General features: G+C 38.8%; 1 protein-coding gene across 4 annotated transcripts; it reads right to left on the reverse strand.

Moving 5' to 3' along the window:
* Positions 1 to 51,479: 51,479 nt before the first annotated feature.
* TRIQK (triple QxxK/R motif containing) lies at positions 51,480 to 112,336 on the reverse strand. 4 transcript variants are annotated; one of them, XM_032129185.1, is made up of 6 exons: positions 112,232 to 112,336; positions 95,001 to 95,103; positions 94,728 to 94,767; positions 94,432 to 94,512; positions 66,622 to 66,707; positions 51,480 to 56,714 (listed from the first exon to the last, which is right to left on the reverse strand). In XM_032129185.1, the coding sequence occupies exons 2-6, from the start codon at positions 95,022 to 95,024 to the stop codon at positions 56,601 to 56,603; spliced, it is 345 nt and encodes a 114-aa protein (XP_031985076.1). In that variant the 5' UTR covers positions 95,025 to 95,103; positions 112,232 to 112,336; the 3' UTR covers positions 51,480 to 56,600. The 4 variants fall into 4 exon arrangements, with proteins under 4 accessions (XP_031985076.1, XP_031985085.1, XP_031985094.1 ...); XM_032129194.1 differs by lacking the exon at positions 94,728 to 94,767 and having other exon boundaries at positions 112,232 to 112,335; XM_032129203.1 differs by lacking the exons at positions 94,728 to 94,767; positions 95,001 to 95,103 and having other exon boundaries at positions 112,232 to 112,334.
* Between the last annotated feature and the right edge of the window lie 31,843 nt (positions 112,337 to 144,179).

The following is a 144,179-nucleotide window of genomic DNA, read 5'->3' on the forward strand; positions in this document are numbered from 1 at the left end:
ATTTTTAGATCTCTAAACAATTTTTTTTTAAAGTACAACTTTAAAAAATACTTCTTTTTCTTTTTTTTTTTTATTCCTATATTTAACATGAGGATTCAAGTTCCACGAAATTTCAAGACTTTGGAATTATCTGACAACTTTTCATTCCCAGTTCTACTTTCAGGTATGGTCTGGTCTGCTCATAACTATTGCCTTTAATCAGTTTTGTCATATTTCCAAATAGACCTTCCACTTCCTGTTTTTTTATTCCCCTGCTGGACAACAACACATTCCTTCCCAGATTTTTTCCTATGAGGCAAACACACCAAGATCTTCTAATCTCTTCTCATAAAAGCAATCCATCATTCCTTCCAACAACCATTATTCTGGTTTGAATTTAGCTGTCTTAATATGGGTGACCAGAACTGCAAAAACCTCTCTGTATGCTCATAATATGTCTTCAGTGTGAGACATGAGGCTCAGCTGATTTATCTAAGGACAGATAGCATCTCTCAAAAGCATCTCTTGGATTTCGCAGACCTGTCCTGAAACCAGTGAGGGTATCTTGCTCCCTCTCCTCTGCCATTTTCTGCCACTGAGCTTATCAGAGAATTCTTCCTAGCTGCTCCTCTAAGTGACTGCCCTTGTACATTTTGCTATTGAATTACAGCTCTTTTCTGCTATTCCAGTCCTCTAGGTAACACAGATCTTCCTGCATTATGCTTCGATCTCCTCCATATTGACAAAACCTCCAATTTTGTCTCATTACCACACTGCCACTTTTTATGCCTTTGTCATTACTAAAGCTATTAAGGAAAGGTATGAGGAGAGGAAATAGTAACCAGAGGGAAAACCTGAACACATAATTTACTGTGCAGCAACTGCCCACATGCCTCCTACTACCTGTAGTGAAACAGAGTAGCTGTCTCCTGTTTATCACAGCATACTGAGGGGCAAGTGTCTTGAGAGAAATAGGTGCTGTGCTTAAGCTGTAAACTCCCACTCTTGCCCATGATGGTCGTGACAGTTGATTAGGTATCCTTAATCAGTCCCTAATGATCCCTCAAGAATTCACAGTACCTCCTTCCAGTGTGATCCGCTTTAAGCAAGAACCACTGCATGATTTTGTTGTCCTCATTCAGCTCTTTACCTTTTTTCCTAAATTCACTGCTAATCCCCATTCTTCCTATTGAAATTAGTAAATTCTAGTGGAGCACTATATGAGATGCCCTACTGAAGTCCAAGCAGATTTGACCTACCTTACTTCCTAGATAAGTCAGTCAGGGAAAACTGACGAACCTGTAATTGCCCAGATCACAAATTTTCCTTTCTTAATATGGGTTTATACTTCCTACACTCCATTCATGCTCTCCACGTTTTAATTTATAAAAATAAGAGCTATCAAGCTCTTATTGTTTCATGAGTCATTGAAAATTAAGTTCATGTTTAATCCTGATGTGTGATGAAACTAAACTTTCCAGATTCTGTTTTTATCTCAGCTGTGGAGATTTCAGATTCTCTTCTTTACCCTTGGGTACCATGATTATTATTGAATCTTGAATCTTGAAATATTAGTTATTATTGAACAATGATTCAATAATTAGTTATTATTTCATCATTATTTATCCTTGTCCTTGGTAAAAACTAGAAAAATACCCAAACATTTTGGTTTTGATCCATACCTAAATCATAACCTCACCCCCTGCAAAGAAGAATGGCTTTCTTTTTTGTTCCTTTGTTAGCTTTACTACCAATAGCTTTCTGCTACTTCATAGAATCATAGGATACAATAATCTCGTCCAAACTTTCTTTGCAAAAGCACAGTCTAGACAACAGGGCCCAGCATCCCATCCAGCTGAATATCAAAAGTGTCCAGTGTTGGGGAACCCACCATTTCCTTAGGGAGATTATTCCAGTAGCTGATTCTTCTCATTGTGAAATACTTTCCATTTGTGTCCATCCAGAATCTCTGCACAAGTAGAATCACAGACTCATAGAATGGTTTGGGTTGGAAGGGACCTGAAAGATCATCCAGTTCCAAGTGTCCTCCCATGGGCAGGGACACCTTCCACTAGACCAGATTGCTCAAAGCCCCATGCACCCCAGCCTTGAACACTTCCAGAGATGGGGCATCTGCAGCTTCTCTGGACAATTTCTTCCAGGGTCTCACCACCCTCACAGTAAAGAATTTCTTCCTAATATCTAAGTTAAACCTACTCTCTTTCATCCCCCCTTGTCATCTCACAACATGCCCTTGAAAAAATCCTTTTACAGGTTTCTTATAGACCCCTTTAGGTACTGGAAGGCTGCAATTAGTTGTGCCCAGAGCCTTCTCTTCTCCAGGTCGAACAAACCCAGCTCTCTCAGCCTGTCTTGTTTTAAGCCTTTTTGGCTTTCAATGTATTTGTACCTGATGTATTTTCTACACTTTTCTCCTTCAAGTTTTTAGAGAGATTTTGCAGTTTTAACTTTAACATATCCCAGAGCTCATCCATATTCAAGACACTGAATTTTTAAATCCATCACACTCTGCTAATTAGGTTCTTAATGTCTTAAACAGTAAATAAACCTTACTTAAGCACCTATTTTTACTTAGATTTCATTCAATTCAAAAAGAAATCACTGCTGATCAGGAAAGAATATTATTGTCTGAGACCATAATTTTTGTAATGCTCTCATTACTCACACAAATTCATAAATTCTTGTTGGTCCAGTGATTTTGTGGCAATAGGGCAGCCACCACATCCAGAAAGAGCTGCATCAGGTAAACCTCCCATGTTAGGCTGGCTCCTTCAGCTGTGGCTGAAATCTCCTTTAATGTCACAGCCCTTCAGTTCCTGGCAACACTCCCTCTATTCAGGAAGCTGTTTGTCCATTCTGAATCTAAGTGTGTTGATTACCACTATTACAGCCACATGGAAAATAACGTGTTTATTAGCCTTCTCAAAAACCAATTTATTCCAAATGTGTTATTTTATGTGCTGTATTCTTTCTGAACAGTTTATTACATTGTTAGCATTTAAAGTCTTGCACTTCCTTTATTTTTTTTTATTTTTCAATTTTCTTTGAGCATTTTTCCATCCATTCCTATGGATTGCCACATTCCAAGCTCAGGTTCTCTTTGACCAGGGTTCATATAAAAAGTTTCAGGTTTCAGGTTTTCAGGTGAGCAAGAAGTGTGCCCTGGCAGCCAGGAGAGCCAACCTGGGGTGCATCAGGCACTGCATCGCCAGCTGTGCAAGGGAGGGGATTGACCCGCTCTGCTCTGCACTGGGGCGGCCTCACCTCGAGTCCTGGGGGCAGTTTTGGTGACCACGACATAAAAAAGACATTTGTCAGTGTCCAAAGGAAGGCAGTGAAGATGGTGAAAGGCCCTGAGGGGAAGCTGCACGAGGAGTGGCTGAGGTCACTTGGTCTGTTCAGCCTGGAGAAAAGGAGACTGAGAGGAGACCTCATTGCAGTCCTCAACTTCCTCACAAGGGGAAGTGTAGGGACGGGTATTGATCTCTTCACTCTTGTGAGCTGTGACAGGACCTGAGGGAATGCCCTGAATTTGTGTCAGGGGAGGTTTAGGTTGGGTATTAGAAAAAGGTTCTTCACCCCAGAGGCTGGTTGGTCACTGGAAGAGGCTCCCCAGGGAAGTAACAAAAGAGCCTGACAGGGTTCAAGAGGCATTTGGACAACACCCTCAGGAACTTGATGTGGTTCTTGGGGTGTCCTGTGCAGAGTCAACGAGTTGTACTTGATAATCCTCGTGGGTCCCTTTCAACTCAGGATATTCTGTGATTCTAGGTTTCCCTTATCTCTGGATTGTCTGCTTTCACAATCTGTATCAGGAAAATATATTTCTCAATTTATGGTCAAATACTTATTTCTCATAAAAGGCACACACTTTCCTAGTCAAACAGACAATACACTATATCCACCCAGCTACTTAATCTGCTTAAATACTCCTTTTCTTCTTAGTGTCCATTCTTTTACAACCTGCTATTTCATTATCTGTGAGTTCAAGAGACCTATGTGCACATGAGAAGAGCTTTTATTTTTGAATTGTAGAAATGTCAGGAAGCTGTTGGGATTTTTTTCCTAGCTGGGGTTGATCCATCAGCAAAATGGTTTTCTCATGTAACCATTCATCAAAGTATTTGCTGAATGACTTTTGGTTTTGAATAAATGACTGCAACCCAATTAATTGTAAAATATCGCCACTTTAGATATTCAGTTCCATAGTCTGAAAAACAAATTCCTGTGATCAGAAGCTCTTTCTCTAAAGCCAGAATTTGTTTTCCTCAGATGAACTAGTTATTTTTCTTTAATATTGCCAGCAAACCAAATACATTAAAACAGCAGCTGAACATACACAAGAAACAAAGTTTTAGTTACAAAATTAAAAATACTGAAAATGTTTACAAAAGCATTTTCTCAGATCTGATTTTTTGTATTTGTCTCTTTTGATCCAGCTAATATCCAGAACACATTGACACTCACAAACAGTAATGAGAAAAAAAAATCGGTAGCTAAAAATCCCAAGCATCTAGTCAGTTCAGTAGGAATGGTATTTTGAAGAAAAAGGCTGGAGTTAGAAACTATATTCTGTTTATTTTCTCTAAATGAATTGGACACATTTATAATGAAATAATGCAATTTTTTATCTGTTAAATTAATTTAGGTAAATTAATTATAAAACAATTATCTGAGGTTTTTATGTCATGCAGGAAGTGTCATTTATATGCCAGTTGTATGCAAAGAGAGAAAAGGTTGCCCTCTTAATTTATTTTAATGCATGCAACAATGAAACAAGATTTAATTGAAACAAAAGACAAGAGGATGAAAAGAATTTTTTTTCTTTTTTTTTTTTTTTCCCAGAAAAATCCAAAGCATTTGCATTCAAGGCCTTGAAGCATTTCCACATTATAAATTATATATTTATATGTAAATGGACTTCTGGCTTCTGTTCAGAATATTTGGCAAATTGAATGCTAGATTCTGCTGTCTTTATCTCCATCGAGTTGTGAACTATTCCCTGAATATTCCTATAGATTTCTAAAGCTTTGCATAACTTAAGGTACCATATGTAAGCTACATGTGAAGGGTTTTATGACAAAATGTGTGTATCTGTGAGCTTTCTACTCCCCATTTGAAAAATAGTTTCTCATACCTGCAAAGCTGATGCAGTTGATTGAACCTTGGGATCAAAACAAAAGTTTGGACTCCTCTTCTAATCTTAGAAAAATTTTCTCCATTGGCATCTCCTCCCTTTCATGTTGGCATGAATTCAGTAGTTTTGAGGAAGAAATAGTAAAGGAGAATAAAAGAAAAAGCCTGAGGTACTTAAAACAGTCCAGAGATTGACACGGAATACCCTAACCACTAAGCAAGATCGTGATTCCTCATACAAAGGGGACACAAGTGCAGGAGGGAAGGAAATTAATTTAGAGTAGCCAACAAGGTCTTTGTTTTACTCAGAAATCCCAGACTGAATCCAAGAAATCTTCTCTGAAAAAAACAGTTCATACCTTCACAACTTCAAGGTCAATTAATTGTTTCCTGGCAAAATTATTTTGTCAGTGCAGTTCCTGAGCAGTTCCTAGTTATGAGCTTTATTTCACAACCATCCTTAATGATTGCACTGCTGGAAGGACAACAGGTTTAAAGTACTCAATTCTGACTCCACAAGATGTCTAATCAAGTTAGAGGTGACTTGCTAATAAGAGCTATAACTTCAATATCAAGGAAGTGTGGGAAGACATACAGCAGAATACACTTTACCATTTGTTTAAAAAAGGCGAAGCAATATATTTCTGAATCTTTTATTGTGAAAAGAAAAAAAAAAGGGAAGGGAAGGGAAGGGAAGGGAAGGGAAGGGAAGGGAAGGGAAGGGAAGGGAAGGGAAGGGAAGGGAAGGGAAGGGAAGGGAAGGGAAGGGAAGGGAAGGGAAGGGAAGGGAAGGGAAGGGAAGGGAAGGGAAGGGAAGGGAAGGGAAGGGAAGGGAAGGGAAGGGAAGGGAAGGGAAGGGAAGGGAAGGGAAGGGAAGGGAAGGGAAGGGAAGGGAAGGGAAGGGAAGGGAAGGGAAGGGAAGGGAAGGGAAGTCTGAGAAAATGACAGTAATGTGGGAATATGAACAATAATGAACCTAATCGCCATTTTGAAGAACTTACCTTTCCTATTTCTTACCACAAGTAATTAATAAAATATTTCTTTTGTTGATAATTGATGCATATTTTCCTTACACTGCTTCTCATAAAAATTTGTGTTGTTTGAAAAAAAAAAAACAAACTCAAACCAAAGAGAAAAAGAAGGATTTTCCTTTGTTTAGAAAACTGCGGATCTCCACCTAGAGATTTCAAGTTTCAAAGGAAAAGCATTCCAGGTGAATGTTTGAACACCAACCCTCTACCCCGAGGCATTTTTAAAGAAAACAACTCAGTGGTTTTCTCTTTGGAAAACATTTTAAGTACTGCAGTCAGAGACCTCATGCTGCCATTCATTTGTCTGGGCTGGATTCTCTATCACTACATTTGTCTCCACCACAGCTGATAAAAAAAACAAGAATATATTGTAGGACAGCATAGAAATACCCAAGTAAGATTAACTCTGGAGTAAATTAAGCTTTACAGCATATTATCATGTACAGGATAGAGTCCCACACTCTTTCTGGAGCCTGGGCCACCTCAGTTCCTGCTGCCTCTACAGTGCTTTGTGGGAGTCCATGCAAGCACCAAGTCCATGAGAGCAAGAACAGAGATGGAGGTACCAAGACATCCTTTCCAACTAAAAAGTTCTGATATATGACAAAAGTTGAAATTTTCTGCTCCAAAGAAAAGAGATCTCCAGCAAAATTGTTATTTCACAATTTGTTGATATAGATACAAAAATCTGACACTAAATGATAGAGCTGATATTGCAACAATGACAAAAGAAACAGGAAAAATGTTAGTTTGTTGTCACAGAAAACTATTAAAAACAATATTTCACAAATACAAATCTGATAGCAAGTCCGTTGGTTTCCATATGTAGATTTCAGAACACTACTTTATAAAAAGCTTTGTTTCAAAAAGCAACAAAACAAGCATTCTTGGTTGGAGTCCTATAATACAATTTTATAGCAGAATTTAAGGCAGTAGCTCTGCTTGGCAAATATTCCAAGGGAAAGGTAGAAGCTCCTGCTGATGACTTAAGATGAAAAATGAATTCTTATTTTAAACTAACACTTTATATTTTGGAACATGCATTTGCATAAAAAATTGGGTTTGTCTCATTTGAACAAAAAGCCTTTGCCTTGCAATACAGAACAGGGGGTGGGCTGTGTCATGAAGCTCAGACACAGTAAATTTGGAGTCATATTTTAGTACTGGGCTACCCATGATCTCAGAGACACAGCTGATCTCCTTCAATCTCGAGTCCCTCCTGGAGTGTTAGTAAATAACTAACCGTTCCACTCAGGCAGGTGCTGTTACAAGGCAGATTATAATTACATCTACGCTGTGGTTGCAAAAAGAAAAACACAGTGCCTTGAAACCTCAAAATTAGAATGACTTCAGGTTCAACCAACTCTCTTTAAATGTGGACTACAGCAAAACTAGAAAGCCCAATAAAAGAAAGTATCACAGCCACCTAGTATAATTAAAGTGAGTGATCCAGAAGATTTACTGGTTTACTGGTATAATTCCCCCTGGATGGGAATACATCTGATCTGTAGCCAGCACTGCCACAAACACTGTTCCTCTCTCTGGAGTCCAAAATAAATATTTCTCTTTCATATTGGGGGTTACAATCTCCTGCAGGGCAGTAGGTCACTGCCCTCTTCAGTGTGACGCTAAACAGAAAAGGTGAAATACTGTCAATGAGAGTTTTGCTATTGACTTCAGCTAAGCCAGGACTTCATTCCAATTGTTTCACCCACTCTTAAATTTTAGTAACACTTATCTTACCTATCCTAATAAATTTAATGGCAAAACAACATCTGACATGCATGTAAATCTAGAAGCTTGGAATCTGGGGTGAAGGAAGACAAGATCTCAAAAATTGGTTCCACATTCACTGAGATGTGCTCAGCCTGATATGGGAATCTCCAGCAAGTTAGTGCTTGATCCTACCTCTCCCCAATGTCAAGTGCAACATCTCTTCAAGTTTCCACAGGAGAATGTGGTAACAGGCACACAAAAATGAGTGAACTCTACCTTTTTGTGCTATCCCTCATAAATGACCTTTGTTTGCATAAGGCCCAAGGCAAAGTCTATTGAAATCAGTATAAGCCTTTTTCTTTTGGATCGAGTCCATTATCTGTGTTTCTCCTGCTTCTTTCTCTTTTGGCTGAAATGTCACATCTCACTTAAGCACGACAAGGGTGGCCAACAGAAGAGACGGAGCCAGCTACAGGAGTGTCGTGAGAATACATGAATGAGATTTGTATATTCATAGAAAGATTCATTTTAAAACAGAATAGCAGAGCGAAGACACATCAGTTGCTCTTGCACACTGATAATTTACACATTTTACACATTATTACTTTGCTGTTCTACAGCAAAAATGTAGTTACTATAGCAACTGGTTTGTCATATGACCAGGATTCTATTTTTAATATCACTCAAAGATACATATTAACATGCATAATATACAGACTGCTTATGGGGGCTGAAAACATACATATTAACATTTTAAACCTTAAAAGGGACAATCCATGCTAATTTCTTTTACTATCTGCATTTTTTTATTAGGTTATCTATCTAAAGGCTCACAAAGAGTGATGGAGTAAAACTGTCATTACAGCTCCCAGTGAACTCCTGCAGGTTTCTACTTTGTGGTACAGGAGACCAGAGGTATCTAGGAGGTTCAGAGCTCCCGAGAGAGTTCCAGGGCACTGCCAAGGTCCACACAGATGATTCCAAGAGCTTTGGCTCCTGTGTATCTTTATCACCCACTATCACCTTCCTTTTTTTCCCTTTTTGTACCATGCTCTTGAGCAAACTTTTTTTTTTTGATGACTTATGTTGAATGAATCAAGAAGACATCTTAAAGCATCCGTTTCTTTTCTCAGTCTAACATATAAATTGTTTCTGTAAAGACGTCATCCATCTGCAACAGACACAAATAAACCATTTCCCAGTATCGGAGAGCTCCTGGAGTCCCATGCATAAGATGGCTGATACGACACCTTTCTCATTGCTGTTAAACAGATTTTATCAAATCATGGCATTTTCAGTCCAGTGGTCAAAATAAGTTTAGAGGGGGATGTTTAGGGAAAAAATAATTTTAGAAAAGAGGTGGGAGTGGGTTGTATGGTTTTTCTTCTTGTCTCATTTGACTTTAACACTCACAAATTTTTGGTGGTGTGGATGTGGGGAGGACTCTTACTGAATTTGAAACTCCCATTCTGGGACCAGAATACCCATACAATCATTTACTGCAGCTGCCAGGGAATATACTCACAGCAGAGCTTCTCAGGTTGCACCACTTTACAGTTTGTTTTGGAGGCCAATGCAAAGCATTCCTATTGCTCTATTGAGCCTTAAACTACTTAAGATTGTAACTGGTTAGGGAGGGGGAGGGCTCCCAATTCAAATTATTTCAACCTTTTTACTCCCTGTGGAGACTTAACATGCTGTCAAGCCCCTCTGACTTCAGCTGACGGCAAACTTAGATGGTTTCTACTCCAATATATAGTTTTAACCTTACAGATCCCTTAACACACCACTCCATCTATACCATGCCCTATAGCCTTCAGCAAAGTTGTCCACATTGCAATTCTGAACTCTCAAAGGTAACCTTGAAGTATACCTCAGGTTCTTTCATGCTATGGGAGGCTTATAGGAATCAGTCTGCATGTCTCTGACTTATGGGTAGCAGAGAGAGGTGACAGATGCAGAGCTGCCAGAAGTCAGGAAGGAGGACTTGTGGCATTGCTCCTGCACGTCTGAGCCCAGAGAATCAGGTCAGTTCTCAACATCCTGCAGGAAAAAAGTGCATCTGTCTCTCAGCATGTGCATGTCATCCATGGAGCCTTCAGTTTGTGGTTGATGCTGCAACTGATGTTCACTGGCTGTGTGACTGTGTTGCTGGTTGTGTGGTGTGGCTAAAATTATTCTCACATTGACCCAAACTCGAGTACCAAAGGAAAGTGTCTCTCTCCTGGTGTTGTACTGCTGCAGCAAGTCCACCACAAGACATGTGACTTCTAGGATGCCTACCACTAGTTTTCACATGAAAAGACATGCAAATATGTCTATGCAAAGAGTCCAAATGAAACTACTCCCTTGCCTGACTAAAAAAAAATGTCCAAAAGCCAGCATCTCAAAAGGTTTGGGATCACAAGGAGTGCTGCAGTTAAAAAAGGTTTCTCCTGTTCAGTGGCTAAATGGTTTGGACAAGGGAAAAAGACCTTGCATTAGATGGCAGCTCTGATACCTTGGCATGAGGAATTTGTATGCAATTATTTGTGCAGGAGGAGAGAATCATGAAGAATGCCGTATATAAATCCCAGCAAATAAATCAAAACTGCTATCGCATAAATCTCTGTTTCCATTACTTTGCTATTATCATGGTATACAACAGAAAGCTTCATTATCTATTTACATCAACACTCTCACAGGCCAGAATGCTTTTTTGCTTTCTGTTGCCATTATGTTGTATTATGTGTGGCAATGCCATAGCAACCCAAGATAACACAAGTAGTGTAGGGCAACAGTGTAATATGTTCTGGCTTTTGTTTTGAATGAGACAGAACTACCCACTCTGTGCAAGCTATACACAAATACCAAAGATTTAGCACAATAAGTAGCAATTAGCAAACCAACGGTACTTATTGTAAGCCAGCATTTTTTTCCCTTGCACTATAAAGGTTTAAAATCACTGAAGGGCACCACTACAGCATCTCAAAGGACTGAGCAACACACACAGCAGTGTAGTTCATAGGTTTGGTGCATGTCACCATCCACTGATCCACATTTGATCTAACTGAGTATACGTATGAGACGTCTGGTCATCCATGTCGTATCTATCACATCTGAACTGGGTTAAGTCTTGAATTAGTAGGCTAGAGGATGAGAATACCTTAGGATATGTTTATTTGGAAACCACCACAGCAGTGCTATTTGTAATTGAACTTGTTGAGAATAACTAATCAATATGTGCAGGCAGAGCAAAATGACATTTTTAGTCACCTGAGACGATGAGTTCAGAGTGCCTTTTCTGAAACATGCACTGATTACCACGCCAGGACCTTGTGTGAATAATGTCTTTGGGCAATCAGGCACAGAAAAGTAGAGTATGATCAGCCAAAGTACCAAACTTTCCTCCTGCTGTGTTTAGCTTGTACCCTGAAATCTCTCTGATACCCTGGGGATGATGCAACCTTCCACAGCTCAGCTTGTCACTATGTTGGGATGTTCACCATAGATTGTCCATTGCTAGTTGTTTAGTTTTGTTCCTTCTATCTAAAAATGACATACAAGCCAGTTCACACAAGCAGTATACACTCTGTAGTAGGTCACTTTGCATTAACTTGACTGCTTTTTATTCCTTCATTATTAAAGGGTTTTTTCCTGTGCTGAACTAACTTAGTTACGTTGGGTGGGGACCAGATGACAACCATTTTGCAAACTCTGACCTATAGATGCTATGCACAGGAACTAGACATCAAAAAAGATTTAAATATGCTTTTATAAGTGCCAATAAACATGGTCTTACCTGCCAATGAACAGAGTTAAAACGAATATAACATTAGATTTTGTATTAAGCATTGTTAAGGTTGACTTACATAGCTACTGACCCGATGTTCAGATGTTTGGGTGGAAGCAAGAAGCATACTTGGGCAAACAGGTAATGACTAAAACAGCTTCATAAACCAAAATACAGAAGTATGCAAATGCCCTCAGGAAGCTAACTTACATGGATGCCAAAGCTTTATTGACCTCTTTGTGTAGGAATGAATGAGGATGAAAGAGAAAGAAATGTTCTTGGAGGCAGAGGAGGCAGATTTGGTTAGTGCCAGAATTAGGATTTCAGTGAGCCTCAGTGGAAAAGCCCATCTGGAGCAAAGGGTGCTGTCTTGGACAGGCTTACAAACACAGTTAAGAGAAGCCAAGGTAAAGCCCCTAAACAATCTGGAGTAATTTGATCTTCCTGTGTCCATGGAACAGGATATTGATATTTTCTTGTAAACAGTAGTACATGTACATACCTGACTAATATGACTTTTTTTTCCTTAATTAGTGTGATCTGTAAAATATTCAAACTACTGGATAGTTTCTTGGGTTAAGAATGGAAATACACTTTATAAATATAGTTCAGTCACAAGATTATTTCACAACCATTTAAAAAGTGCTCATTTTCATAGTGCAGATGAAGCTAGAGTTAATTAGCACTAGTCACTGGAGAGAGCAGTAACTCACCTAATTTTTTTTTGCTTTTGCTAAATGGATTGCAATTACTCCCCCAGTAATACTGTGCTAACAAAGTTTAATACACAGAAAAAGTATTAACAGCATCAATAATGCATCATGGAAGAGTAGTAACTAAAGGACAAATTGAGTAATGCTTTTTTGTTCAGATCAGGAAAAAAAAATTCTCCTAATAAAGACATGTACTTTCAACACAGTTTTCATGGTTTTCTTTCAACCCCAAAAGACTGCAAAGATTCAAAATAAGAAATCTTAAATAAGCATTAAATACTTTTATAATTACATACATCTGCATTATTTTTTACAAATGTTTACAACGGGGGAGGCAACATTAGAACAACCAAAGGTCTTTTCTATGTAAAAGCAAGCAGGGCCACAGGTTCAGGAAACCGAATAAAACTTATTTTTTGTCCCTGCAGATTTGAGGTTTGGGGATTTTTTCCTGTTGTTTTGCTTTTTAATTCTGGTATTCATCTTAATACAGTTTGCTAGCAGAGGTCAAAAATATCCCACTTCCATCCTATCAATTCTTAATAATACTGTTAAAGAATCAGATATCAAACATTGCTGATGAGATCCCAGTAGTCATGGGAATGGCTAAATCATTCCACAGCAATACAGTATGGACACCACAAGTACAAGGCTGTACAAAATCCAGGGTTTTCATTATTGTCCCTAGAAAACAGTGAATAATGCCACCACTGTCCTCCAGGAAAATGAAAGTAGTCTTGCAGTTCACTCATCATGAAATTTTAATGTCATGAAAAGATAGGTTGCTCTATTTAACTCAACGTGCAGAACAAGTCTCTTAAAAACCCCACTGTAGGTAAAAGCTGAAGTCTACAGGATACAAAATGCTTTAGATTTGTAACTATTTTGCAATATATAGCATTTTGTTTTCCAAAGGACTATGTTAGAAAGACATGCTGTAAAAAAAACAGAGATGATGCCAGCAATTAGACAGTTGGGCGGCCTAGAAATCTTCTCCTTTACACTTGTGTTTCCTTGCCAGTTCTTCATGTTCTCTCCTGAAAGACTGTTTTGTTTTTGTTTACACAGCTCTTGTAGGCAGAATGAGTAAACCTTTTTTCCCTACATCTGCCAGGCTTCACTGATACAGTATTGGCTTCTCCATTTAGAGGCTTTGGATGGGCATTTCAGAATATTTGGTTTGACCAGAAATCAATTTTCACGTCACCTAAAAGAAAACATCATTTTAGAGCTGAAAGTATTTGGAACTATCACTCAGGTAAAATTGACGATGAAGTTTACATGTGGTTTAGAAAAAGAGATCTAGATGTAAACCTTAGTTAATCTGAGTCAGGATCAGTAGGGCACCTGCTAAAAGGAAATTCCCTGTGGAAGAAAAACTTTCCCAAAAATATCCCCAATTTCCCATCTCCCTCCTTCCTTCTACCACTACTTTTTCACTGTAGGTGTTATGTCTGTTCTGCTGAGATATTTATAATCTCCCCATTCACAGCCCTCCTTTGGGGCCCTCAGGCTGAGCGAGGCAACAAGGCAGTGGGAGCTCTCAAAGGAGAAGGAATTTTATTTGCTGCCTGAAATATTTTGGCAGAGACTCATTATGCATGCATGGGAAGAGCTTAGGCAACTGCCTGAGATGTTTGTGATAGCTTCTGCTCAAACTATACAAGTATGTGCTCCTCATTGAAGACAGCAGTTCAAAAGTCAACAATTTATCTTGCTTCTTGGAGTAACAAAGATTAAAACTGTACATTTTTGACATATGGAGCACCTTTTCATTTATCGTTGTCTGAAATGAAAACAAAAAGGAAATGGTTATGGGGGTTTATTTCTAATTTTCAGAGTAACTATTTTCCTTTTGATGGTATCTAATCACAGTGTGTTTAGAGTAAGGGGAGAAAGTTTCAGAAACTTACAGATTCCAAACAAGTATTTTAAAAATACATTTATTTGTCTCTCAATCAATAGATATTAAAGCAAACTGTAAAAAGAAATAGTTACTAAAAGTAGAGATATAAATATAGCAGAGAAAATACAAATTTAAACAATTATAAAAAGCAGAAGTCATATAGCCAATTTCACTGCAAGATCCTCAAAATATGTTAAATATTAAAAAGCTTAAGACTTCAGTTGCAATATGTTCTTACACGAAATATTCAGAAACTTTATTTTAAAGGTTCTACTATTTAGAATAATATACACAATAAAAAGTAATGCAATGTTGCTACAGAAATGTTAACACTTTCATTACCAGAGCTTGTAATTTAACATATTCTGCTAAAGAGTAAGTTTTTATAGCCACCTGGAGCAATCACCAGAATTACCAGAACAATCAGAACAGGTTTTTTGACATTAGATTTTGCATTTCATATAACTTCTCATAAATACTGTCCATTATTTAACATTTTTAGACATTTTCAGCCCCTGCTCTAAAATGCTCTGAACTTCATTCTCTGCTCTGAAAATTTCTGCAAGTTTGAGAACAAATGAAAATAAGCTATTTCACATTTTTTGAAGTAGAATCAATTTTATTTTGTAACAGATTAAAACTAAATACTCTAAAGATATTCCTTACTTTGCCACAAACAACCTACATGACTATATTCAAGCCACCGAGTCTATTTTTCTGTGTTCCTATAAATAGCAAAAGATACTTCTATACTTGCCAACTGCAGTGCTTTTTTGCATATACTTAGCTATCATCTCACAGTTCTTCCGAAATCTATGAAAACCTGGAAAGACACTGAATGCATAAATACTAACTATCTGCTATCCATCTCCTTTTGCAAGCATTTTCAAAATGCACATAATCCATATCCAAAAAACCTTATGTTGGAAACAGGACATGCTTGCACCAGTTTTAGAGGAACTCGTAAGTGGACCATAAATTTTATGGCATATAAGAAGCAGAAGTCAGCAAAAAACCAGGCAGACTCTTGCTCCGTTTAAGACCAAAATAATTTTTTAATTTCCAAATGTAATCTTTCACACTGCTGTGTGTACCTCCAAGAGACACGAGTGTAACTCCTGCACCCAGCAGAACTGAGGTTTCCCTCACACTGCAGTCAGTCAGACATCCATCCACCATCCACCCATCCCTACCAGCAGGGCCCAACCTGTGCAAGCTGCCTTCTTCCACACAAGGGATGTGCTCTGCTTTGAAGCAGTTCATCACCTGGATAAATAATGCTGCTGTTTGTTTTGACAGCTAAAAAAACTATCACCATATCACTGACATGCCATCGAAGATGTCAGAAGCCAGGCCATTTCACTGTGCTGAAGTGCTTTTCCTTTTATTGCCAGGCTTATAACAAGATTATTGAAATGATTCAACAATAGTCAAGCTGCAGCTATAGATACTTGTTGAAAGTAAATAATAAAAGCATTTTATCAGAATTGCTGTCATTTTCCTGTTGAGGGATACATCTGTTTCATAAGTACATTTTTATGTGTGCCTGCCTTATGTGAACCTGCTCTAATTTAGTTACACTGATAGGTACAGTTGTAGCTTTCTTTCTAACAATATTAACAGATGAATAGGGCAGTCATTTTCAGGGTGCAATTTGCCATGGCTACAGTCAAAGTGGATTGGATTGAGATTGCAACCTAGTAAGAACTAGGATTTTATCATTGTTGTTGCAGTTATTTTGCTGTTAGGTTGGCTTTTTTCTTTTTTTTTTTCTTTAAAATTTTTTTTTCTTTTTTTATTTTTAAGCAGGCTACTTATTTGGCATGCATTAATTTGAGACAAAAATCCATTGCAAGGAAAACTAAATGGGGGTCAAAAACATTCTTCTGAGAAACCTAGCGGTAAAGCACAGCCTACAGATAGGAAAAGGTACAGACAACACCACCTTTCTGCATCCTGAATACTGTCCAGAAATGCAAATCCTGATCACCCAATGCAGTTGTCTGACAGACATGCAAACAGTAAGGGACATTCTTAGAAGATGACAGCTAAGGAGAACTGCAAAGCAAGTGGATGCAACATTGCACTTCTGAGGAGAGGAATCTGTACCTGTACTTGGAGATGCAGGGAGAGCACCTGCAGTTTTGAAAAGCAAGTGCTTTTGTACTCAGATCCAAACCTCAAAGCTATCCACTAGATAAGTCTAGATGCTGTTGTTCAAAATAGCAACCCCACAAACCCTGCCCAAGCACCTAAAGGCAACTAACCTCCTACCCAGAAGCACTTGTTCACCTTTGCTGCCAAGAATCAGCTTCACCACTTTCAACCCGTTTTAACTGATAACCAATGGTTTGAAGCATATGAAGTTCCACCTAGAAGTCAGTGACCTTACAGAGGAAAGACGCCTGAACCAACATCCCCTACCTAAAGAACTGGGGTTCAAGGTCATAGGTTCCCCTTTCTGCTTGACTTCCTGGCTAACTAGCCAAAACACTGCCAAGTGTCTTGGGCACTAACAGCCTGAGGCTGCCAGGATCTCTTACCTCTGATGCCTTAGGTTTTAACTCTTATATTTTTCAAATCCTGTACTGTCTAGTGTGTAACTGAAGTTTCTTGTGGCCTGTTAGCTGCTGTTCTTTCATGCTGGTTAGACATAACAAACCTCTCTAGGTTTTCTCCTTAAGGACACCAGGGCCAAAATATGTAAACTAAGGCCTCTGAAGAGGAGGGCAAACTTGGGGTAGTTACATCATTAACTGGGGTTGTAATAGGAGAATTGATCCTGATATGCAAATAGACCAAACTTACAAAAGTGTGAAGAACTCGTGACCCAGGGTCCATCTCGGGTGTAGCCTTTTGACTGCCCATGGTGTACCTTTGAAGGCTCTTCAAATAAATACCTACCTTTATTCTCTTGTTCTTGTCTAGTCTCTGTTTTTAGGTGGCCACCTTAGGCATCACCTCCACTTTCCAGATCCTTTAAGCACTGAACTTGTGGTCCTGCAAACATAAAGATAACTCTACCTAATCCCATTTGTGTGCTATAGGTTTTCAGACCTCTCCCTTCCAGGGGTGTAAGTAGGGAAATGCCTTATTCTTTGAACACTCACAAGGAAAGCCTCCTGGAACTTTTCTCCCAGTGCATTCCTCACAGTAAGCTTGTCAGGGAAGAAGACATTTCACCCAAGTCTTCACCAACACACATATTTCCATTGATGCCTTAAGAGGCTTCCTAGACACAGAGACTAGACAGGAGTTGTTCTGGTTTGGCCCTCTCAGGCCCCCCTCCGGTTCCCCCTCTCAGGCTCAGTTTAGAGGCATAGAAAGGCACAAAAATTAATTTCCGGGCATAGGCAGCGATATGGGATACACATCATAAGGTCACCCCAAGACATTAGTAAAGGAATAAAAGTAGGTATTTATTTGAAAGGCCTTCAAAGGTACCCCCTGGGGAGCCAGAGGCTACTGCCAGGATGGACCCCAAGATGGACAACAGGTCACGAGTTCTTCACACTTTTATAGGTTTGGTTCATTTGCATATCAGGGTTAATTCTCCAATTAAAGCTTCAGTTAATGATGTAAGTTCCCCTCTGCTTGCTCCCCTTAGAAGCTCTTTGGTTTATACGTTTTGGGCCTAGGACGGTCTGGGTGTCCTTGAAGAGCAGGACCAGAGAGGCTTTGTTATGTCTACCTAGCATGAGAGAGCAGAAGTTAACAGGCTACAGGAAACTTCAGAGTTACACACTAAGCAGTACAGAATTTGAAAAAATTGAAAAATATAAAAGTTAAAACCATCATGCAGTGTTGAACCAGACAGCAGCATCCACCTTGCATCTATTTCCAATGGTTAATAAGTCAAGGCAACGAGTGATAATGAACAGTTCCAGGAGATCACCTGCACCTCCTCTTCAGTGAAACAGTGGTTACAGTGACACCACCACCCCACCACCCCATCCCTTCTGTGTGATAAGAGGCACAGGGAGAAAGATGGGCATAAAGAAAACTATTTTATTTTTAAATAAATATTGACTTCTTCCTGGGTTCAGAGGCTCTAAAGGCTAAATTTACTGAAAATTAAAATGAGCCAATAAACAGTAAGACAAAACAAACACTGAATTAACAGCTTTTCAGCATACAAATTTCCACTGCTATGAGTTTACAGACATGAGTGTTTAACTTACGTTACTTCTCTCTAATTTTCTAGATGCCTATTCTTAGCTGGCAAAATCCGTGTAGTGGGGAATTCTATTGAAGCCCTCTTTCCTTTAATTTGCAAGGAACGAAGAACAAGAGCCCCGGTCAGCCTCCAGAGACAGTGGATTCTGAACAATACTGCAACTTGGCAATAATGAAATCCTTTCATCCTCTTTAATGTTTGCACCTGACAGTTAAATTCAGAAACTCTCAATTACTAGAACCCAGAAATATCAAAGTGTGCTTCAATATTGATTGCCACCACCACTCCAAGAATATCTATTGGAAGAAACACCAGCACAGGCTGCCCATCTCCTCCTCTGCTCCCAAGAGATATGGAGCAGTAAAACCTTACAGGGTGAAGGGAATTGCATCATTGCAAAGCCAGCTTGGACTGTGTCAGAGCTGTTTATTTAACAGCTTTTATTTTTCAATACCCTTCATTTTGCTTAGTAAAATACTGCTTTCCCTCCCATTTATCACCATCCTCTTCTCCTTTTAAATAATTTCAGAAGGAGAAGGTTAAGCAATCAACCCTGAGGGAACACCTAAATCACAGGTTACCTTCAGGGGTATTTCCCTTAAATTTATTTCTATAAACACATGCAATGGAAACAAGTTATCTATTCCACAACAGAGAGGAAGGGAGAGCTGCAGCTGCATGAGCTCAGAGACCTGGCATGATGCAGGCTCCAGAGGAAAGCCCCCCCACAAACCCCACTCCAGAGTACCGAGGAAGAAATGAGCTCCTCCCTGCTCCTGGGAGTCCTGCCTCTGCTTGACTTCACTGGAGCTGGCAGGAGCACTGATGGGAGCTTCCATAGAGCCAAAACTTCTCCCCAGGATATGAGATTCAGCACAGTGCTGTTAAACACATCCTGAAAATCTGCCACGTCTCATGAAAAAAAGAATTGGAGGTGGTTTCCCCTTCTCCTCTGCAGAGAGGGAAGCTCCTCACACTGTTTGTATTACATCCAACTATCTTCTTCAAACAAAATATTTCCCTTGTGAAGCAGCTCAGCCAAAAACCTGGAGGAAACCTTGGTACAACTTTTCCTCTGAGATGACAGTCCTTACTGGGAAAAATAAGAGCATAATTCTGTGACTGGGGAAGACATTGACCTCAGCAATGTGGGGTGTCAGATTAAGAAAGGAAAAATATAGCTGAAATGCTATTGTTTCTAAAATAAAATCTGATTTCTTTGCTTGTTGGCCTTTTTTAAAGGACTGAAGACACTCAAATTTTTTATGTATACACAGTTGTAGATAAATAGTTGATTTATACAAATATATTATGTATGTTAGCCATTAAAAGCCTAACTAATTGTGGTTGTTTGTTTATTTTACCCAGAAAAATCAGATAAAGATCCTTGAGGGTAGGGCATTTTTCTCCTCAGCCATGCAAAGATCAGCACAAGGAATCCTGGATAATACCAGAGGTTCCTGGACAGCACTGTTGCCTAAAGGTAGATTGCCTTTCTTGTCCTGTTGCACTATTTGCTATCAATTGTGTTGGTAAGACATGCCCATCTTTGTCTTCCTACTTACTTCTCAAAGCTTGCCTGCTCTTCCATTTAAAAATAAAATTTCAGTAAACCAATAAAGATAATTTGCAGTGCTTTAGAAACCCCACTTAATTTCTGCCTACAGTTGTTGTACAGCCAGCTGCTTGTTGTCCTTTTCTAACTAAAGTGATCACACTAAAAAGAAGACAAATTTTGAAGCTCTCTACCCCTCTCCTAAGTCATCTGGCCTGTGAGCTGCAGAACCAGAAAAGCCTCTTGTCCTAAACATTACTTCCCAGCAACCCACACTTACATTCACATCCACCACAGATCTTCCCACAATACCTTCAGTTCCTCCTTCAAGTCCTCCGGCTTACTGGGTCTCATACCCATCAGATGGACAAATCAGTACAAGCTTGTGTGGTGGCTTTTTGTGGAACAGGCATCCAGCAGTGTGTTGAGGAAAACACATCTGTTCCTTTACTGGTTGAGCTACACAGCACACAGCTGCTGGGTTCATGCTGCAGACACAGTCTCAGCTGAGGTATTAATTTTGGCTATCCTCTTCTATCCACTTAGTAAATTTTGATTGATTTGGTAGCTTCCTATCTTTGAAGTCAGTTTTGGTAGAAAGTGGTAAATGGGCTCAAAAAGGTAGTGGAGATGAGAGGGCTAAGATTTTGTGATTGCTTAAATCTTTTCACATAAAGCTAGAAATGCCTACTCTCAAAAAATATCTTTTAAAATATATTTTATCCACTAAACATTCCAAGCAAGTGGTTAACGTGCCACAAGGAACAGAAAATCTGGAAAAAGATGTTTTCAGACTACTTTTCTTGGGCCCAGCATCTATTTTTTCATTTCCACATTAAACAAAAAACCCAGTCATATGTAGGTTAATAAAGTGAACACAAGGGAGATGTACCTCCAAATTGGAGCCAGACGGTGAATAACAGAGCAAGAATGTACTTAAACCTCAGTACCAGCTCGTGACAAGGTCTGCTCTCTGTCTTAGCCCTTGGATTTTGGAAAAAAGCTTCAGGAGCTAAGAGAAAAACTTTCAACCTGACAAATACTCCTTGGCTGGAAAAGACTCCTGTTTTAATTCAGCACAGATGTGACTTTTAATGAAAGCATTATGGCTTTGCAGCTGCATAGACGAATACAAACCTTTTTAAAGGAATAAATGACTCAAAATGCTTTATTTTCTCTGCACCATTATGCTTGACCTTTGCTGGGGTACAATCCTAAAGCCAGTTACAATGCTGTTTATGCTTACCTGTCTCTTGTCCAGTCTAATCCTGGGAGAAATGGGGCAGCCTGACTCCTGCCAGAGGAGAAAAGAGAACAGCCCATACCTCCCGTGTGGGATTTAACACGTTGCAGGATTAGGTGCCTGGTGAGTATAGACACCAATGGCAAACAAAAAGGAAAAAATCTAAACGCACCAGAAAGGGAACTGCAAAGAAATACTGGGTCACATTAGCACAGAGTCACTAGATAACTGAAAACTAGGTCAATGTGAGGAACACTGGGAGCTTTTTCTGCAGCAGTCATTCTCCAGAAATTAAGCTGGATCTAAGGGCTGGCTATTTGGCTCGCATTCAGACACCTGCTTCACACAGGCACAGGGGTAAATTGTAAACCTAATTTCTTCCCTTTGTTTCATGTCTTAATTCTGCTGGGCAAGAGACAAGACAGACACCTGTGTAATAAACTTTTTTTTCTATTTAGTCAGGTAGCATCTTCTTTATCTCACCTAGCTTCTGTCTGATTAGAGTCCAGTAGTTTCCTACCATGTAGCAGCATCTCTGGGGGTAATTAACCACACGTACCTTACAATGGGATAAATCAGCTCCTAGAGAGAGGCTGTCTCTTTCCACATATAGAAGCTCAGACCAGACAGCTTTCAGATAGCCATTAAGGTGCAGCAAATCCCACCCTTATTATATAAAACCCCAGTGAGTAATTAAAGAAATAATACCGAAGATCCAGCATATCTTTTCCATCTCACTGAACAAGCACTGTTCCTCTGAACACACAACCTGAAGTTAATTTTAGGTAAAACTTTTCAGTCCATCTTCTTTCCTGCTAATGTTTCTGTATATTTATTTCAGATTCGTTCTCCTACAAGGAAGAAGAAATCAACCCCCTGTGGTCAACATTTTCTTCCACCAAAAATGCCCTATATTGACACTGCACTAGTCTGGCCCTGATTCAGCAGAGCACTTATCCACTTATTTAAAGACTGCTGAATCAAGGCCAGAGGTACCATCCTGTGCTCAGCAGTGAACTAATAAGCCAAATATTGTGGAGTCAAGTTCAACATGCCGACAAATTCACATTTATCAACTTGGATTCCTGGAAGTCTCCACATTTCTGCAAAAAAATTGGACTTTCACTGCTTATACTTTTTGTCCTGGAGGCGCAATATGTTGCTTCTTCTTATCTACTCAATGAAGTTTTAAAAAATACTTACTAATGTTCATGTAAATCATTGGTACAACAGCCTCCAATAATTGACCCATAAAATGTGTACAATATGCAGAGCATATGGAAATACAGAAAGCATTGTAAGAGACCAGTTCATTTCCAAGGGTAGCTAGAAAAGGAAATAAGGAAACCCTGGACAGCTGATGAGAGAGCCTAAACAATTCTGTTTAAAGGGAGAAAGTTTAAAGTTATTATTCTTTAGCAAATCATCCTGAATGAATTTCATCATTCTTGATTCAAATGTGGTTTTTGACACTTTAATTATAAAGAAACCATTCCTGAACCATACAATGTGAACAGAGATGCCATAAGTTTAAGTAAAATGCTATTACCAGCTCATTTTGCAAAATTCACAGCCTCATTCAAATTAAACAGCATTTCTCTACAATAGATGAAATGAATATTACAAAAATGAAATTGTATGCATGGGCTCAGGAATATTTTAATTATTTTATGCTTTATATGCATATGTATGCATGTGTGTGTGCGTGTGTTTTTCAAGAATGGCATGCTGGTAACTTGCAGTTTAATGAGTATTTTTTTTTTCCCACAGTAAGATACCCTCTTATGTTCTTGGAAATGAGAAACATTCACTACAGCAATATAATGAAGCAATGGTCATTAAAACAGGATGTGTAGGTAACATATTTCTATTACCACATTACACCATCCACTTAAATAAAATATAGAAAACTCCATGCATCCACCTAATTTTTTTGCTTTTATTCTCCTGCTCCCCATTTATTATTGAGCTACCACATTTATAACACATTTGGACAAGTTTGCTCCAGAATAAAGCACAACCAATCTGCACAGCATGTTTACCTCTCTCCCCTTGTCTCTTTTTTCCTTCCCTTCCCTTTTGCAGTCACAAATCATATTCACAAGCTCTGACTGATTGCTTGTCACTTTCCTCCCCATTTTGAATTTAACAAAAAACCAAACTTGAGCCCAATTTGTTTTTCTTTAATAAATACATGCTTCTGAATAATGCAGGGTGAGCAGTCACTTCAGGTGTTACATAATACTCGAGCTCAATTGATAACATTTTCAGCCTGTAAATCAGTTTCTAAATTTGCATGACAAGCACAGTTCGTATGACATTTAAGCTAATGACTTGCTTTATGAATTTATGGACTCTTCTCTTCCTATAATGCCAGAAAAACAGGAAGCTTTAGTGCTAAAGTACTTTGACTCCAAAACGTAGCATACTCTGTTTCACATTTACGGGATCTCTGTTCCTCTGCCATGCAGTAAATATTCAGGCAGTAGAAGGGCACCGCAGAGGGTGCAAAACATAAAAGGAGACAGGCTGTAAGAAGCCCTTTTCAATACTAGCCAGAAGTGAATTGGAGCCCTTTGCTCTACTATACATACAGAAAACAAAAAAAAAAAAAAAAGCAAAATCCTTTAAAAAAAAATTCTTCCTTAGGGAACAGAGCACACATTTTTAAAACTTCTTTTCTTATAAGGTGTTCTCTACTCAGTTTTGGCTGAGGAAGAGAAGCAAGATGATAGCTGCAAACAGAAGCAAAAGCACAGCAACAAACCAAATGCCCTACACTACCTCACTTCTCCATTTTCATATTCAGGGTAGACAAACATGCAAATTTAAAAAAAATTGTCTGGTTACACTGTAGGTAAATATGCCAATATTTTTGTCCCACTGGCATTAAGGCAGCTTAGGCTTTCACTGAGTTACTCAGTTCCTTACTGTGACTCCTTTGTCCAGCTCTATTAAAATACAGCACATGCAGAAGTGTATTAATTCAAATTGCACAGTTGTATATACACAGACTGACCTGATTTATAAGAACAGTCTTCAGTAAGTACTTAACACCTTGAATCTCCAGCTCAGCTGCGCTCAAGTGACTTATATTGGACTCAATTCTCACCTCAGCTTGCTCAAATACAAAACTCCCTGTGGTTTGGGGGGCTGGTGGCTAATCAAATGCCAACCAATTAATGAAAAATAAGAGGTAAGATACCAGCTACACTGAAAACCACCAGCCAGCACAACAGGAAACAAGGCTGAGTGAAATTATAATTTCAGAATGCTATTAATTATTTGCAGCTGAAGAAGGAAAACCAGTCTTGTGGTTAAGAGCCTGTAATAGGACTTGGGACCAGACAAGTGACTTGCTGCTTGGTTATGTTGAAGCTTCCCTGAACAACTTTGTGTTGGCCAATTTCTCTTCCATGTCATTCTCCTGTACACGACTTGATGATACCTGTTTGTCTTCCTGCCTCTCTGTCCTCTTTCCTCACCTTCATCCACAGAAACACTGGCATGGGAGGTACTGTCTCCTAAATGCCTGTTCCACGTTTTTTTCCTTTTCATGAAAAAATACCCCATGTGGCTTAGACTAAAGGAATCTGAAATGAAAAACTTTATTGTGTTATTGTTTTTTAAAAATATCTGTTAGAATTGCTAGAGAAAAACACTATCTGAGGACTCCATGAAACTATATCTATCTGCTATTCACAAAACACAAATGTTATGCATATTAAGATATTACTTACATATTTCAACACTATTCAACCTTACCATATCACAAGCCCTAAGCTTGACTCTGTAGAAATACTACTTTTTCATTAATATTGAACTGCACAAAACCATCTTCAAAATAAATAGAATCAGCTATGAATTAAACATTATTCGATCTTAAATAAGTTTGAATATATAATTTTACTAAAAAAACAATAATATTTTCCATTTTCCTATTAAACTATATAGTCAGCATTTTTCTCTAAGCAGGACTGTCTTTTGGTGAGGTTCTAGGGCTTATATTATGCAAAACTTCAAAGTACAGGGCCCACTTCATGAATATATATACCTTTTCTTCCAGCAACCTCAGCAATTATAAAACTTGCCCAATTTTTTTTTTAACTCTGAACTGAAATACATTAATTGAATGGACAATAGGCACACCTGTTAAACCACAAGTGGCAGAGTGACCAGATAAAAGCCTTTTTTACCCTTATCAGTAGGCCATACCAATTGGCAATACAATCAATGAAGTTTAAATTTAATATTATGTAAGAAAAAAATGCAGAAATGCTAGGGTACACTGGAAAAAAAAAGCTTTAAAAATAGTTTTCCTCTACTGTAGCAGTATGTACAGCATGACATACCCCAACACATTGAATACATTAATATATGTATGCATTAATAGATCAATACCCAGAACACACTTGCTCGTAATGCATTACAGATGGTTCTTTGCTAATTATTTACATACTGCTATACGGAGGCTATGCTGCTAACTGCTTTGATGATACTTTGAGTTACTGTTTTGATGACTCCAAATAACTTTGAAGACTTCAAGGTGATACTGTGTTCCACTTACAAGTCTTCTCTTTTTCTTATATATGTGCTTAGAATGCAAATTGGAAAATTTCTATTTACAGGCCAGACACTAAGTGAAAAACAATCTGTATCAGATACTCTAAAGAATATAGTAACCTATGCTTCTTTTTCATTGCTTATATACTTGACCAGTCAAAAATTCAAAATCTAAAAATTATTTCTCTGCTTGCAATGTTTGAGTTGCTTTCTTAAGTCTTAGTGAATAACTATGTTCAATATCTATTCCAAGTTTTTCAGGAATAAATCTCACACACTGATCTACCCTATTATACTGGAATGATTTTAAAAAATGGTTGAAGTATCATCTTCTGTAAATGAGTTTTCTTCATCCAAAATCTTATTTTTTATAACAAAAGATACTTTGGGAGAGAAAATTATATTATTTAATGTAATTGAAAGGAGCAACGCTATATTAATCAGTAATAACATAACTAACTCATTCATTCCAAGCATGTACACTTTTTAATATACAATTTCCATTGTTTAGATAAAACTATGAAGATTTACATACTCTTTTCTGATCTTCCTGAAGGAAGAATTATATAAATTAGAAGAGCAAAACACTTCAGAAGTGGTCTTGTAGGAGTGGAAGTTTTAGTTTAAAGTTCCACTTTTAGTTTAAAGGTGGAAGAAGGCTTCTGCAAAAACTTCCAAATTACTTTGTTCCTCTGAGTCACTTTAATCCTTTGGAGAGCATATCTTCTGGAGTGACCTTCTTGAACCTTTGTGACCAATGCAATAAAACACCAAAAGACCTAGAGATTAGAAAAGAGAGTCTTGAAACTAAAAAGAGTGTTCCTCAGGGCTATAAGTTACACCAACAGAGTGAGAATGAATCCCAGTGGGAAGGGAAGATCCTGTATCCCTACCATTAATTATCTACTTCGTAATCTACTCCCATTATAATTGTAATACTTTCCAAATGCAGCTCTCCTTTCTCATGCCTGCAGCAATGCTCATTGTTCCCTGTCTGACAAAACCAGTCTTTGTATGGGAATCACAAGCTATGTAAACTGCATAACAGTCTTTAAGAAAAGAATCAGATCTTTGTTGTGTTTACACTACACATTTCTCTTCAGTGTTTTATACAGATGATTTGCCCATAGAACCCCACGGATGTCCCAATAGCATAACTTAAAAAATACTGATCTACATGTCTAAATGCTGCTTTATTCCTTGCACACCCCATTTGTCTTCATTATTTGCTTGTTCTTCTCTATTATGCTTGTTCTTTCCTGTTATTTGAAAATAAGAAAACCAATTTTATTCTGGGGTACAACTGAGGACACCAAAACCATGCTCAGAATAATCCATGAGAATAATTTAGACCACAGACAAATACAGTTCATATGTTTAAGAAGAGGAATGCGTTTAATCCTACAGATCACACCACTCACCTCCACCGCACTGTCCACTCGAACAGCACGAGCTGCAGACCACACTCCTGCACAGGCCTGTCAAAGGCACCACAGCCTGAGCACCCCATGCCATGTTCTTCCTGAAGCCAGAAACAGGCACCAAGTGCTGGGGTCTCTATTTGTAGAAGACCACCCTGGTCTTGCCAGGGTTGCTCTGGCTCTGTTATTGCACATGCACAGATAACAGAGCATTTCTCCCAGATGTGGTCATGGGCCTTGAAAAATACAGGAAAGAAAGTTTTCAGAGATGGTAGTAAGACATGAAAAGCATGCCTGCAATTTCACAACAATGTCAAGTTTAATTTTATGCCAATATTCTATATGGCCATATATAGTCTAGACAAATTTTAGAGGCTTTCATAATTTTTTGCTCATGTTTTTCCCTTTTCCAAAGAGTGCAAAATTACTGGAACACTCAGACTCCCTTGGTTGGCAATGCTATTTTTGCTAAGCCTAACTCCTGATTATATCAAGTATAATTCAGCAATGGCTCAGCTGTTAATGAAATATAAGAAAGAACATTAAAAAAAGAACGAGGCCTATGGTTTATGAAAGGATTTGTGGGAATTGGGGAACAATTACCATTCACTAAGACACTTGCTTTGCCAGCTGCATACATATATTCTATCTCCATGAAGGCCCCTAATCCACAAAGCTGAAACAGTCTTTCAGGAAAGGTGAATGTTTTGAGGGGTTCATTGTTGTAAAGGCAAGCAAGATAATCAAGAACTGATCATTTACAATTGTATCTTTTAGTAATAGATATGCTGGCTTGAATCTGGAATGTTTCTAAATTATTTTTTAGTTATTCAATATATTTTTTGCTTCTTTGCTTTGAATTTTTTTAAAAATAATTTGGGACATCTTTTAAGTTTGCTGTTTAATTTTCTAATACTTTTAAAACACAGAAGAGAGGTGGCAATAAAGTAATCATTTTACATTAAGCATCAGGAGAGGAGTAATGAAGTGAAATCACAGTGTTCAAGTCCTTCATTTACAAAACACTCTTTTATCCCAAACACCTGCATCTTTCCCCAGGCTAAGGGAGCATTTTGACTTAGAATGTTAGAAGCTCTAGTGCATTATCGCTTCAGATCACCTACAGCCAACTGGTTCTGGGTGCCAATTAATGTTATTACCACCTAATCAAATGCTACTTAATGCAAACTGTGGGCTATACCCTTGGCTTTGTATACAGCCTGAGATTCACAGTTGAAGAGAAGAAATCATTTGCAAAGGGCAAAAACTGCAAATATTACACTAGTTTCTAAGCCAAGACAGAGAATTAAAAAGAATTATATGTATTTCAAGAGGGAGGTTTTATTATAATTGCTTTCAAGGTATTATGAGCAAAGGTCATATTGTCAAGAGTATCACAGGTTTAGAGATTTCAAAAGCATAAAGCTAAGTGGGACTCACTCCCTGTTCTGTAGGAATATTCCCAAAATTGGAGTGTGGGAAGGGGGGACTAGATAATCTCCAGAGACACGTTCCAACCTCAGCTGTTGTATGATTCTCTAATAATTAGCCTTCCAAGTGGTGGGCATGCAACTATGATATACAACCAGCTGTGGTACACAGCCTTGTGCCTTCTCACAGCCACGTGAATGGCTGCTCACATACCAAATCCAAGGTATCTTCCTTTTCACCTCCATCTTCCTGAGAAAACACCTGAATCAGCAGCTTGTAATCTAAGGTGGCATTTTCTGAATTTCTCCTATCTTCTCTGTAAGTGTTACTACAGTATTAATGGTAAGTGAACAGACACAGAAAGCTTGGGCTTCCTGTGAAGAAAGCCCAGACACAAAAGATTAGCTGTAGCTTCGCTACACTGATGCTATCATATGAAACACCAAAATATGCACTGCAACATGTTTTGGAACTCAGGAAATTTAGTATTTCTTTCCTGGATGATGCCAGAACCACTGAACCTCCTTGTTTTTTCGTCCCAGGAACTGCCAACAACTCGCCTCCAGATCCCATAAGGTCTTCAGACACTTGCAGCTGTCTCCTGGGAGTTTGCTGGTAGAGTATATCCCTGCAAATGAACAAAGAGGAAGCTAAACCTAAGACAATCTTCCCTTGCAGTTATTCTCCAATTCCTGACACTCTGAGTAAAGAAAACAGCAGCACCAGCTCTCCTCACAAGCATAAGCACTGGTCAGCATGAGCTTTTCCACTAGATCAAAGCTCACTAAACAGAACATGCACAAACTTCCTCCTGTAAATTCTGATGGGGCAAAACCTGCAGTAGTCATATGATAAAAAGAGCTAATCAGGCTTTCACTTTCCCAGTCCAAATTCATGCAAAAGTTCTGACAAAATTTTCTGACAGCCTTAATGCCTTTGTCCTATTCTTTGTCCTGACAAGGAATGACATAACCAGCATAAAAACATGAAGGCTAAACCCTAATGCATGGTGTGGCTAATCTATCAGAAATGTTCACTGATCAAATGTGGACTTAGCAGACCAGATACTGTATCGTGCAGCCACCACCTCCCTGAAAAGGGGAGTAAGTGCTTCTCACATTCCCAGCAAAGACCATCCTATACTTTCAGGATTTTATGGGTCAGAGCAAAGAGTACACTTCTCCACTTCTGGTTCGATTTCAGAAAATCTTGCACACAGAAGTACCTAACTCCAGATTGAAATTTTCCAATATCTTCCTGGGATGCCATTAAATTTGCATGGGAGCTGAGCTTCAGTAGCTCAACACTATACAGTATATAGTATAACTCAACACTATACAGTAGCCTGTATAAAGAGTTGGGTTAGTTGCAATCCATCCACAGAATATGTCATAACTATCTGATACATTATTTGAAACCCTGCCAAAGCATACTTGAGGAATAAGTTATCTCACAAATTATTTCTGAAGAATTTCTTTTCTATTATAATTAAAAGCCCACTTTATATACACTAGGCATCTTATTTCCTTAATTATTTTCAAACGGTTCCTGAATGGTTTATGCATTCATCCCCAAACACACCAGCCTGTTATTCCCCAATGGAATATAACATATGCTGAATAATAATTATTTGAATATCTAAATGACAAATATTCTTTTCCAATATCTGTTTGCTGACCAAACTTTTCATTATCAGTTAGGCATGGCTAGGGAAGGTGCCTATTGTAGGCAGAAAAGAGCAGTGTCACCCCAGCAGATCAGCTCCATACCTTGTGTGCTGTGTGATGGCTTGAGCATGGGAACACTTTGGACAATACGTCTGCATCTGTAGCTGATTTACATTCACATCATTGCTGAGGGTTCTCCAGCTGGAAGGGCAAAGCCCACCAGTACACCACGCTGGGTCCCCAGGCCTTGCAGAATCCATTCTTCAAGTTGTGTTTGATTCAAGTTCATCCTGCCCAGACCTTAACTGCTGACACCCTCTTGGTCTGTGTGATCTTTGCTTGCCTTTCAGAGCCACCTTGAGAAACATCAGAGCTGGTCACAACTCAGTTTTAATGCCTACTGCTTTTATTCTTCTCTTTGGTACTATTTTCTGGTGAAATATAGACACAACCATGTGCATTTAAACAAAATAATCATAATTCTTTTTCCACCAAGTGCCAAAAAACTTTTAAATTAATGGCATTCAATCCCTAATAAAGCCTTTCTGCAAACTTGAATACAGCAAAGAAACACTTTGAGTTTTCTGGTTTAACTATTTGGATTTTATTACTGTATCACATATGATAACAATCCTAACAAACCAGAAAAACAATATTTTATTAAATAATACCTTTGATTATTAACAGATCAAATTATTTTTGGTAAAGCCTTATGCATCTATCAGAAATCCCAAGATATGCTTGAAATTGCGTAGAAATATGAGAATTATAGTTTTAACAAAGAGAAAGGCAGTAAAAGTCTGGGGTTTCTGTGTGTTCCAAACTCATATCTAATTCTCAATCTCACTGCATGTGGTCAGTGCCTTGATTCTAATTTTCAAAGAAGATAACAGGTAAAGTCATTGCCACGTTAATAGCTGCTTTCAACTCAGAAACCACCAAGGTAGCTGCAAGTCCATGTGCTAAAGTTTACTGTAAATGGTAACAACCATAATGAAGGCTTTTGAAATTTGGAAGTAGAATATTTGAAGTGGCAGAAGAAGCTGTGAAACTAACTCCTAGAAACAGGTCAGAAAAATGCAAAGTGCAACTATTTTGGGATGTGACTCCATATTCAAGGTCCTTTTGACTTGAACCTGCTTTTGCTGCAATGCTTCCCAATAATTTAAGAGGTAAAAGTGTAAAATATTTGTACCAGAAAAACACAGTCAAACTGAGAAAAATGTAAAAGAGTAAAAAAGGGGTTTTATCTGGCCAGTTTTTGAACCAGCAAAAAGTTAGTAATGCAAACTGCAGACTAAAGTTCAAAGCTTTCTGAAGTTTTGGCTTTTGGTTGTGGGGGCTTTTTTTTTGTTTTGTTTGTTTGTTACTGAGTTTCTTTTAAGGCTCTAGTTCTAGCCTATTAAGGAAGTGTGGTCTTGCTGTAATTACAAATGAAATTTTAACTCTCACTTCGAAGAAAGAGCACAGCCAGTTCTTTTTGAAGTGATATAAAAGACAAGTCCATGCAAAAGAAAGGAGTCATATTTTGATGTAAGAAAAATGTTGGCTACAGAGTTTCTTCAGAGAATGCTCAAAAGCAAACAAAAGTTGCTTGGGAGTTAGATTAATTTTAATGAGCTTCCAGGAACATTTATGGCACATCTACCCCAGTGACCACAGGTGGATATCCCTGCTGAGTAACACTTGGCTGCTCCTGAATGAAACAGCAGAAAGCAAACAAACAGAAGAGACAAAAGAAAAAAAAAAGAAGATATTTACGTCAGGGTACACTTAATGAACACCTGCACTTCACAGGCATGGGTAACTATTTATCACCTTCTTCCCTCCAGATAAATATCTACTGAGAAATTAGTCCTCTTTCTGTATCAGTGGCAATTTGAATGAAACCCTTCAAGAGTGCTTGGACACAAACTACACATAGGTTAATTTTCCTGTTTTGTATGTCAGGAAAATAATCATCATGGGAGCACCTAATTAAAAAGGACTCAACCCTTTGTGCACGGTCATGCTTGTTGCTTCATAACAAAATGACTATTGATCTGGACACGGAGAATGCAGTTAAACAGAGCTTCCAACTTCAGTGGTCCAGCTGCTTGGCATCGGAGCACCCTAACAGGTATCCACCAGAAAATCACCTGTGTAAACTTCAAACCAGACACAGTAAGAGAAACCACAAGGTATTATTACATATGGGAGAAAGGTTTCAACATCACTGCTAGTTTAGGAACTTGTCCCATTTGCCCAGGTCTGCCTCCCTTCCTCTCATTTGCGATGGCGATTTATGCATGGGGGGACTGGGCTCATGCAAGACATTTATGAGCCCCAAACAGGTTACCCAAAGAGGGTAGTAGCCTGAATGGAAGCTATATTTGTAGTCCATGTGCCACAGCTAACAGGGGGAAACAGCTAACAAACACCAACAGCGCCTAAAAAGCTAATTTCACAGATAGTGTAGAAGGGCAGCACTGCTAAATAGAAGTTCTGATCAGAGCATGGGAAACAACCATTCTCCACTGCACACTGCAAGCAAACTAGTGGCAATTCCACGAGGGGAGGCCTGAAGTTCCTCCAGAGCTGCCCAGAGCTGAAATTCTGGCATGTACAGCACAGTGTTGTTCACAGGCTGAAATCTGTTCCCAGGAGCATGTGCCATCCTGCCCATCAGAAGTGTCTGTAAAACACCAGTGTACCTTTGGGGTATGACAGAAGTGTATGCCAAAACAGGACAATATATTTTGCAAAGATGCTCAAGGACTGACAGGAGTCTGGAATAGATGAAAAGTTAATTGTAATGGCTAGATGTAGAAGTCATCTTAATGAAATTTACTTAGGTGTCCAATATAAATTAGCTACCTGAGCATATCCAGGAGTTTTGTTCCCACTGAGTTTGAAATCCTGACCACCAGTTGGAAGTCAGCTCCTCTCGAGAGAAATATTCATGTTCAATGAACATAAATGGAAATTAAACATTAGTCTGGAATAGCCATGGAGGGTCAGATGGTTTAGACTTGTTTTAGACTGAGACACTTGCATGGAGATACCCAAGTACGCATGTCTTAATATTAGACTGAATATTGGCCTGAACTTCTAGCCTAGCCTAGGAAAATATTGTCTTCATGGGTTGAGGAAAAGTTACACCTGCAATAATCTTCCCCAAGATCTGCAATCAAGCAGAAGTCTGTGCAGGAGTTTTTTAGCTCCTGACTAATCTAAATGGGTCATTTTCAGTCTTTCAACCTTATGAGCGAAGAGCAACTCATGGCAAAATCATGGAACAGCTCTTACTCTGGTGTTAATACCTCATTACTTTTTTGTTTTGCCTTTAAAATATTCCAGAGGAAATAATTTTGTTCAAGTAATATTAGTGCTTCTTTCCTTCTATTCATCTCAGTTCCCTCTTTACTTTCTGCTACACCATAAATGATAGCATTTTTGCTTCACCTTCTCTCTCTTCTTGTTTCATAGCCTCAAATGATTCTTTTTATAAGTGGTTACACAATCTTCTGCTGCACTGACCTGGATCTGAAGAAAAAAGACCTTGTATTCTTTATTTTAAATGCTAAACAAGGAGAAAAAGAATGAAAGTTCCATTGGCAAAAGATTTTTCACTCAGACTCTATATTGTACCTACTGAATATGAGGGTTTTGCATTCAAAAAAATTTGGATACACCGTAAGAGAAAAATACTCAGAGAAAATAGCAGTACTGGTATTATTGCATTAATGTCAAAACAAATGTTCCATGCTCTGATGGCAAGCAAGTCAATCCATCACCAAGGGTCAATTGCTTTTGCTAAAGGTGGCTTGGTTGTCATTAAAACAAATACACTGTTGTGACAAAAGCATCACAGGAATTATGCTCTGTGCCCCTTACAAAAGGAGCCTTGACATCCTACAACAAAACTGGACCTTTGGTACAAAAGGCCAAAAGCTTCAAATACTCTGTGTATGACAGAAGAGAGCAGGAGAGGTCAAAGTGCACCTCCTGGTGTCTCATGTCCTCATAATAGCTGCTAGTGAAAAAATGGATTATCCTAGGAAATTGTCCATATACTACAAAGGCAGAGAAAGGACTATGAGTGTTCTTTGCCAGCCAGTCAAGGGAAATCCTGACCTCAAGTCCTCAGTGATTGAGCAACCAGGTACCCAAACTGCTTCCACAATCAACTTGGGACACCCTCTGTGCCTTGCCCAGCATCCCAGTTCTGACTGTGGCCAAACTCCAGTGCTACTGGGAAGCACGTTACAGAACTTGGGACTTTGCCTCATTTGGGAAGTGTGGATTTGCAGATTCTTTCAAACACATTGCAAGATGTTTATCTCACAGTGTGTTGATACCAAAAAGATACCTGCTACACTGTAGTCTTCATAAACAAAATAATATATATCAAACTAAAATAAGACAGTAATTCAATACAGAAATTTATAGACAATGTACAACACTTGAATTAATTTTAAAGACTGCACTTACAGTCCCCCTTGGGTTAAAGCTTTACTAACACATCAGGGAGAATCAAGCAAACAAAGTCTGTGTTTTTGCATAGAGTGTTTTATGTTCAATACTTCAATATTTATGTGTGGCATTATTTACCCTACACAAAAACATAGGCTTTCATTTATTCAACACTTCAGAATTTCTAATACCCATGGGTATATTACACCCACAGGTTTATTCCTCTGACAATGCTTACCTCAGGAAAATGAAATTTTTACATTTTAAATTAAAGGTAGCTCTAATTTGCAATCATAATGTACTGTAAGAGATTATTATACAGTATGTGTGCCAAAGGAGCTACCTTATGCTGGTAAGGTACACTATAGTAAGGGCTGCTGTGAACGACTGTGACACATGAGAATAAGGGAAAAGACACATCAAGTAACTCCAGCTTCTGACTATAACAACTGCACACTGCTAAAGAAATTTCAGATGTGTCTGATAATCTGCCAGAACACACCAATCTCTCCAGCCTGGCAAGGAAGCATCACTCACACACCACTCACCTGCAAAACCAAACAATATCTTTGTAACTATGCAGAAAAAGTGATGTCCCCAGGGTATCTCCTTTTTTGAATGGCTTTGGCATTAAGTCTTCTGTAGTAGAACATTTTATCATGAAATCTTTCTGATTATTTTGCATAAACAGAAAATCCTCAGTGCACCAGTTACAAATATTCCTCTTCCTATTGAGCATAGATCTGTGCTGGGTGTCCGTGTCAATGATCCCTATTCCAAGAAGCCATTCTGAGACAAAGTTGCTAATGATCTTCCCAGATCAATAGCAACTTAAACGCTAGCCTGCTAAACTACCGTTGCTTAATTCTACTCCCACACCAAGGAAGCTCCTGGGTAATCACTATCCTTCTCTTTCTTCAGAGCTAGGAGCAGGATACCAGGTAAAGCTTGGCTTGGCTGTGCCATCTCCTGTACACACTTACACCCTGCGAGTGGTGTAAAAAGGCAAGGTTCACTCAGGATGATGCTGTATTATCTTATGTAGAGTTGCCTCATATGTAGCAAGGCTAAATTGCTCCCTGAATCCCAAAGATCACTCCCACAACCCTGCTATGGCACAAGTAGTTAATAAATCTTCAGAGTGCTACCATTTCTCAAGGTGTAGTTTGTCGTCCTTAATGCAGCAGGAATAACAGAGTTCATGTTCCTTGACAGCCTTAAGTGTCCCGCAGAAAGAGACTGCCCATCCCTCACAACCAACCACAAGGGTTCATAGGATTTGCGGTCTGAAACGGGCCAGATGCTCCCACAGAGCAGTTCCAGAGGTCAGAGGCAGAGGTGCCAAGGGTCCTCTTACAAGCGTTATGTGCATTGGCTGATCTTATATTAGAAGAGTGTCTTAAAAAGCCTGTATGGAAACAGACCCCTTTGCCTCCGGGCATTGTTTGCTGCCAGTGATTGCAGCATCACAGTTACTCTCCCTGATGTGGTCTATCGAGTATTTCCTGCTTAAAACTAATAAGCTGTGAGAGTGTTATTTGTTCCCCCACCTCCCACTTTTTCTAATTTTCACTGCAAACACAGCTTATTTACACTCTGTCTCTTTTAAAAATCAAGTGTCAACCAAGTGCTAAACTGCTGCTATTTGCCAATGTTTCATTAACACCTTATTAACTTCCAACAGCTGAAGGTGACTGGACCCTCACCTCTGTTTATTTCCTCAAAGTAACAGTTAACTGAAGCATCAGGATAGAGGCACCCCTGTAAATATGACTGAAAACAAATATGCACGCAGAATATAATCAGGCACAACTTCAGCCAGATCTGCTAACTGACACATCTAGTTAATTTTATGCACAGTCACATACTATCAAGTTTGGAGCTCAGATTTTTATTAGAGATGATAATAAAGATCTCTGCTTTTTCCCCTAGTCCATATCAGAAACTGGCTAAAACAGAAATACAAACCTTGTACAAATTAGGCCACCAGTAGTTTGCTATTTCGGTTTAAATACCAGGTACAAAGATGTGATCCTCTTGTCATGTAAATCAGCACAGCTCCACTGATTCCCATAAAAACTGTAGTGTTTTACATAGCTGAGCCCCCTCCACATCTACATACATTCTTCTATATTGAATTTCAGTCTATGTAGATATAACTGTAAAAGAAACAAGGGAAAAAAAAATAAACGACAAACCCCAAGAAATAGGACTCCCAGAGCAAGAGGATAGGAAACATCCTCCTTCAGAGGGATCCCTGAATTGACGGAATTCAAACGTTTCTTCAGCTTTCCACTATTCCCCTGCCCTAACCTCCCTCTCCTCACACCCACTTCTGTGTTCTCATTTAATTTGAAAGGAAAGGGACAGGCGAGCTTAGATATACATGTTTTCTATATCTCTTTCTCTGTTTTTAATTTAAAAAAAAAAATCTTTCCTGCTGTTTTTTTTTTTGTCTCACCCTTCCAGATTATCATTTTACACACCTGGAAAAAGTAACCAATTTGGTGGAAAGCAATATATAGAGATTTTTGTTCCTCCACCCAAATTGGCAGGGTCTTTGAGCTCCAGTAAAGCTGGAGGAGCTGGAGCTCTTATGGTTGTTCTCCAGTTTATACTTCTGTTTTTGAATGGCACATTGGTTTCTGCGACTGCATCACATATATATTAACTCCGGGAACTCAGTGGCGAGAATGCTGAAAAGTTAACACTTTTCATTGTCTAAGCAGGAAGAATACAGACGTTTCCAATAAGCTAAAAAGGGGGAGGTCTCTTCTATGAATAAGCATTCAAGAACTTAAACTAATCAACAATAAAATTTTCATGCATATAGTGAAAATAAATCACTTTTTGAAATAATCACTGGAAAAGCTGGTAAATCACAAAGCAGCTAAGGTGAGAAGAGTAAAAGGAAAGGAATTGGCAGGTATTTAGCCAGAAGTCTAAAGTCCAGAAGTACAAAGAATCATATGGGTGATTAATAAAACATGGCTAAAATAAATAGGATGGCACTAACAAAAGTAGTGTACCTAGTTGTTGCAAGGGTGGAAACTTGGATTATAGTTCCCATCTCAAAATACTGTGTTAAACTAGCACATTTAAAAATATTTGCAAGCTCATAACTTGAAAATTAATGTATCTTATCTGATTATCTGTTTTTGCATCTACCCAGGAACATTCCCAGGTTTTACTAGTTTTGGTATAAGCTAGTGGATAGCTTTTAATCTTTTATTCTCTTAGTGTTAACTCTGTTTATGCTTATTGTTACACAGAGACTTGTGTTCAAGGATTTTAAAAAGTCTGCAGGGTGGTATATTTTACTTGAGGATTGAAATGAATGCTTTGCTCTCAGATCTCTGCAAGTAGATTGGACCAAATTTTGGTCTCATTATCACCAATTTAAATCTGGAATAGTTCCACTACTCTCTGTAATGTTACTCCCAATACATGCTGATTTAACTGAGTTCACAAGCTGGTCCATTGACCTAAGTGGTGTCAGTGGGAATGTACTGTGAAGAAAATTTGATCTACTAAATTCAAATCCTTGAGGTGTTGTTCTAGCAGCCAAGTTGTTTAGAAAGAAAACACTGAACTTGAATGTCGACCCTCCATCCCAGCTGGATCTCCATGTAAACTGTGCTCCTGCTGTAGCCTTTTAAATAGATCAGCAATTTACATTTTAAATAGATCAGCAATTCAAATTAGTAAAATGCCAGGATGTAGGTAGTGTGCAGTGGGGAGATTTAGCACTACCTGAAATTTCATCAGTGTTCAGCAATGTAACTCTCCATACATTTTCTGAGAGCAGGGACTGGATGGGCTGTAGGGATTTGGCTACGGCACCTCTGTACCCAGGGGTGGCAGAGCTGGCTGTTAGATAAAGGACAAGCAGAGATGGACATGATGTCCCAGATTGTCACCAGACCTTGACTGAATATAACAGGTGGGCTGAAGCATGAATCTTGCTGGGGAGAAACATGCCAAAGAAGCATTTTGGACAACTGTGGGAGACACAACCATGCTCCAGCCTGGCATGGTTTGCTTATGTGGATATGTCCCACATGTATTCAGAGTGTGGGGAATGGAGTATATGGAGCAGGGATGTGACAAGATGATGGCTCTGTGTTCCAATTTGTACTCCTTTAAAAGCCCAAATGTTTCCAAGAATAGGAGGCATTTGCTCCTGGGAGCTCTGGGATCTACTAAAATGGATGTGGGTGCCTCTAAGCTTAAATTACAGTGGCCTGTAGGTTTTCAAATCATATTCTTGAATTTTAGTGGCAAATAGGTGGTCCAAGTCTCACCAAAGATAAATTACTGGCAGTGAGAGCAATGCATAAATAGAGGAAAATGTAAATGGAAAGGCCAGTGCAAAAGTGTATGACTATGTGGTGTCTTCTGAAGGCCCCAGGCCCCATCAGTCTGTATCATACAGTGGCTCATCAGGTCCTGCTAGACAGGGATCTGTCCTTCTGCCTTCCCACAGAGCCACATCCATGGCAACAGTCACCTGTCCATGGGGGCCCAACTCGTGCTCCGTACAATAAGCCTGGGGGATTAGTCGTAAGGTAGAAGCAGCTAGTTCTTCTGAATCAGTGGTGGGAAAAAATACAACTGACACAGAGTGAGATTTTAATCAGATGTTTTGTTTGTTTGCTGCTTTTTGCAGCTTCCTCATTTATTTGTCCCTCCCTTCATGTATTTAACCATTGCTGCTGGGCAGTGAAAATTAACCTTCAGCACTGATCTTACTCCAAATGGGCCAGATGATTTTGGGGTGATAAAATGCTGCTGCAGTTCTCAAGCCCAAATAATTTTCCCCTCAAAGAAATAGTGAAGTTTCAGTACTTATGCTCATCTACATCCCTTGCTTCACATGCACAAAGAGCCTTTAATTGCTGCCACCAATTAAAGGCCTGTAGTGCAGGCATGCACCCCTCACCCCCCACTGTGCTAGGTCTGTCTCTCCTTGGCTGAAGGAATACCACTGCATTTTATCTGCCTCCCTCACAGCCTGACACACAGTGCAGAGCAGTGTCACACACCTCAGCATCTGCCTTAAAAAGCATCTGTGCCAATCACAACACAATTATTCTTAATCCCTCCAGCTCTGGCATTTGTTCACCTCACACCAGGAGGAAGAATAGGGGACAGTTCCTTGGGATAAACAAGAATGACTGTGGGTGATCCTCTCAGGAGCAGCTCTGTCAGAGAGGACATTTGCCTCATTGACAGCCCCACGTAGCCTGTCAGCTTGGCTGCTGCTCTCCACAAGAGAAATGGCAGCATTTCAGGCTCTTAAGGGTGTGATTGATGGGTGCCGTCGGTCCCTACCTGTCAGCTCATTGCACTGACAGGAGTGAGATCCGCCAGGGGAGGCAGCCTTACACAATACAGCCCACCCGTCCTGTTCAGTGAGACCCCGATGCCCTGCTGCAGCACTCCTGGCAGGTGGCAATCTGCTTGGCAAGACTGGGGAAGGGCAAATGAAGAGCTGGGAGCACAGTTTTTGCTGGCAAGGGCAGTGACATCTCTCTCAGAAGTACCTGGAGACGCTGGAGCACGGCTGCCAGAGCAGCTGAGGCAGGTTGGCTGCTGCAGAGCGCTGGTTCAGCCTGGGGTTAGGATAGATCCTGCTGCTGCAGCTGCAGCTGAGGGGACGTCAGTGGGAGAAACTTGTGGGATGCTGGCACGACTCCATGGCTTTGCATGTGCAACATTAAACACGTGCAGAGGGTTTGCAGTATGTGCTCCTGAGCCCAAGGGATGACAGAGGTGATATAACCATTTACCCCTGCCTGGAGGAATCCCCCACAGATGCCCATGGCAGAGCTGGCACACGTAGGTGTGAATTCCTCACCCCACAGGAGCGAAGCTCAATGTCATCTGACTGTTCCTCTGGTTTTGCATCAAACTACATAGAAGAGTGTGGTCAGAAAAATAATTCACTCTAGGAACCAGGAGCTTTTTTTCTGTTTTGTGTTTGACAGCAGGAGGTTTAAGGCTATTTTTCAACATTGAAGTTTAAAGAGGATCTTTTCATCCACAAGAACATACAAAACCTCAGACCATTCAGCCAGTGTTAACAAGAAGAAAGCAACAGCAAGAAAATCCAGCTGCCTTTCAGCCTTTTCTGGCTTTCCCCTTCTCTTCCCCACCCTCTGCCCCTCCAAATCAGCAGTGGTTAATCTTTGAGCAGCTTGACCTGACTCTCCCTGCACCTGGCTCAAATCAGCACCAATGCTCTTGGGCCAGGAAACCCCAGTGGGGTCATCCAAAGCCCAGTGAAGTCAGTGGAAATACTCCCACTGGCTTCAGGGGAGGCTGCATCAAGCCCAGTTCGAAGCAGGGCCATCTTTCCTTTAAAACCTTTGCTCGACATTTTGGAGCCCACACTGTCTACGCGTTAATACTTTTGGGGAATTGCTACAGTGCCTGCAAGGCAAGCACTGACATCACAGCTGGATCACTCCTTTCAGCTGGTGCCTCGGATAACAGTCTCACAGCTTCCCTTTCCCCTCCAAATCAAAGGCAGCGGCTGCAGCTGCACAGACCAGCGAGTCTGTTTAGTTTCTGTGGGCCAACAGCCACCAGCTGTAGAGGCTGCTGTGCTTTTTGCTGGATGGGAGCTTTTAATTCCAATAGACAATGTGTACAAATATTTCCCATACCAAAATTGTTCCATATCTTCCTAAGTTAATTAAATGCTAATTTTCTAATGAGGTGGCAACAATGGCAACAACCTGTTATCAGCATGCTAGCTAGTGCCCGTAACCAACCGGTGAACACAGAACCCTTCCGCTGTTATTAAACTGCATTCCTATATTAATTAATTACTTTTGCAGCTGTATTATTCTGAAGCTGGACACAAATGTGGATAGTAATTAAATAAAAAAAAACATTTACATCATTTGTAGATTCCAGAGTTGCTTTGTGGAATTTATTATTTCACAGTGTTGTTATAGAAACCCCTCATGTATCTTCAGTTCCGCTGTATGCTAGTTTAGCAAAAAATGGTGGAAGGAAAACTCAGGATGAAAATGCTTTTTGTTGTGGTCTAACCCCAGCCAGCAGCCAAGTCCCACACAGCTGCTGGCTCACTCTCCCACCAGCAGGGTCAGGGACAGAATTGAAGGACAAAAGGTAGAAAACCCATGGGTGGAGATAAAGACAGTTTAACATGGAAAGCAAAAGCCGTGGACACAAGTAAAGTAAAGCAAGGAATTAATTCACTGCTTCCCATGGACAGGAAGGTGTTCAGCCATCCATAGGAAAGCAGGGCCCCATCATACACAATGGTTACTTGGCAAGACAAACACCATCAATCTGAACATCCCCCTTCCTCCTTCTTCCCACTACTTTATATACTGAGCGTGATGCCACATGGTCTGGAATATCCCTTTGGTCAGTTGGGGTCACCTATCCTGGCTGTGTCTCTTCCCAACCTTCCATGCACCCCTAACTTCCTCACCATCATGGCAGTACAAAAAGCAGAAAAGGCCTTGGCTCTGTGCAAGCCCTGCTCAGCAATAACTAAAACATCTCTATATGATCAGCCCTGTGTTCAGCACAAATCCAAAACACAGTCCCATACCAGCCACTGTGAAGAAAACTAGCTCTACCTCAGCCAAAACCAGCACACTGTTCAATATACACTGAGCATAAATTAAAGTTTAAAAGTTTCCTGAGTTGTGCAATAAGAATGAAATCTTGGAGTTCAGATGGAAGGGTGGGCATACATCTGTCATGGCTTTATACTCAGAAGAGGACTTAAGTGCTTAAAACCTGGCAGAGTGGGAGTTTATGTGCTTACATTCAAAAGAGAGATTCTGCTATCTGCTTCAGATTTCCAGACTCTGAGCTCAGCTGCCAGGACAAAATCTTCCCAGACATCTTGAATTTGGGTCATACCCAAGAGCTCTTTGGTTTTAAAAAGGTCAAGTTGCCCAGTATCCCATTCAGGCACCACCTTAGTTCAGACACAAAAATATGCTCCTCTGTTTATCTCCCCCCAGGGCTGGTTTGAGCACTCCAAAAATTCATACTAAACAGCTCTGAAATTGGATTTTTCATAAAACACAATGGCAGCTATTGATTTCTTTTGAAATATGGCTGCTGGAGTCCTCCCCTGGTCTAAGCTATTGTAGTATTTGAATGGGATATGAGAGATGCAGCTTAATGCCTCACTACGCCCAGTCAGAGCTCATAGAATCACAGAGTATCCCGAGTTGAAAGTAACTCACAAGGATCATCAAGTCCAACTCCTGGCCCTGCAAAGGACCATCTCCAAGAGTCACACCATGTGCCTGAGAGCATTGTCCAAACACTTTTTGAATTCTGTCAGGTCTGGTGCTGTGACCACTTCCCTGGGGATCTTGTTCCATGCCCAACCACCCTCTGGGTGAAAAACCTTTTCCTGATATCCAACCTAAACCTCCCCTGACACAACTTCAGGCCATTCCCTCAAGTCTTGTCACTAGTTACCAGATCAGTGTCTGCCCCTCCTCTTCCCCTCATGAGGAAGTTAAGGACTGCAATGAGGTCTCCCCACAGTCTCCTCTTCTCCAGGCTGAACAGACCAAGTGACCTCAGCTGCTCCTGATACGGCTTCCCCTCAAGGCCCTTCACCATCCTTGTTGCCCTCCTTTGGACACTCTCTAGTAGCTTTATATCCTTACATTGTGGCACCCAAAACTGCCCCCAGCACTTGAGGTGAGGCTGCCCCAGTGCAGAGCAGAGCAGGACAATCCCCTCCCTTGCCCAGCTGGCGATGCTGTGCCTGATGCCCCCCAAGTTGTGGTTGGCCCTCCTGCCAACTCCCATTGACTCACATTCAACTTTCCATTGACCAGGACCCCCAGAAGAACATATTCCTCTTGTGATATACTCTAGTCAGCAGATTTCATCTCCCTGGGAGGTCAGTGCGAGATTTTCTCACCCCTTCTCATAGAAAAGAAATGGCAATTTCCATCAGGAGCATGATTAAGAGATCCAACAGGTGCTCCACTTTTGACAGAGCTGGCACCTACTACCATCAAGAGAGCAGTCAGATGGTGGGGAAAAGGACAAGCCTTCTTGATGGCATTGAAATTAAAAAGCCCATTAAAAAGCCATTCCAAAGTGGGGAAGGCCATGGGATTTCAGACAGGCTCCTGACTTCCACATCTCCGTGTCCTGTCACCAAGTATGCTCCACCCCCCAGCACCTCCATGCACTGTTCATGGACCCTGGTCACCCAGGTCACCCAATTAAGGATCAGGTACTGAGAAACTGTATACATCAGTGGTAGAGTGTTGTGACAGTAAAACCTGCACTGGTCTTGAATTCTCTTAAATCCTGGGATTTATATTTGGGAAACTCCAAATATTTTTCTGCCAATGGCCAGCATGCTTCAAAGATACAAAGGACAGATTTTTCCCCACTGTTGGAGAACAGACTATGTTTATAGTGACTGACAGATTTTATTAGAAATAAATTGTATGCACTATGTTTAGATAATGAGGTAACGCACTTCCATGTAGAACATTTTACAGCCATTCTCTAAATGGTATGAATTTCATCACAATGAACAGGTGAGATGCCCCTGTAAAACATTTCTTTGAGGGCTTCACAGAGCCAGTGTAATGATGTCCTACAAAGGAATAATAAAGTCTGCCAGGAAAATTAAGACACAGTGTGAAATTCATGTTAAATCTGTCCAAAACAACTTGTTTACTGAATTCAAATACCTCCAAACTGTTTTCATTACATTTACTACTACCTGAGTTAAGGAAAAAAAATACAAAGCTGATAGTAAACTATGAGTCCATTTACATTAAGCAATTACCTCTGCTGTATTCCTGTGTGCTTCTTTCTACTCCTAATGTGGATAGAAAAATTCTCAGTATTCACGCCTAGTAGTTGAAGACAATGACAGTAATAATAATGATGATGATAATAGTGAAATAATTTACATTTAAATAAAACGTTTCCATTAAATAATTCTACAAACTTTGCAAAATGAGGCAGTGGGACCACTTTACCCAGTTACTGAAATGCAGCCACCTCTGGAGTGAATCACAACATCTGCTCAAATATGGGTAAGGTCAATAGTGTATGATAGTTTAGGATCAGGAGAAGGAATAAATACTACTATGTAAAAATTAAAGGGAAAGTATTTGAGTTCAGGTTTGTAGGAAAACAACAGCTAAACCTCTCTGCTTCAGAGGAAAGCCCTACACAGTGTTTAGTAATTATTAGGTTTTTGAGTTTCGCTTCAACCTAATGGCAAAATCTTAAGCTGTGCAGTGATCCAAACACCATACTGGAGGATGGAAAAACCTGGCTGTGACATACCAGCACTGTAACTTCCCAATGGCTGTGAAACATCCTGAGCAGGTTTCAGGAGGAAGCCTGTTGGCACCATGCACTGAATGAAGTGAAAAGGTTTCTAAGACGACTCTTTTCATCCCAACCTATCACTTTCATCTAAATGAATTTGGTATTATTCAGAACAGTGGATTTAATTAAAGATATTTAAAGTATTTGAATTATTAATGATTTAATAATTAGAAGTAAGTATTTTAATCCATGACTGAATAATATATATTATTAAATTATTTTTTTGCAAATAATAGTCTATTCTTTTCCCTGTATTTTCAATTCAGCATTGTTCAGACATTGAAACTCTGTTATACTGGCTCGTTGCAAAATACAGTGAGTGCAAAACATCTTAGTTAATGCAGCCCAAGAAAACACACATGCATGTGGGACAAAGAAAGTGACAAAGTCTCCTAAAGCTCTGCTAAAATCTCAGTAGTGATTAGATAGTGAAAAACACTGGAAAAAACAAATCACAAGACATAAACAAAAAGGTTAGAATTACGCCAGAGAAAATTTACAACTTTTATGCCACTAGAAATAGGACAAGAGGTAATGGCATTAATTTGGAAACTGATAGGTTTTAGGAAAAAATTCTTTACTGTGAAGTTGGCACTGTCAGACATTGGAACAGGTTTCCCAGGGAAGTTGTGGATGTCCCATCCCGGGAGGTGTTCAAGGCCAGGTTGGATGGGGCTCTGAACAACCTGGTCTAGTGGAAGATGTCCCTGCTTATGACAGGGGGGTTGGAATTAGATGGTCTTTAAGGTCCCTTCCAACCCAACCCATCCATGATTCTACACATGTGCTCACAGAGTCTTGCTCAACACATCATCATACATAATCATGTGTATTCGTCCTTCATACAGGCAACAAACATGGGCTAGCCTGGGAGCAGCTGGAGACAGCCCTTCAGAAACCACACACCCAAGCACACCCACAAGTAAATTTAATATTGCCATGGCATGAAGTGGGTCAGTGCATTACCAGACAGGCTGTTGCAAAACACAACACCTGGTTGTTCCACTGTGGACAGGGAGCAGACATCCTGGTGGGTGGTGGCCCTTTGGTGACATATCCACACATCTACAACTGCAGACTGCCTTCTGCTCTGCAGAGACTTCTGGTGTGCCCAGTTGTTCACTGTACACTCAGGATCTGTTGAGAACCAGCCCTAAACCAAACCAACATCTAAATTCCCTTCATTTCTGACCAGAGTTGGATTTGGACACCAGCCTCCTGAGAATTCAGCAAATTAGGCTCTGTGTCCCCTGTGGCTTCTGCTCATCCTGTCACATGCATTCATGACTTGGTTTTGCCTCCAGGGTATTGCTTGCTCAGGTCTACTGCAGAGACCAGTCCTGTCAATACTAAAACTGCCTGGAAGGCTGATTCAGCAGCAGGGAGCACATCAGCTGCACTGGCCCTGCAGGGACTCCGGACTCCCAGAGCAGGCAATACCCCTGGGAGAAGTGTGTCATGATGGTGTAACCATGAACAGACTCCTGCCTTCTCCAAAACAAGCTGCCCTGCCAGAGACACTGCACCCATCTCTGTGCCAGCCACAGTGAATCAAACAACTATCTGCGTGGGCTTTTTTTTTCTCTTTAATGCAGCTGCCATATATTCAAAAAACAAGTAATTAGGAACATAGCAGTATTAGTCAAATTAATTTTGTTTATCAGAGGGATGAAAGCCAGTGATACAGTTCACAAGTAGGGAGTGTCAGTGGGTGGGAGTATTACGCAGTTTTTCAAGCTCTCTTCTTCCGTGTGAGCAAATTTTCATTCTTGCAGAGACCTCCTGCATAATTGCTGTTGAAGGTCACACAAGCTTTGGTTTTCCCAAGCTCCCAGGTAGAGTGAACTGGCCAAAGGCTTGGGATTCAGATGGAGAGGAAGTGCTGCTCCTCCAGGCCATGGCACTGCTGTGGATTTGAGGCTCTGAAGAAGAGACTGCTCTGCTTGCTGGTTGCTTTCTTCATTTCAGTACCATCTATTCAGCCTTCCACATCCCTGATTATTCCTCCACTGGGACATAGATGGCCCAAAGCTTTTTTCACTGTGCTTTCCAAAGACGAACAACAGTGTCTTTCCCAAAATACATTATACCAGTTCCACTTCCAAGGACAGCTGTGATATGTGCCTCCAAATAATTAAGACTAGCATAAAGTAGAGGTTTTTCTTCCTCAATAGCCTGCCAACTTCATCTCTCAGCCCACGCTAAGGTCAAGGAACACCTTGTGAGAGGACCAACATAATACAAAATCTCTCACAGAGTCTCTGTATTCCTCAAGACTTCTGAGATACATAAGAAGTCAACAGAGCGTGAATATGTTGCTGGTGGATCTGTTTTTGATATTTGGCTGTAATAGTGGGGTATCTATATAAGCTATAATTTAATGAACTGAGAGTTTTATTTCTTCAGCTCTCTAAACTGGGGCAGTTAGGTAGTCTGGTGTTTTGTAATCCTGTTTTACTTAATTAAAGTATTCCGTTGGTTGGGTGGAAAGATGTGTTACCCTGTGACTACCACATGATGAAAGGAGACATCAGTAGTGTACATGACCTCCTTCCTCAGACTCCATCAGAGCCAGGGCCTTTGTAGTTCCTCTGGAAGAGAATTAGCATATTTCTTATTGAAATGTTTTTCAGGTTTGGGATTTGGGGTTTTTTTGGGGGGGCGTGTGTTGTTTTTTCTCTCATATCCAGCCGCATCAACTCCTTCATTACAAGAATTAAATTGTTTAGTTATCTGTAATGTATATAGACTTCTGTGAAGCTTTACAAAGGAACTTTTGCTGTTAGGCTAAGAATGGTTTATTGTAGCACTTGCAGTTCCTATAATCCTGAGTTGTTAATGAACTGAACAACTTTTCCTCCTTAGCATAAGAAACATTTCTCATGGTCTTACTTATGAAAAGATTGCATTGGGGTCCTCTCCTAAGTTTTCTTGGGTTTCTGCCATTGGAGGAGGGAGTCCATAAGCAGCAGCATCTGGCAGAACATCTGCATCAAGTCCCTGCTGACATCCCGAGATCTGTCTGCCCAGGCTCACTTGTCATACAGAACTTGACACATTGTGTACCCCACTGCCAGAAAACCTCAGCAAATACTTCTCTCTCCAAGGGAGGCTGTGGCAGTTTTTCAGTGTGCTCATCCTGTGTTACCTCATTGCTCACCTGATGGAAGACTGCTCAGAATCTTTTCAAACTGCTAAGGCTCTCTGGAAGGAACCGGACGAAGAGCCTTGATCTGAGCAAGCTGGAAAGCCTGATCTAGGTGCGAAGATCAAATCCAGCCTTCTCCAGACCAGGGACCAAGGAGTTTTAATTCTTTACAAATGACAGGAAAACTAAGTAACTAAGATAAATGTCAATGAGTGGATGTGACAAATCTCTTCCTCAAGGCTTTGCAAGGAAGCAGCAAGGAAGTGCTGAAGGTCCCCAAGCCAGCTCTGTAGCTGTTTGGTTGAAAGTCAGTCATATTTTTTTTTCTGTTATTTTACATCACTTTGAGTTATACATTATTGCAAATACCCTCTGGTAGACCCTTTCAAAGCAACTGAGTAACTCAGTGTTTAACAAAGATACTTTAATTTTCTTGTTTAAGTTCTGGGAAATACAAGATCATTTTTCATTGTTGGCAATGACGATCCCCAAACTAGTGGTGGAATAGGGAGAATAATAGCTTTGTGGAAATTATTCTAGAGATCTTTACTGTAAGGAATGGTGGATCAAGGAAATCTTCCTTTCTGTATTTGTATTTTCTTTTAAATTGAACATGTTATCTTTTAAATTGCACAACTCCCATGCCACAGGAATGATTCTTGTTTCCAAAGGCCCTTGCTCATGGGGAACATTTTTTCTTTTTTTTTCTGTAAAGACATATAAAACAGAATCTATCTTTTTCTGTAGATAGGAATTAATTTAGTAAGAGACATCTCTTCTGTGTATAGGAGCCTAATATAGTGTAGAAGAAATACTTGCCACTGTGGGTTTGAGGGTGCTACATCCACAAGCAAAGTGGGCTGTCTCAGATGTGCTGCGTCTCCATCACCCCATAACTCTGACATAGCCCAGTCGAAGCAGTGTGTACGTGAGGTTGAATAATCCATGGGAACAGCCTCTCAAGCATTTATTTTAGTCCTTTCATTTGTCCTTCAGGCATTTCCCACTCCATCCCAGTATCAACTTGAAAATTTCTTAATACAGAAGATAAAACCTGCTGACAAGGAAGAATTTCAAAACCACTGCTCTTGTTAGAGTCATACATCTGATATTTCTGTGGAGAATTTTCCAAATTTCATCATCACAGTCTTCAGAAAAAGTCATACATATTACAAGTAATTCTTATTTTGAGTTAACCCTTAACAAAAGGGATGTAATTATCATTCTGTAACATTTCAGATGAGAAGCTATATTTGATCGAACTGTATCACTGACCACTCTTCTATTAATTAAAGGCAGCTGATGATCAGTTTATGAGAAAATAAAAAAATAATCAGACGTATTCTCATGAATAACACAGCCATGTTTATAACTTGTCTTATTTGAATGAGAACTCAGAAGCCTCTATGTATAAGTGCAAGGACTGTCAAATATAATTCACAAGAATAGGTTGTTCTTCAAAATAAAAATCTATATAGTGTACAGGAGAATGCCCCCACATATATTGCCTAACTTTAAATTAATTTGCGGCTTTGGTAATGGTCTAAAAAAGCCGCTCTACTCTCTTTTCTGTTTAGTGCATCCTGTTATTACTGGAGCAGCAGAGATAGAGTGGAACAAAGGCAGAGTACTGCCTGAGAAGGGCAGGTCAAGAAAGGCTATGATTAATGAACATAAACATGGTCACCTGCAGTCATGAGCTCTTTAGGGCAGTGAAAACCCATGATACTGTTGTTAAAACAGCCCTGCCTTAAGTAGAGAAGCATAGTACCCTAGCTCATCTTAAGCTGAAGAAGTCATCAAAAGGGAAGTAGGCAAAATCCCTGAGTTTCACCATGCTTGCAGCTCTAAAATTTCCTCAGGCAGGAAAGGATAAATTAAGCTGCCCTGAATTCACAATTTGCTGTCCTCACCAAAACAGAAAAAAGTTTTACTACATTACACAGTAATAGCAACTTGAGGCCTCTTCAGCATCAGCCAGGTGAGAGCAGGGGAGATAGCAGGTCATTCCCCAGCCACTCCTTGCAAAAGGATAAGGCAGCAGGCCTCATACTACCAAAGAGCAGTAGGCATGAGTGTGGTATTCTGTGACTGGATAGGAGTACCACAGACAGTAAGAGAAACAACTATGCTGAAGAGTTTCAAAAGAACAACAAAAGACAATTTTTCTGGCACCTTCCTGAGAACCTAATAAATAAAAGTGAAATGGCTGAATGTCTCAGCATCTATTTACTTGTGGTAACAAATCAGGCACCAGTAATGGTAGGACGCTCACCCCGTAGGTTAAGCTCTGCTCTGTTCTTTTTGTAGTCTGTCCAAAGCAATCCAAGACTGCAGTCCTACTCTAAACACCAGCAGCTCCCCACTGAGCCGGAGAGATGCTTTAGGAGTGCAGAATCAGCAAAAGGGCTCCCCTGCCATTTCCCTCAACATCCCTCCACTCTGCTAATAGTATCACAGGAGAAGGTGCCTCTAGAGAAATGTCGACCTTGCCAGTATCAGAACCTTTACATTTAACTCTGTAACAGACACACAAAAATACTCTAGCTTGGCATAATGTGACTTTCTTCACAGGTGAAGGCAGCAGCAACTACTCTGTGTAAATCCCCAAACCCTGTTTCTTTCTTACCTAAACAAATGACCCACTGGTCCAAGAAGAAGCTGCTTTGCTCCTGACACCTTTATCTCCTTGTGGTCCTTTTATCGTCCTATGAAAAAGAAGTTGTTGTGGTAGCTCTGATTTTATATCAGACGTATCTCTTCTTGAACAACATGGTGAGATGTGAGGTGGTTGGCTGCTGGAAGAAGTGGCCATTTTGCTTTGATTTTCTCCCAGTCTTGTTTAGAGGAAGTGCGATAGAACATCTGTTTGTCACCAAACTTCAAACTCCATACTCACCTCCTGTGGCTGTGCTATTTTAAATTCCTACAGTATCTTTGTGAAATGGCAAAAGGAGTACTAAAGATCATTATGTTGCTCAGCTTTTCCATGGTTCAGCAAAACAAAGCTCTTTGTAGCTCACATTTGTAACTGATGTTGATGCCTGAGATGTGGACACACACCTTTTAGGGAGAGTTTGGGCAAGGCATGAACTGTGGTCCAGGGCGGACAGCTCTTATATGCGGTTTGTAGCTATGGAGAATAAGACAACAGAATCAAGCCTATTGATTGACTAGTCACGTATTTATTTGTGGTTTTAACATGCAAAACCAGTATAACAATCACGGAATTTAGAAAAAATGTAGCACTGAAAAAAAGTATTCATGCAGAATGAGTATTGTACTTGAACTATCCTCCACAATCATCAGTTAGTCTGTCCCAATATTTATAGTTCATCATTACAACTGCCAAAACTGGCAACCACCAGGATTGTTGTCTCAATTAAGGACAGTAAACAGATTGTCCCATTTTTTTAATGAAAAAATCTAAAATGTAATACTTCACAGTTTAACATGTTTATTCATTTAAACGAGCTAAAAAATAGTGGTGTGACATCTGCTTGAAAGACACTGGTACCTAACATTTTGGCTGTCTCCCCACTAATTTGATTGTGATTAAGGGGGGATAAAAGGATGAGTAGAGGATTCTGTCAATTAAATGAATTGATGAACTGCAAAAAAATTTTTTTCACTCTTGGAAATGTGTAGAAAGAAATACATCTACAAAAATGCATTACAGCAAACTAAGAGGATGATGGGGAAAAGTACTGCAAAATATCTCTGCTGGCTCTTTCAGGGAAAAATATTGTAAGCGTAAGATCACAGACAATCTTTGCCAATTTATTCATTTCATGGCTTCACTTCCTAAAGTGCAGACATAATCCACTGTAAAATCTTTTAGGATGCAGTTCCAACATCACATTTCTGCTGTCTTATTGATGTGCCATATTGTTATTTTCTTAGTCATAAGCACCACTAATTACTATGCTACTGTAAGTAGAACTTGAAATGCGATCAAGATCTGTACTATCTTTTTTGTTGGCACTCTAACTTGCCTACTCTGCTTTTCAAGTATAGTCATCTACAGAGAATCATCCCGAATGCATTTGACCTTCACCAACTGGCTCAGTTGTGCCTTACAGGCATAATCCCTTATCAGTCATCACTCTACTGGGAGCTGCTAGCAACATTTTCCTTCTTGAAATGGCAGCATTCAAAACTTGGCCCTAAGTCAGAAGATAAGCCTCTTCCATGGTAGCAATTTTCATGGAAGAGGCATGAACAGTTTTGTAGGTCTTTAACTGTGCTTTCCTTTAGTAGGGTTGTTCCAAACCTATGTTTTCAAACACAACTTTTAGGTCAGCTGCTCTAGAGGACACCTAAGTAAACAGATGACTTTGCTTGTGTCATAGCTATCTGCAGTTATGTGCTGCAGCACAATTTCCCAGTCTACATGTCATCCCTGCTACAGCTGGTCTGATGCATGGAAGGAGCTATTTCTGATCCTGAATCACGATGTCTATATGATATGCAACAGTGAACTTTAACTAAAGCATTCTTTAAGAAAAGTTTAAATGTATCTCTAGGGTCTATTAGGGAAATGCTTAATGTGCCTCCTAAGCTTCCAGTAAAATATGTTTATGGACTCTAGGAAGTCGAGCTAGAGCCTTTCCTTGGCAATGTTCACTAGAAGCACTAGTAAAAATCCTAGACTGAGGCTTCTGTCCTGAGATGGTCTACATGCTAGTTCTTCTTTTGTAGGATCAATGGGAAAAGAAAAACGGCCTAGGAAGATATACTGAGCAAAATCACTGCTGGAAGACTGTTATGCCTTCCTAGCCAGAGATTCTTCCAGACAAGACATCTGCTCCCACCCACAGCACAAGGACTCAGTATAGGCATCTCCTCCACAACCTCTGCTAGAAAGAAACTCAGTTTACTCCAGGAGGGCAACAACACTACTGAGGTCTACCTTTTCCTACAGGTAAATACCTTTGAAAAAACTCATTAAGCCACATTTGTCGTGTAAATTATTTGATCAGCAATCCTTATTTAAAACAAGCATATAGAATTATTTATTTTATAATAAAAAATTCTTGTAAGACTGAGGTGATAGAGCTGCATGGATCAACTGCAGAAAGAGATCTGATGCATTGGTATTGGGTAGGAAGCCAAATGAAGTTCTCTTCATTGTCCTTTAAGTATTCATAGGCCACATTTAGTTTTAATATGAGCTTAGGGGCTAGAACTGCCTAAAATAATCCAGATATTCTAAAACTGACATCAGTGCTCACTTTTTAACATTGTGCTGTTTAGATTGCTTTAATGTCATTTCAAATGCATACATAATTCAATGTGTTCAACATTAATACGAGAACCAAAATAGAAAAAAAAACATTTCTTAATAAAATAAGACACTGAGCAACTCATACAAAGATAGATGGTCCAAAATCCAAAAGATATATTTCAATCTCAGATATAATTAAGGGCAAAATAAACCACATGTCCCATTAGGAATTATTGTACTGATAAGAGAGGAAGTATATTTGTTGCAATATTGACCATGTATTCCTATGTACACTGAACAGAAGTCTACCCAGTCTAAGCAAAAAGAAATTTTCCCCTTACATGAGACTATCCTTCTAGTACCTGAAGGGAGCCTAGAAGAAAGATGGACATTTTACAAGAGCATGTAGTGACAGCACAAAAGGGAATCGATTCATATTAAAAGAGAGTAAATTTAGATTAGACATTAAGAAAAAATTCTTTATTCTGAGGGTGGTGAGGCACTGGAACAGGTTGTCCAGGGACGCTGTGGATGTCCCATCCCTGGAAGTTGGACGGGGCTTTGAGCAACATGGTCTAGTAGAAAGTGTCTCTGCCCATGGCAGGGGTTTTAGAACCAGATGATCTTTCAGGTTCATTCTAACCCAAACCATTCAATTAATTCATGATTCCATGATCTTTCATGCAAATGAAAAGACCTAATTCAAACAAAGCCAATAGATAAACTGCAAACTGTGGGCAATATGGACTCATAAGCCACACATAGGGAAAGCTGACAGAATCTCATATATACGCACTTCAGATTTGGTCTGATTCATAGTCATGGGAAATGGAATATTCCTGTTCTAGGAACTTCATGTTCACAAATTTGACAGTAAATTGCTTGCTTTTTAACACAACCAACTGAGAGAGCAGGTTACGAGATGACCTGCATGAAGGGAGTAACTACACATCTTTCTCAGACCACATATGACCCAGAGAGCTATATGCTGACATTAAGAAAGCAATCTTCCCAGCATGTTATAGAACACAAAAACTGCTAATGCAAAGTAACAGGAGAGATGTGCAGCTTCTGCGACATGTGGTTGGGCACTGGTGAAGTGAAAGGCATGTCACATCCAAGGAGACAGCTTGTGATATGCTTTTCCCTCCACTGGAAGTTGGGCTATGTGTCAGATAATGCTTCACCATAAATTCAACATGTTGCGAGATGTTTGGTCAAGTGTGCGACTAGCACTGGACTATAAGTCATATGCATGCATAAATGTTAGGATTTTGTAACAGTCATAATTAGAAAATGAGATATATTTGCATATATATGTTTCTCTTTCATATATTTTTTGGAAGACTGTTGTACTCTGAATTTCTAGAGGCGCTGTTTTGCATTGCATAAAGTGAATGAAGACGATGACACATATGAAGTGGATCCTTAGAGACTCATAATGTATATGGTCATAGTTACTGTATGTTTTAAAAATTAACTGTATTGATCCAAGTTTCTTAAGTGCTGATAATGGTACTGTGTCAATTTAAAAGAAATATATTTTCCATTATAATATTTGCTGCGATTTGTATTCCTTTGTCTTCAAAATTGCTATAAGAAATCTTAGGTATCTAAGGAACACGACAGTAAATATCTCAGCTGCAATTAAACCTAACATTCAGCTCTGAAGCTGATACCAAAGGCAAAGCCAAGGTAGTTCACTAACTCCAGTATTATGAAAACTTTTCTGGAAGTCAGTCTGCCTAAATTCCTTGCCACATTCAGCACCAAGGGCTCTACGTGTTTCTTGATATCAAACTCAGAGAAGGACTGACCATATTTTTAAGAGGATCAAAACGGAGTCTTTACATCCACAAGCTGAGTTATATACCAAACTCAAAGCAGAACAGGATAAAGCCAGAATTTTAAAGCTCCCTGCAGCTGCTCTGACACACCAAATTCTTCAAGTGGCTTCTGGCTATCAAAAGGAACAAAAATGCTATCTACAGTGCCTAATTTGAAAGGTAATTTGCAAGAACTGGAGGATGTAATGGAGCCAAGAGTTACCAATTATTAGTACACTGGAAAAAAAAAGTGTTTTCTTATTACTTACAATCTCTCACATTAGTTTGATGATTAAAATGACTGTATAGCTGGAAAGAAGTGTTTTTATACAACATGCCCCTAGCAGGTAGAGCAAGTTGATACCAAAAGAATCAGGAAGAGCATAATTAAAATACAATTTTGACTTTATATTAATAGTAGACCAATACACTAATTAAAACCAACATCGACTAAACTTTCTATTTACACTAGTTCAGACAGCACAGGAGGCAAAGAACTGTGTTTCAGAAGCATATGTGAATGTTAGAGCTTCTGTCATCCAGGTGCCATTTCTAACAGAACACATGTGTGCTGAACAGTTGGCAAAAGAATGAAAAAGATTACTGCAGATACATGGGCACACAGAATCTGGAATGACAGAAAATTAAGTCCATATAGAAGGTGACAGACTGCTTGTAAGAAGGTATTTTTTTCCTACAGTTTCTTCCATCTTCACGCATGTGCATGCATGCACGAGAAAGATTAAAAGGGAGAGAAAGGATGAGGTGTTTTTGATATATTTTAAACACAAATGAAGAAAATACTTCTTATTTGGTATTTCTGCTTTCTTTTGGGAAAGGAAAAGGAAGCTAATTTGGTTATTAGGAAGCTCTGATTCCTAAATTTGGCCAAGGCAGACACTCCTCCTGTGAAGTCAGCATCAGTACCCATGATAATAGTAGCACCTGTCTTTTGACATCAAAGTTCTCTGCCTGAGAAAAAAATAATGTAAACAATAAACTTCATCTATTGTACTGTTGCTCCTGGCTTTGGTGTTAAACAAAAACACTTGGCCAGGCATAAGTGTTCTTATTTTGGAGACCTGGAATGTGACCGACGTGTTGCAAAACGTTCTTATGAATTCGGACTGCAAGAAATGGTATTGTTTACTGTCTTACAGTAAAGGGGACTGTGTGCTCCTACGTAGTCTTGTTGAAGCTGAAGAAATCTTGATGATAGATTCATTACATCTGCTAGTTTTCATCTGGATCCAGATCAAGGTCAACTTCATTGGAAACATTAAGATAAAAAAAAGCATAGAAAGCCAACAAAAATACCAGTATAGCTGCAAGGACAAGGGCAACTTCCTGTAGAAACAAAAGAAAACAAAAACCTGTTAGAAATAGTACCATATTTTCAGATTAATCATGACTAAATATTACTTGCCTTCTATAATGCACATCAAAATAACATCACACATATAAAATTGCATCAGGCATTGATGTTTTAATGATTTCTCTACTGTGGTTACCATGAATCCATTCACTTAATGAAGATTTTGGTGAGTCTGCTGTACCATCAGAAAGAGGCTATTTAGCTTAAAAATCTTTAGTCTGACCTAGAAATAGGAGCTTTATATCTTATTATCCTATTCCTTCTTTTTTAAAGGAAAAGACAGAATTCACAAACCACAGTTTTGAACACAAATTTAAGTTATGAATTTACACTGTGAATTTTGATGTTTTCTAGCAATATGTTACTGCTTTTTGCCAACAAATTTGTAATTTTTTAATGAAGCAAACACAGTATGGTGGAAGTCAATGAAAATTGCTACCTCTACCTCCCAACCTCCTGGCATGCAGTACAATATGGAACTACAAACTCCTTCAGAATTGGATCAAACTTTTCTTTCTTCCGCTCTGCAATAAGGCAAAAAGCACAACAATTTGCACTTGCCTCTCTTCCCATAAAATATTGCAACTTGCTGCATCTTCCTTAATTAACATAAAAGAGACTTCCAAAGTATACATGATTTATAGCAGCTTTCAGAAGCAGAAAAATGTTTTTGTACTACACATACTCATTATGTGGCTGCCTATCATCTTAAGGCTGGACTCTGTAAAAATATAATAAATTATTGTATGATCATCCTCTTTATTTTCTTTCCTATATTTCTTTCCTTTCTATTTCTTTCAAAGACACAGTATTTCACATTTTAAAGTTTTTATTTTTCTGTAAGGCACAGCACACTTCCTATAGTGTTGACTCTTGTTTTGCTAGACAATGAAAGATGAAACTTGAGAAAATTCCTTCTGTCCCTTCAGCTCACAGAAAGTGTGACTCTACAGCTAACATCTACTGCTTCACTCCTGACCATCACAATGTATTTTTAAGAGTGTGCACTCGAGATGCTCCAAACATTAGTACAGTCCAAACCTCACTCTCCCTCTAAAGAAAGAAGCTAAACTTCCCCTCCAATTCTCAGCTTCATGTTAAGCTATAAAACAACTACATCGGAACAATCCCAAAGTACATTTAAAATGAGAAGAAAAAAAGTTCCGTGATTTTATGACAACCGATATAAATTGGTACAGAAGATGTCACATCAAACCTACTCTGTCAGTGGGACTGAAAGGAGATGCCTACACTGAACCAAGACAAGACACCATTTACTGTCCAAGGACAGAATCTGGCCCTCTTTGGTCTAAGATTCATTGTGTCCTTTAAGACAAGCCAGGTGAATTCTTCCCAAAAATCACCATTTCTTCCCTTAGACTAGAAGGGAGTGCCGATGGTATCTCTGGTGTGCACTGTGGGATTAATCCTACCCAGCATCTCTACATTGGTGGTGGCTCTGTACCAGCATTGTGTGTCCACTGACACGAAGGAGTTAAAACTGTGCATTTCATTTTTTAGCCCATAATCTGGCATTCTTCTTTGGAACAGCATTTCATTTGCATTTACATGAATGCATTATATAGTTTATCAGAATGTTGGATCAATAATTCAACATATGCCATCTAATAAATTTTGAAATACTACTGCCTAGTTGGCATATGTTCTATAGGAGCATATTCTTTATTCTATAGAAACCTTTGCTTTATATTTTATATGGATGATTGAGATGTACTTTAAATTTGTTTTACACATTAAAATTGCTCCTGCAAATTTGCTGAGGCTGTTGGCTACAGATTTCAGCTACATTTTCCTCTTAGAATTGTACCATCCTCTGAACTTCATCCTCCTGATTCAAATGATTTGATTTTAAAAAAAAGTACATCTAATTCACTAATATATTAAAGGAAAGTGATTTTTGCTTTGTTGCAGTTGCAACACGTCAGTATCTCACAAAAGGGCATGGCAGCATCAGACAGGTTTCATTTATTTCCTTGTATCCACAGCTGTGCTCCCAGACCCATCTGGCCACACAGCTACTAATCTTAAGAGGATGTAATAAACAAGTGACATACAACTGCAGGCTCCATCTGCTCAGGAGAGTGGACAACAAAACCGTACAATGCAGGAACCATTCACACTTGACACAGAGAGCAAATTCATTCCAGTATTAAAAAGTTTTTCCCTTGTTTGGATGCCACACTTCCCACGCTTTCTGCTTTACAATAGCTTTACCTTTCCCCTCCCTTCTCCCCAGTCTCCCTTACAAAATGCTGTGATAGCAGCAGCAAACTTTTGAGGAACCTGCATTAAAGATTTATTTCAAAGGAAGTGGAATTGGGAAAATCCTGAGTTTTATTCTCAGGCTGGCCAGTAACTGCTGGAGAGCAGCAGTTCTTCAGTTCCTCTGCCTTAGTTTCACAATGAGTAACACTGTGATAACAATACTATTTTCCTTGCACAGCCATTGGGAACTGGGTGGCTGGATCAGTATTTATTATTCCTGGGAATGAAAAATCTTAATGAAACCCCAGGTTGGAGAATTATGCAAGAATCTTAATTTTGAGTTACTGAAAAAGGCAGAGTAACAAAAATCTAAAATAAATGGCCTAACAAAGTACATCTGGCTCTCAGCTAGGGATATGCAGTCTCTTAAGAATTGCATCCAGTTTATGAACTTTTATAAACATAAAGTTTGCAAGGTAAATAGCAAATGAGATCCTACACCACTATACTGTATTTGCAACAACAGATATATATTGTCATTTTGTTTTATACTTTTCAGGCTTTGCTATTTGTATTTTAAGTCATGCATAGAAATGAAATGCTAAAATACTCCCCGCTTGGCATTTATAGCTCCCTTTCTCTTGCACTTTATGGATCATCCCCGTCATCTTCTGAAAAATCCATTTACGCAAAGGATTTCACCATGAATAATTAAAGAATATAGAAAAAGTCCTATAGAAATAAAATGATCAGAGGGTTTTTTTTCTCTTTCTTTTTTCTTTTATATCATGGTACAGAACACTAGGAAACAACATCCCTCCTCTCAAATCCCAAAGTACAGTCAAAGAAGCCTTTAAAAAGGAACAGAATTTTCTATTTTATTCTCTTACATTTACAATAACATATGTAGAACCCTACCGATTTCAGTTTAAGTTTTACAGAAACTTTTCATAAAGGAAATGCATACCATTACAGCATAATGTAGATTTAATTCTCCTATCATTTTTTGTCAGTTTTATGTCCCTCATGCCAAAATACTTGGATTATGTCCTCAAATTCACCCTGATGGAGCAAGTGGCAGAGCTGGGATCTAAACAAGATTGATCAGAAAATGGGGTGAGGAAAAAATGTAAGCTATGATAACACAAATCTGGACACTGTGTATGGCAGCATCATACCCTACACATATAGAGAAATATAATTCTTCCAGGAAATTTCAGGGCGATTTTACATGTTTTTTAATTGTCCTTCAAAGAGAATCACACCTTTTTTACCTGAAACCTGCTTAAAACTAAGTGAAAGAGTACCACAAATTGCTCTCTTTGAAATGCTAAACTATTCCTATCTCTTTCTGAAAAGAGACGGAAAGAAAATCAAGCTGACCAAGGACACCTGTAAAAATAAATATATATTAACTTGAAAATCTTTTTATCTCATATAGTTTTTAACTAAACGCTTAAGGTGGATATTCACTGCGCCCATTTTTTAGAGTTTTAACTAAACCATATTTAAAAATAAATGTTTACTTCCTTAATGCAGAACATTCTACAGCTAACAGAAGGCAGCAAAAGTAATTTATGAACTTTTATCCACACTTTTTCAGTTCTAATTTTTTACTGTAGGTGGAAGAGAGATCTTCTTCAGGTGGAACAGAGATCATTGTTATCTCAAATAATGAGAACAAGGTACTATTAGAGAGTCATCAAAAACACTCGGCTATATGCCTACAAAGCAACAGGATTCATTTTAATACAGCTAAATGCAAAATAATATATACAGGTATCAAAGATGAAGACAGTACTTATAAAGTGCTGTACTCTGCCTTGAAAAACTATGATTCTAAGAAGGTCTCTGGATTTCAGGAGTAGCTACTCCATCAGCGTGATTTCTGGATGTACAAAGGTGGAGGAATTTCCAGCAGGGAGATGACCAGTATTTATTTTATTATAGAGAAGAATGAGAGGTAGTTTGGTTACAGCATATAATTATATACACCTTATTTGAGTAAAGCATTTCACAGTGTGCGGTCCCTCTATCCTGTTTACAAGAAACTTTCAAGGCCCAGCTGCATTTAGGTAAGTTCAGCCTTGAACTAAGATGCTATTTTCTAGGAGCAAGAATGATTGAACATTCTTCGGGAAAATACGGACTTCCATAGCTGTGAGTCTTTTATCAACTGATCTCTCTCCAAAGTACAATTTTATTTAGCAATTGTGAAGAATACTTCAACTCGGGCTTGTGTGAAAAGAAGGACCTGGCTGCCAGCCTTGGAGTCAGCAAACTCAGCTCTCCTAGCTGTTCCTCTCCTTCAGGGCCATAGGAAAACTCAGATTACTTCCACAGTCAATGTTATATTCTGAACCCCTGAAGTATCAGGTTACTAAAAGTAATAGCATCCTATGTTTAACTGCTCAGACTTTTTTATATAGCATAAAAAGTTTCCTGATGTAGAAATTTTCCTCCAATTGTATTGATTTCATTTCTGGGACTTGAGGTTTTGCTGTTGTTGATTATTCTTTGAAGTGTTACAGATTTGTCCTAAGTAGAGACATAAGAAGGCTTGAGAAAGATGAGCTACTGCTCCAAGCTGGTACAGAAAATCCTCCTAAGAATTTACTTGGTGCATCTTCTTCACACCTCAAACCACCATGATTACAATACATGTGTTCAGGTCAGTCAAGGGTCTGATTTTGTTCTTTACTTTGTATGTGTTGTTTCTCCCCCTTTTCATTTCAAGGTCAGGGGTCAAAGCCTGACCACTGGGATAACTGGGAACATCACACTTTATTCATTGGTGGCACATTAAGCTGCTCTGCACTTTGTGAGACACGTAAGTTGTTTGAAGACCCAGTATTTTGGTCATTAGAAAGTGCTTGGACTTTGCAGAAAGTCTTTGGATGAAATTTTATGATCTGTAACATATAGAAGTGCAGATCAAATAATCTAATAGTCTCTTGTGGCCTTAATTTCTGCAAAGCTATGAAACTGTATCTTGGCAAATATAGTTGACTAATTTAGCAGATTATGAACAGCATGAAATCGGAGAATACCCCTTGCCAAAATACACTAGGAATGTCTTTTTATCTATATCTGTATCTAACTTGTTCCAGATGAGATAAACTCTCCATAGTGAGGTAGCTAATTACACAACAGATTAAGCAGATATGCAAAAGAATGACAGACAGTAAGCTCTCACTTTGTCTAGGAAACATTTTTTCCTTAGCTGAATTGATGTACTATGTTGCTAATTCTCTACGGATTGATATTCTGCAGTCAGTTATGTCTTTGCAAGTACTTTGCAAATACTACTTTTAAGATTTTTGCCTACCTTTCAAGAACACAGAAAACTTCATCACTTGTCCCACGGACCACTGACTTGTTCTTGCAGCCTGTGAAAAAAATCTCTCCCCAAGAACTCCCATTACTTTCGGTCTCTGCATACCAAACTCCAGCTATCTGGGGGCAAAGCTTCCACACTTCTCAAACCATTTTCTGCTTGTCACCCTCCTGCTGGCACATCTTCCTCATCCACTGAGAGCAGAGCCAGCACCAGTGGTAGAAAGGCCTTCCTGCTCTACTTCGTAAGGAGGAGCAGCTGGACAACAAAACAACCCAAAGAAAGTTCAGAGGCTCCCTTTTTGGTACTGCTACAAAGAATTTTGTCTTATCCAAACACCAGGAGACAAACAGCATACTGCTTTCTCTTGGAGTCGTTTCTTAAGACAGGGGTCCTGCTTTTCCAAGAGACACAATGTATTTTGGCACTGTCTACATTAGTGTCACATATACAAACAGAGCCAGTACAATAGCTCTGCTAAAATATTTAATCTTTAAACATGTTTAAAGAGCAAATATGACACACCAAACACGAGCATGGTCACCCTGCTTGAACTAACTTTTGATAGTTATTAGTGCTCAGCTGCTTCTCTGACATTATCAACACAGATAAAAATCCCTCATTGGGGAAATTAAAAAGTACTAAATGCCAGTGACTGAAAGAAACTTTGTTACTTTAAACCTTGCATTAAAATGACAAGGCAATCAAAGTTTGACAAGACAAGCTAATTAGTATGCCAGCGATGAAATGTGAAGAATCTCCAGGGGATTGGTTCTGAAAAGTTTTATGTCATTTATAGGGCCTTTTTTTAAGCTAATGTTGTCAGCTCTCATGGTGAAATACACAACATTTGAATTTCATTATCCTCGTAGAAATTAAGGACTAAAATCCCTTCATTATTTTCTAGTTCTCTTTTTTTCCACCCTAAATTCTACATTAAGTCTTAGTTTATAGCAAGACATTTAAGTTCTTCAGGACACTAATGCAAAGCAACCCTAGAGTTACCAATGACATTAAAAAGCCTATTGTTTTAAGAGGCTGTATGGTGCTTAGTGTGTTAGCTTATTGTGTACTTCACAGAACTACAAAAATATTCCCCTTTCCCAGAGAGTTTATACTTTTACATTTATTCTTTCTCTACAATATTTTTATTGACTTTAACTTAGCTTTTTATAATAAAAGGTTTATTTTGTAATGCTGCATACTGCATCATGTACTGAATAGCTATGTATATAAACAAATAAAATACATTCCAAATACACGTATGTGTCTGGTTTCTTCTCAAACATTTACAAGAACTTTGGACTTTTATTTTTATTTATTATTTATTTATTTATATTTAAACTGCCTACTGATTACAGCATTGTAGTTTTATCTCTTTTTTTTCCTCTCAACACAGATTGAAGTCAATCAGCTGCTACAGCACAGAATAAGGGCCTACATAATAAAAAAGACTAAAATCCCAGCCTTTGGAAGGTGAATCATGTTGCTTATTACAATCACTCATCACAGGGATAAGGAGGAGCTCTTAAGAGACAGAGAGGAGTGGAATTGGGTTTCTGCTTGGTGTGGCAGGCAAACTCCCTCCTGACCTACCTACCTCACCTCTCCAGGTGCCCTTCAACAATAGATATGAGGCCCTGGAATTTGATGGCCAGGGAGATGAGAATGTGAATGAAGATCCATCCAGGTTGGAGGGGTTGTGTGGGGCAGGGCAACCTAACCCCTAGATCAAAACCTCCTCAATTAAGAAAAAAAGGAGGGTAGTAGTCATTGGTGACTCCCTTTTGAGAGGAATGGAGGGCCCAATATGCCAACTGGACCCAGCCCATACGGAGGTGTGTTGCCTTCCTGTAAGGACATGTAAGGGAAATCACCAAGAAACTTCCCAGCTTGGCATGGCCCACTGACTATTGCTCACTGGTTTTCCAGGTGGACACAGACAAAGTCCCAGCAAGACTATGGATGATCAAGAGGGACCTCAGGGCCTTGGGACAACTGATCAAGGGATCTGAAGAACAAATTGTGTTCTCTTCTGTCCTGCCAGTTGCTGTCACACCAAACAGACGCTGTTAAGAATTATTTCAAAAATTATCCAGAAAACAATGGAGTATTTAGGATAGGTGTGGAGGATGAACATAAAAAAGGTGGCACTTGGACAGCTGGAGGATCTTAACACTGGACTGAACAAAACATGCTGTGCCTGAAGAGAGTGATATAGGTTATGGGGCTTCACAACTAAGCAGCCTCTCCGGGGGTAAGGAAGGTGATTTCCCTGCAGACACTCCAGGAGCATCTACTGTCCATGGTGAAGCTCTGCTGCTGGAGGGATTGAGCAGGGTGAAGAGCTGTCACCGCAAGATGGGAAGAGGTGCACCTTTATCCCAAGACATTAAATACGTCTCGCTTCCATGCTGTGCACTGCAGGGTCTGTCAGCAGAAGTGCAGAGTTTATTCTACAGAAATTGCCCATGTTCTGGTAGAAGCATTGTAACATTTAGTAAGCCTGAGGTTGTTGGCATTAAGCAGGCTCAGTGAGAAAGATGTAGTCAAAAGCCCTGCTTTCCTTCCCCTACAAGCAAATCCCCAAAGGGAAAGGTGCCCAACTTACCTTCCTTTTTGCTTCAGCTCTGTCAGCTTTTCTCAGCAATTTGGAAGCAAAACAAACTACTGTGATCTACTTGGGGATGATCCAGTTTGTTTTTTTTAAGGTTCAGAAGCACAAAAAAATATTACAGCCAGAAGAAAATATTTTAAAGATTTTTTTTTTTTAAGGCAGAGGCAGAATTGCAAACCTGAGACATCACACAGTGCAACCAGCAGAACCCTAGGAACACACCCTCATGACCTGGAGAGCACATGTGCACCTTGATGGCAGATGTCCTTTATTCACTAATACTCAATTCTTCATTACATATATGATTACACATACGCTTTCCCATTCACCCTCATTTTTAGGAAAGAATTACTTAAGAAAATAAGGAAATGAAACAGGTTTTGAAGGACCAAATCTCATACTCTTCTCACTTGTGAAAGACATGCAAAAAACTTGTACATTTTAAAAGAATTAGGCTGTACACTAAGTCTCCAAGTAGAACATCACTTTTAAAAGGTCACGTCATTGAAAGAAAAATGAAAAGAAAAAGGAAAATTTAATAAGGAAGGAAAAGGAATTCAAAAGGTTAATAATCTATCCTTTAAACAAAAAAGGCAATCTACTTTTTCTCATTAAAACCTGACACACAGCACTAACTGAGGAGATTATGTTGTGAAAACATACTGCATCGCATGGTAATGCTTGATCGAGATCAGCAATCAGGAGCAAAAAGAAAGCACTGTTTCGTGATTATAATAGCAAATTCTGGAAGACAACCAAATACATCATCTGGCAGCCTAACAGCTGTTACAGCTTGGTAGTAATACCTTGGCATTTGCTATAAGCTATAACTTGAAAAAATTGATTTCTCATCTGCCAGAAACAAGAAAATGTTCTCCTTTTAACATTTCTGAAGTTTCTTTCACTAGAATATCCAAGTAATGGATCCACTTTTTTATTTATCTCAGGTTTTACTCCTGCTGCTAAGTTAATAGTGTATCAGTTAGATTAAAAAAATAAGTTTGAGGAAAAAAAATACTGGAGGCAACATAAATAATGTGTGTTCAGATAGATCCCATTTTGATGACACACTGGGTAGTAGATAACAGAAAATATTTCTAATTGCCCTCCTTGCTTATATTTACAGCTGTGATCAAAAGTAATTGTTATACTTCATACCTGCCTGAAAAGGGTACATTTTCAAAATAAAGTTTAGTACCTTTCCATATGTTTTGCTGTTAGCTAAGCCTTCTTTTTCCAAGTCAGAGGCAGTACACAAGGATACAGACTGAGACAATAATGCTGAGAATTAACAATACTTAAACCCAGTCTTCAAATTACTACTGGTATAGGATCAGAAGAGGAACTCTGGAGATGTTTATTGTAATTTGTCTAACTGTATGAAATAGTTAAAGAACTTGTTCTGTGTGTAGACAGGCTCCCCAAAACCATCAATTTTCTAAGCACAGTACTTTAAACCTTAAAGTACACATGCATCATAACAAGGACATAGACTATGTAAAATCTTTCAGCACTTCAAATATTCAAGTCATTTTAGGGTTAAGTAAAAGCAATTCATCATAAATATTTTAGATTCTAGCATTCTACTTAGATTTTGAAGTGTCATAAACAATATCTCTCAGAAGTCAATATTCACACAGTACATCTATGGGGAAAAGAAACAAACAAAGGTGGTTTGAGCTATCAAAGAGGTCTCTACCTTTACGCCTAGTGCAGTTTTCTTGGCCTCTGCTTTTAATCTTGTAGCTCTTAACATAGGCCTGGTTTTCTTATAATCTTGTTTCCCTAGAGAAAAAAGCATATTTAATGAAAACGCAGCAAAAAGAACATTAAGAAAGTGAGCATTTATTTCAGTTGAAAAGTCAGGTTTAACACATTAAAAACATCCCACACTCCAGCATTTTAGACAACAGCTACTCTGTAACACAGGGACTCAATCTGTGGAACAACCATCCTTAACACAAACAGTGATAGCACAAGATCCAACAAATCAGTGTAGAACCTGTTACTCCACAGTGACATCAAAATACAACTATGGATACATATCCACTGGAACAATGTTTAATAAATTGCTCCATAGGAATCAGCCAGCAAATACATAGATTAAGGGTGGGTGATGTTTTTCCCTCTCATTGAAATCAAAAGTTTTCATTAGAATTTTTCTTGGCTAGTCATCTCTAATGCATATACATAAATGTGCAATACAAGACATTCTGGTGAATGTAAACATTTATAATTCTGAACTGGAACATTATTTGCAGGCATCAGAACTCAGAGATATGGAGATCAGTCTAAGTAAACACTAATAACACCATTGCTTGACACCATCTGCTTGTAGAAACACATTACACAAAATCTTCTAGAACTTTCTACAAGTTACAGGGACTACCTCTTGCAGTCACAGAGGGCAGTCCAGGGCTTGACTACTGTGAGTCCGGATGAACTGAGTTCAGAGGAGGACATGTAATTATTCAAAAATGGTAAAAATGGTATAAATCATTTATCTCAACTAAATAACAAAGCATAAAACACTTGGTATCTCTCAGGGATATTTCTGCTGTCTGAAAGGCCTGTTAGTATTGTATTATGAACTATTAACCATACCTTATTTAAGTTAACAGGTGTCAAGGTACAGATACAGTCACAAAAGGAGAAGAAAAAGAGGAATCTGTGAAGAAACTGCTCCAAGGGATAGAGCCTCAGTACAACTGCTTTGGTTTTTTTAAAAAGTCCTTTTCATTTTTTCACTCCTAATGCATACATATCTTTTTTTTTTTTTTATGCCTAATTCCAAAGTCAAGCTTTAATGCGTGAAGCAGAGTGTCTGGCCTTTTTCAGATCACTAAGTTTACCTATTTGTACATTAGCTTTCATTGCTGCTACAGTCAAATAATTTAACCTTTCCTCTATAACTTTGTCCAGTGGTTTTGTATACAAAAATCCCATTTGTCCAAGCAGATGTGATTTTACATTCATAATCAATAATGCAAACTTCTCATTTTATGGCCACCTTCAAAACTGGGATATTATAGTGTAGTGATGAAATTCTGAAACATGAATGTCTTCTCCAGTGATATACTGGATTCATGGAAACACACTTCTGACTTCATCTACTGTTTGTATCACCCTGCTCGTACTCAATACAAAGATCATCTGTGTAGCATACTGTGAATGTTGATTACAAATTTGCTTTCATTATATAATCTCTCCTCAGTCCTATGGATTAGATATTGTGAAGGTCTCCATATTATTCTTTGGTCAGATACTATTCATAAAAGACTTGAAATAACTTAAAATACTCAATGACAAATGGAAAAATAACCAAAACCATATGTATTAGGAAAAAAAAAAAAAAGGCAGCATATAGCCAAGGAAACTTAGAGGATAGAGTAAAGAAAGGATGACAGAAAGATGATTTATGTCAGATGCTCCAATATATTCATCTAGCCAATACATCTTTTAAGCAGGACAGGACCACTGCAGCATTATTTTTCAGAAGTCAGTAATATCTGATAATAGGATGCATTAGGAGCACAGTAAGTTTTTAGAACATTTAAGGAAAGAATTGCAGAAACCACAAAAATGGCTAAGTCATGAGATTAAGCCAGCCAGAGAGAGAATGTGTTTCTGCTCCCTAAAGTCCTGCACTCATACTTTTGCCATGAAATAGTTAAAAGATCTTTCAGAATTTCCATTACAAATGGCAGAAGTTTATTACTCATAAAAATACACTCCAGGCTGAAATTTGGCATAGACACACCCTAGCCTTGAATTTTTTTGTTTGTTTGTTGGGAGCCAACTTTCATAAGTCATGCAGCTGTTCTTACTTATTTGTGAACAGACTACAGAAATGTATCAATCTGAAATGTTTTAAGCATGAAAAATATCTTAGTTTGGAACTATATAACTGACAAGCACTAAATTCAATCTCAGTTCTCATAATTCAGGTTTGCTGCTCTTCCATCAGGGGTAAATGAAACAAGACGGTCAGAGATTTCCCTTCCAGTGATGCAACAGCATTAGATAATGAAAACTAGAAAGCTTGGTAAGGTCCTTTAGGAATGGGACACAAGTGAGCTAGTAAAACCCACCTCCCTTTCCTCCCATTGCCCATTCTCCCTCCTCTTCTCCACAGCTCAAGTGTGAAGGTGACACAAGCAGGGGAAAATACTGCACAGAAGACCCAGTCTGTGAAATACATCTATGGGCAGGACCATGTTTATTCATCCAAATGAGAAAGCTTATTGGTACTCTTTCCCTTGGTTTCAGGCACCCTGCTGCTCCTTATTCCAGTATCATGGCAACAGCTAAGACTGGATTCTACTTATCTAGAGAATATTTCCAGATTTATATGAAGTCTGATATGAATCACTCTCCTATAACAAACAGGCTATTTCAATGATGACTCTAGAGCTGGTAGTTCTCCAAATCCATGCACCTGCCATTAATTTACCACTCTCCTTGCTAAACGTAATAGCCAAAAGGAAGAAAATATGGTAGGGAAACAGTCTGAGTCCACCAAGTGCAAAAGTTTAAAAAGGGCATCTGTGGACTTCTTTGTAATGAAAACCAGATTCAGAAATTGTACTAGAAGACTCTTAAAACATGTGAACTTTCTGAGGCCTTGGGAAAGACATCTGAACTACAGGACTATAAAGAACAATGAAATGCAAAGCTCCTGCCACATGAATACTAATCATTACCACCTGGAAAACAAGCAGAAAAAAATAATACAGGCTCCTTGCAGCCTCCCTTCTTTTGGGCTTGCACATTCAACCAGTTGGGATAAGTATATTCACACTCTCAATGTCTTCTAGTTTTATCTCCCTTGTCCTGCAAGCCGTCTTGTACATTTATCTGTCAGAGTCATCAGTTTAAGCTATTTCTTCTTCTCAGGAAGTGATCATCAAAGCCAGTTGTGACAGACTCATCAGACAAAGCCCCATTTGTCTGCTTTATCCAATGCCTATCTGAGACACCAAGTTCTCCTGATGGAATATATAAAGGCAAGAAGAAGCCAAAAAGAACTGGAAGATGTCCAGACTAAATCTTACTTTTCGTATTGCTTAAACAAAATCCTTACCTCTTTGACTAGTCATTATTGTTACCAATTTGTCAGCTCTTCTCTCAAACTCTAAACTTTAGTGCCAGTTTTCCTTATTTTTTTTTTATAACTACCCCAATTTATTTATTTATTTTTGAACAAATGTACCACTTCTTTCCTTTTTCAGGTCCATCATTTCCTTTCCATTTTTAAGGCCAAAGAAGTACTCCATGACAAGACTAAACTATTTATACTGACTACAGCTCTCTACTTCCTGACAGTCCCTCCAAAGATTATTTTACTAGATGTAGGATTAGAAAAGGGTGACCATAAGGGTGACATACAGGGAGCTTTTTAGCTACTAAAACAGCTATATTGTGAAAAATGACAAAGGGTGCATCCTTCAGAGTGGGTATTAGGGATTCATACAATATGCAACATGAGTTTTTCTTCATGTAACTAGGAATAAATATCTATAAATTTTGCAAGATTTTTTTTATTTAACTCTGCTTACAAAGGAAATTGAGATCTCATACATCTTCTATTCAATAATTTTAATAACACATTAGAGATGAACTGATCTTGTATATTCAGTATTCTTTTTAATTAAAACCTCCAATGACATGATGATAAATGCAAAACTTAAACTAAATAATATGTATGAGCTAGACAAGTTCATTAAGTTCTGGGTTAATTTTTTTTAGTCTACAGAAATACTGTGCCACTGCCAGGTAGTATGCACAACACTGTACTTCTGCATGCATACCAAGCTCCTTTATACATGTAACTGAGAATGCAGCATGTTGATGAACACTGTATTTCAGAAAACTGACTACATTTACGATTGTGTTTAAAGATGTTGCTGTTTAAGACACAACCTGAAAAAATCTACAGAATAACTTCATGAGAAAAATAATTGTATTTCCAACCCTTCTAGATATTTACTCTTTCATTCTAACAATAGCTCATTACTGGAATTGAATAACAGACTAAAAACTGCCTCTCTGCTTTTCAATTCATCAGGCTTAAGCAGAAACAGGACTGCATCTTTGGCCTTTGTTGATGCTGCTGTCCAAGCTTATTATCATATGAATATCTAGTTATTGTTTTATAAATGTTCACATTTCAGGAGCTCCCTGCTTTCTTTTCTCTCAGCAGACTTTACAATATCCACCTTCATTATCATCATGTGGCAGCATTGCTCTTCGCCTGCATTTGCTACTTTAAAAATTAATGCACTGCTATTTTCTGAATACTGTACTGCATAAGCTGCTTATGAGTACATTATGCTATCAAGCAAGCACATGCAGAAAAGCTTCCTAAACTGTTATTCTTTCAATGAAAATACAGCTGGTTCTGCTTCAAAGGCACTTCTTTTCACCTGCAAATGGACTTGCTTCTACACTTATTCCTCAATTCATTGTCTTTTATTTGTGTCTGCAAATCTTTAATTGCCTTTAATTAGAAAGAAGTAAATTCAGTGCTTTAATCTTGCAAATACATTCAATCATAATTCTGTCTGGGATGAATACCAAGTTCTATTCACTAACTGATCTTTATAACAAAGGTATATAAATTTATTGTCCGTTTATATAGACCACACCAATTAAGCCACAATAGAAAACCAAATAGATAAGAGTCAAAATATTTGAAATGAGAAATGTGCAATCTAAATTTAATTACTCAGACAAATAATTTAAAGATGAGTTATTTACAGCATGCCAAAAAACCTGACAGATAGTAAAATTTTTTAATCAACACTACAGATTTAAAATTCCTTTCAACACTTTCACTATAATTTGTAACAACCAGCAAACTGCTGTCCTGAATCTTTCTGTACTGGTATTATATCCATACTCAAAACATTAGTAAGACATTTTCCATACATTAGCAATCCATTTCACATGTTAAAGTACTGTTTAAGGTGCAATAAAACTACAACTAGAGGGTAAATTTTAGTTACCAGTAGTAGTTTAACTAAAGTACCTTACTGTAACTGATACTGAAAACTATACTAAAATATATACATAGCTAATTAGAAACTAGAGACAGATTGTGGAAAGATTTACTGACAAACTGCAAGTGTGAAATCACACACCCAGTTAAGCTGAAATCAATTTGTTTATTATGATTATTGATATGAATTAGTGAAGGTTCCAGGAACTCTTCACAAAACCCCACTGAACAAACATAGAACAGGAAAATGGACCTCTGGTCTTTTCAGGGTTTCCACAGTCTGACTTCAAGCATCCCGTCCTCTTCCCTGCAGTAACAGGGGTAGGGAGAATTAGATCTCACTGGCAGGGACAAAGGCCCAAGATGGAGGAAGGTTCAGTCATGCTGTCCCTCCACAACCTCCTTATATGAAAGACACAGAAGGTCACACCCATTAAACCTGATTTCAGTTTTAGGTGATTGCTAGTTTAGGTCTCTCTTTACTTCTCATAGACAGATTTCACCAAAGAGCGAGTGACAGCAGTCTAGCATAGACTAAAGTACTCCCTGGTGCTGCCTGTTTTACTGTCAACAAAAACCAGAAATGTTCAGAACCCAAGTCAGTTGAAGCACTGGCTTCAACTCTAAGGTTAAGCAGAATAAATATGAACCAAGGAAATAGCTCTAAGGGACAAGTGGTGAAGAAGTATCAGTCCCTACATGACTTTATCTTGATTCAAGACATTTGCAGGCATGGTCAAATTACCTTTGAAGTAATTATCTTGAGTATTACTAGTACTATAGAGAGAAAATCATAGAGCCATGAAGGGACTGTAAATTGCACTGAAAACTACAGTCTGAATTCCATCCCTGCTCAGCTGTGACATGGTGGCTCCCAAGCCAGTTAGCTGTGCCTGTGCTACAGAGCCACTGCACTGAAGATGCACACTGCTTCTTCAGAACAGCTCCTGTATACCAGCTATGGTTCTGCTTTAAGCTACAGTCTTGGGGTACAGGTTAGGTTAGAAGACATTTCTGGGGGTCTTCTGCTCAGAACAGAGCCAATTTTTAAACTGTATTCAACCTGAAAAGCAAGGGAACTAGTATAGCTGAGTTTATCCAGTTAAGTTTGGAGTATTTCCAAAGGGAGAGATTCCACAACCTCCCTGAGAAACCCTTCCCAATATTTGAACATCCCTCTGGTAAAAATATTTTTCACCTACCTACTGAGAATTTTCATGTTCTAACTTGCTGTTCCTACCATTGTGCACCTTTGAGAAAAGTTAGGCTTCACCATGCCAGTAGCCTCCTATTAAGTATTTGTACATGGCAGTAACATCTCAGCTGAGCTTTCTCTTCTTAAAGCTGAAAAGACAGCTCTCTCAGCCTCCTCTTGTACATCCTGTGCTCCAGATGGACATCCTGACCCTTCACTGGACTTACTCCAGTATGTCCACATTCTCCTTGTTTTCTTGTGGATGAGCATGGCACTTGCCTTTTTCAACCATAAGGGAACCACTTCTGTGGAACCAGCTAAATGGCTGACAACTGAGGGAGAATTTAGCCATAAAATCATATTGCCTGAAATACCTTAATAAAATACCTTGCAATGGAACTAAAGTGCACCAAAGGAATTCAGTAGGGTCTGTAAACAGCTAGTAAATGGACTAAAAGCTTCAAATCAGTTTGCACTATCAGCAATTTTCTATCAAGCTTTAGAGTAGTTTGTTTTTTAGTAGGAGGGAAGACAAACATTTATTTTCTTACATGCCCTGGGACTCCAAAACTGAGCTCTATAATCTCATACATAGTAGTACAACTTTTCTTTAAGTGCCTTTCTAAACACCAGCAAGTTAGGTGTCTGGCATGGGGAAAGAAGTGTTTTCTAAAGTGATTTGTAACAACATCAAAAAACAAAGAAGTACCTACTCACCTGCCTCCTAAGGTGCAATAACAAGTATTTAATTCTGTGATCTTTGAGAAATTTTAAACCAGTCATTGTATATTCACTGAATAACAGAACTTCAACCCAGTGAAACTCCGTGAAATTCTACTCTCACACACCACATCTTCAACATGCCTGCTTCATTCTGGAAGTAACTATTTATTTAGGATTTTGAGGAACCTCAGAAAAACAAAATTCCATATGAATTTCAGGCCTAACTTCAGTAAAAGTCGGTTGGTAAACCACACATCAGCAACGGTTTTATAACCTATGTCTGAGAATTGGCAACACAGCCCTAGCTCACATCTTTGGAAACTAGATCAAGCTCTCAAGTGTTTATTATTGGGTTTTGTGTTATTAGCGTCACACAGATAAATTCAATGACTATTCTCTTCCTGAGAAGCAGAAGTGAGATTTTTTTATTTTTAATTGCTGTGATTCCAGAGGGAGTTTTTGGAGTCTTAGGTTAACAGTAAGATTTTTACATGTCTTATACCTACACAAGAGTGTGTCTGTACTCACAAAAGGCATGAAAACCCCCCACGGCCTCTCTATTTTATTCAGGTTTAATGGCAGCTCAAATCACTGACCATTTTTCAATCTTGAGAGACGGAACAGCTTGACACTAATAATACATTTGCAAAGGACACATCATCATTTAACACAACATTAAGTGCTCAGGGACAACTTTTTACCGTAGACACAATGTGCTCTGAGCTCAGGGTTGACATTTAATGCTACAAAGATAATCCAGCCAGTCATTCATGAGGGGTAAATTAATTTTCAAGCAACTATATTTCAGCTTTAAGCCAACAAGAAGGATGAAGAATGAAGGGTGAATAACTTCATTTTATGCTGCATGCGAGATTTAAAAACCCCAAAATATAATGCATTCTTAAGTACGTCAAACATATACACATTTAATTATTGCTATCTTTCCCTGATTCCAAACCAGAAGTCTGGTAATATTTGTTAAATATAATATTCTGACTGGAAGCAGAAAATCCCTCAGAATTTTCTATCAGTTGCCATGAAAAGCAGCATTTCATTAAAAAAAGGTTTACATTTAAAATTTGTATTCCACTTACTTTGATTGTAACAAGATTCTTCTTTTAAGGAATATTTTAAAAAATCTATATAAGTATTAAAGAAAATAAATTCAGGAAACCAGTTATCAATAATGTACAGAACAAAAAGTATCAGCAATACTTTAAATCAGCTAATTATTCAGGTAATTTTTTTCAATACCTGTACAATATACTCAACTGCAAGACTATAATAAAAGATCTGAATAACAGCACTAAAAATATTGATGCTTACTAGTACTATTTGATAGGCAGTCCTTTTTCATGCCTTTCAGTGCTAAACTATCTGTTGCAATCTTGTGCTTGCTTAAGTCCAACAGGTGCATGCCTATAGCCATTAGAAAGTAGTGGCTCCATGTAAAAGGAGCCACACGACGGCAGCTCTCCAATTAACCTTTCCAACAATCTCGTTAACATTTCCTACTCAAACAGACAACTGTGAAAACCTTAAATACCTTTCTTAAAAATAAATTAACACAATTCATTTGAAACAGATCACTGAGTGGGTGTTTCGTTTTTCTTCTCCACCTACAAAATACATACATATATTATTTGTATGTGCATGTTGTTTTGAGTACACTTTTACTACTTTGCTATGGAACAACTGCTCGCAGTTACACTTTCATATAAACAACCTTATTTTAGTATAAATTCTGAAAATGAAAAAAACCAAACCAAAACGACTACTGCAGAGAGAGAATATTTACAAGAGCATGTAGTAAGACGACAAGAGAGAATGGCTCCAAACTGAGAGAGAGTAGGTTTAGATTAAATATTAGAAAAAAATGTCTCTACTGTGAGGGTGGTGAGACACCGGAACAGGTTGCCCAGAGAAGCTGTGGATGCCCCATTCCTGGAAGTGTTTAAGGTCAGGTTGGATTGAGCACTAAGTACCCTCATCTGCTGAGAGGTGTCCCTGCCCATGGCAGGGGCTGGAACAAGATGAGGTCCCTTCCAACACAAAGCATTCTATGATTCTGTGAAGTATTCACTATTAATGCAATTAAAAGCCATATTTTTATCAAGCATTTGATGAGATGATTTTTGGGCAACAGAAACTATCATACTATTTCTTTGATGTTAAGAGGTGTGAAAAAGGCAGCATAGGTGTGGTAACAGAGACACACACAACACAGAGTCTTTCTGCCTCGGACTCAGGCTGCACCCAGTTGCAATTTGGCTTACACTGATTTTATTAAGGGTTGGCTGCAAATAGAGGAAATGTGATATATCCCCCCCAAAATGTGGAAACAGATCTTATTGCTATCTTTTATGTACATATTTTTCTTACACATTCAATCAGTCTGCCTGTGACTCTACTCAATGTTACAAATCCTTTCTCAAATATTATGGCATAAGCATTTCTTACACTTATTCAGTTTATAGGTTGAATATTTACACCACAGTTAAGAAACTTGTCCTTTTTCTAGTGGATTATATTCTATTTTTCCAAGCCATTTCACTGATTTCTCAAATTTAGTTTGCATTTGCCTCTCATACTGGTATAATTTGCAGACTAAATTCATCATCCCACTGGCAATTGAAATACTGGCTCCAGGACAGGACACTGTGTATTCACTAGTAACTACTGAGAACAGCTTTCATATCAGTTGGGTACCCATCTTGCAGTACCTTCCTATTCATACATCTCAAGTTTGTTTACCAGAATACATTGACAAGGTCAAGGTGAGTGGCACCTCTTCCTCTTCCCCATCAATGGAAAGTTTGCTACTCTGTCAGAGAAGAAAATTGAACTGATTTGACAAAACACATTGGCTATTGCTTATCTCCTTGTTGGACTGTGGGTCCTTACAAGAAACTGTCCCTATCCTGAAGAGCTTACTGTGAAGGATGAGGAAGCTGAATTCAATAATTTATGAATATTATATATTCCATCTGTTTGCTTGTTATTGTGATGTTGGCTTTATAATTACCAGAGGTTAGCTCCAATAAACACTGGCCTGTGCTTAGGCAGGAAGGTAGGAAAATACTAATAGTTCTCCACTGAGAGCACTTAAAGACAACAAAGGAAAATATAGAGACTGATGACCAGGCCATCGCATTCAGTTGCCCACAATAAAGCATATCCATATAACAGATGTTCCACAAAATATCTTCTCTGCTCTTCTTATACATAGCCAGAAATGTATCCCATTGTCTTACATTAATTACTGTCTTTTGACCTTGAACAGAACAGGAACAACTAAAATCACAGGAGAAGTCAGATACCCACTGCGTTATGTTTTTAGGAAAAAATTCAACACACATGTATATGATTCTAGCACTAGGATCAAAAGGATCCTGGTCAAAAGGATGCCACCTTCCTTCTTCCCTCACTGAAGAAAATCTGTTCAGCAGCCCTAGCCCATCTGAACTATCAAGAAATTCTTCCAGACCACCTCTCTGGCATTAAGCAGGACCAAACCAACCACTGCCAGAAAAATGTATTCAATATCAGTAACTTGAAATTTATTCCTAATTACTCTGGTATCATGCTACTGCCAGACCACACCACTAACTCATTCCCAAAAATGGCTGCTCTACAAGCACCATAATATCACCAAGTACTGTAGCAACACTTTTAAACCTTCTGGATAAAGAGTCACTGCTGTTTCAGGAGAGGAGGATGACTGTCTTTCTGCTGTAATTCACATCACACTACCTGACACATTCAACCTTATTAGTTGACTGGGACCAGTCCCTGGGGGATGACACAGTGGCACTGTGGCAGCACATGAATCTGGAGTCATCCATTCTCCGATGTCTAATGCTACTTCACAAGCACCCTCCAAGGAGCCACAGACGTCCCCAACAATACCTCACCAACCTTTCTGCTGCGGGGCTTTGCTTAAAGGAGGGATGGTGACAACTAGTCCAGGAAGGGAATGACACAACCTGTCACCCACAGCTGCTTCTTCCCCAACAGAAACAGAGAGGCCTTGGAGGTGGCACAGAAAACCCAAGCAACTTGGGCACCAGATGAGACCATATGAAACATAGTACAGGACTTTCACCACAAATACCATATCACATCTGTTTCTATCAGCTTCAGTTTTCTGTTCTCACACACAATAGGATGGTACTATTTGAACAGTATTAAAGCATATATCTGATTTTACAAAAAACAAACAAAGCCTTGCAGTAAACAAAGAACATCAACAAAGTCACATGATGAACCAGGGACAGAGCCCCAGAGACAGTACAGCTCAGGAGAAGCTGGGGTCACTTCTCTGTAGCACCTGCTTTGTTGAGCTGAAATCCCTTTTAACATTAACCTGAGACTTTGCTGCCAAATTTACATTAAGTCACCACTGGTCACGACTTGCTAAAGAAAAGCCTTCCAGGTCTGAACCAAACAAAGCCTGGACTGGAGCTAGAACCTGTAGGGAACAGACTAAATTTATGGATTTAGTTCAAGTGTGGGATTCATGTTATTCACCTAGGAGCAGAAGGCCTGCAAGAGCTGAGGAGGATATCCTATGAATAATCACAACCACATTTGGAAAGCCAAAGGAAGAAAATATCCGAGTGAGGAGACCTGCAAGAAGTCAGGCACCATAAGAATGGCACAACTGTGATCCTGAATGCCTTAACTTCTGATCCAGTGTATAATGCTTTCCTCAGAATTGAAAATAGAATGCTGTCTGCCAAGATGCAGTAATTTCTTACTAGTAAGTCATATCATTGTGGAGCAGCTGTATACAACCAGGCCATCCCAAAATACAAGTTGCAATTCATTAATTCTGCCTAAGTAAAAGGCTTCCAGTAATACTGACAGCATTTGCAGTTCTCACTTCAATGAAGCACATTGCAAAGGATGCTTCGTCAGACCTACATATCACTGTCACTCCAGAAGTCAATGCACTGACAGTCGTAGCAGAGGTGGATGTTACAGGATACTGTGAAAGTGATTATGTAAGATAGAAAAGCAGATTTTTGGAGTCGCACTCCAGCAATGCAGAAATCAGAAGCTTTTAATGGAATTAGCCAAGAAGGGAACATCTCTTGTACACATCACCATTATCCCTTGGGATCCTAAAATTACTTGTGAGGAATAATCTCTCCAACTCACTCATAATTTTAGCATGCCTAAGAACTACATATCTTCAGTTCGCCTGTAATTTGAACTTCTTTCCTTCAACAGAAACACCACCTGACAGGTATTAACTAAAAGTGAATGACAGCAATAGCAGCTTATTTAAAAGTGCAAAGGAAATGCATATTTATGAGCACCCAGAGTAATGGTTTATGGACCTGAGAACTAAAGGTGTAATAATGTCTTGCAGGCATTTCAGGAGACACAATTTTACCTTCAAGAGCCAAACCAGGCTTCTGTCAGTGATGAGATGGGTGTTAATAGGATAGAGGAGCCTGGCTAACTTTTAAATTTATCTTTAATTTTTCAGACCTACTATTTCATCCTTTTCCCTTTCTGAATGCTCACATAAAAGCAACTACACATGTGTGCATAGTAAAATAATGGCATCTTACTCCTAACTTTGGGACTGGGCTTACTGCCTGACAGGTGAATGTCTGGAATCCTTCACAAATACTGCAATCTAAAATACATAGTGAAGAATAACTAGGCTTTACTTCAAACCTTCTCTTTAGAAATATAAATTTGTCAAGTAATTTATATGCTGCATTCTTTCAAATAGCCGACATCAGAGTGATGGTAATGATTTTATCTGAGACCTTTGGATTTTATTTCACCATTTGCATCAGCATCACTGCTTTGTTGATATTCTAATGAATAAAATCAGTTAGTTTCAGTAATAGCCTTACTTTGAACATCACTACTTTATAAATGAATTAAATAGTGAAAAGCATGTATTAGGGCAATCTATTCAAAGAATCAAGGGTCGCTCCCAGTATCCTTTTTTCCAAATTTTTATTCCACAGGATGGTCTTTTAAGTATAATGTCTCTTGTAGGAAACATACAAAAGATGGAGACACTATTGAGGAAAAAATTCTTCCATCTGGAAAACTATTTGATTAGATCAGATAAAGCATGGAGCTGTCTTCTATTCCTGAACCTTCCATAAAATTACTGTATGACCTTGGGAAATCTCTTTTCCTTGCAAGACTTTGGTACTCATCAAAAACTCTTGAGATCCTGGTCTAATGGTATAATAGAAGTAAAAAACAATCATGAATGTTATCTATTAGAGATGATTCTCTGATGGCCTACATTAATTTCTTTTTAAAGATTTTAAAATTACATTTACAAATATAATGAGAAATAATTAAACAAGTACCTGAAAAAGTAACTGAATCTGCTACTGACCCTTAAATTCAATTTCTTATTCATTAAAAATGTGTGTTAAATATTTATAAATCCATGGACAAAGCAATTTCAGTTTCTGGAATTACAAGCATACAAAATAAAACAATTAAAGGGAAAACTAACTTTTAGCTATGCTATGTTCCTCACAAAGTGTATGTGGACATTGCTCTGATCACAAAGGTCCTATGTGCCACCCCCTGCCTTCCCTTGATGAAGTCCTTCTGTCTAGTCACCTAGACACCTAGTCACTCCATGACACAGGACACAGAACATCAGCCATGCACCATTAGGTGACCAGCGACTTGGTCATAGTTCAACTCCATCTCCTGTGAGGGTCCTGATGCAAACCATCAGCACAGAGAACCCCCATCTCCCAGGTGGGCTCCCAGCAGACAGGACAGGCATTGATCTACACAGATGAGAGTATATTTGTAAGCTCTCTGAATGGTCCTCTATTGACATTTCTCAATCTGATGCATTCTATTCTTTAAACACACCCCAGAAAGGACACTTTCATTGTACATAACATGCACAGTGAAAAATTGTCAGTACATTTCTTTTTCACAGTAATTTTTCAGTTCCTTGCAACCTAAAGGTTTGTCTCACATTTGGAGAGAAATGTTTTTCTGAATGTCTCATTTCACAGATAGATAGATAGATAGATAGATGGATGTAAGAACGCAGAACAACAACAAAAAAAGCCACACACCCTCCCTATGGCCTGTTTTTCAACAGCTGCATTCCTCAGAAGAGACACGTCACTTTTAGTAACAACACAGTCCTTGTGACAGACATGCTTCTCCTAGAGCCAAAAAAAAGCCAGTGAATCTCACTATGCCAAGTTCTAAGAATTTAGCAAAGGGTTTTTGCAAATGCAGAACAGAGGACACTGAATTATTAAAACAGTATTACTACAACATTTGAGTCCAACCACTGTTCAAATGGCAGCCTTAGCTGGCACATCAGTGTGGTATGTCAGTGACCAACAGTCCACAGACATACATGTGCCTCCATCACTTTCCACTGCAGATGTTTACTCTGCTATAACCCACTCTAGCCAATATATCAACCTATTCCAAGATTTACTGAGAACGGAGCTCTTCCAGTGTCCCCCATACTGGTGTACACTTCTAAGATCTGAGCAATTCTGCAGGGAATATTTCAGTAACTGCTGCACACCTGCATGAATTTCTTTCAAAATGTGATAAGCTAGGTTAAGATAGGTTAATAATTGGCGAATTACTGATTTTGCATATGCTGTGTAATAAATAAACAGGCAGACAAGGAAAACTCCACCTAAAGAAAGCACCTCAGCCGGTGATGTATGCAGTGGAGATAGAACATATTACCATGCCCTTATGCCACCACCTTTGGTACCTGCTGTAAACCGTTTCCAAATCTTCTTTTTTACTTACTAAATAAAATATGTTCCCAGGTTCTTTGTCAACCTACAGACACTATGTGTCTTTCTTTTCTGTCACTCCCTGGAGATGAGCTAATTGCTAGATGTATGTGGCATGAACTCCTTTTAGTTTCCTACCGAGACTTTTTGATGACAAAATGCCCGTGTCACATCCTATTCCTACCAGTGGGACATGCTGTAACAGCTAAGGCCAACGGGTAACACAGGCAAGCCCTGTCAAAGACTTACAACTGGGGATCCTCTGATAAACTGTACACTATACTTACTACTAGACTGCTAAGTACTGCACTTCTGTAATACAAAGAACAAAAAGGACAGCAACACCAAATGTACATTCAACATTTATTGAAAAGTCCCCAAAACAAACAAAAAAAAATGATGCTGTGGAAATATTGTGATAGCTTCACCACACTGTGTTGAGAGCACAGGCACTGAAAAACAAAGTTTAATGTTATGATCAAAATGTGTCCCTTTTCCCTTATCTCTCTCCTTTCAGCATGAATTTCATGTTCTCTCCAAAAAAAAAAAAAAAAAAAAAGGAAAAAGCCTGTGAAATTCAAGACTATGTTGTCATTTCTCCTGAAATCTTGATTTTGGTAAAAATATTCAGTATTAATTTTTCCACAAGTAAAACTTCAGTCAGAAAGTTATGGTAATCCTTCCAAATGCATTCTCTAGCTATAAATACCTCAGAAAGCTGCTCCACTTCACAGTGAAACTTTGTCCATATGGAACATATGACTAGAAAGGACTTGGTGAACTACTGAAATCCAGTGCTTTGCTGGAGAAGACACATGTATCATTCTGTTTTCTTCAAAACTGATCATAGAAAAGGATCAGTTGGAAAACAAGTTAGAGCTTTCAGTTTGGGTTTTTGGGTTTTTTTTTCTTTAGCCTACATTACCCAAGAAGTTCAATCTCCTATTAGTAAGAAACCACCTTCTATTTCCTGTTACATTTCTTTATGGACAATTTATACAGTTACGGACTGGATATATATGGACCGTTTCTTTCCCACGTGTTTACTTGGGAAGTTCCAAAAGGAACCATATTTGTCTTAATTCGTGTTCAGCTGTGCTAAACAAGGCTTTTCTTGGTCTTCCCTAGTAGCTCTTTCAGCTCTTCTTTCACTTTCAATTCATCTTTCTTAAACATAGATGAGCAAAACAGTACTCAGTACTTCAAACTCACTGTCCCCAGTGCCCTATTTAATGGCTTTAGTATTTTTTATTATTACTTTAAATACATAAAAGGAAAAAGTACACTTTTTTTGTGACCATGCGTAATCACTAGAAACAAGGGAACCTTTCCACTAAGATTTCCAGCTGATTCTATCACTGGTTGTGAATTAGCTGTTCATCAAAGTGCATAGTTCTTTGATACCACTTTGACCATAGACAAAAAATGGTGAAGAAACATAATTAGCTTACCCAGCATCTAAATGTTATTCCTTTTTTCTTCACACTTATGGATTGGATTTTGCTCCCAGTTACAAGGATGAGTATCTGAAATAACTGCTAAATTCAGTAGTGTGATACCTATCCCAAATTTCCACCACAAGAAAATCCAACCTTCCTACTCATAGTCGCTTGACTATAGGAAGTGTTTCTCTTCAGACTAAAAATTATCTGAAAGGTAGCTGAACAAAGCAAAAAACACTAAACTATGCTTCTAATTTCTCTTTTTTCATCAGTGACAGAAATAAGATGAGGAAGACAATCCTCTGTGAGATACATTTTTTCTGCTTTTTTAAGAGTCAAAATGTTTTATTCTTCCTCTCTGAGGAATACATGAAAGCACTTCCCTCTTTGTCCTTCTCACAATGATTACTCATTAGAATTTGATAATTTTCTCTACACAAACACGAGTTATACTTCCTTCTTCCATTAAACCATTTGGATAGAAGCTCTTTCATGGAATATATGTGCTATGAGGTCTGTGGTTTTCCAAGCTGCCTATCAAGACACACAGAGCCTCCTGTATTACAGACATGAGTCTGACTTTCTTGTAACTCTACCAAATGTTTCCATCTGGTATTGTACTTAACAGGTGGATTTTCTGAGACACTTCACACTATGAAGTATGTTAAGGATTGTACCTTCAGTTCTATTTGATTTGCAATTTATTCAATGTTTCTCTGTGCATTCTAGTTTGCACGGTCCTCATCTATTCCAGAGAAGAGAAGACTGCAGCCTATATTTTCTGTAAAAGTATTTCTTCACAGACAACCCTACTAGTCATTTCACTCCACTTCTTTCCACCGTTCAGTATGCAAAACACCACTGTACTGTACCTGAACATTATGGAAAAGGCTGTGCCAAAAAAGAACTGCATTCAGGTTTTGTTGTGCCTTCCACACGTGTGAAAGGCAACCTCATTGCTCACTGAAGACAGCGTAAAATACCTCTAAAAATACATGGATTTAAACTATTGTAGTTATTATTCATAAAGTAACTCAACCTGCAGGCCTGATCAGACCTACAGAGGCTACTGGATTGAAATCAAAACTGATTCTGAGAAGCTGAGGGAAACCTACACAGGGCACGAATCCTTTTTATGCTTCCTAATCTGTTCAATCTGCGTGTTATATGGAATAAAGACTTCTTAAACTCAGTTGACACGTGGCTTGGCTTTGCAAAGTGTTCAACAGCAACACTGGCTTATGGCACTTGCTGGCCTGAGTTTTGCCACATATTTCAGTGCCTGCAGTGTGCTGTCCTGGCTTTGATGTGTATTAGCTTAGTTTGTGCGTGCAGCCAGATGATGAAGCAGATCAGGGAGTTCATTCAACTCACAAACTGCTCAGCACATCTTTTACTTCAAGCTGGGTCAAAATGGCATACAAACAGCTGTGCCATCCCAGATGATGGTGAACTATACACTGCGACAGGAACAAGGAGAGAGAGGTAGGTGTTGTTAAAGATCACTTTGTAATGTTGACCTGTACCCTCTGCATATCTGGTTGCAGGAACACCAATATATTAGACAACGTAAATAGGAACTGGAATTCAAGGGTATGCTCACTCCAGTTGTTACAACAATCCCTGACACAGTTTATGCCCACCGTCGCTCTCTCCCAAGTAATTCCTACACATGGCTCAAGAGGGAACTGAAAATTGCTCAGAGCAATTTTCCATAAGGAGTGTGCAAGCAGCCAGTCTGTTTTATGGACAAAAGAGTTTAACTGTAACATTTTTCGATGCCAGTTGACCTATGTGCCAGAAAGCAGTACAATGCTTGCTTAAGCTACAAGCACAGATGTGAATCACCAGCCCAAACTCTCACCCTTCACCTGCTAGAACAGAAACCTGTAGAGATTATTCTTACACATCTCCGCTCTATGCCTGCAAAAGGCCCCACTTACATTCTACTTTCACTTGAAACTTCTCCCTGCTCTTCAGTTCACAGTGACCGCAGGTCCCCCAGGCCAGGTCTGAACTGACAGCTGCAGACTCATTCTGCCTGTGATGTGAACTGGTAAGGCGCGAGCAGGAGATCCATTGCTACAGTACAGAGCATCATGGCCAAGTTAATTAGAGCTGAAAAGAGACAGGACAACACAAGCACTGTGCTCAAGACGCCCAAAGCTGAAGGGTTTAACACACACTGTGAGCTCAGACTTATTCAAAACGGCATCAGTATATCTGGGCCACGCTCTTATCAGTATGCTGTAACCTTGAGCTGAAGGGACCATGTCTAATGCTGAGACACTGTTTCATTCCATATGCTAGTTCATTATCCAGCTCCTCTCTGTTTTGACTGCCAACAAATAATGATGTTTTTCAACACTTCTCCACTAGGAACTGAATGCACAAACATCACATCATAAATGCCACCCAACATCTGCCAGGCAGTTACCATCTTCCCATGACTATCACCTAGGCTGAACCTGAGCAAGTGATTTACTGACAATCTGTGTCACATCCTCTTACCTATCACACCCTAGATCATCCAAACACCAATGCTTATGAATGGCCCACAGGTATTCAGTTAAAATACCACAGGAAAATTATTTCTAACAAAAAAACCCCCATGCGTTCTAAAATTACTATTACTTAGTTAATGAAAAATCAAATATTGCAACTGAGGATATCAGTTTTGCTACAAATCTTACAGAATGAATGCAAATATGCTGATACTGATGAGATATTCACATAAAATAAATGAAGGAAAAGCCAGGCTTTTCCACCTTTCCTATTTAACAGGCAGTCAAAATTCTTGAAAATACTATTGTTTACTATATGAGTTATTCTTGAACAGTATCAGTAGCTTAGCTGAGCAGAATTCCCTCAGTCGGTCCCATAGTAAATAGGGTATCTATGCAACTGAGATAATGACAAGGACCAGATTTCAAGTAAAGTATTTCAGAAATTAAGCAACACATTAGTGACTTGCATATATTATCTGTAAATTTATTAACTGAAACCAGAGTGCTCAATCAGGGCAAATTATTTGTTTTCCCACATTCCACTTACTGTAGAGCTCGTTGTTCACTTCATGGTGCTTTTCCATACTGATTCAACTACTACAGGAATGAAAAATCTCAAAATAACTTTTAATGTGTGAATACTTTCAATAGTGCTTATTTTAATCAGCCTTTACCATCAAGTAAGAGCAAAGGTTAGTCACATGATGTTTGAGATTTCTGTAATTGTAATTCAAATCAAGTAACATCTAATAGCAAAAGCCTTTTCTTCATTCTAGCAGTTTGATCTTCCTAACACCATTCTCCTTCTGCCCTGTAAGTTCTTTTCTTATCCAACATTTAAAGCCTGCAAGCAATGTGTAGAGCCGAGCAGACAATCCCACAAATAGTTCAAGACCTTGAAAAGCACAATGTAGCCAGTTCCTAGCTTTCTTCCAAAATAAGGCATACTACAAGCAAAAGCTTCCACCAAAAAGAAAAATATTTTTAATAGAATCCAGTTACAGAAATCCATGACAACATGCAATTAATGGACTGCATGATAGCAATCACCAACGTGACTCATTACATTCAACTCATTACAAATCCAGATGACTATTCTATGGTCATGCTTACACTGAACATAGGCATCTAACACATTCTTTTAAGGCCATAAATAGGTGCAACACCTGATGAACTACATCATGCACATGGTCACATCCTGAAGCATGAAATACAAAAATCCCTTCAGTTAAACCTCTTGAATTGATCCAAGGTGATTCTTACGTTTTTCTTCTCAGACCACTGCCCCTGCAATGCTTGCCAGACTCCTTGCTGCCTTCATTCCTGCTAGCCTAGACAGGGGAGGAGCAGCAGAGGTTTAAAAGATCACCATTTTACATGGTAGGACAATGGCTGGACAAAACTTAACTGCACCCAAAAAGCCCAGCACCACTTCTCATAGCATTGTAGCTAAAGAAATGCAGTTACAACTATGAATTATGTTCACCTTAATTATCTATCAAATAGATCTTGAGAGATGCATCTGTGCTGGGCATTTCATTCTTATGCCTGCTCCACTGCTTTGTTATGATGAAATGAGAGGAAATCAGATCTGTAGTTCGCTGCCCAACTCTCCTTGCATTTATGTTGATGTAATATTACCTACAAATATAAGCACATGCACCACACATAGAGAATGTGTATATATGAACACTGTATACATAAAAAATTATGTCTGAGATTTTTTAGAAATGGTTGTCTAAAATTAGATTTACATATTTGCATTGAGATTGGAGTACTTTGAAGTCCATCTTTCACACATGAGCTAAGATTTTCAAATCCTGGTGAAAGAATTTCTAAAAATGTTAAACTGCTCTGCCTCTGAATGTAGTCTATACATGCTTATATGTGTCTATAGCAAAAATTTTATGTATTTTGTAAAGGATTGTAAGAGCTTTTTCTCAGTTGATTTTGACTGCAGGAAGGAACTCACTGAAGAATTGATCAGAAGCTGAGAGTAAGTACGAACACAAACATGTAGCATTGCAACAGCCCTGTAGACACCGGATACCTTACAGGAATTGCAAGTGCTTGAAATAACACCACGCTGAAAGGCAGTTCAGCAACTGGAAACATGTCAAATTTCACTCTCATTTACACCTATAAGAAATTTGTAGCAACTCCACTGAGTAAAATGTTGATAGGGTTGATGAGATTAAAACAAGAGCAGACTATGAGCCTCCATCTGTATAAAAGTACTAAACAAGTGTAGTATGAATGTATAGTAAAAGTAGTACAATCAAACAAGCTCAAAGAAACTTTTGCTGTGGAGAGAGGATGAGAGCCAAGGATTTAGATACACAACCTTTCTCCTCAGCTTCTCTTCGAGGTGTGTGAACACATTCCCGCAGTCCTCTGGATCTGCAGCCACCCCTCCCATTCTTGCTCAGACTGAGTCCATGTCTGCCCAACAAATGGAAACTAAATAATATCCACACAAATGTAAGTATATATCCAGATCTACCATCACCTTTTATGCTCTAAGCCAAGGCAATAATACAAGGAATAGCTCTGCTGCGTTGGACTTAAAAAAATATGTGACCACAAACTGCATGTTCTTAAAATCCATCATCAGTCTTCACAGAACATATTTAAAAACATCCCAATCATCACAAAATGTGGATTAAATTAGTATAGCCAGACTAGGCTTTACTTCACAGCAGTGTTTTCCTCAGCTGCTCCCACTGCTTCCAAAAAGTGATTCCACCGGCACAAAATTAAAATCAAAACAGCACTAACTGACTAAAGGATGTAGTTCATTTTTCTGTGACACCAAAATTCATTCTTCATAAAACCTCCTCCCAAGAAAAGGGACTACACATGGTATCAGTGGCCTATCACTGTGAAGTATGAAACTCAGATTCCAAAACTTGCCAGCAGTGACAAATAATAGCAAAAAAGGGCATTTTTTCCTACATCTCTTTATTACATGCTTAATAGTAGATTTTTATTAGAAAAATTGAAGTGAGGAAATGTAATGTTCCATATGCAAAAAAAAAGGTTACACTAGAATTGCCTATTTCTTGAGGGTTTTTTTCACTATAAATAAACAGTAGGAGAAGACTTACCTTTTTATCTCAACTTAGTCAGTATTTGTTTCTGTACTTTTCCCCTCTCCTCCTTTCCTATTTACAGTAAATAGGTGATTGACATTAAAATAGGGAAAAAAAATTAGACTAGTTAAAAAAATAGACCGGAGCATTTTTTTATTCCATTGGCATCTGTCCTCCTACATCTTTGCTTACGGCAGAGAAGAGAAATCTCAATGATGTAGATGTTGCCTTCTGGTTCCTTGCCTTTTCTTAACAGACAAAAGATAGAGGAATTGCTGTTTTGTGACAAATAGTGAAATTTTGAAATTTTCAGTACAAATTCAGTCCAAACATTTTTTGCTGTTGCTGTTATTTCAGAAATTATATCTAAAATTTTCATGCTGATAACAAGCATTTCCTGATCCAAAACAAAACAACCACATTTCACTTCAAAGTATGCAATGTATTTAAAAGAAAAGTATAGAAATGTAACATTTTCCCTCTTTTTAAGCTGAAAAGGAAGGCTGATAATGGCCAGGTTTTTTTGAGTATGCAATGGCACTACTCAGGACAAGGAAGGTGGAGGCACACTAACTCCATAAAAACACAGAGAAGGTAAACAGTAACGGAAAACATAGAAAAGGTCAGGTGGTAGAGAGTAAAGACAACTCCTTTAGCAGTAGGGCAGGTGGAAATGGCAATCTGCCACAAGAAGGGCTTCTCTGTGGAGACAAGAAGGCAACAGGTCTATGCTCCAGCTGGCAGATGGAAGTGGGAACCCCAGAGATGTTCATGCTGCCACTAGTCCCCAAGCTTTTCTCCATCTCAGGGCTACAGTGAGAGCAAAACCTTGGCCTCAGAACAAGGCACCTTTCTTCTGGACAAGTCACCAGTCTCCACACCAAGGAATTTTTAAAAGACCCAACTTTACCCACAAAGTTTTATCTGTTAGTTCATGTGGGCAGTGCTCTCTCCACTCCTGCGCTGGCACAGCAGGACTCAGGACTCCTACCCAGTCCCCTTCCCTGCCCCATTGCTCCATGTGTGCCATGCCAACGAGCACCACCTCCATCACGAAGTCACCGTGCTCACTCTACCATCTTGTGCTTTCCAAAACAAAAAGAGAATGTATTTTCATTCATAACTTTTACTCCTTCCCAGGGGATGTGAGGAGCCTTATTTGCTCCAAAGAACCCCTGGGCTATGCCTATATAAGATCCAGCTCCTAAAAGACCAAGCTGGCAAGCCAGGAGATACAGAGCAGACAATAGGCAGACCTTTGAGTCTACAAATTGAAGGTTGAATGATTGGCAAACAACCTCTCCTCATGAAAAATTATGCTAGAGCAACACAATAGTAATGGCAGCCAAAAGTATGTCTATTCCTGATTTGTAGACCAGGTTTTAGTTATACTATAATCCTCTCAGTATGCCTGCTTAGGATCCCACAATCACACAAGTCATGAACACTACCCACAAATCCTGCGGCTTCCATGCCGAGCAAGCGACACACCAGATGAAGAAGGATGGAAAATATACATGTGGAATTGTTCTGGGAACTTAAAGCACACATAACAGTAAACAAAGCAAATATGGTACAAAACCTGTTGCTATTTTCACAGCATTTGTGGAGCAAAGCTGCATAAATGCGGAAGGATGCATACTGCCTCACACCTTTCCTTAGATTCCAGCAAATTAAGCACAGCAGCACAAACAGCAGCAGGGAGAAGGAAACACTCTGCAGAAGAGCTGCCCTGTTTACTGCTGCACTACAGGTATATATTTGGGTATGTGAGCCAGAGATGAATAAGAAGTGTTAACATTACTTTTCCTCATGTGTCTTCCACAGCCTTGGCTGCTCATGGAGATTTGAACAGGGAGAGATTCCCTTGGTGCCATCCGCCCTCCTCCAGGCACAGCTGAAGCCAGTTTGAAAAGGCTGATGTGGTTGTCCCCTGTCCACTCGGGGATAGGCTTCATGAAGCCACTGCCAGTTTTGTCTGATAACTAAAAGATTGCCTCTGCTCCCCCCTGAGAAGGCAGTGCCACTGTCAGATACTGGAGCACTAGCTCAAGTGGCACTACAGACAAATTTTGGCTGGTGGCAGGAGAGATGGCTGAAAGCCAGCTGACAGAGAAGAGCAGTATCAATCTCTGTGCTGGGGGAATCCCCTGAAAATGCTACTGAAGCAAATAGCAACAGCTAGCGGCACAGAGGCAAACAAGACACAAGTGATCCTGTTCTCCTGGAGAAGAGAAAAAGGCAAACGGCTAAACTGAAGTAATCAACAGGAACTTGAACCATGGCACAGGGCAAACATGTGGCATGCCGTATGGAAACTCAGCACAAAACAGAAAGCTTGGAACAAAATGAAATTAAAAATCTGGTTTTATTTCAAATTACTCCACTAAACATCTAACTGAAAATTGTGTTGAAGTTGATATGACTTCGTGACATGTTGTTCCTTGAAGGCTGCCATTTTCCATCAAAAAAAAGGTATGAAAAGCATTTCAATCTGGTTACCTTCTATCCAGCAAGGCTAGAAAACACTAAGTTGTAAGCTAAAAAATAACATCACACCATTAGTCAGCAGGAGATAGCTGTTCAGCCAGCATCTATCATAATGTTTTCAACAATCCATAGATACCAAATGCCTGGAAAAGAAGGCCGGCAATCACTCCAAGCATGGATTTTGAGCTTTAAATGCATTTGATAAATTAATTTTTTTAAAGACAAGTCCTGTGCAGCCTCTCTTTCTTTACTGTTTCTAGATATAATCTACCTCAAAAAGGGTGATGAAATGTCCATCTCCAAAACAAATGAACCTGGAGCATTAGGGCATTCTGTATTCTGAAGGATCATCTGTTGAACAGCTTCACACTAAAACATCCCTGCAAAAGTACCTAAGTTGTCAAATCTAAGTTTTAATGGATGAATGTGTTTAAAAACAAAATAAATTCTTTCTGTATAATTTCTAATAAGTACCGGAGTGAAATCAGGCCAAGAAGAGTCAAGAGGAGTTAAAATGAAGGATCTAGAGCCATCTCTCCTATGAGGAAAGGCTGAGAGATCTGAGAGTGTTTACAAAGGAGAAGAGTAGGCTCAAGGACTTCATCAGTGTATATAAATACTTGAAGGGAGGGTGCAAAGAGGACAGAGCCAGGCTCTTCTCAGTGCTGCCCTGTCACAGGACTAGAAGCAATGGGCCCACACAGAAACACATAAGAAAAAAACCTTTTACTTTGAGGATAATCAAACACAGGAAGAGAGGTTGTGAAGTTCCTAACCTTGGAGAAACTTAAAAGCCATCTGAACATTGTTCTGGGCAACCAGCTCTAGGTGGCCCTGCTTGAGCAGGGCAGATGGATGAGATGATCTCCACTGGTCCCTGTCAACCTTAACCATCCTATGACAAATGGAGGAATTATTACCAGTTACGCAAAACTATATAAGAACAAAAAAAATCAGTAATGACAAAAAAACCCCCAACTTTCATATTCATGAGGGCAATAGTGGGCAGTATTTGTCAATGATACACCTATTTGTCCTATAATACACCTAAAGGCATAATGAGACTAGAGGGCTCACTAATGAGACTAGAGAGCTACACTAAGCTCCGCTACCATGCCTAAAGATAGCCCAAAATGCTTACACATAAAACTCAAACACATCTGCAACACTTAAGTATAAAACCATATCAATAAATTTTCAAACTCTCCCTCTTATATTCATTAAGTTCAGAGAACTAATTTCCATTGGCAAACCCTATAGCTGTATCAGTGAATGACCAGAGTGGGAACTGAAACAATCATCATCAAAAAGCAGAGCACAGTCTATTTTAGTTCTTGTTCTCCATCCTCTAAGGAATATCACAATCACAGAAACACCTCCTAGGTTATATAGTTTATTTGCCTGCCAGCATGAGATTCTTCCCTACAATAATTTTTAACACTTGCTTTTGCCAAGTTAAGAGCAATGTATCATGTCTAAAGAAAACGAGCTTATTATGAACCCCCTCTATATTTTGCAGTACCCAATGGATGATGCTGCTGTAGTGTAACAGGGAAGGTGCCAAATTGTTCAGACAACACACCAGGCCAAAACTGTCAAGTCAGCAACATAACAGGATCCCTCTGAGTGCTGGGCCCCAGTACAAATACTCCTAATGCCTTGCTATAGTACAGTGTCCTCTCCCCTGCTCAAGGCACAGCTGATCAGTCCTGGCATCTCACAGCTTTGAGAAGTATAACAGTGTCACACAGTAGTCATGTGCAAGAAACAGCACAAGTTGTGCAAGAGTGGGAGGTATTGAGCCTCCTACTTAAATGAAGCTTTATACCTGCCCTGGTCTCTCCAGGGGTCCTGCTGGTCACCACTCTTTCACTCTGCAGAAGATTTCAAAAAACAACTCCAACCATGGTCACCTGAAAGTGTTCACAAAAAACCAAAAAAAGCAACTCTAAAGGTGGTGGTTGAAAAACAAGTGACCATGACAAAAAATAAGTGGAGAAAATGCCAAAAAACTGCTACAATCATCCTCTACCCAAGCACCCAGTTACATAGGATGAGTTGTCCCAAAAAGAAGCTGCAGGGCTCCCGTTTCTCACCAAACACGTTTGGGTGAAATATTTGTGGTGTCACCTTCTACTGGGCAACAGTTTCGTTGCAAGGTTTTCTACACAAAACCTAAAAAACCCAAAAGCAGAGAGTTCATATTTTTAAACATTTTTCTATTGTATCTGCTTCTCATCCATAAAGGCACTCACAAGCTTTCAGCTATGTTTCTCATAGAATGAGCCAAGGAAATCAGCCACACAAACTACCCAAGATTAGGAAACATAGACCACTCCATAGCTATCTAAACCAAATTAAATACAAAATAATCCCTTACTTACAACTTGATGAGAAGTTGAAAAGACCACTAAAACAGTTACATTAAAATAATCAGGCAGCACTAAAAAAATTAAGACATGACAAAAATACGACTGCTCACATAATCCTAGTTCTTTCACCATGAGAATGCACATTCCAAACAACTTTTTTTTTTCCCCAGACAATTGTTGTTCTCTGCATACTTAAACAGATGTGTGTGCTTAGCAACTGTAAAAGTAATTTACTTAAATAACTGACTGCAGATTAAGGTATTTCATTTTATATACAAACTTTTAAAATACTGTGAATTTTATTTAACATACAGAGACAGAATCCTCATATATGGATTTCAAAAATAACTCACCTTTGCATTTAAGCAAAGAAAGAGGGATTTGAGTTTGCTAAGTATCTATGTGAAGGTACACGTGTGCATGTACATACTTTGTATACATGTTACCTACATATGTAGTAGGTAGGGACAGAAAAAATCCTAAGAAAAGAAATCAATATATTCAAAATATCCATTAGTGTGAGAATAAATGCAGTTATACAATGCAAAAGTCTGTTCAGTGTATCAAAAATTGTTATGAATGAGGAAAGTATCTTGTTAGAAATGCCCATATATGAAATTAGAGACAAACAGGAAAATCAGGAAAGTTCAACCAGTTCAGAAACATTGTGAAACCACTTCACTACAGTATTTCACTAGTGTACCCAAACACAGAGCATATACTTTATCTAAAGTCACTCAAAATACTGTCTTCATAAAGCTGAATGAATTACTCAACAGCATGTAGAAAATGAAGTTTTTGAATAGGAATGCTACATTTTGTTACACTAGTGGGAATTGCTGCGGGGAAAAAAAAAAAAAAGTAGTGGTTTTTTTTAAGCACACAAACTTTTCTTTCAAACTCTTACCTATTTGTTTCCTGTATTGGTCAACAGGAGTCCTTGATGTAGAGGCATCTTTTCTACCCATTGTTTTCAATCCAAAAATCACTGTCAGTATCAGAAAAAAAAAAAACCAAAACAAAAACCACAACATTATTCCTAAATAAATTACCAACTAAATCAATTGCTTATAACATCAGAAAAATGGTAACAAGCAACATTTACATGATTATACACAAAGACATAAGCCTTCCCAGAGTACAATGAAACACTGGAGTTAATCATCACTATTCTGAAGACTATTAGATACATTCTAAACATACCTTTTTCTCCATTGCATGGGTTATTAACATTACAGAATGCCTGTTAGTTTGAATAAAGAAAAAAGAAAGGATTTAAACTGATTGCACTGTAATTCAGCATTTGGTACCATTGAATTACATTTCTATATAATTTATTTCTTTAGTAAACCAGGGAATGAATGTAGTATTGTGAGTTGCTCCCATTATTGGCAAATACATTTATAGCACACACAGGAGTCAAAGGCAGGACTAGGCATGTGTGCTTTCACAGGTGAAATTGCTCCGGAGACCCACCTGCAGACACAGCCCTCCAGCCATCTTGAGAAAAGGGAGGAGCAGATACCTAAAACACAGCAACCCCACACTCTCCTGCCTTCCTGCCACGGGCTCTAGATACCTGTGAATGAAAAGGAAGTGGAGAACAAAAACTGAGAGCTGGGGCTGTGTGCATTTTACACTTCTTAGCCATGGTATTGATAGTTTAAATCACCTTCACTGCATTTAAATAACAACCATCCTAACTCTTGAATGGGCTTCTCATGTTGCACAGTCATGTTGCACACCTCCTCACAAGGTGACACTAGGATTGCACAAGGAACTGCACTATCATCCATACAAAGATGGTCTTTCTGTTATATTGATGCTTCCACACCATTCATGTAACTGAACAAGCATCATCTGAATAGTGCTCTAACAAATTCGTGATGTATCTTTTAACATGCAAAACCTTATGGTTTCATATTCATCCCTTCACAGGGCTGCCACTCAAGTGGCAGATTCTACAAACATGCTCATTTCACCTCTTTTTCCCTAGTTAAGAAATAACTGGCTGTTACAGTCACACTCAAAACACTGGGATCAAACCATTTCGGCTGGGCTGAAGACATTACTCACCACAGTGATGATAAGCCCCACCATCTGACTGCCTGTATGACACAAGAGTCCCAACATCAACACCCACACTCATGAGAAGACTGACATTTTCAAGAAGTGTCAGATTTACTGTTCAAGAACAGAAGACACACAGCAGCCAACCCCTGCCTTTTTCCAAATGGCCCTGGAGAGCACTGTGCCAAGGGCAAACTTTGGCTGAATCATCCTGGGTAGCCACAAACCATGTGCAGATTGTGCACACATGGCTGTGGAGTATCTGCAAGAGTTGTATTTTTCTGTTAGGCATAACCAGCTGTGCTACAGCAAGACGGGCTTCCCTGGTTGCTGCCAAGGCACGCTTTCTGGGAAGTGCAGCCCTGGAAGACACTGAGATGCCAAATCATGACCCAAAAAGCATGCCATGGCACTGCTGAACACTACTGCCAGCATCCCAAACTTAATGCATTCACCATTTTCTCCATAGCTTCAAACACGATTTAAAATACAGTTGCAAAAATGACACCCACCAGTTATTTGTGCATTTTAAAACCACGAAGTTTATTATTTTATATTTATTTATTCTATAGGAACTACTGGCATTTAATGTCAAGTGACAAATCCAGGCTCCTCAATTTCACGTGTGGGACACAGGGCATAAAATGAACTTGCATACTCCAAAGTCAGCAACTTTTGTTAAAATGTATTCAGGAATAATAGCAAGGTACAGAAGAGTGCCATTAATTTTTAAACTGAACTGAAAATTCAATTATAGTGTTCTAATTTTTCCATACATTACTTTGGTTGAATTCAGAGAATACTCCCTGCTTTATGTAAAACACGTAAGCAGTGAATCGTAATCCACTGGGTTGAGTTTCCCCCTCTACTGTGCTTCAGAGAAATTCTCTAAACTGGGTTGTATTTCATAACATTCACATCATAATAATTAGAATGGAAAATAAAAGTATTGTTTGAACTTTCAGCTAACTGAGGAAGTAACAGATACATTTTTGCACTGCAAAACTAGTTCTTGGCTTTTTTCTGCCACTGTTAAGAGACTGTTTTGACTTGCCTTTTGCAATTTCCATAGTCTACTAATGGTTTATAACAAAATATCAGCTGTGAAAGATGTTTGCAGTTTTAGCAATGCCAATAAAACACAAGAAGAAAACACAGGCAAAAATTATTTCCTGACTTATTATGAGCCACAGAGATACACGCATTTGCCCACGTGGCTCAGTGTCACCGACTCTCACATCTAGAACCTCGAGTCCTCTTTGCTCTTCAAAGGGATGCAGTAATCCTCACTCATTTCCACTGCTTTGATGGTTAGATAGCAAATGCCTGAGAAACCCATGGAGACATTGGCACACAGAGCCAGTGACTAATAAGACAGCTATTTGCATAGAAGATCAGCCACAATTTAGAATGTGTTGTGATAGATGTGGAAAGGGAATAACAGAACTATATTAGCATGTACGAAATTGAGATTGTTTTCAAAATTTAATTCCTTAGGGACTATGGCTCATCACCTTCTTTTGTAAAGAATCCCACATTCCCCAAGGACGCAACTTGCCATGAGCCAGATTTAAACTAAAATATGGATTAATAAGAGGTACTATTTATTATTTATGAACCTTGCTGTAGGTTTTCAATGCAACTTTCTAACCATTTCTCGATAAAGAAAAAGCCTGAAACCTTTGTGAGTCACAAAACTAATTCTCCCCATTTAAAATAGCAGTGGTCATCCTACAATAGTTGGTCATCTTTACTATAAAAGAAATTTACATTCAGGTGTCTGAACACTTTGCTGCTTCTGACATCAGCAAATGGAGGATCTGGCTTCTCCTATATTTCTTTGCCAAACCAAAGGGATAGGCAGCATGGTGTGCTGCATGCATCCCAAGCAGCCTTCAAGTCCCTGGAGTTTTAATGATTACATAACCATTTAAAAAAACATGTAAAGGAGCTCGTTACTGCTCCTTTTACTGGCTATTCAAAATATTTGAAAAGTAATTTCAGATAATATGAAGGGAAAGTGAGCCATCCTCAACTTTCAAGCTTTTATAAAAGATGGTTTTAAGAAAACAAAGCGAGGCCTCAAAGAATGATTTTTTGTTTACTTCTGCTTCAGAGATACTACAAGATTAAAAGACATATTTGTTTTTGTGGTACCCTTCACTATTTTGTCACCCCCTTTGGCTTCCCCTCTAGTAATTCACCTTTGAAAGTGTGCACACTCAGAAAAACATAAGATTTTATTCTTCCCTTCTTTTACTCCTAAGCAGTGGCTGATAGTAATTAAAACACATAATAAATTGCCTATTATCACCTCTAAATGTCAATAGCATTCTGTGAGATTAAAATGAGTCCTAAATGTCCATTCAAGGTCTGGCTACACTTTAAATCCCAATTCACTGTTCTTGATGTATACATAGCATTTTCTATGCCACTTAAAAAATAAATTCCAGCAACTACTTTAATGAAATAGAAACTTACTATGAATGACTTTAGGAATACTAATAAAAAATAAGAATAGGATCTATACATACAGAGATTGCACTTTCTACATTATTGGTGCAATACACCAATGATTAATAACAGTGGTAAGTCTTAAAAGTATAAACCAGTGAACACTGAAAAGACCTGCCTATCTGCATGCGTACAAACTTTCTTAGCAGTGATACTTGATAGCATGTCTGCACTCTTCAACAGTAGGTGGCCTAAATATTAACAGTGGGCACATTAAAGAAATCACCAATGAAATAACTGGGTTTGTAACTGAAATATGGTTAGTCAGCTGAGAGAAAAGCAAGTAAAACTTCAGGACAGGAAAGAACCACTACAGAATGTAAAGCTACTGGACCCAGTCTTCAGCATCTGTATATATGCAGAAGTTCCTCATCTTTAATTGCAAATAGGTATCTACCCTAAAAATAACTCCTTTTTTGTTCATTTTGTTGGATGTAATGCAGATTGATCATTTGAACTCATAAACCAAGTAGTTTTTAATATGATTCAAAGATGCTGTGAAAACTTACTGATATCACTGACAGAACTGGTCTTCTCCCAGTTAACTCCATACCTGATAGTTTAATAACCAATGGATATTAAAATATTTACAAGTTACAAGAGAGCAAAAATAGCCTTTTATCCACCTCAGGTAAAAGTCAAGGAGAACATCAGATCCTCTGCAAACATCACGTTATCCCAAAGAACTGGTAGCACTACATTTAAAGTGGGAAGCCATCTGCATGTAGGTATTTTGGAAACTGTTGCTGCTGGTTATTTTAATTGGCTTTTTTGTTTTACTGCTGAAGTACAATAACTAAGGTCTGTCTACACAGCAGTGGATGTAGCCTGAAGCCAGAATTGGTAAAATAAGGTAGATTAATTATTTAACCATACTGTAGCCAAGAGAAAGAATTTAAAAATCTTTACTACTACTACTACCACCTTAAAAAAAACTTAACGAAACGGAAAACAAAATACATTCATATTCTTTAGGTAAATCTTACAGTAGTCTTCCATTCCTCTGGAAAGTCTCTCTCAAAGAATGAGACTATTATTTCAAAGGAAAGAGTACCCTGCCCATGGTGCTTCTTGAATAATCTCTCTCTGCTTTATTTGGGGGTTTATTTATTTTTCTGTTAATAAAAGGAATGTAATACTTCTTTACTTAATTTAGCCTTGAAAAGAGCACAGGTGATTTAAATTTAATGAAATTTAGGAAAATTAATCAAAAACACAGGATCTATAACTCCAGTCAGAACAGATATTAAAATAATTTCAACTTTCTACACAAGGACAACAAACACTGTACCACATCCCAAGATTCAAACCATATAGGAACTACAACCTTTACTCGGGCATATATCAAGCTGTTTCATAGCTTCATGTAAGCACTAGGAACAAAACATACATTGTTATTTCCCATTAGTACCCTCTGCACTCCAGGGAAAGGAGCTGCTCTATTGTTTGTTAGCTATACAGAACCTACAAACCCCATGAAATTAGCTCTGCATTTATTTAACGAAAGTAATAAACAGGTTCATAGGAAATTTCAGCATATTCTCATGGATGTTTCAAAATCCTAAGGCAACATATTCTGAAAAACTAATTTCATCAACAACCCGGATTAGTTGTACTAAATTTCAGGAACATAACTGAGACACACAAACAACACAGCAGGCCATCTCCACTCCCTTTGCAATGAGTGAAGAAAGAAATGTAATGGAAAGGAATCCAAATCACCTCTGGCAATCTTGCTTTCTTGTTACGTTCCCAAACCTCTTCAGAGTGCCTAAAATTTGGTGGGATTGTTTACAACCAAATATTTGCATTTTCTCCTCCAGTGAACAGTCAACATGCTTTTCCTAAACATAAAATGTTTTTAAACATCTGAAGAGTTGAAAAGATTATCCTTAAATGTACTCATAGATAGCAGAACAGTGAAAATTTCAAGGGTGGCAAAACCTGAATAAGATTTTTTAAAAGAACTTAATATTTATGTAAAATTGCTTTCTTACGCAAAAAACAGGCTATTAAAAATGTTAAAAGGTTCCTTCCATTCCCAGGAGAGTACAGTTTGTCTCTGCTTCTACAGCATGAATATGTACTAGGCCAAAACACACTTATAAAAGCACTACTTACACAGAAGAGATCTATTTAGCAATTGGTGTTATTGATGTAAAAAAAAGTATGAAATTTTGCAGAATATTCCTAACTGTAGTGATTCTATGCACCTTACATTGAATTTTCATTATTAGGATGTTATATCTTCAGAACAAGATTCCCTACTTACTTCAGTGACAAGTAGAGCTATAGCATGTGTGAAACACATATTCAATTTAATATGAAGACAAATCCTCATCTGAACAAATTTAAAATTCCAAACATTCAAAGAGGAACTTTTTCCCCCCATTTTTGTGAAACTAAGATGGCACTGATGTGTCAAGAAAATATCCTTAAAGAAGTTCATGAAAGAAAAAAACACACACATGGTTCATTTCTGCCTTGCCACACAGTTCAAAATGTAGTACTTCACAGAGGGAAGAGTAATCTCTGCTAAAAGGGAAAATTACACAATAAATGACACCATATGCAGTATTTCAGAATAACATTCTTCAAAATAACAGAATCTGTCTAAACATTTTTGGGGGGAGTGGGAAGGACATGGGACTATGGTAGAAATCAGAGCAAAAAAGGGTAGAAAGAGAACTGACATCCAGACCACCCCAATGCCTAGAGGCGCATCTGCCAAGGATGGATACGGCTTTCACGGGAGCACCTGCAGATGCTGTACAGACACCTCTGTGGCACGAGGTATAAGGAGGACATCTCCACCACCACCACACAAAACATAGTGAAGTACATGATCTCTGCCTCAAAAGTTCATCGAGTCAAGAGCAACAACAAGAAACAATTATTTGCTCTGACTCAGTAATTAAATCATCAGCAGTGGACACTTTTGCAGTTCAGTTAAATCCGAGCAATTTTACTCCCTCTTTGATCCCCACCACATACCCCTTCAGCACTCATTTCCTTTCATAAAGTAGGGACTAATTTAAATAACAGGTATAAAGCTAGAGGTCATAGACCTTAAATTTCAAAATCAGCTTAGTCTGCCTAAGCACTTCACATTCTTAAATTTAATAGAGTCCCATGTGGTTTTACTGAAGTCTTACTCCAAAACCTCAGAGATTCTGTTTTGCCCTCCTAGGGCATTGTATTACAGCAAGGGAAGAGTGGCTTCTTTCCCTTCTTTAAATGAGAAATTAAGCCCTCTATTATCCCCTCTTTAGTTTTCAGAACCGACAAAAATTCTATTTTTCCTAAATGTTACTTCTTCCCTGGTACTGCCACAAGCTATAGCTTGCTATAAGCCTGAATGCTTTAATTATATACATTTGTTAATTTCTCATTTGTATATTTTCAAGCTTAGGCTCATTTTTGATGGAAATGAAATTCTGATTTCTTCCTCAAGTGAGAAGAAGTATTTAGGGATTATCCTTCCCTTTAGTACGTCCATCTTCAACTACAGTTTTCAACCATCCAGAGGACAGTGTTTTACAAAGTTTTCAATATTGCAAAATAGGACAATGACCTTCATGAAAATAAATCTTGTAACTTCTGAAGTTATTCACACACACACACAAATTGGAACAAGTAATAATTTCATATTGATCATGCTATCATGCTTTTGTATATATATTGTATCATGTTTTTGTTTCTACAGTGCCTTTCTTTTCACTTGCCTTATCGTAAGACTACTAAAAATCCAAGCTTTCTGAGGGAATTATTTAAAAACTGAAACAGTTTTTTTGAACTAATATATCAAAAAAAACTGCTGGATTTTTTCCTTTCTTTTCACACCCCCATGCTGTTTATTAAAAAAAACCCTTTTTAAAGTATATGAGGCTAAGTCTGAGCTTAATTTTTCTCCATTAATTCTAATATTGATACCTATTTTCCTTGAATATGTCTATCATTCAAGCAGAAATCCAACTCTCGGCAAATAAAATTAACTTAACTGAAAACCAGAAGAGAAAACAGCCACAAATAAGCCATGCAGGCACAAAGCTGGGAGGCAGACAGTGCCCTTCTGTAACCTATTTCACTGTAGTATAACACAATGTCCCATCACATGACTTCAAGTCACAGTAATTGCTGGAACTGGTTACCACGTTTATAGCCTAATGATTGCTTCCCTTCTTACCCTGAGCAAGCTTGCAAGAGTTGAAAGCACGCTACAAATGACAGCAGCAAATAATACTTCATTCCACATAAACCTAATCGTAACACTTCAGCAAAACTAAATTATTAGCTCCATTACTAAACCTGGTGTTCAAAAGGACTTAAAGGGTAATCTTTCCATCCAGCATTCAGAACAAATGTGCATTTTCTTCCTTTCTCTCAAGCTACTGCAGCTCAGTAAGTATTAAAGAGACTGATTTATAAATGAAGAAAAAATAGTTTAATGCCATTTTTTTTGTTTCACATGCTGTATTAGGCATTCAGGAAAGCAACTCAGCTTTAAAAAAAAATTACCTATTCTAGTCACCAGGCAAAAGAAACATGAAGTATAGAGTTTAAATTTGATGAGTTTGGTATTTATCTTTTCCTCCATTATTCAACAGCTGATTAAAGATAGAGTAATCACAGAATCAGTCAGGTTGGAAGAGACCATCGTGGGTTATCTGGTCCAACATCCCTGGTCAAGCAGGGTCTTCCTAGAACACATGGCACAGGACAGCATCCAGATGCAGATTTTACCCACAAAGACCAGAACATAAAGCTGGCATGCATTTCAGTCTTAACACAATATATCCTTTTTTGTACTTTTTTTCTTTAAAACCGAGACAAAAACCAATAGATAACCAGTAGCTAACTTAGTGTTAACAGATAAAATGTAAAGTTCAGCCTTACAACACTTAATAATGAGCTTAATAGTCAGGTTTAGGGAACACAGACCCATAGTTGTTAGCAGCAGCATTTTCAAAGCCAAGTAAGTCCTACTCTACTGGTTTTGAAGGATTAGGCCATAACTGGGTGAAAAGTTTAATACGGTGTAAATAACATCAGCTCAGTAGCTTCCAAAGTAGTTCAAAGCAACAGGGCAAGCACACTCTCTGCAGATTTTATCTAAATTGCTCAAGACTTGGCTCTCCTGAAAACTACCTAGAGATCCCATTAAAGGCAATGATTTATAGGATAAAGAATAAAGTAATAGCTTACATGATACCATCTCTTTGGGAACTTTATATTGTATTTGGGCAAAAAGGGGAATATAAGATCATTGATATCTATCTACAATCTGAACCTTGAACAAAGATTGAATTAAAGGAATGGATCAAAATCAGGCTAAAACCTTTATATGCATCCAATGGAAAAATAAGCTTTGATAACCATCAGAAAATCTGGTAAACTGTTTCCTTGCCTCATTTTAAGGCAGAAAAAATTGTGATGCACAGCTGGGAAGAAACACAGCAAAATGAAAAATCATCAACCAGCAGGAAAGTATCAGTTGAAATAGTAGAACATCATGTGAACATCTGAAGATTTTGGATGCAACCATTTGTGCAAATGTCTGATTGGGCTCTTTTCATGGCTCTTCCCACTAATGGGAATGGGGTGGGAGGAGACTGCATCCCCGTCTCTTCCCTCTGCTCCTAAACAGCATGCAGGCATGTCATAAGGAAGAGATTTTGCTTCCAGATTCATTGTCCAGAAGAATGCCAAAAGAAAGGATGACACTGAGACAAACACATTAAAGAAAAGTATTCCTTTGGATGTTGCGAGTCGTTCAGTATGAGTAAAATTCTAGTTACTATAAAAATACTGGTGAAGTACAAAATTGAACACATTTTGATGAGTGGCTGCTTTAGGAGATGGCACATTTTTTTAAGATCCTAGATTCTGATGTGTTAAAGGTTGGCCTTTTCTGGCCTAAAAGATACCTCTGATGAGAGATTCCTATACCACAAACCACTTACAAATAGAATAATTATAAGTCTGCTAAAAGATGTAATTTGAAAAGCAGTTTGTGATCATTTCATCAGGAACCTAGCCTGAGATGAAACAGCAGGTGACAAACCACTCCAGTTGCTCAAACTTCCTGGGTGCATCTCTCTCAGCACTACAGATTTGCACATGCCTTTGGCTACAGTCAAGCAGAATGTGTGCTTCTGCCATGAAGTTTTATTAGGAGAAGGTGGATGCACTGCCTGAAATCTAGCCTTGTAGATGACAGACAACAAAAAACCTTCTAGAGCATACAGTAAAATGAGTTCAGATTGGTTTTCTTAAGAATACACCAACATCACAAGAAACTGCAGGTTTGTTCTCTTCCTGCTCCAATTGCCCAGTCTGGCCACTACTGTATCAACAGCTGTACAGCTCTGAAACTAAAAGTTTAAGAAAAGCTGGGTCAACTCTGAAAATGAAGCTGTTGATTCCTCTTTTACCTTTCAAAAGACTTCATCCCATGCACTCAGCTTTAAAGCTGTCCCAGTTGTTTCCACACTGATCTATATATTTATTTCAATAAGGTGAGTAAATAAAAATGTCTAACAGTGTAGTACAGGGGAAACATCTTTCTAGCTCTTCACTCTTTCCAGCAACGAGTGTTTAAGTGTGAAGGCTCAAAACCCAAAAAGAGACAAGTTTGGTCAGAGAGTCATTGCCCTGAGCTTTTTCCTACACACATTATTCCCTCCCCTTCAAGGTCCCCTCAAGGTACCGTACATATTCTATAGTGTCCTTCTATGGTCAGGATACAGAACTGAACCAAGCCTATACAATATACGTAACTTGTGTGCAATAAATGACAGAATACAAGTGCTTTGAATTCCTTATTCTGCATATATGGCTATGTTTTAGTACAGCATTCACATTTACATCATAATTTCCATGGCTCTATATAAACATGCATGAAGATAAACAGGCACTCTTCCCATGCAAAACTGGAAGAATTCACCCAGAAGCTTTGCTTCGTAAATTATTTCAGATGTATTTTAATAAAGCCATAAAAGATATTAGCAAGTGTGCTGGGAACTTTAGTTTTAAATTATTATGACCTGTTACTCTAACAGAAGTTATTCATAGTCTTTAACCCCACTGGTGTACTTAAAATGAAAATAGTTTCAAGTTTTTTTCTATAGGTTTTGTCTCTGTAATAATTTTTCCAGAATACCCTTCCTGTTTAGCCTGTTGGTCTCTACCTTTGTATAAACAAAGATACCAAAATAACCCAGGCTTTCAAATTATTCTATTTTCCAGAATAAAAAGTAAGCAGCAATCTAAGAACGCTTTATTAACCTTTTCACTCCAAATTACAGAAAGATTCATTCATAAATTAAATAGCATGTCAAAAAATTCCAAGGAAAGCAACATCCACCCTTGCTTTTACCATTTTATGATCTCAGAAACAAACAAACAAAAAAAAAAAAACAACAAAAAAAAAAAAAACACAAAAAACAAAAAACCAGGAAACTATTAGTTACTGCAATTCTTAGCAGTTCCATTAAAATACTCAAATTTGTTGAAAAAACAAATTCTAGAAAGCTTTCCATGCTGCATATATATACAACAAAATAGAAACAATGCTTTTCATGTCCTCTGCAAAGGGAAGAAATGACAAATTCAGAGAGATTCAGCTTCCCCTTGCCTAGAACACTAAACAGTACAGGCGGGCCTCTGCAGCAACCAGGTGGAAGGGAGAGCTAACAGAGCTCGCTGAGGGAAGGCAGACGTGTGGTCAGAAACACCACAGCAAGCTTGAACCCAATCTCAAACCCACCTATCAAGGGCAGTTCTACTAACAGAACGTAAGTCTGTGTCTTTCAGGACCTTCATCATGCTTTCAAATTTTTCAGGACATGTTTTCCATAGAAATAAAACTGGATGCAACACTCCAGCACTGGTCTTAACATGCTCCTACCCCTCCTCTCCTAGGCAGTACCAGCCCTTCTTGACACTGCCCTGCACTTGAATCCCCTTTGTCTACAGGACCTTCCCCACAAACCTCTAAGTCTTCCCTCAGCCACAGCTTTACAAGATAAAATATTTCCATTCTGCACACACATCCAGCATTCCTCATTCCTCAACACACGCACACAAATTGCATTCTAACATACTCATGTTACCATGATCTCAGCCACACTTTAAACTTCATCCTTTCTTCATCAATCCAGAAATCACTGAACTATTCACCATTTGCCATTATTGCCTGTATGTTTACACACAGACAACTGACCAAAATGGCAAGCATATCACACCTGATGCAAATGCTGGGGGAAGTCCCCACAAGCTCTCAACCATTGACAGTGGCCTCTAGCCATTACTTCTGAGTGCTGTCAGCTCACCAGTTCTTTATCCATTTTATTGTTACTGTACAGTCCTAATTTTAAAATTAATTTTAGTTGAATAACAGTAAATCAAGGACCTAACCAAATTTAAATGTTAGCTAGATAAATAGTGTGCATTCAGTCTGACAGCCAAGACACAAAAACAAAACAAGTAATACACTGCTTCAGGTTAACTGTTTCCTTTTGGCAAGAGCATAAATAATACAAAACTGGTCTAGCTAGCAGTAAAGTAAGTGATGCAATCTTAACTGGAGGCAGTGTAACCAGCTCCACACACAATGAGAGCAACACACAGCCTACTGAACAATTTTTATGTATTTTTATGTAATACACATTACATGAAAACATCTTTTAGGCTTGATCACTTTTAAAAGTAGACAAAACCATGGGGTCAGAGTTTATCTAGAGATGGTGATATGGTAAAGCCAAGTACAGAAATGTCCTCCACATGGACTTGGTAGAGTGACAAACTGAAAATACAGGTAATTTGAAAAAGAAAGTTTTAAACATTTTCAACTTAAAACTACAGAGGAGTCTCATCAACAAGCTGTGAGTGTCTGAGAGGCTTTAAGATGTTGGTAACCCAGGTGCTTATCTCCTGCCAGGCTTAAGGAGGCTACAAGAAAGGACAACAAAAGGGGCTATGTTCTCTGCCCAGGACCCAATTCCCAGCGCCTGCTCAGCACAAGGCACCCTAAAACAAATGTGAGTTCAGGCGAGGGAAGTGAACTGAGGTGCAGGTATTGCCAGCTCTTCCATACAGACTGCAATCTGAGGGGTGGCGAGAACCGACCAGCTGGCAGCATCTTAAACTACAGCATTTAAGGCTTCCAGAGTACATCTGCCAGAGCCATTTGTGAATAAATTTCAGCATAAGAGTTTGTAGAATTGAGAACTTCATATGTAAAGATTACAATGAAAACACAATAGATAAAAGCACAAAAAGCTACAAAGGCTGATTGATAATGAAAATGTGAGAGGGAATTATCATGGGTAAACTTAACCTTTTCTTCATTTACACCACACAGCACAGCCGGAGAGAACACAATCGAGACTTCGAAATCTACTACATTTTCAACCCAATCTGTTTCCCCAATATAAAAACAGTTCATGACATAAAAGGTTATTATTTTTTTCCACTATTTATTTTATTTCAATAGAAATATATGAGGATTAATTCAGCTTTCTGGCTAGAGACAACTAACTACAGACAATGCAACCCCACTTTCATTTTGTTGTCTTATCTAAGACTAGAAATAACAGCATTAATAAGTGGCAACAAACTTGTGTAGAAAATGGTGTGCTTCAGCTTGCCCTCTGGATTTTAACTCTCCACTACCATGCCAAACACTAACCTACTGCCAACATTTGCTCTTTTACCCTCTCACATTTCTCCTTTCAACTGTAAGTGACTTCTCCACCATAAGTTTCTGCTGTCAGAACAGTCTTTCCCCATTTATCCAGCTCAACATCTAGTCCTGGATTTCTGCTGTACCCTTTCTTTCCTATCGCCCATGCTTCTTTACAAACACTGCTGGATTTACATTGCCTAATTCATCAGCCTTTCTTCCCAATTCTGCCTCGTTTTTGACTGTAAAACATAGTGAGTGAAGGATGATGACAAGAACAATCACAACACATGAATGAACAATATTTTGATGATGTATGAATTATCATATGTAAAACTGCAAAAAATCCCAAGATACAATAAACAGTATTGTGCAAAGCTCCACTGTCACTGCAGTGTGTTTAGAGACGGAATCAAACTTAATGCTGATTTTTAGCCCTGTGGCTAAAAAAACACAAAACAAATGAGAAACAAAGGAATTAGCACTGTCCATGTCAGGAATGCCTCAAGTATTTATTCAACCCACTGAATTACAAGGGTATCTATGCGCAGCTAGTGATACAAAATCACCTGGGATTCCATGACATTTTCCCATGACCTTCAAACATAATTCTAAAGAATAAAAATGTATCAGGAATCACACACTGTTGCAGATAATTCTGCAACATTAAAGCTGCATTAATGCAAGTCCTACATGGAAACACACACAAAAGAACTTTTTATTCTTCCGTAGCCGTACCAGTGACTATCTATGTTTGTCATTACATCAAACAAGAGCTCCTTCTTCTACAGCAAACACCACAGTTTTTCTGGATCCTTCCTTCTTATTTTCTTTTCAAAAGAAAAAAAATTGTTACCTGTTCACTTTGTGTGCCAAAAAATACTTCAAGAATAAACCTGATTAATAAAGAGCTATAAGATACCTTGTGTTTCCTCATCTCCCCTACCAACTATGCTACGAGGTTTACACTGTACATAATACTGCAATGATATATTGGATCATCAGGTTTGTTAACTAAAAGCAGTTTCAGTGGCCCTATGATTGATAAACTACAGGACTATTAAAACATTAAAAATGTTAATCTTTGTAATAATCTCCTGAAAAATTTTTGTATTAATTTAAACCATGGATCATTTTAATATTTAATCATTGCAGACTTCACTCGGAATGAGGATAGCCATTCACTGAAAAGTACTTCATTTTTTATTCTGAAAAATGATCAGCTAGTATTTATTCTGTAAATCTCTTCACATTTTTTCCTCAAGCAAATAAACCCACAAGCAAATGAAAAAATCCACAAGAGCAGAAAAATTTAAGGCACAGTTTGTGTCAGAAAACATTGACTTTCACACTCCTGTTTCCCAGGAGTAACTGCATTACAAGAGTAGTATTGTATGAGAGTCGGAGGATTGAGGGAGGCTTCTACTGCAAATGGAAATCACTGGCTTCTTTGTCTACACCTTACAACCATCTATGTTTCACTCTCTTTACATAGCTCGTATCATGTAAGCATCATAATTCATTTATTCTTCACAAGTCCTTAACAGAGTGACTCGGCTCCCCACAATATTAAACTGGTTTAGGTTTTTTAACAGGCAACCCAATTTTGTAACATTAGCCCACTCCTATCCTCTCCTGTAATTCACAGCTTGCCTTGGTTAATGCAAAATTTAGATTAATATAGAAATATCCCAAAGAAAAAATCCTAACAACTTCCTAGTTATGATAAAAATCTCACAGAAACTCTGTAATTCTAATTGTGATTAACAGTAACTAATCTTGATGGTATCAATTCATTTCAACAGGTACTTAAAATTATCTAACCAAAACTAATTCATGGTCTAGAGAAATGAATTTCACAGACAAATGCAAGTATAATATCTTCACTGTGCTGCAAAAAAATAACCCAAAGAAAACAACCCTTGTCTTGTTTTCTACATGGCATCTACTAAAACTGGACGTTTCCTGGAGCTACTGCTGTAAGGTACACTGAGCTTCAGTTGGCCTTTAGACTGGGCTGCAGGAATTTGGCTGAAATATTTGAATTAAGTAAGTCCTAAAAATACCTTGGGCAGTACCACAGGTTAATATATTAGCTTACATGACTAGACTTCATTCTGTATTTTTGACCAATAGTGAGGTAGAAGATTTTCAAACTGACACACAAACCGGCTTCCCTATGCAAAGAGGCTGCAGAGGCTACATGAGCTACATAATCACAGAACTGGCAGAAGTGAGTGTGGCATCTTTCCATGCATATAAACTTACTCTGCATAGCTCAAATTCATGGAAAAAAACCACAATCAACCAAAGAGCAGCAAAAAAGGTGCTGCCTTTAGTCCTGATTTCACAAGGAAAGTATGTATCTCCTTGCATATTACCTTTCGCTAAAGTACGTTCTTACGGAAAGACGTATGGAAAAATCCTGGTCATTCAATGTGATGCAGTAATAAACTCTGGAACTCAGTTGCTTTTATCTGAAATGGAAGGCATAGTCCTGTTCACGTGACTTTAAAAAAGACACATATGTGTCTTTGTATGAAATCCAATAGAAGACTTAAAGCTAATTACATAAGGACTTTTACCACTGTTAATCTCTGCTTTAAAAATCTGATGAAGAAAACTTTCAAAACCTGTATGTCTGAAGAGCTCCCACACTTGCACTGAAAAACCACTTTCTACATTGTTTTCGCAGATACAAAATACTATTTTAAGCACAACAAGAAGTCAGTTATAGAACACTGCGGTAATCTCTTCTTGGCTACATGAATCACATTCACAGAATTCCCAGGATTGTTGATGGACCTCTTGAGGTCGTCTACTTGTGCTCACCTACTCTTGCTCAACCATGTTTAGCTAGAAGACTATGCATAAATTATATCTGAAGTAGACTTGCACCTTTCCAACTTCCGTGAAGACAGAAAAGAAATCCTAGTGAGTAAATTATATTATTTCATGACAAAAGATAATCACGTCAACAAAAAAATTGGCCAAACTTTTCTTTAAGTGAGCAGACATGTTATTTTCTGAACAATGAAGTTTGCCCCAGTCCATTTTGTACCAAAAAGTGATTCACCCAAAGATGACATGCCAAACAGCAGTACTTAAGGAATGGTTCAATTTTCCTCATATTTGTAGTATTTTGTGTATCTCTTAAATATCACTTTATACAGTTTTCCACCACAGATGTCACCTATCAGTAGCAAAGGCTGGATTAGAACGCAATGCATCTTTAATAGCAGGTATCCTTCCATTCTGACTAGCTTTTCAGGAATGAGCCTGGGCCCCAACAGGAAAGAACTCAAAACCTAAGACAGGTAATTGAATTACTGAGTGTGAAGGTGTGTACTGCATATACAGCCCCATTACACCATAAGCTCTTTCAGAGAGGGTTTCTGGTACTACTGTGAACTGTCCTTGTAACTGTGAGGGCTGATGAAGGTGGACCAGCTTGCAAGCCACACGAACAGAGTGGCAGAGAATCCCCTGCCAACACTTCACATTTAGAAGTTTTGCAGCTCACATATTCTCACATATTTCTGTCCAGGATTTTCTGAGCACAGGCATGACCAGAGCACTCTGCAGAGAACACAAAGGAGTCCAATGTACCCGGAACACATCACGCCTGGAAAGCAAACATTGCCAGCTCAACAACTCCGGGCTGGATCAGATTTACTACACATCCACAGCCGGTCGAACACATCCAGCAGCACTACAAGGCCCGGTCTCACTGCGCGTGGGGGGTCAGCACACACAGACTGTCCAGCTCCACACACCCGAACATCCCACACAAGACAAGGCTCCACACACACACCCAACCACACCGCACGGGCCGGCAGCGTATGAGCAGTCGTGCTCACGAAGGACAGCCGTGAGCTATCCTCGCACGGAGGCACCGCAGGCTGCGGCCACTTCGGCGCCGCTGGTGTGCCCGAGCCAAGCCTCGAACACGGCTTCACCGAGAACACCTTGGTGAGGAGTACGCTTCCCTCCAATTCGGCTGCCTGGTGAGGGTCATACTCCTCCGGGCACGGAAAAGCAGCCCTGGCAGCCGAGGGATCTCGGTGCGGTGAACCAGAACACAAGCCCCGGCCCCAGGACGACGCACCGCGCCGCCTTTCCCGCCCACGCCCAAAATGGCGGCAGCAGCGTCGACCCCCGCCCGCCCCCAGCCTCTCAGCCCGCGGTCCGGGGGCGGGGCCGCTCGAATTGACAGCGCGCTCCGGCCAATCGCGGGGACGCGCGCTTCCCGCCGGCCAATGGCAGGGCGGGCCCGCGGCGGTCAGCGGGGCGGCCGCGCGCGCCGGCGGCGCGGGCCCTCCCTGCCCGCGGGCCAATGGCGGCGCCCCCGCCGCGCGGGAGGGGCGGGGGCCGGGGCAGCGCCCGCTCGGGTCCGGCGGCCGCGGCCTCTCGCCCACCCCGGGACGCGGCGCGGTACCTCGGGCCGAGCGGCAGAGCTCCGCCTCCTCCCTCCTCTCTCGGCGGGGAGACTTCCTGTGCTAGCGGGGCTCCCGCCACCTCCTGCCCGAGCGTCCCCGCCTCCCGGTCCCGCCCGCTCTGCCGCAGCCCCGCGGTACTTGCGGTGGCGAGGTGGCTCCCGCCCGTCTATGGCCCTCGGGTGTGCAGCAGGGTTTCTCGGGGATGATGCTTTGGGGGAGGCTGAAGGCCACGGAGTGTTTCAACATAGCTCACTCACCCTCCGCTCATTTTTTACCACTGTATTTCTTGCCTGTTTCAGAAATGTCGCTCCAGACTCATAGAGCAAAAAGCACGTCGTAGAATCACAGGATGGTTGGGGGTTGGAAGGGACCGTAAAGATCATCTAGTTGCAGCACCCCATCATCCTCACTCATCACAAGGCCACTTCAGTGGGAACTTTAAAAGTCATGAAAAAAAACACATGGCAAATTACGAACAGGGAATTTTTTGGCTATCTTGAGGCGGTGCTGGGTCTTCTACAACAGATAATTCCTTCACTTCTGTGCAAGAAGCAAGCCACTGACTCTCGGAACAGCTTACTGATTAGTATTGCAAGTGCATGCTTTGGTTCCTGCAAAATGGCACTTGATAACCAAGTGTAACACTCCCTTATAAAGAAAGATACACAGAAAGAGAAATATTTGCATTTGTTTACCTCTGCAACTTTGGAAGTGAAAACCATACCCAGCTGAACTTTCCCATCTTTCTAGATGACATGCATATAAAATGGAGAATAAGCCTGCAGAGAAGTTGATTAATCAGAGTTTGTGTCTTGCATGCATACCAAACCAGGGTTTTCTCCAGTCATTTCTACAGCAAGCTTAATAGATGCTTCAAATGATACAGAAGGATAACCTATCCTGATTTTGTGTGATGAGACAAAATGCTTTTTTTGTATCCTTTCATTTTGCCAAGAAATCTCATACTAAGGATATTTAGCTGCTTTGAATGTGGCAGGTCACTAGACACGACCTTACATTTTCTTCCCAAGAAATCTTGTGCCCCTCTGGAACTGGAGTTACTACAACCACTGTGGGCACCTCCTCTGATTTTTCTAACTTCTCTGTTCAGAATTTTCAACAATAATTTTATTTCATTTGTAAGCCTAATGGTAGGGCAGGAATCATATACATGTAGAATATTTTAATACTTCATTTTGGTCCTTTGATTGGTTTAATATGATTAAGTTAAACCCAAGTCATGATTATGCTCATGGATATTTAAATATAGTATTATGTAAAAAAACAGCAATCACATTCAAATAGACGTTACATGTGATTTTTGACTGTGGAATCACAACCAAAAAAATCCCATGAAGAAATATCAGAAGCAGTGTTCTTGGCTACATTATTTTGTATTATCTGAACCACTGCTAAGGAGTTTGTCCATGTGAGTCCTAGTAGCAAAATACTTCTGTTTCTAGTTCAGTTTCACCTAATTTGACCTAATCACAAGATCCATTTCACTGCTGAGTTGTTCTTCTAAGTGATAAACCAGCGTATGCACAGCAGCCTCAATACTTAATCTGTAAAGAAGCCATAAGGAATTATGACTTCGTGAAAAAGAGCTCTATGAGCACTGAGATGTTTTCACCATTTTAGTTTCACTGTTTCATGTTTTCATTCTTAATCCTCATTTTATGGGAAAATTGTTTGTTTCCCACTGCGGTTTTTTTTCTGCAAGAAGGGATTCACACTGGTCAAAATGGAATGGTCAGAAAGGCAGTTGACATTTAGATGATGAAGTGCTACTGACAAGCTTGCTGCGTGTTGTGGGATAAGAAGCAGCCTGGCTGGAGTGTATGTGTTCTAGGATATATTTTATGTGTTTCTTACAGGTATAAATAGAGGAGAGGAACCATTACTATTATGTGACTGTAACTGAAATGTATGTCAGTCAGAGAGGGATTTTTGTTGATCTTGCCACACCCATCAGTTTTCTGTCATATCCCTGGATCAGTTTAGTGTAAAACTAAATGTATTTTTAAATTACATAGCTTTATCTCACAATTTTTTAAAGTAAATGTATCAGCCATTGTTTTCATTGTTTTCCTGGTTTTTCTCCTGTTTTCATTCTTTCACAAGCTCTTCAGCTTCTTCTGACAATTTGACAAGAATCTGTCCCTTTTTGTTCTCATCATGTGCAATGATTTTTAAGTTTATGATTTATGAAACTTTTTTTAACAGAAGTGTAGTTAAGCCCATTGAAATAGGTTTCCTTTTTTATTTATCTTTTGCAAAGCTCCAAGAAGCAGTTCCTGAGCTTTTAGAGCTTAGTTAGTTTAGGTAAAAGGTTGGGAAATATTTCTCAGTGTCTTTGTTCCAGCTTGACAACACAGATTAAATTAACATACAGAAAACTATCTCCCCAAAGTGCAGCAACTTGTCTACTGTCTAACCTGATGTCTCCTCATGTACTCTAACCACCAAGTTAAGCTCAAAGATGTGAAACAATGTTCTTGATTATTTTTATTCTATTAATTTTGCTATCACCAAGTAAGCGTTCTGTCCCATCTCTTACCCTGAACTGTAGCCTGAGTGTTGCAAATAAAACAGCTATTTGATTGGGTCTACTATTCAGACTAACATTGAAACTTTCAGGTAATACTTTGCTTCAGAACTTCTAAAAGGTACAATATCCCCCATCTAACCACAAAGCTAAAACACTCTTCGTGCTCCTGTCACTTCCGAACAATGTAATTTTTGGTGGCTTTGACAGATACAGTCTTGCTCTTCTCATATCCAACCAGAACTGCTACTGAAAGAAATAATCACCTTAGCTCATCCCTTTATCCATGTAATTCCTCACTTTGCATCTCTCCAATGTCTCCCATCTCTATGCTGGCTCTGTACACACTTTGTCTTCGTTTTCAAATCCTTTATTCCTGTCCTGTCTTGTTGTCACTTAGCTTTTATATGTCATTGCTTGCCTCTGCCTAATAAAGAATTCTGGTTCCACTACTGGTTGTTTTTTTTTTTTTATACAAACCCTGTTTTGCTTTCCCCACGTCACTCTTTCTCTCAAATCCATCTAAAAGAGAGGTACAGCAGGATTAGCTCCTGTTACTTATGCTGCTGTTGTGCTGTGCCTACTCCTATCATGCTTCTCCCATACTTAGTAGTTCTGCCTGTTAGCTCATGTCTAGTCTTGCATTTCAGTTCCAAGTTCTACAGCACAGATACCTTCCTCTTGCTATGTTAGGTTGGTAGTTGACACCACTGTCCCTAAAATCAGGCATTCCTAAAATCCCTGCAGCATGGCTCCCAACAACTGTCCTTACCCATGCTTCTTGCGGGGTAGAAGGGTTGTGGAGCCTATCCTCTCTCCTTCCAGCCTTCCAGCTGAAAATCTCAACATGATGTCAGTCATGATAGATGGTGCATTTTGTGACACAGCCAGCCTGCCATTAGGACAAACTCATTTCACTGAACCATCTGATGGTAATGACTTTCAGTGACAAACTGACCTAGGCTGGCTCAAGTCAGCATGCTGGAGGTGAAAGGCTTCATATTCCATTACCAGGACTCTGAGCCATCAAGTCTGCTCCATCCCACCCCTACTTAATCTGTATTGATAGACTTGGTAGCATTTTCCTAACTGCCCTCATCCATACAGATGTCTGCTGTTGTTTTGTTGATGCGGTCAATCAATATTACATTAAATGTTACCTTCCGTTTACCCTTAATTGTCTAAAGTAGCTGTGGTGTTTTCATTATTTATACAACTATACCATTAAATTATGCATTCCAGATTAAAAGAATAAAAGACTTGTTTACATTTTTATTATTGCTCTGGCATCAACTTTTGGATTTCTGTGTAAAGAAATTAATCTCCTATCGGAGGGGGAAATGGGGAGTGACAAGCTCTAGCTCCTGTTGCCTCTGGGACGTAATTATGCTTGCAAATACAAAACCAGAAAAAATCATAAGCTTAACACAGTAGACACTCTTGAAAGTTTCATCTCAGCATGAAGCTATGTTTTAATTATTATTTTTGTCTGCATTGTTCAGATCGACAGTGCACCAACTAAAGTAAGTGCTTATCCTAGTTAATTCTTCATGAGACTTATGTCACTGGAAGATGCATTTAATTTATTTCCTTTTGCTTTCCTTAAGCTGGCATGGACTAAGTGGTTATCTATAAACATTCCACAAAGGTTTTGCTACTTTAGGGCCAGATCCAAAGCCTGTTGAGTCAATTTGAGCCATCAAAGGTCTTTGGAACACGCCCTATTACAAGACAGAAGTAAGCTGTGATTTGTTTGAAGAATAAAGAAAGGAAAAACTCGTTTATATTTTACAATATTAACAGATTTCCTATATGATAGAGATTTTCCATTCTTATGAAGCGTATTTGGACACTTAGACATCCCCACTCACTTAAATGATAATTATATATATATATATATACATCCACACATATCTATCTGTGCATGTCATGATTCCAACTGAAGATAGATAGCATTATAATAAAATCTTTTTCTGCTACAATTTCTGCTTGCAAATATTAATCTGTGTAACACATATAGTTGTTATACCTGAACAACTGTCATCTCTGTTGCAGAAGATTTTCCTATTTACTGATTTAATTGGGTAATTACAATGATGTATTTCATATTGGGGAAAATACCATATTTTGAAAATTCCTGTGACACTAGCTTGGTTCATTTTATTTAAAAAAGCTGACCTGCTAAGTATAAGCATAATAGTTACCTGTTACAGGATCAAACAAAAAGCTCAGCTTCCAAGAATGAATGTGGGTTTTGCAATGGCAAAATAAACCTAAGAAATGCTCTGCCTCTAAATATTAGTGTGGTCATCCAGGAAACAAAAACCTATTTACAATTTTACAAATTATTTGTAATATAATTTGGGATCCGTATTTTCCGCATTGCATGATAGTGCCCTAAATTACTAGGCTGATACAGTTCTCCTCAGTATCCCACAGAAATCTCCTCCAATTTGTATTAATAGTAAAGTATTCTATTAAGTCTGGAATTGAACTTCATTTTCTCCCACACAGATGTGTGCCTTAAGTGAAGTATACACCATCCTCCTTTCTACAGTACTGTCCCAGTAGCTAATAGGGAGTTGAACACATCAGTAGGATAAACAGAGAGCTTTTTATCCTACACCAGTTATCCAACAGCAGAATCCTTAGGACCCTCTCCTAGCAAGAGTGGGACCTGAAATCTCTTCTTTGTTTCTAGTGGAGTAGAAAGAGGGGAAGTGCTCCAACCTTTCCTTTCTTTTTTTCCCCCCGTCTCTGGGACCTTTGAATATGAAGGCCCATTTTGCTAATGAAGACTGAAGCAAAGGTATCCGTTCAGTACCTTTACCATGTCCTGGTATGTCACTGAGCACTGAGCTCACATTTTCCCGGTCTTCCTTTTGTCACCGAAACATACTTGTATGTTTTGTTCAGGATGTGCTTTGACACTGAGGTCATGGCACATGCCCTCTATCTAGAACAGTGTGTCCACATGCCAACAACCTGTCAGTAATCATTCCTAGTGGGTGATGACTCGTGCTTCAGGAAGCTTGAACCATGTTTGGGAATAATTTGGCAGAGCTGGCCAAACCAACACTGTGTGACTTTGTAGGTACTTAGTAGCACAGGTGATCAAAATGCAAGTGCCCAGGATCAGCCTTTGGCAGAGTTCATTGTACTTCTGTCTCTGTGTTACCAGTCAAGAAAGAAATCCTGAAGTCCCTGTAGATCTGAAAACTTCAGCTCAGAGCCTGGCACAGATCAGAAAATCAAAATAGAATAATCATAGTTGCTTAGAATGGAACAGAGGACAGAATGAAACAGAAGTCCTTATTATACCACAGTATGTATCACTGTATCTTGTCACCTTGTCTCAGGAAAGACACCTAAAACCTAAAATCATTATAGAGGTGGGTAACAAGAATGTTCAGATTTGGCTGCTGAAAAAGAGATTAAACAGATGAACATTCTTCATCCTGGAAAAAAGATAACGTGAGAAAGTAATTTCTTGCAGAGTGTGTAAATAAGGAGCAATTGTTTGCTGCTTCCCAAATCTAAAAAAGAAGAGGACAGCAAGTGAAAAAAAAAAAAAACAAATCCAGGCAGCAGGTTAAAAACAGAGGTCTTTGCTGGACTGTGGACCTGCTTTCTTGTTTTGCTTTCTCTGTGGTGATCAGTAGACCCAGTTATCTCCTGCACTCTGCCCATCATGACTGATGCTGTGGGTTTGGGTCCTGCTAGTGAAGGCAATTCCTGCCCTGCAACTCCCTCCAGCTCCTGGCCAATGTGCCTTGTAGATGAGCCCTGCTTTTGTTCCTTTCTGACAGTAAATTCTTAATTTAGCCAGAAATTCCATACCTCAGTATATGGTAAAACTCTATATGTATAGATTTGCATCTTGAGCGGGTAAATGTGACATTCATTTTACAAATCTTTTTTACAAAAGATTTTCTGTTAAAGTTACTGCCACCAGAGTAGCATTTATATTATAGTTAGTGGTTAAGGCTACTTGGAAATAGTTTTTCTCATTTAATGATTGTTTAATGTGGACAGAGCTAAAGTTTTATATCATTAATTTTATGGACAGTTGACAAAATGATTCAATTAAATGATTACATGATACAGACCAAATATGGCACATATAGAGATTTGTCTCACTCCTCATGACATGTATTTCAGAGAGAGTTTAGTTTGTCACAGACAGCAGTACAATGGTGTCTACATTCCCCAGATTCATAGTTTACAGTCAGAAGTGAGTGTTAGGTCATTTGATCAGATCTGTATATGCTGTGCTATGAAAACTTGTCAACTCACTGTTGTGCTGAGTTTTGCTGAGCACGGGGACACAAGTCAGAACAACATGTGTTGTACACTCTCCAAAGGAGCTGTGGAAATCCAGAGATGGAGAATTAGATGTTTTTCTGCTGTGGTTTGTTCCTATGGTTAATCTCATTTGTAATTAAGATCAAAAAAACCCAATAAATAATAGCCAAAAAGCTGTTCCTAATATCTAATCTGAATCTGTTTCATTCCCTCTTTCAGCCATTGGCTCTTCTTCTGTCTCTATCTGTCAGAAAAGTTTTCAGCATCTTTTCACTGGGAAGGTGGTTATATACTGTAATCAGACCACAGTCTAACCCTACTTTTAATAAACTGAGATTTGGGAAGTTTTGCTAAGATTTCTTACCACTAGGCATTTCCTTCATCTCTCACATTATTTTTACAGCTGTCTGCCTAATTTTTCAAAATGCTTTCCAAAATACAGATGATAGAAGTGCATGATTTATTCCAAAAATGATCCCATCAGTGACAAATTCAGAATTAAAGCATGTCATTAACCCTGGGAGTTACTTTAATACATGATTTTATATCCAACAACTAAGCATGTACTTTGTCAAAGCTTTGCTTTGGCAAACTGCTTTGAATCATTTGGAAGCAGTGACCATAATAGTTTCAAAACACTGGTTTTCAGAATAAAGCTTTCCACCTTTCTAAGTATCACTTGTAATTCTTTGTTTGGCTTCATTTAAAATGGTTTAATGGTTCCAGAGCAGCGGTGGATTCTTATCACACTTTTAATTCCATCCTCAATGTTATTTGCTATTGGCCAACCTTTTTGTTCTCATTTTTTCTTATCAAAAATGAGCTTATATTCCTAACTGGAGCTTTGGCAAAAACTTTAAAGCATCTGTGGGTCATTGTCATTCCCAGAAAAACCTTATTAGAAGTGTATCTTTAATAATAGCTTTTTTTTGTGTTCACGTTCTATTTCCTAATATCTTTAATGTGTGCTCTATTGATTTGTTACTAGGAAAGTCACCCTTCACCATTTCTTCCCACAAACACAAGTGGACTGCCAAAATTCCCTAATAAGTTTAATAACAAATTAGCAATTAGAAAGCAAGTCTTTTAGCTTGACAGCCTCTGCCTACTTGATGGGATGTGCTGTGACTACAGGCACATCCCTGTAGTCTTGTGTGAGAGCAGCTTCCAGACTGTCCCTTTGACCATGTTTGCTGCTGGTCCTTTTCCACTGTTGGGAGGGATGACAGCAGAAGTGGTGGCAAGTGCTCTGCAGCCACACAGGCACCAGCTCACTCACTGTGTGTCTGGCATGCTGTTCCTGGCAAGGCTGCCTGCCCATCCCAACACCTTTTCGCTTTAGTAGTGATTGACACAAGACAGAAGGATCCTTCCTAGAAAGATCCTGGCATCACCTGTGAGGGAAAACAGATGGGATTTTTACACAGCCTGAATTCAAGAATAATGTGGATGCTTTTTCTGTCAGCACTTCAAACCACTCAAGCAAGTACAGACACAACCCATGTTTCCTGGCTGGCCATGAGTCCAAAGATGCAAGGTAATTAGGTCCTGAATTCCCCTTGACTGAGATACGGCTTTGTGGGTTTCACTCTCGCCTGTGTCTAAATGTTGTCAAACCCAGAGTTTGGACACTGAATCTTAAGAGCATGGTGATAGACAGCATTCAGGGAGAGCATCCCTGTTCTCCTCCTTGTTTTGCAGTGGTAGAATAAGATTGGAGCAGTGAGAAGCTGGAACTTCCCAAACTTTGCAAATAATTGCCAAGCATTGTTCCAGTTGACTGAGACAATACTGAACAAAATGATGCAACTTTGCACTGTAGTCTATCCTATCTGCTGTATACTGAGGCTCTTCTTGATGCTGTCTTGCTTTAATGGCTGCATTGATTTTAATTTGTTTTTTTAATTTAAATTTGTATCAGAATGATCTAAATATAAGCCAAAATTACCTTAAAAGGATATTCAAGATTAGTATAGCTGAAGTGAGCCATCTTTTCAATATCTTTATTCAAATAAAACATGTACTGAAATGTATGGTAGCCAGATCTGACTGGAATTGCTTCAACACATTTTGTAAATGTATCATTACTAATACTGATAGTAATAATAATATGTTGAACTATGCATCATATAAATATACAACAAGAAAGATATTCTTTGCCTGAAAATATCTGAAAATGGGTTTCATGTAACACTACAAGCTAGCTTCCAACAACTAAAAATTGGACACAGTTTCAGGGGGGGTCATTAGCTTCCAAGGAGCTGTTTAAAGATGTCAACATCAGCTGAGGATAAAATATGAAAAAATGCCCCATTACATAATAAGAAGCTCTTTCTTCAGCATCAGGTGTAAAAAAAGTCTTGAGTACCTGGAAATAACTGGAACATTCATGGTTCAAGCCCAGACTGTATTTATAAATAAAAAACTGGTTTCTCAAAAGATCAGGAATTAGGATTAACTTTCTACTGGGAAATCTTTTCCAGGATAATTGAATTCTGTAGTGACAAAGAGAAAGTACATGCAAATAATTAATTAGCAATAATTCAGCATGGAGAATTATTACTTACTCTACATAATAAGGTGAAAGGTAGTATAGCTGGAAACACTTATTCTTAGTTATGAATATTTCTGTACATATTATTCTTTCACCCAGTACCTAATATCTTCATTCTTATTGATTCCAAATATTATTTGGAAATATTATTAATTCCAAAGTTATATGCAAAAATTCTCATCCTGCAAACATTTATGTATATGCTTTGTATTATACGATCTAGTGCTAAGTTAAGAAAAGTTCTAGCTTTTAGGGACTTCAGTTCTCAAACTCTTCTTTTAAAAATCAGCTTAAAATAAAAACATTTTTTTCCTTCTTAACAGACTGAACATTTTCATGTTACCAGAATAAATAATAAATTAATGTGACAGGAGGTAGGATAAGTATGAGGACTGAAATGCTGCATTTACAGCTCTAACGTGTTTTGAGAAAAATCTGATCAAAGGCATTTTATGAACAGAAATTTTCTGTTTCCCCTTTGGGGTAAATTGTCTTTACTGTGCAAAGAGGAGTACTACTAGGAGCAGAGAATCTTTTTTTGAAATATATTTTTCTAGAATGACTGCTTTACTTTTTCAGTTTCATAGCCGTTAGTCTTTTTCTAGCACTAATCATGCAAGTGATGTCATAAAAAGTAACTTTTTATATAAGTTTTAATCACATATATTTCAAATCTCAAGTAGGCTGTTCAGACAAAACACTGCTTAGAAGACCCTATTATACCATGCAGTAGTGTGTGATGAGGAGATGCTACATTTATTTTAGGAGAGAAAGAAATCTGTATTTCATTTGTTACACTGCTAACTTCACTTTAGGTAATTGCATTCAGCTTTATTATTGCCCAGAGCAATAACTGATTGTTAGTTATTGAAGTCTGAAATGATTTTTCTCATTTCCCAGGGGAATCTGGAGATTTACATGGTGCACAGCAGTAACTAATAGATATAATCTAGTCATAATGTAGCCCTATAATGTGTTATTTACTTGTTGAGAACATGGATGTTGAACATTTTAACGTTTCCTCAAGAAGTGTTGCAGATTTTACTCATGATATGTGAGCTTTAAGTGTGTACTGCTCTTATTTTCACAATGGTTGCAATGCCAGCAACCATTAGAAGGTATATAAAGCACTGGGAGCACACACCTGTACTTACCCAGCTGCACAGGAACTTGAACGCATTTTATCCTCAATTTCTAAAATGCACAGACATGAGTTAAAAATAACCTATGGTAAGTAAATTTCATCAACAAAAGGTACTCATGAGTTTGACTTGGAATACTGTGGAAAGGTTATTACATTGGGACAGAGAAAGGTTTTTATGGAGCAGAGCTTGCTTTTCTTGCTCTCCTTGGAATTATTTGTATCTATTTCAGTACCAGTGTATATGCAACCCGGAGTATTTTAAGTAGTTGTGTGCATTGTTTTATGAGTGTCTCGTGCTACTCTGTAGCCAAATGACGTTGAGGGTGTGCAGCCACAAGCAAAATGTCCCTGGATGTATTCTGGAAGTATCAAATATTTTAAAGATGGGATTAGGGTGCCTGAATTTAGGCATCTAATGCTATTTTGCATGCTGTGGTGTATTAAGATCCCCCCACCAAGGACCAGCAATATAAGGCACAGAGCCTGAAGGATATTTTGCCTTCGGAAGCAGCCAAGTGAAGTACCTTAGAGCACATCAGGTGCTTTGTGACACATCTTTGTAGTCAACAAACTAGCCTTCTGAAAATCTCCTGCATTTATTCAGTGCCCAGAACAAGGGACCCCAACTCAACTCTGACGTTCTTTAAGGCAGTAAAATAAACCTTAAACAGCAATTGCTTCAAACTCATTAGTTCTGTGGCACATATGTCTGTCCTTGAAGCCACATTCAGAAATGGTGTCTTAGAGAAAGAAGAAGAAACTGTTCTGTAAACTTGGGTTCATTCTGGCTGTCTTAGTTAAAATGCTCTGTTTTGAGGTTACAGTAAAATGAACTCTTAATGTTAGATAAACAAACCAGTAATATGAAGTAAAGCAATCTTAAGCTAATAATATATAATAACAATGCAAGTATGTTATGCATTATACTCAAGTAGATAAAATACCAACTGCTGATTGTATAATTGTGGTAAACATGTTTTATTAAAGTAGGTTTTCCTTTCCATCAAATATGAATGTTTTATGAAGGTTTCAAAGTATTCCTCATGGAAACATTAAGGAATCTGTTCTTCTATCAGTCCTCGGGGGATTTGTGACTGTTATTCACACTAAATCTAATGAGAATTACTGACATAAAGACGTGGTGCATCAAGAGGTATCCAGGCTCTTAATCCTTATCATCGTCATCATCCTTCTTCACAGGCTCCACCTCTTCCCAAACTGCTGCTGCTTCCATTCCTACTGCTCATTTCCTAATACAAAAACATTCCTGCTAATGTGGGAGCGAGCACCTTCTTTAGTGAGGAAGATTGCTCGAGGAAAATGCCCCTTCTTGACTAATTGTTATGTGTGCGTTCTTTCTGTGCTAGAGACAGTCCCTATTCCACACAGCCAAGATCTGGAGGCCATTTTAAAGTTTTATTGGGATCTGTATTGAATGGGAAGGGAATCAGAGCTATTTCTGCTCTCTGGATTCAACTCCAGACTGTTTATTATCAGGGTGGAAGATGAAAGGCAAGAGAGAAGGAAGAAAGCAGTAAAGTGAGGACTGCAGGAGAAAAGGAGGGGGAGTGAGAAAGGACAGGGTGGGTCTGTGCTCTGATAAAAACAAAATATACAATTAAGAGTTCAAAGCCATTCTTTCCCAAACAGCAGTGAGAAAGAGTGAAATAAATTAAATACAAGCAGTACCATCCTCCCTTGAAACACCAACACTTACTACACTCCCTCCCTTTCAAAACGCAGAGCGAACAGCCAGATCTGTGTCCTGGAGTTAAATGTTGCTTTAAATCCTACAATAGCTGTTCAACGTGAGGTGTTCAACTGACAGTACCCGCTCTATCTCAAAGCACAACCCAGAAGGAAGGTGCTTCATTTGTTCAAGTCTTCCAATGCTAGCCTAGATTCATGGCTTCATCTGCATCTGCACAAACTGTAAAGAAAATCACTTGAAGCAAAACGACCGGGTTCCAGTGGGTAGTCTTACATATTATGCTGTGATGGATCACTGCCGATAACATGTACTAAAAATGTCACATTTCACACTAAAGCCATATATCAGGTAACTCCTGCACTGGACCATCAGCCAAGGCCACATACATAATCACTAACAGATTATGTCTTGAATTTTTTTTTAAGGATTTTCGTCAAAATTAAAATGACTTAATCTCTCCAAATCTTGTAGTGCCATTCATTTTCCTATATCTTTATTCTGGTCTGTTCCACTGTTGTGCTGTGCTCTCTGCTAGGTCTTTTTCCTCTCCCCAGTCGCCTCCATGAAGTTCTTCCCTCCATTTTATCCCTGCACTTGTGGGTAACAGAAAGGTCTTGTATTAAAGAACCTTTCAAACTCCTAATGCTGGCTGTTACAGCATTACTTCTGTCCTCACTAATCCCAACTCTCACACATTGTCCCTTTGAAATTATGTCAGGGGTTTTTTAATAGGTTTTTTTTTCTCGTAAGTAAAAAATCTATACAGAACTAGAAGATAAGCTTTTGAGAGCTTGTCATACAATAGCTTACCTCGTGAATTTACTTTCTCTGATTGTTGTCCTTGTACAGTTTCTCCTATAGCCACACATATGTGCATCTGGCTAGTTCAGAACAGCATTTCTCTGTCTCTAATCAAAGTCCTCTTTTCTATACCGATTACAAATCCACCATTATGTACCTGCCATAGCCCTCTGCACACCAATATTGGGTTCTCTTCTGATGAGACCCTTCCACAGGATTCATCAGGCGTGTTCCAGAAGAATTAGGTGAATATGGAATAGACAAGGAAAAGCTTTGGATGCTCATGTAAATAAGATATATTTTGTATGGCAGTGGAATAGAAGACTTGGAGTTTGGTGGGATGTATGCCCAGGGAATGGGAATGTGTGGTAGGAAAACATTTAAGCTAGATGATAAAGTTAGTCAAATAGCAAAAGGAATATGGTAATACTTTTATGAAAGAGTAATCCAATGATAACACTCACCATGGATGACTTTTATTTTATTACTAAGAAGATTTCTAACCATTTGAGAGCAGAAGGACTGGAGTACCTTTCAATGGAAGCATTTATAGCAAAAAATCTGACCTTTTTTAAGACAGGCATTAAGGAAAGGGCCTGATCATGCTTGGATAGCCTAGGTACTTGGATAATGATCCAGGAATTTTTCCTGTTCCTTGCATATTTTCATTGACATTGAAAACATACCTGTGAATTGCTACATCCCTTTCTTGGCTGCTGTATAAACAAGTACTTCTGGCTGTACGGCTTTATGTTGCTGCTTTCCAGTTTATTCAAAGTGTTGCTAACATTTCCTCCTCTGAACACATCTACCTGATAAAATCAAAGTAACATTTTTTCAAGTATTTCAAGTGTATTTGAAAAATTGACTTAATTTAGTGGTCTTTGTTAACTTCGTTACTAAGCAAAGAAGGAATCAAAATGCATTATTCTTGCTAAAATCTTAAAGAACTGGTACTAACTTGGTAAAACCAATTTTATTGAAGTCCCAACAAACTGTTAGATAAATATGTCAATACTGTACATACCCTCTTTGGCTTGCAACCATGTACCTGTTTCAGACAGATTAACTCAGCAAATAAGGCAAGTACACATTAATCGTATTGACTGTCAACTGCATAACTTATCAAATATATATACAAAAAATAGATTACATTATCAATAAAGAAACCAGGACCTATTAAAATCAGCTTCTAAAATTAACTGTTTCGGTGCTTACTACTGTTTGATACTCTCAGACTGTGTGTTAAGAGTTAAGAGCAATTATTGGTTCCTGCATTTCCAGAAGACACTTCATTAGGAAAACTTTTCTTTCAGAGGCAATGGAAGTTTCCACCATTCTGCTTTTCCATTAAAGGCTGACAAACAGGTCATCACCTGCTAAACCTGCTTGTGCAACTAGACTGGGAAAAAGTCCTCCTGAATTGAGTTTACAGTTCTTTATGATACTAGTAATCTTTGCTGCTGTCCTAATTTCTCAGAAATTCTTTTAATATCTTCTCACATCCTTTTCCCACACCTTTCTTCAGGGTTTGCACTGAAATATCCCTATGTGTTTTCCTGACATATTCCATAAGGACACCTGCAGTCGAGACCTTTATAAGAACAGTCATAAAAATTTCCCTAGACCTTGCAACACAAATTCTAACACCCCATCTGATACAAAGCCTCTGGTATGGTCTTCCATTAAACAACTCAGGACAACAAGATATTTCGATGGTGATGGTAGGGAAGCCACTACAATATTCTGGTAATATCTTACAGATTGGTAAGCTTTATTGGTAATTAGTGGTGTATTTGGCAAGGTGAGAGCCACCACAGAGGGATACAAGTGCTTTCAGGGAGGAAACATCACTGTCCCTGGGTACATGTGGTAGACATTCTGAATGATTTGTCCACAGGCTGTTACATAGTCTTCCTCCCATGTTTTACCTCTTAGGCTGCACTATTTGTTTATAGCATGAGATTGCAGTTCTTATAATTTTTAATTGACCACTTTACAAAGAAAAATGAACTACAAAAAAATGATGTTTTTCCAAGCTTTCAGGGATTATTAAATGACCTTGTCAACTCCTGGAGGATAACAAAACCCAACGTTTTGCAGTTAAAGTGAGAGTTTTTCCCTGTTGAAAATTGCCTGTTGTTTTTATTATTGTAAGAACTGGTCCACTGAACTTAGTACAGCCTCTGAGGTCTCAGTGAGAATCCTATGATTAATGAGGTAGCCATTAATGTCAGTAGATTGAACAACTGAAATCTGATTATATTAAAGTGCTTCCCAAACATTAGGGTCACATTAACAGTTTATTGAAACAAGCTGATAAAATTTAAAATGGTCATCTAATTCCCTAGGGTTCCTAATTGTTGCATGATAAATCACTCTGTAGAGAAATCTATTACAATGTTCCAAATGTGAAAATGTAATTTACTGTACCATTAGTGGGGTGTTTGAAGCACATCAGTTCTTTCATGGGGGAGTTTTGCCAGAATAAGACAAAACTCTGTATATGGAGGGTTTTTTTCTTTTAGATCTAGATAATGCACAGGCCTTGAGCTGCCTAAATTATGTAAGAAAAATGAGACATCTTATGGAAACAAATCATCTGACAGTGACTTGCAAGTCTATTGCAAAAAGTACAGCATGAATGAGCATTCATCTATGTTTATGATATTTTTCTACTTACAAGCATATTTTTGCAGAGGTTAAAAAGTTTTCATGACTCAGTTATGGTGGCTTCTTACAGAGAAAGAATCAGCTGAAAATTCACACATTTCTGGTTTCAGAGCCTCAGATGCCGAAACAAATTTTTGCGCAGAGGGCCCGAGTTATTCAAACCAATGTCTGCAGGATCTGGGTCTGTCTTGATAGTGTTTTCTCCTTTCAGTGTCAAAAATTCCCACACATTCACCTGTATTTACATCTTTCTTTCCCCAGTTTATTTATTGTATAATTTTATTACTCTCATTCTGTGCTTAGGTAGAATTTGAGCTTCTGAGATTAATACATGTATTTCACTGTGTGCATTTAAATAAGTAGCTGAATGATGAGTGTCTCAGCAGGCCCTAATTCAGTCTCTAGTTTGGTGGTAACCCCAGTCAAGCAGTCACAATGACCTTAAGTTCCCGTGAGAAAGAAAAGTGGTTTAGTACTCACCAGAACTATTTTTAAAGGAGGAAAAGTATCTCAGCTTCATCCCTTTCATGAAAAGAGGGCTAAAATATTGGAAAAATGAGTGATAGAATGGGAGAAAGTCATGGAGTCATAGAATGGTTTGGGCTGGAAGGAACCTTAGAGATCATCCAGTTCCCACCCCTCTGCCATGGACAGAGGCTCCTTCCACTAGGTCAGGTTGTTCAGAACCCCATCCAACCTGGCCTTAAACACTTCCAAGGACGGGGCATCCACAACTACTCTGGGCAACCTGTTCCAGTGCCTCACCGGCCTCATAGTAAGGAAGATTTTCCTAATATCTAATCTAAACCCTACTCTGTTCCTCTTTCCTTTGAAGCCCATTCCCCCTTGTCCTGTCATGCTCTTGTAAAATGTCCCTGTCCATCTTTCTTGTAGGCTCCCTTCAGGTACTGAAAGGCTGCAATTAAGTCACCCCAAAGCCTTGTCTTTTCTAAGCTGACCAATCCCAATTTTCTCAGCCTTTCCTCACAGGAGAGGTGATCCATCCCTCTCATCATCTTGGTGGCCTCCCCTGAACTTGCTCCAGCAGGTCCATGTCCTTCCTGTGCTATGACCCCAGAGCTGGATGCAGCACTGCAGGTGGGGTCTCACCAGCACAGAGCAGAGGGGCAGAATCCCCTCCCTCACCCTGCTGCACACACCTCTTTCGATGCAGCCCAGGATGTGTTTGCTTTTCTGGGCTGCAAGTGCACATTGCTGGGTCATGTCCAGCCTCTCATTCACCAGCACCCTCAAGTCCTTCTGGGCAGGGCTGGTCTCGACATCCCCAGCCTGAGCTGATACCAGGGGTTGCCCCAACCCGGGTGCGGCACCAACCCTTGGATAAAAATGATGGCATTTGTACTTAACATCCTCCCAATAGGCACCTGGCTTTTTTCAAGTGTGCCATTCTACCTGTGACAAAATTTGAATCACATTGCGTACGAAGAGGAAATTTGTACATATTCCACATTCAAAAAACTGATTGCAGGATGTGAAGTTATTAGTACTGCTTGCAGCTTGGTAGCATCTGGGAGTCTCAGCTGCACAGCAGAGTTCTGTGTACGAGGAGAGGCACAAGCACAGGACAAAAAAAAACATGTTTCAGTAAGTTTCAGAGGATGAAAAAATATATGGCAGATGGATGTAAGGAAGTGAAATGGAACATTAAAACAAGCTGCAGTCTTAGCATTGTTTGCTGTAGGTTTCACACACACACACAGAAAAGGAGAATTCTAAGCTGGCTGTGCAGAGAATAATAAGGTGCAGCTTTCTGAAAATTTGTTGTTCCCAGAGAAAGCACATCTGGAAGAGAAATTAATGCCACTGCTTCTTTTTTATGCAGTGCGTCAGTGGTCAGAATAGTCTCATGGGAAATTCAAGTGCAATTTTCCAGCCTTAGTGGTGTGGAAGTCAGATTGAAGAGGATGAAGAAAAAAACTTTGAACAGGAAAAACTCAAGATTTTTCAAATGGAAGAGACAAGAAAGAAATACAGTGACGGTTGAAGAGCAGTCTTTTTTAAAATGGGAAAAACATTTGGGTTTATAGTCAGATGAAAGAGGAAGATGAGATTAACCAAAAGCAGAGAGGAACAGTGACTCTCAGGTCACTATCTTAGGGGGGCTTTGGGGAGATCAAGCAGTGGAATTAAAACAAAATATGTAGTTAAGATGTGGAACTCATTGCTACAAGACTGTGAAGACAAAAAGGGGTGCATTTTTGTTTGGTTTTTTTCTTGGTTTTTTTGTCAAAAGACATTAGACTTTTATGTAAGATTGGTTCATTTGTACCTATTAAACATGACTGACCCAAAGGAAACTTCAGCTTAAGTCAGTAAACAATGGTGGGTTTAACTATTTTTTTTTCTTGTCACCTACTTATTACTTTGATTCCAGATAGAAGTCCTGTGCAAAAAGAGTCATTAAAGATGATGAACATACCAGTCTTTCTAGGATGCTGACAAAAATACCAGGTTTTCAAGGGCCCTTTTTAAACCACTGGAATGGGTCTGCCTGATATTTCTGAGAGGCTGAAGCCTGCCCAGACTTTGAGCTGGGTCTGACAAGACAAAACACAATTCCTTTTCAACCTCTCAGATCTTCCTGTGGCTTGATGGAGCTCAGGCATCCAGATGCCTTTCCCCAGTCACTAAGCTCAGGACTGAAACTGTGTGAGATTCAGATCTCTGTATTAGGTCTGCTTTCTCTTCTCTGGGCTGTGCTAGGTTGCCATGCTGGTTACTCAGAAAGGTCTGCCTCTTAGGCCAAAGGGATGCTGCTGGGGTTTGCATTATACTCACTGCATTACTGGGCATCCTGAAGAATTGGCAAGAAATAAATAAATAAGAAAATAGATTAATAACAAACTAATAAATTAGCAGACTGTTTCCACGACAGCGACTGATTTCCTAGACTGTATGATATCAATTCACTGCACAGCTATTAGTTTGGGAGGCACAAGGCTGTACATCACTCACATGCTTTCTCTCTCCCCTTTTTTATTCTTTAGGGGCTGGCTGACTTTGAATTGAAGACTGCAGAGTCGCAGTGGCTGTGGATGTGCCCCCACAGAGTTTTTTTAATACACCATTTTATTGGGGAAAGGTTCTTCAGATGTAACTTGTCTGTCAGTTTTTCTCTAATGATTATTATTATTACGGCAATCTATGAATGATGTCTATGAATTTCTGTGGATTTATGATAACTATGGATTTCTAGGTTTTGGCATGAGAAATGTGAATGTTGCCTAATGTGCAATTCAGCTCCTCTGAAGTTGCTGAAGGGTTCCATGCTGGTTTGGAAGAACTGCTTGCACACATCACATTGCAAATTGGTCCTGTGAATGGCTGGCAGTAGAGGTTTTTTGTGATACCCTTTGTGTGAAATTGCCTTCCTGGTTTTGGTAAACTCGACTGAAGTCAATAGAACTACTGCAGAGATGAATTTGGACCTTTGTATTTTGTTTATTCTGAAAAAGAAAAAAAAGAAAAGAAATTGCCTTTATGGAATAAGAAAACATACATAGTATTTACCCGAAAGCTCTCAAAAGCTTTTTCATAAATACATGTTGTATTTTCATTCGTATAAATGTGTATTTGTATTTTTACAAAAAACCTACTTATTAGTAGCACAGTTAAATAAGTGTTTTGGATGTACAGTAGGAGTTTCTTAGCTGAAACGTGATTTACCTTATCAGCTATAATGGCTACCAGGATAAACGCATATTTTGCTGTAAGTAAAAATGCATATTATTAATATTTTTATAACAGTTTACATTTATATAGCGCCTTTCATCCCAAATACCATAGTGTATTATGTATATGAATAATCCCATTGAACGGGTGTGAATAGTCCATTGAAACCAATTGGACTATTCACACAAGCAAGGCTATTCACATGAATTAGAGCTCTAGAGTCTGGCCTTCATTATATAATGTATTTTTTTGCTCCACAAAATTGTCACTCGCCATACATGTTGGTTTTAAATAAATTAATTGCAGAGGAGATGGAATTGCAAATGCTACTTCTTTCAATATATTTTCAGAAATTTACATATATGAATAAGGGTAGGAGGCTATATAATTTAAACTCTCTCTTGTATATTAACATAATAGTTTAGTGCTGATTTAAAATGAAGATGTCTCTTGCTAATGGCTCATCCCAAAACAACTTTCTACAAATAAGGAGCTTAATCCCAGAAATTTTTACTTCAGGAAGTAGGTTTTAATCATGTTAAGAGTCTTATTTCATTCAGTGGGATTGCTCCTGAGTTAAGATTCTAGGATCAATATCAAGGCCAGATAAACAAGTGGCTAATATAATTGATTGCTCTTTGGTCCCTATTAAGAAAACATTTTACACTGAAACAGCAATTTGAGAAATCACATTTGGGCAACAAACACTTCCAGTTCTACTTTTCATTTCTCTGTGTTAGAGATGGTCAGGAAGCAAACTTTTTGTAAGGTTTGGGATATGTTATTTTTTAGTTAATCAGCTCTAATTAAACAACATATGAGCAGTACAATTCCATGAGAGAGTAATAAAATTTGGCACTATTTCCAGTGAAAGGATTCTTGCTCTGCTCTGCTCCACTCCACATTGTTTATTCCTGCCTTCTCAGCCCACCATGCCCTAAGTGTACCCGCACAGTTGTGGAGCCATACATTGATCATGTCAAGGACCAATCTGGCTGAAAACTAACCAACTATTTTTTTTGGACCAGTTTAGCTCTTATCCCCACTATTTGTCCAGATGAAGTCCATGACTTCATGAAGTCCATGGTGTTCCAGCACCAGGGAGTGGGTGATGCTCCTGTTAAAGTGCAAAATGGAGGAAACACTTCCTTCAAAATTGCCCATGAAACCACAGTGTTAGTGTGTCAGAGCTGAGACCATCAGGAACCTGAGCACTGGAAAGGCTTTAACACTCAAGGATGGTTGGTTCTCCCTCATACGCAAGCAGAATGAGGTGTCTTAGAAAGATATCCTAGGACACAGAGGTAGCAGCAGTGGTATTCAGGAGAAAATGTCAACTTAAGCATTGTTTGGGCACTCAAGAGGCTCTTGTCCACCTTTCTGTACCCAGAACAGTCAGGATTAAAATTTGAGAAACTGTCTGTTAAGTGTGAAGGTCAAAAACGAAGTGCAGCATGATTCTTGAACCTTGGCAAGGTTCTGGTAGAAGAGGGGCTACAGGGGTGACTTCTGTGAGAAGCTGCCAGAAGTTTCTCCCATGTTCAACAGAGCCAGTGGAAGACAGACCTGCCACTGGTCAATGCTGAGCCTATCAGTAACAGTGGTAGCACCTCTGGGATGATGTATTTAGAAGGGGGAAAGTTGATGCACAGTTGCATCCAAAGAGACAGAATGAGAACATGTGAGAGCAACATCTCTGCAGACGCCAGGGTCAGTGGAGAAGGAGGGAGAGAAAGTGCCCCAGATGCCAGAGCAGAGATTCCCCTGCAGACCATGGTGCAGACCATGGTGAAGCAGCTGTGCCCCTGCAGCCCATGGAGGTCCACAGGGATGCAGAGATCCACTTGCAACCCGCAGAGCAGGTTGATACCTGAAGGAGGCTGTGACCCCATGGAAAGCCCACGTTGGAGCAGGCCCCTGGCAGGACCTGTGGCCCCATGGAGAGAGGAGCCCATGTGGAACAGGTTTGCTGGCAGGACTTGTGACCCTGCAGGGGACCAGCACTGGAGCAGCCTGTTCCTGAAGGACTGTACCCCATGGAAGGGACCCACTCTGAAGCAGTTTGTGAAGAGCTGTAGCCCATGGGACTACAGTTCTTATGTGTGTGTGTGTGTGTGTGCACGTGTGTATATACATATATATATGTGTGTATATATATATATATATATATATAAATATATATATAATGTTCCATGTAAAGCTTCCTTGCTCCCTGGTCTAGAGGTTGTATTACCCCCCACCTCAAGGAAAGGTCACAGCCATAGGAGGTATATGAGACCAAAAATTCACTTTTAAGTTTTGTATCCATTATATGGGGTTGTTCATTAGTTCTGAATGTCACATGGCCAAAACAGTTTTACCCCCTCTCAAATAACAAAGATCCCCTCAAGGTCATTTAAGAATCTCTGAAGATCTCAAATGAAATTGTGGTAAAGGATTTTTTAGCAAAATTTTTAAGAAAACATATTTAATACTTTGTATTTTTAAGTATTTATTGCAAATACTTCAGATTTGCTATACCTTTAGTACTAATGTCATACTTAAAATAAATCACAATGTGTACTTCCTGTGATCTTTTCAGAACACAATAAAACAGATTGTTTTTAATGGCTGTTCCAGCAATGAAAAATATCTGTGTTAGGTGGAAACAACAAATTGATGCTTTTTCAATTCCTTTTAATGGCATGAGAATCTTTGCAACATGCTGTGAAAAATATTCTCTTAATGATAGGCCTGTGGCACAACTTAAGGAGTCATCAAGAAATAAATGCTCTGCTGTCTGGCTGGCAGCTTGGTGTCCCTTAATTGAAGTATTATAAGATTCTGTGCAGAGTAAAGCCTCCAGGGTTTTGTAGCTAAATGACACGGACACCTCTGATGAGACATGCAGATGAAGATGTGTCAATACAATCTTCACCAATTTGCTGTAATAGCACAGACTGATTAATTTTATAACCACGGGTGCTTCTATTAGCTAACCTAAGGAATGATTTAGACTTTATTAAGCGACTTATTTCTATCTTTTTCGAGAGACTTCTGCAGCATAGTTTATCTCCAACTGCTAGACAGCAACACTTTTTCTAATACGGATTCTAAATTTATTATTTAAGGATGGATCATGAGCATAACTCAGCTATGTGCAGCTTAGTGGGGGCAAATCTGTGTGACTTGGCAAATCAACTGTACTTAGGTTGGTGTTTCTCAAAAAATAAAGTGGCTTGATATCCTATGCAACTGAAATGGCAGCTCCTGTATACATTTTTAATGTTTGAAAAGGAAATTGAAGCAACTAAATCTAAAGTATGTGGCTCTATATTTTTATCTTTTTTTGCTAGACTATAAAACTATTTTAATATTTTATTATAATTGCTTATGGACATCTACCATGATTTGGTTACCCATAATCAACCAACACTTAATATTTTAGGGCTTTCTTCAATAAAATATAAATTACCACATGGACAATGCATTTCATGATTGCTTTGCACAGTGCTGGCTGTGCAATCATGCTGTACTTTCTCTCAGGAATAAGGAACCCAAAATGACTCCTGTACATTCTGGACACAGCAGACAGTTAGAAAAATGTCATATCCATTTTTTGGATAGCCAAACCCCCGAACTGGTGGCTGTCATCAGTTTTCTTACCCATTCAGAAGGAAAACTGAGGGCCATGTTTTTTCCATCGCAGATGCCATCATGCCTCCCACTGAGGAATCTCTACGTCCTACATGGTACTCTACTGCTGCCTCCTGACACAGCACTATGTTCTTATTGCTGAAGGAGAATGTTTGTCCAGTGAGTAGAGACAAGCCTCTTTCTTTAGTCTTACTTACCAAGAATGGTGGAGTATGCTGACCTTGTCTTTTTCTGTTGGCTTTGTGCTGTTTTCCAACTAGTCAGCCTCATACAAAGTATTGAAGAATTTGCTGTACACAAAAGTCAAGTTGACACATCTCAAATTATAGCCATCAGCATAGATATAGAGTAAACCACTTCCAGACCATGGTCCAAAGTTTCACTCATACACTAATGGCAGAGAAAGCAGTTACTCTTTGCTCATTGTGGTCCCAGGATCTGGGCACAATTTAATTCAATCTTGTGCTCCTCATTTACAATATGATTCTGGGATGGACACTTACTGCAGGAATTCATCTGCTACAAGGTAGGAGAGCTGCACATACAATCTGAGGTTCGTATTTTCCCCCTACCAGCAGAAACATGAATGTGGGAGGGTGTTTCTTTGGATCAGGGATTTTTCCCCCCTTCCCCTGTTCCCTACTGGTTTTGTGTTTTGATTTTTCTTTTTTTTTTGGTGAATGTGTGATTCCTCATTTTTATATATTCATTTCTCAATTCTGGCTGAATACATAACTGTATTTCAACATTTATTTGTTTGAAATTTCTTCTTATTACTTGCTTCATAGGTTCTTTTCTTTGACCAACTGTTGAAATTTTGAAACAGTAATAAGAAGTTCCTCAGTAAGGAACAATAAATTTTACTTGTTTTCCTGCATACATGCAACTCTAATAGCGAGATTCTCCAGAATCACAGTATTTCAATACTTCATTCTTACGGACATCTGAAAGTTCAGTTTTCAAAATTACAGGAATCCCTACTTTTTGACTTACCTGAGATCTTCTGAAAGTAAAATTATATCTAACTTTGCCTCTCATAGGTTCCATATACATTTTCCTCATGTATCTGGTGCAAGCTGCATGCCAGCGGTTGTCTGATCTAACATGGCAGATCCAAGTGCTTGTCACTGCAGACGTGTTCAAAGAAGTCATTCTCCAAAGGCTTGTGGGAGCCAAAGGCAACTTTCTTGTGAAGAACAGAAAAAGCATCCCTTTGGAATTGAAGCAAGCATTGGTGATCACCTTTTATCATACTTGCTTTGCTTTTGCTCTCTTCCCTACATCTGTAGGTTTCATTTCTTTCCCCCTCCAAACTGGGTTCACTATCACCCCTGCAATTTTAGAGTTGCTGATCAGAAGTGGAGCAGCATGTGAAATATGACTGCTTTACATCAAGCAGGCACATGCCAGCTCTATCTAGTCTGCTTCCCTCAGTACTTTAGGCTTGCTCCTCCTGCAAAGATGAATTAGTAGAGCCACTGATTCAGGTTGCGCTTGTGTTAAAATGCATAAGAACCTGCTCTGATGCTTACATTTCTCACTGAATGCTGCTGTGGCAGCTCCATGATACCTTACCTACCAATTAGTTTTCCTTCGACATCTTCATGGGTAGTGAGATTGAGGCTGCTGAGAAGTATTGTAGCATTTACTGAAGATCCATTCCCTAGTGCTTGAATTGGTAACAGACACCTGTCAAGTGAGATATGACTGACATATGTCTTTCAAAATTATATTTATAAATGTGTGTCTCTGTGTATTTGCATTTACACATTAATTACCAGAAATGTGCTTTAAAACTAATGATGTATGGCTAGATCCTTTACAAATTAAAACACTGTCCTTTACTTCACCTTATAATTGAAGCAGTGCCTGCCTCTAGCACCCTGTCCCCTGCATCGTCCTGGAGAGACAGGAGAGCTAAGCTCAGATGGGTTCATTGGCACCATATTACCCCATCCAGTGAAGTTCCTTAACCCTTGAATTGGTGCTGCACCTAACACTGATTGAATCACTAAACACTATTGATTTTGGCTTTCTAGAGAAGCCATTCATACAGCCTAGAGTGTATAAAAGAGCTTCTATTCTCCCTGAAAATGATTTAGTATAAATAACTAAAATAAATGTCAGTGGGAGATCTGTGAACTTATTAAGCACAGGTAGACCTCTTGATGTGTTGCACATAGACTGAATGTGTCTATGTATAGATTTAAATAATGATACATGTATTTTCAGTCCAAGTTTGGCACAGGACCAGAATGGACCTCAGAGTGAGTGCAAATACCCCAGACAAATTACATAATATGCATCTGCACAGGGAAACCCAGCGCCAAGGCACACCATGTCCATTAATCCTACCCCAGAGGCTACTAAAGGCTGGAGAATGCATACTCGTAAATATGGACTGTGGCCCCTGGTCACTGAGGTGGTCCCTGAAGACTCGTTTGTACCCACTTTGGCAGGGTGGTTTTGTGTCTTTGAGGGTGATCAGAGCTGGGGAGGAAATTCTGCCTTATGGCTAGGAAGCACTGTCCTGTTTTTGTCCTGCATGGACACGCTGCTTTCTGTGGCCGTTTAATTTGGTTGCCGGTCCCTCACAATCCAGGCAGGTTTCCAGCGCACCTAGGAGGTTTGTTACCGCTCTGTCCTGTCTTGCTGAAGCACGAGCGTGTTGGTGGATGCCAGAAAGCTGGGACCCTGTGCCTTCCCCAGATTTCATCTCTGCCCACCATGGGGTATCTGAGCATCTCCTGGTCTTTAAATGAACGTCGTGTTTAGGCTTTTTGGAGGTGAAGCACAGAAAATACAATGCCATGCCAGATACAGGCATTTCAAGTTAACTCTGATTCATAGTCTGCTGCAGGCAGTAAAAATCTCTCTATCATCTCTGATAGATTCTGGATCAGGCAGAGACTGAGGCACTAACAAAGTATTAAATTCTACATATATGTGCACACACACACATAGTGTTCTTAAAGTATGTACATCTATGCATTGCTTTAAATTTTCATACTAATGTAGCATAATGCTAATTTATAGAGTGGATCCATTGCTCTGTTGGATTTTGAAAAATAAAAACAAAATAAATCTTCCCTAAAAATGGACAAGATTTTTTATGTTGCATGTTCTTACAGCATGATAACCATTGAAAGAGCTATTTAGTATGTTACATGGTTTAATAAAAATAACTTGTCTGGCAACGTCTGAAAGCTTTTGCAGCTGCAGGGGTACTTCTTGGAAATAAATTTGTGTTTACACAGGTGCAGCCATATTTAACAAAATTTTTATATGCAATGCAAACAGCTGCCTGTCTGTTTTCTTTGGCAGAGCTCTTTCCAGCTGAAACAATTTGTATCAAACATATCTCTCTGTGATACCTATATAAACAATAGACAAAATTCCTGTGAAAGGAAAAGGTTTTCAATAATGCACTTTTTAGATAAAGTGGAAAGCAGAAGCACCTTGATTAGAAAAGTTTGTCCCTTCATGAAATATTTTGCGTTTGAGAAGGCCTCAGCAGTCCACCAAGGAAGTATCAAGCACTGTAGGAAAACTCAGAGTTTTATCGAGTTAAAGTCAAGCTGAAGGATTCTATATTCAGTAAAAGACATTTGGCAAATTGGATATTTTCCTTAACAAGAGCACTGCCAGTAGTGATGTACATTATATTATTCAACTTTTGTAATATTTTTATATAGAATGAAGTATTTCCCAAAATATTTAGTCATAACTCAATTTTCATTTTTGACTATAATTTAAATATTTTGGGGTTTTTTTTTCCATTGTATGACATTCTTGTTCATTCAGAATACTGTAACCTACAGGAGTCTTAGTAACCCTGCACTTTTCACTTCTTTGCAAATACTCATGCTTTTGAAAGGTTGCCTTATTGCCAACTTGCTTTCTTTTGGTCAAAATTCTGTAGATTAAAAGTCTGTGGACTTTAAATTGTGATCTGGAGTTTGGGTTTCAAAGACACATTCCTCAGCCTTCTCTGTTCCCAACTAAAGCAGTGAGTAGGAAAAATAGATTTCTTCACTTAATTTATCTTGATGTTCACAATTTCTTCCACTAATTGTTGGTGTAAAAATTTTTCCTGTTTAATTCACAGCAAAAAATGTTAATAATGCTGCTATTGATTCAAATTATATTCAAATATTGAACACATACACAAAATATAGTACTAACATTAAATATCAGTTTAATTATTTCAGCACTGATGAGGAATAATTTTCTTTTCACAGATGAAGAGCAACTCTCCAACAACATTATCTTCTCATGAATTTTTTTTTTCTTTTGTAACCATGCGGTATAGCAGGTGAATCCATGCATGTGATATACTTGATCAGTCCTTTTACTTTATCAGAGAGTGAAGTGGAGAAGCTAACAATGCTTCTGGCAGCCTCAGTACAACAGAAACCTTGTGTCTAGATAAAGATTTTAATAAATTATATATTTGTGTAACTCCACCAACTTCAACAGAGGATCCAGGGGGCTTTGTGCTGTACTTGCATTTGTGTGGAGCTGACACAGCTTCTGAGTGCTCAGAATGACAAATCTTTGTTAGCATTGCTGCAGCTTTGCAGAAAGCCCTTCATGAAATGCAGTTTCGCCTCCCAGCGCCATGGGGGCTTGTCGCACTCTCTCCCAGGCAGTGTGCTGGAAGCATGTTTTTAGTGAGGTCGCTTGTTTGTTCTTTCCCTGTGAATTTTCCCCTCAGTATAAATGCATTCCAAAAAATGACCTTTTCTTAAGCCAATTCTGCACACAATATGTTCACATATCTCCACGATATGTATTTACATATACCTACTCTATCCCTATACCCCTGTATAGAATGAGGCAGTACTTCACCACTGGTTGGAATTATGGCCAAAGAAGAAGATTCTGTGATTGTACATTTTCTACATTTTTCTGAATTATTCTGGTCTTCTGTTTGAACTTCAATCTGATAAGCTGAGAACCCAGAAGACATATTAAAGAAAGTTGTGCTCTGTGTGAAAAGGCTGCTTTATTTTTATATGACTACATTAGCTGTGAGAACCAGCTAGAAAATGAACATTCTTTTTGGGTATTTAGCTTCTCTTTCCCATCTAAACAGTATTTAAATCATTAACTACAGTGTGATTATTTGTTTCTAGGTTTAAGAAACATGCTTCTATCATTAGTCGTGCCTGCACATTGGTAATTGTGTAAGCTTTGTGGTTTTTTTAGCAATAGATTCACTAAGTAAATGAGGACTCCACATATCCCTTAAGCTCTTAAATTTTCAGACTGAAAGATTTCACTCCAGTGTTTTTAGCTGAGCTGGACTCTAGGCAAAATTAGGAACACTACTCACTGACAACCAAGGAGTTGGAAAATCCATTTTGCAAGTTCGTGATAACAATCTTTTTCCTAATAAATGAACAATTAGATAGAAAAGGGTATTACATTCAGCTGAAATAAAAAACATTAATAAAAAAGAGATGGAGCAAATTTCACCTTGATGGAGAAAATTTTTTTCCACATTAACTTGGGATCATGTGCTCAAGAACAAGGATTTCACCAGAAACAGAGCCAAGCCTGGGGCAGCTAACCAGAAGTGTTGAAAATTGCAGTCCTTTGCTTCAGTAAGTACAAACCAGTGGTTCTTACTGCTGCTGAAGATTCTTTTAAGCAAGTTGCCTAACTGACTGCTGGACCCTAACATCTTTATAAACGATCCATTCCTGTATCTCTGTAAAATTCTAGCTTGCTTTCCACCAAAATTCCCTCTCCAAGTGCATGACCACCACCTCTCAGTTCAACCTCAGCTTAAAAAAAAGTATTTACAGGAACAAGTAATGGTATTAAGTATACGAAGAATGGTGTTAAGTCTATGAAGAATCCTCCTAAGGCTATTAAGAACCTCCTAGATAAAAAAGTTCTTTACAGAAGTAATTATTATTATTTGTTTCAGTCATTTCTTCATTTAAATTACGTTAGATATACCTTATCTAAACCACTCATTAGACTTGTGTTATTTCCTATATGGGCTGTTATTCTTCTATGCTGTCTTTATGTGATATAGCCCAGGTTTGTAGGGACCCTGAAAGATGAAGTGAAATGCTACAGAAGCCAAATCCTTAGCCTTGGATCTGACTGTGAGCAAGCACAAAGAAGCTGAAGATGTACTTTAAAGGGATAGCCACGCTCTTAAAGTTTTAGTCATACCAGGTCCCTGAGAAAATAATTTATTTTACCTAGATAGTCTAATGAAGACTTGCTTCTGGGATCCTCCCCTTGAAAGGAATTCTAGGGCAACAACCCTGAAAATGAAGAGTAAAACCTGTAATCAGTAGCGGGTTATGATAGTTTAGCAAGGCTGGGATAATGTGGAGATACAGTAAATCATGCACTAATATTAAAAAGATAATAATAAAAGCTATCTGAAACCAATCAGATAACTATGTTAAAGATGAATATGAGCTCAACTGTGAGGCCTAACTGCATTCTTTGGTATAAATTGTGTCTTGAGTTATGTCTCCAGAACAAAGACCTGTACTGCCCTGTAGTGGGCGATGGATGAGGGAGCCTTATTCATTCCTTTATCATTAGCTTATAAATCACCCCTCTTCCCTTTCATGCTTTCATCTTACTTCCTCTCACTGAAGATCCAATTGATTTAGGTCATGCTGCTATGTGACTGCCCCAAGAAACTCCATCTATATCTATGCTTTAGCGCCTAGGTTTGACATCCTGGAGGAGCAGCCTGGGCAGGACTCCTGGAACACACACTTCTTTTGCAGGTAGACAGTTCACCCTGCTCTGTGCTCATGAGGTCAGCAATATTGTCATTTCTTTACAAATATGAGCAAGTGTCCTTACCCTGGGTGCATAGAAATGAAGTTTCTGGAAATTAGTCCTCCCAAGATAATGTGGGGGAGCAGTGGGGCAAATACGTTTGAATGATACATTGTATCATTCAAATCAAATCAAATACACAGTAAAATTCTCTTGCTCGTGATAATGCTAGTTGAAATAAATTATCATACAGATACTAGGAAATAAAAGTGGCCAAGGACTATTTGCTAACTTTCAAAGTGGCACATCTCATATCCCTATAATGAAATATAATTCACTTTGCTTTCTATTTCCCAAAAATAAAACAGAAACAGTTTTGTCCGACATAATCCCTCTGGAAGCAATCCTAGTTCCTTTCAGTCTCCCTCAGCACTCCTGCACACTAGTTGCTGACTGACATGTGCCAAAACTGGATGGGAGAATGTGCTAACAATAAATACTACGGACAGCCCTGGCCATAATTATGCCATGGCTGTATTTTGCCATGGTCACCTTGCCCAGCTTCCTGGCATTGTGCTCCATCAGTTCAAAGTTATTTTGAAGACAGAGCAATATTTTAATTTTGCTAGAGCTAAGGACTTATATAAATCCCAGATTTATATCAAAATCCAAGATTTATATCAATCCCTGCTTCATATCAAAAGTGCTTCTGTCTCAGCACTCTCCAAAGGACTTTGGTGATTTTCAGAAGAATGTTATATCATATCAAAAAGATAATTAAGAAGTAATAATATATATATATTTTTTTTAATAAATTGGGTTTTAAAAGAGTACTGACCAGGAAGATACTGGGGTTTTTTGCTTCATTCTTGGCTGCCTCTCAAAAGAGCGAGAAGCAAAAAATTCTAACACCTTATTTTTAATCCTCTCTGTATTTTTTAGGGTGAGAATAAAGATTACTATTCAGCACATGGCAACATCTCAAGTTCATGTTGGTGATAAAAAAAGATCAGTATCCTGGAACTTTAATCTGAAGTCCTGCAAAGCAAAAGCCCTTCAATAGCAAGGACAAAGTCTGTTTGCTAAACAATATAATCTCATTGGTCCAGTGCTTTTTGGTTGTTCAAAGCTCTTGAGAAAACTGACATCTTTCATTCCTGAAGGTATTCAGAGCTGTTCTCCTGAGCACAGAATTTATTTGGCTTTGTAATCAGCAGGTGTTTTAGCAAAAGCAGACGTTTTAAGGAGCATTTGACCGTATTTTGTCCTTACTCTGGATAGAGTCACACAGTTTGACGACAGGCACAACTCTCTTAGCATTCCAGTCAATCGACTTTAGAGCACAAGCTGGTGGCTGCAGTTACAAGCCTCTGTTGCCATTGTCTTTTATTATGTAACCCAAGTTATATTATTGCATCCCCGGTCTGCCTGTGATCACTCTGCCACTTCATTGTTCGGGCCTTTTCTGTTTGAAACAGATGTTTAAAAACATTTGAATAAGATATTTTAGTTTGTGGACTTCTTGTCATCATCCTGCAAATTTACAACAGTCAGCAATGTAAACATGTACTTGACAAACTCCAGCAGCTTGTAGACTTCAGAGTTCATCCACTCATTTCAGCAAGGCAGATGTTTCATTTTAATACTCTTCATACTATAGATTAGGATTATGCTTTTTCTTTCTTTTGCTTTCTTTATTCTTCTCTTTGAAAAGGGAATAAACCTGACATGCTACTAATGTCATTTCACACTGCAGGCCAGATGGCAAAAAATGCAAAGGCTGCAACTCTGTTTATGTATGGGAAAAAAAGGAATTTTGTTTCTGAAAGACTTTCAGCTCAATCATTTGTTACTTTAAACTAAACACTAGATGATGAATAAAGTAGGACTATCTGAACTTCAAAAAGGTCCTTGAGATTAAGTGCTTAACAATGTAATGCATCTGGAGGAAGAGTATTACATTATTCCTGCTTGCTGCGTTGGAAAGATGTTGGGACTGTTTTCACTATAGTGGCTGCCTGCAAGCAGGGTGCTTGAAGACAACATTTGGCAGTGCCTTGGAAATTTTTGGAGATATAAATCATATTTCCATCACTTTTTATTATTATTAGTGAAAGATG

Source organism: Corvus moneduloides, chromosome 1 (genome assembly GCF_009650955.1).
Source record: "Corvus moneduloides isolate bCorMon1 chromosome 1, bCorMon1.pri, whole genome shotgun sequence".
Taxonomy (NCBI): Eukaryota; Metazoa; Chordata; class Aves; order Passeriformes; family Corvidae; genus Corvus; species Corvus moneduloides.

Bases quoted from the DNA above. Each gene is read 5' to 3' on its own strand.
- TRIQK (XM_032129185.1), bottom strand. From the start codon at position 95,024: ATGGCTGGAGGGCTGTGTCTGCAG. The intron at 94,768-95,000 runs GTGGGTCTCCGG...TCAAACTAACAG, and splicing joins CTGGAGGGCTGTGTCTGCAG to GCATTCTGTAATGTTAATAA. The intron at 94,513-94,727 runs GTATGTTTAGAA...TGATACTGACAG, and splicing joins CCCATGCAATGGAGAAAAAG to TGATTTTTGGATTGAAAACA.